We start from the raw sequence: 142,836 nt of genomic DNA, 5'->3' as shown, positions 1-142,836 counted from the left end.
CTGCAACCACTGAAAGGGGCTTGAGTTCCACGTGAGGGTGATGGTGATGATGGTGGCTGGCCCATAATGACTTCTCCCTCATCTGTACTGCTGTTAACCTCAGTGCCAGTCATATTTCCTTACTGAGCTTGTCTGCGTTAACTGAAGTTGGGGACTTACTAGGATTCTCCTCTGGCAGAGAATTTTAGTCTTTGTTCCTCATGCATATTCCCATTTGTAGGAACACTCAGAATCTGTTTGCTTTTTAAGTGTAATTTTGAACATATTAATGATACTGGCAATTACTCAAAGAAAAGCATAATCAATGCTTGTTAGTCTGTGAGGTGATAAATCTTAAAAATACAGTCTGTGCTCGCTTGGAATGTATTGCTCCAGGCAAGGTGACAGCTTCAGCAGTGCCATTTCCAAAGGCTGTGCTGTGCATTTATTTTCTCATTAGCATCTACTTTCTATTGTATATTTGGAACAAAGGTAACCTTGGAGTAGGAACACATTCCTTTCTGTCAGGAAGAACTTGTGATGCTGTTTCAAAGGTGCATGCATGATTGAGCAGAAATACATCACAAGCAGCTCCGCAAAGAAGAGAATTCTCCATGAGCTGCAGAAGAAGAAAAGAAAATCCATTTTTTCTTCTTTTTTAGATTACCGTACTTTGTGCATGGGGGAGGGTTAATTTATGTGTGTTGTGACAAGCGCTCTCAGATGGTGAGTAGACTGTTTGTCAACTCATAACTATCATTCTCCAAAATAGCAAAGATTCGATGATTTGCATTTTAGTGGGCTTTGATAAAAAAATTCTATTCCTTTTTTTAAATAAAGGAGGTTGTTGTCAGCACAGAGTCTAAAAATAAATAATAAATCCAGACCGATTTTAATAGTTGGAGAGGAATTTGAAGCAGTGACTCAACTTTCTACTGCTGCATCCGTCGTGTAGTGTCAACCCCTTGGTGTATTGCTAGCATTTAAAACATGGTTAGGGTGCATGCAGTCAACACAAAGCTGGAAGTTCATAGTAGCCATGTTTCTGAGGATGGAGAGGAAGACATGGTGGGGAGGTGAGGGAGGGCAGTCTTGTGGCAAAGCACTGAGCTGTGCCCTGGAGGTCTGTGCAGGCAGAGAAGGTTATGTGACCAAGAATGTCAAGAAATATCAATGGGAGACCTGCAAATGGCCTCAGGTGCTTCTCTTTCTAGGGCATCTGCATTCCAGCAGCATCTCATGACAGCAGACCCAGCCCAAGAAGGCAACTAAGAGTGGTCTGTTTTGTAGCTTTGACCAGAGCTCAGATAATAAGTACTACCCAGCACAGGAAAGGCCCATTCACATCCCCACAAACCACAGGGCATAGTTAGAGCAGGTAAGAGGAAAACACTAGTGAGCAGAGCCAGGTATCAACCAGGATGCTATCCCAGTACTCTAGTTTTACAAAGCACAAGCTGAGATCTTTAACAGCTCTGCTTAACCTCAGAGCTGTCTGCTCCAGAGCTCTGGCCTGTCCATTAGCTGAGCTGTGCCAGGGGAACAAGCACGGATGATGAACTGTGGACAGAAAATGGTATTCCTTCAGTTTGCTGTTCTTGATGGCTTTTAATCACAGCTGAGATGGCTCTATCTGTGCTGAGGACGCTGTGTGCTGAGTGTTGGGATGAGCACAAACAAGCTGCTCAGGCTCATCCTGCTGCAAAGTGAGAGCGGTGTCTGGGGAATTCCAGAGATATTAAAGGGATGCAGCAGCCAAAGCAGCTGGATCGGGGCTTTCAGCTCTCAGTGTGAGCGAGCTGTGATGTTGGCCCTTGTTCTTGTGTTTCTCTGATGATGGAGATAGATCAGGGAACTGACACCACTGAGTTTCTTGCTTTGGGGATTTGTCTGCGGTAGCAAGTTTGAATCCTCAGCCTTCCTAGGGCACAAGAGCTTGCTCTGATGGAAAATGGGGCTGTTCAGTCTTATGCCAGGTTGTTCCTAAAGGGTAAACCTCCACCAGAGGAGTTACTGGCTTCAGGATAAACTTCTGGTGTGAGGCACTGTATAATCACAACACAGAAAGATGGCTCTTGGCTTGAAGAGTGCTAGCTCTGTAGTCAGCTACAGCTGTTCTGGCTTGAGAGATCATATTAAACACAATGTCTGTTTCTATTCATAAAACTTGATGGGATTTTTTGAACAATAAAAACTTTAATGTGTTTGAAAGTGCCTTAGGTTGGTAACAATGATGAAATGCAAAGAATCGTCCAAAACATTTCTGTTTACTTCTATAGTATAAACAGCTTTATTCGGTACTTTCTGCATGGGGGTACTGAAGATTTTTAACTGACAACAGAAATCCACATATGGCTCAGAAAAGTGTTGGCATGATCTCGTGTGAAGTTTGTTAAAATTGCATGATAGACATCTTGTTAGCTCAAAAAAATCCTTTTCCTTCCAGACAAATGCATTCTGCGGTTTAAAAGCGGAGTTTTACGAGCTAATTGGACAAGGCCAAGGATATAATTAGTTTTATACTCATGCAGAATAGTCTCCTCGGACTATTCTGTATAAGGACCCTGAGCCTGAAATTGGAGTTTGTCAGAATATCACCATTTAAAAAAGGAAAAATGAAGGAAAATAACTGCCATCTGCTCTAAGTTACAGTTCCAGTTGTACCGGGAGCTTTCAGTATCTAAGGCAGCCATGATCTGGCGCTACTATTTACCATACACTTTGTCAAGCCGCCTTCCTCCCTCCTCTCCTAGGAGTGATGCCGATGGCCAACTCATTGGACCTGCTGCTGTTTGTAGAATTAAGAAGGTTCAACCAACATTTGATCACTCACTGAAGGCAGATGATTTGTAGCTGTTCATGAGTACATTCAGCTGGCATATTCTTTCTGACCATTAAATCAATCACATCTTTAAAAGGAGCAGAAAAATATCATTTAGGAAATAAGAGTCTTTGCAAGCAGCATAAACAGGTTTTCCCCATTTCTTGGTGGTTTTTTTTTTTTTTTTTGTTTATTTTTTCATCATTTTAAATTCCCTCTTTCCCTTACACAGAAGAGGTTCAAAGGAATATCTTCCAGTCTTTTTGCCGGTTTTGGCTTAGATGTCGTGGTTTCTACAATGTAGCTTGCTTTTGCCATTCAAACACATGCAGCATGCACAAACATGACTCCTCTGGACAATTGTACTCTGCTTATTTTAACCTTGCTTTAGAATATCCAGTGAGGATGAGTTTTCCTTAAAAAAATAATAAATGGAGAGTAGAAAACTGATTTCATTTACTCAGTGATTTTATTCCTTTCTGAAATCTTTGTGCTATGGGCCTGTAAGAGGAAAATAAGTATGAATGTTACATATCACAGTATGGTACATTTCAAATATGTGTAACCAGGCAGAAAGGTTCCCTTCATCAAAGCTTAATAAAGGTTATTCAAATGGTATCTTACAACTTTGGTAGCAGGAATTTTCTTGTCTTTCCTAATTCCTGAGTAGGACAAAGATGGATGAAATTAAGGAGAGAGAAGATGGGTTACACAAGACTTCTTGAAACCTCTAAAGTTCAGACGTGATGTGCAATGTTGATGATGGTTCAACTCAGCCTGTGTGTTTTGTGTCACCATTTCCAAGAAGAAACCACCTCCAGGGTCCAAGTGGTTTACCAGACCTCTGTCATCAGAGAGAAAGCTTAATGTGATATGAATACACTAAATAACACATTGCTCACATCCAGTTTGCTCCTTCAAACATCAGTGGAACTGAAAACAATCTGGTGTCTTGAGGTCTACAAAGCCTGACAGTAATGAGTTATACTCATCTGAATGTGGTCCTACTGTCTTGGCATGGAGGAGCTGCTATCCTTAGGGCTGTTCCTCTGTATACATGAAATGGGCTTTTCTGCCTGTAGTTCAGCCACCTCCTCCTGATCCCCTGCACCAACTGCAGCTGTATCAGTTCCCAGGTCATTCATCTTACCTCCAAGTTTATTAACTGTCCACAGGTTCCTGGATCTTGTGCTTTTCTACCTTCACCTATATCACTTCATGGCTAAGACATATGTCTGGGCTCTCCCAGAAATGCACAAATGTTGTTTCAATCCATCTTACCCTGGGCTTGTAACTGCTTTTCCCATCTATGCTATAACTTGTTACAGCTCCCCTTATGCTTTACCTGCCTCACTGTTATCACACATCAAAGATACATGTCAGGTCCTGACTAAACACAAGGCATGCTCCAGCGTATTTCCCTGTGAAGTCCCAGGGGCCAAGTTCTCCCCTCAGCCCCCATGCGTGGCTCTGCTTTGATCTGGTAGGAGCTGTGTACACAGGCACCTGGGGGAGCGGATCAGCTTACCTGTGGTTTCCCTCCTTCCCTCCCAATTATTACAGGAAGCAGCAGCTTTTACAGTGTAAATGAGACTTTCAGAAGCGGCTGTTGTCAAAAGTTGCCTCCTAATTCCATAATGCAAATATTGTATGTTAAATCCCTCATTAGGCACAGGCTATTGCTTAGCATGTGGAGGTATCGACCAAAGGTAGCTATCCCCCATTGCTAATATCTATATATGTCTGTATTGGGTGATTAGAGTTCATCTCTGTCATGAAGAACTTACAGTTGGAGCTGGTGTGCAAGACTCATGGGCAACTTCTTGAATGGGAATTTTCTAGTTGTCAGACCCGATGGGTTTTACGGAAGTGACCTGTCTTTTGACTGAGCATATGCATTTCTGAATGGCCACTATTTCCTGCTTCCCTAGCCGGCCTTTCTAAAATCCCATACAATTTGAATAAAGTAGGGCTTCAGCTCCATGAGAAGGCTGCAGATTTTGGCCAAAAATGATCCTGGAAATGTCATCTTTTATTCTGAAAACAGTTTGGTTTACTATTGAGCTGTATTTATTGTGCAAGAAAAGATGCTGGAAATACGCATTTGACAGCCAATGGTTTAAATGACTTCCCCAGGGTCCCACATGTACTCCAGAGCAGGAGCTGAATTGAACTTACAGCTCCTAAATATTTGTAAGGCCTTAACCACGGAATGATCTTTGTCTTTTTATGCTGACATAATCTCAGTTATATGCTGCCTGACTTAAACCTCTGAAAATAAAAGCAAAGCTCTAGCTCAAACATAAAATAAAATGCTGGAATCACTGCAGTGCTAGTGAATTATTAATATGAACCACTTAAAGAAAAATGTCACCATTTTAGAGGAATAGCTTTTAAAAAAGGTGTTTTCGAAGGACAAATGTTTATATTCATATGGATTTTTTTTTCCTTAGCCATTCAATAACCAGACTGCAGGGAGTCATCTCTCAGAGAGCTGCTTTGACTCTCACTCCAAGTCCTTTACCTGTACTTTGCTAATGAATTTCAGCCTAAGTGCAGCTGAAGTGTAAGAGTTTGACTGGAGAATGGATTGAAAATAATAATTCTCCTTCTTCCTGTTTCGTCCCTAGGCACTTAAGAAATATTTGGATGCAATGAAGTGTTAAGAGACTGAGAGCTTGTTAGAACTGCAGAGGGGATGCTGTTTGAGGGGAGGCAAGGAAGAAAGTAAGGCAAGAGTCTGAAGAAACTTCCTTTCCAAGGATGATTAAAAGCATTTCAATTTGAGGAAAAATAAATGTTCTTTCAGATCTTCCTGTTACACACTTTAAAATCAAATGAGCCAGAAAATTTGTTTGGCTGCCTCTGTAAGCATTGGTCTTTTATGTCTGTATTGGGACACCAGACCTGCTGTGCACGTGTCCGGGCTAATTGCACTGGTAATGGTCTCACTGCAGCAACTGGATCCAAAATTTGATGGATATTTAGGAATAAGGAATGCATTCATAGGAACTGGGATTGGCTAAACCCAGGGTAAAGTGATCAAATAGCTAGTTTGCAGCTGGTATTTCATCCAATTTTGATAAGGACATCTTGCATCAATAAAGGCTTCTCTTTCCTGAATAATTAACTTGTGTACATATTGCTCAATAGCCATTGCTCAGCTGTGGTTAAGCATCTTCAGGAACAGCTTCTCCTTGTCCTTCTGCTTTTTAATAACATGCACCCCCTTCAGTGTTCTCAAATGATGTAACCTATGGGATCAAATCAGCTTTAAATAAGGGCAATGCCATCTACCTCTAAAGCAAGAGCAGTATCTTTGTCATGGTGCTTGCTGGCTTGGATAGAGGGTGAGTCCATGCCACCTAGAATCCCAGACTCGTTTCAGTTGGAAAGGACCTGAAGATCATCCAGTTCCAACCCCTGTGCCATGGGCAGGGACGCCTCACACTAAACCATGTTACCCAAGGCTCTGTCCAACCTGGCCTTGCACGCTGCCAGGGATGGAGCATTTACCACTTCCTTGGGCAACACATTCCAGTGCCTCAGCACCCCTACAAAAGTAGGAGCATAGGTTTAAGAGTTTAACACTGAAAGGGATGTAGAAATTTTATGGACGGTAGATTTGGCCATTCATTCAGCTGTAAGCCTCTGGGACCCCGAGAAGCACATGTTTCATTTCACAACAGCATAGAGATGGGGAAAATCTGTTTACAAAAGCATCATGTTCTGTGGAAGGGACTTAGTGGGAATATTTGCTTTGGACTTTAAATATTATTCAGATTTAGCTTGGATTTTAAGCAAGAAATTTGCCTCAATTCTACTCTTGTTTGCATTTCAAGGTTTGTTGCTACTAGCAGAGACTGCACTAATGCCACTGAAGTCTTGCACAGGACGTGGGGATGCAGGAAGCACAGGAATTGAATGAACTGAGCTCCTATCCCATCCCAGGTGGTGTGAATATGCCACCTACGGATGCACCAAACTGTACTGGGGTGGCCTACTGCTATGACACTGTCACACCCCGGTAGTCAGAAAGGGTGTTTGGTAATGACCTTGAATCTAGACTTTCAAATGAAGATACCCTGAAGTCTGCAAAACCCTGATTGCTTGGCTGACATGCACCTCGATAGGCAGATTTCCAGAAATCCAGAGAATTAAACAACAGCCTTGTATGAACCAGTATTTGAAGATCATAGTTGTATATTTTAAGGACTGAATTAAGCCATTTAAATCACTCAGCCTGACTTGTATAACATCACAGAGTCTTCCTGCCTTACATTCTAACTGAGATAAAATATCTCAATTTGAGATAATTGAGAATTTTGATAAAGCCATTTACAATCGCCAGCTAAAAGTACTTGCTTGCACAAGTACTCAAAATACAAGAACCAATATCACACATTGGTTCATATATATATATGATATATATCATATATACCAAAATATAAGAACCAATGTCATATCCCCTGAACAAGCTGTTCACCTGCGAATTGTCCTTAGCCTTTAATGTGCCTGTATTGGTGCTGATACTTCTAAATCTTCTTGGCAAGTCCATGAAGTTGGCTTTGATGTGCAGCCTAACGTGTTAAATTGAGCCTGGACACCAAGAAGCTGGATTGCCCAAGTAGGGCATATGGGTGCACTGGCTTGAAACTTGGCTTCTTGTCACTATAATATGTATTCTTCACCTTAAAAAAACACCCCAAAACACCATTCTGCCAGCTGTTTACACATGATCTCAGCTAGCCTGTATGGTTGCTATAGTGTTGCTAACACAAGCATGTGGATTAGGAGTAGTAATTTTCTGCTACTGCTTTTCCAATTGAGCAATAAAATAATCCACGCTGGTGTGCAAGCAAGTACTTTCAGCAGGCGATTGTAAATGGCTTTATCAAAATTCTCAATTAACACAAACCCACCCCTAGCTTTAAATTTGAAAGCCTCTTCATTAGCAAAACTCGTTATCTTGTCAGTTTGTTAAATATTCCCAGGACTAAGCTTGCATCCCCAGAAAGGACAATACAAAATGCAGCTTTAACAAAGCCCTATGAAGAGGAGAAGTTCTTTCTCTTGCTAATGTATTTCCAGCACTGTTTTGCATCCTTATGACTCTGGGGAACATAGTCTGCAAAGTGCATGATTAGGCATTATCAGGGATTTCAGAAGCCAGTCTGTTACACTAAGTGATAATTCATTTTCCACTATTGTGCACACCAGTGTTACTGTGTGACCTATAAACTAGACCCTGGCACTTGCAGAACAGGGGAAGAAAAGCCATAAACCAGCAGTAACCATTGTGTATACTTTTCCACTCATGACCTTTATACTTAGTAAAATCAAATAGGCCCGTGGACTAGAATTACATAGACTAGAATTATAGTCCTGCCATAGGCTTGGCAGTCTAGGCAAAATGAGGCTGTTCTGTTACTCTAAGGCATTTTGGTTTATGGTTATAGTTTTCTGTGGGTTTGTAAGACAGTCTTATGTTTTCCTGGAGGCAGCATTTTAATTTTGAGGGCAAATCACGACCGATGTTGGATTCATCTGTTTAATGAGATCGCTCCAGGTAGAAGTTGTTCTCTGTTAATTAAAGCATTCACTTGGATTCAGATTTGAAGTACTGTTTGGAAGCAGGAGAGCAGCCCCTGGGTGTGGATATGAGGGGGAGGCTGAGGTTGGCTGGAAGGTGGAGCTTTGGAACAGAAAGAGGTACAGAAACCTTTACTCCTTTAATCCCTGCTTGTTCAGTCACCTTGTGCAGCCACCTCATGTGCAATGAAATAACGCCTGGGATGTCAAGTGAGTATCACAAAGGGCTCTTGCTGCTTATAATCCCCAGACACAGAACTGGAGACCTAGCCCCCATTCCCCAAACAGGGAGGAATGTTTTCATTACTATGTTAATTCAATCTCTCCTATAATAGCGATACTCTAATTGCTCCTCTGTTTTCCTCAGACATAATCCAATTCCCTTTGGCCTCCTAGTTTATCCACACATTAATTGGGTTATTGCCTTGTAAAACAGAAGGGCAAATATATCACTTAAATTTTATCACAGACAATTAATAAGCATGACTGTGATTTTTTTGAAGTTCCCTAATGGAATTAGGTCTCAGGCTCCCAGGAATTTCAGTGGGATCTGGGTGCCTTCCTGCATCACACGTACTTGGAAATCCCCATCCCAGACACAAGGAAAACCGTATTTCTTTACTGTATGCTGAGCACTTCAGTTTCTCTTTTTCAACCTGAATTCCTGATTCTACAGTCTTTAATCTTGTAAATCTGCTTTTGATTCAATCTAGTGAAATTCCTTTTGATTTTCTTGATTAAGGATGGTGGGGTCAAAGCCTTTGAAGTATAGCTGAAAGCTTCAAAGTATAAAAAGAAGGCAGAGACAGAGCTTGGGGGACTGGTGATGGGACACACAGCTTTGTCATGTTCAGGACTGCAGACCCTGTTAGAAGTGACTCCACGCTTCCTCAAGCCTGTAGCTGTGGGTCTGGTGTCCATCCGTACCTGAAATCCAATGGGGCTGCTGAGTAAAAGCCTTGTTCAGCAAACTTGGATAGCTCTGAAGCTTTCCCATCTCCACCAGCTTGTTGTGGGAAGGAGCTTATGGCTGGATCTGTGCTAGTGATCAGACACCCCTGAGCCCTTCCTGCTTCATTTTGTCCTGTTATCTTTTGTTACCTGTGTGAAGGAACAACCAGACCAGGTTAGCAGCAATGGAAATAGAAAAACACAAGTGGACCGTCAGTAATGTCTCTAATTCGTTTTCACTTGAGCAGTGCAGTAAAACCCCAGGATTGAGCACACCAGGGAGATCTTACCCCTTTGTGGTTGTTTCAAGCACCACTCATAGGGCACAGTCAGAAATACCCTTCATTAGCAATCAAAACAGGGCACCTGAAACTGCTTCAGCTGGCATTTCTTGGTGGCAACAGGTTTCAACAGCAGGGGAGATGGCTGAAACATGTCCCACGAGTTCCCAGTGACACCAGTCCTGGGTAACAGTGAACAAATAGCCACCATGGCTGCAAAGCCTTCATAAAGGCAGCATGTTGAAGTAAGCCCTCTTTATTATTACCTATTTGGGGCATGAATCAACAAGCATAAAAGCCAATATTGCATGATCAAAGGGTGAATACTAATGATAAGAATATTATATTCAGTTATGGGTTATCTCTTCCATAGAACAAAGGCCTTATAACCCTGCCCTGCCCACAGAGTTCTGTGTAATGGCAACAATCAATTTTCTTCAAGCTAGCAAGGGACAAATAAGGATTGCCAAAGCAATACAGGCTTTGTATTCTCTCTTTCTATAAAACATAGAGTGAATAAAACTGATGGGGATCATTTCACTTTGAGTGGTTTTCAGATAAAAACACTTTCCAGCCTTACATTATCATAGGTATTATAATGGCAAGGCAAAGCCATTTATCACATAGATCATTGCAGGAGTTGTTAAAATGGAAACTAGAGGTAAGTTACAAGTAGTGTGAGAGTGCTGGGGAGAGGTTCTCCTTCAGTGCAGTCCAAGCAGGGACTTAAGATCCAGAGCTGAGCTTACCTGGAGGCCATCAGCCCTGAATGCCAAGTGGAATGGTGTATAGATGCACTGCTAGATCACTGTGATAGTTTCTCTTGTTATTGTACTCATATTGTACATGGTAAGTGTTCATGTGTTAGGGAAGAAACAAATCTCTTACACTATTGGCTAAGGGAAGGTGTACTGTATCTGTCTCATGGAGGGTCTTAACATCTCCCAAAGAGGCCGATGTTGGCTGCAACAGGACATTGATTTGATTAAACAATGAAAACCCAAACCAAAGGAAGGGAATTGGTTTTGGTCCAAAATCATTTTCTTTAATGGAATCTTTCTCATTTAAAGTAATTAATGGATTTAGAATCAGTTTCCAGTAACTTTCACTGATGTGTGAATTTGGATGTTTCAGGCAGTATTCCAAACTTCAAAGGACAGAGTGATGTGGCTCCTTTGAGTGTTTCATGGAGATAAGCAAAGAATTTGCTCTTTCTTCTTCCATACGGAAAACCATCCATAGTGCTGGCTGGGCTTCCACATGTCTGTGGAGTAAAAATTACTTGTATCTGAGAAGTTTCTCATGTGAGAATGTAGAGTTATGCTGTTCCAGATGGGCTGATCAGAGTCTCTGGAGGATCTGGATTCTCCATCAGTTACAGACAAATTACACTATCTCAAAGGTACGGTTGTCCAAACAAGCTGAGAGCTTTACGTGGAGTGTCTGACCTGTTTCACTAGGTTGGCTATGACTGTCATGAGCATCATCTTGAAATCTGCAGACAAATCTCATGTCTGCAGTTCTTCCATTTCCAAGAAACACCTTTAATTTAAAAAGTCTGGGTAATTAAAGCAAGCAAAATTAGGAATGTGCCATACAGCTGCGATTGTGCAAGGCACCAGTGTTTCCTTTCTCCCCTCTGAAGAAATTAAAGGAGTTATAATCTCATTCCAACTCAGCTAAGGTTCCCAGAGTTCACTTTACCCATTTAGCACCATTTCTGCTGCTGGCTGCAGGCATTCAGCTGTATGCATATATATAGAGGGAAGCATTCAGCTGCCTGGGTTGTATTCATGGAAAACAGCTCGGAAGCACCTGAACTAGCCTGGCCTCAGCCCAATACCCGAGTGGAGCTGTGCCAGTGTGCCTGGGAGCACAGGCTGAGCCTTTCATAGGCATGGCTATTCCTGATGGAGTCTTCACAGTGGTTTTGCTGCTACTCAGCTGCCTGCTGAACCAGCCAGCTTGTAGGGACTGAGTGGTGAGTTTTCCCTCAGGAAACTTCCCTGCCATTTCGTTTGGAAAAGAATAGAAATGAAACACGGAGATTTTCTCTGTCACAGTGGATTTGGGAAAGACAGAAGTGACTGCAGTAGTCTGTTAAGCACTCATGGCCACAGGGGAAGAGATGATGCTGCTGCTAAATTTGGGGTGGATTAAAACTCCCTTGCTGTATAGGGCAGAGCATTTTCATTTGCAGCTTGGAGTCTGTCCAAAATAGAAATGCAGAAATACAGACCAAGCTGTGATTCTGACAACTGCTCAATCCTGTCCTCCCATCCCTCTCCCTGTACCAAAAACAAAGCAGGTGTTGGTTGCAAGCCTTTGGTCTTGCTTTTATTTTTGGTTGAGCACTTCTTTCAGGTAAATGCTGTCAGACAAGCTTGTTCTATGTCTTCAATACTTGAAAGTCCAGGGATTCATTTGATGAGATTTTCTTAATTCATTGCAGGCTTCAGAGTTTACACAAGGGGCCAGAACATACATGTTGGGTGTTTTAGTTACAAAAATATCTTAAATAAGGTCTCTTACAGCCTCATCTTCATTTTGTCATTGGGGTTCTTTAATACCTTTCAGGATTTATTAGCTGTGTATACAGGAAACACCCTAAAATCTGATAATCTGTAATATCTTTACTCAGGCTGTTGAGTTGACGGTGCTTTATGAGATTTTGTGACATCTTAAGTACTTGACTGAAGCTACAGCTATAACAAGACTTTTTGTTACGTACTGGCATTAAATATAACAGTACCACAAGGTTTTAAAATTGCTGCATACATTAGAAATGGGATAAAATGTATTATCGATTATGCTGGAATCTATTTAGAGATCTCTAAGACAGCATTGTGCCCAGGTGAACTGGCAAAACCCTGGGGGTTTTTTGACGATAAGAAGCTGAGCTCCCATCAGTTTGCAGAAACAGAATCAGGCTCAGTTTGAGATAGGGAAATCCAAGTATCAATTAAGTTGGTAGCTACCTGTGTAAGTGGGAGGTGGGCTCCAAGTCCAAAGCAGCAGAGGGAAGAACAGCAATGATTTCCTCAAACTGCTTCCTGAATGACCAAGGAGTCACGGGGGATTGGGCATTTTCCCGCTGTGATTTTTGCTTGTCTGCCCTTTGAGGTATGTCAGCTTGCCCCCATTCCCTGTAGAAGAGCTATACAGATGGAATGGTCTAAAACCTCTAAGATCAGCAAGAAATTAGCAAGCACAGACGGGAAACGGAGTCCTGTCACTAACTTTGAATTGGCAGCGTAAGATCTCAAGGATAAATGGGAAGGCTTAAGGGAAATGGGGTGCTTAAAGGACTTGCTTACATTCTGTAGCACTAATTTTGATTAATAGCTCTCTAATGCTAAAAGCACCATATCCAGACCAGAGGGAGCTGCCCACACTGAAGCTATACAGGGACCGCAGTGCTCAGTCTGAGGGGTAAAAACACAAAATAATTCATGTGGTTGTAAAAAATGGGGTGATAAAGAAATAGGAAAGAGGGCAAAGGAGTTGAAAACACAGCTGTCTGTGAGATCTATTTCAGCTAGGATCAGCCATGGTACATGCTGTGTGTTCAGAGGCATTATTCTGGGTTGTTACCCAGGTACATCCAAATGGAATTGAGTTTGGGGTGATGGAAACTGGGATGAGATGCAGAATTAGCAGCCACTTCTTTGTGTGCCACGACACAATTTCCATAGCCCAGAACTACCATCTGAGGCTGAGAGGTTATTTGACTCCTAGGAGTGTACAGATTGCAACTTTGCCATCTCCACTTGCTCTGTCACTCTGTAAAAATCAGCTCGTTCAGCTGGCATGAGACGTGAATTTGCCATTTGTACCAGCTGGTGCAATGCAAGTTTCAGGGTTGTTTTAACCAGAGAGATTTGTGAAGGTGGCAATAGCAGTTAAGCTTTATACATTTCTTTTTCTGACTTGTAGGTGAATGAGCTGTAGGCTCTGTATTCTGACCTTGAATTGAAGATGACAACTCTCTTTACAGCCTCAAGCATAAGTCTTACCAGAGCCTCATGAGAAAAGTGTTATTCCCTTTCGGAGCAGAGCAAGCTGAGGGATGTGATGCTGAGATGTCACTGAAGCCAAACCCAGCTTTGCTTCCCCTGGTCACAGCCAGCCCAACTCCTGTGAGATTAACGAGCCAAATTCTGATCTCAGTTATATTTGTGGAGCTGTCCCATAGTCGTCCTGAATAAATCAGTCTTACCCTGCTCAGGAAAGCCAGCGAGGTTTTGGTCCCAATTAAATCAATGGGAACGTTGCCACTGACGGCAGTGGGTTTGGGTTTCATTTGCAGTTGAGAGCTCCCAGTTTAATTTAACTGTTTCCTACTGGAGAAGGCAGTACTGCCCTAAACCTGGAATAAATACTTGTCTTCCTCTGAACCAGGCAGCCCTCATCTAAGGGTGCGTTGCCTTTCCCATAATGACCGTTGTGATATTTGGTTGGCCAGGACGATTCCTTTTCATGCTGAACCCACGGCTCTAATTAAGCATGATGACAAAATAGGAGGACTTCTATGTAATTATGGCAATGGCACCACCTGCCTCTAATTAAGCTGCCAAAACATTTGGTCTAAAATGGTGCAATGACTAAGAAAAAAAAAATCATATCCAATATTTTGGCAATTCAACAAGAGGCTGCCTTTCTTCTCATAATTAGCTTTAACAAAGTGGTGTTAATCTGATTTCTCATTAATAGACTACTTAATCTCATAGTAATCTGCCTTTGGTTTAAGCTTCTACCAAAAAAACCTAAGATTCCTAACAGCTTTAAGGGATACACTTATATGAGAAACATTGGATTTGCTTATTATTTTCATTGTTCCTCATGAGAGCCCCAGAGGTTACATCCTCTGAATTCACTGAACTTTTAAGCCTTTCATTAAATCAGAAGCCAGAGGAAAAGCTGATTTTTTTTTCCCCTCTTCTTAATTCCTCATGCAGAGAAATTCCTGGAATGACTAATTGTGGGGAGGAGGGGGCCCAGGAACCAGGCACAGTTTAAAGCTGCTGGTCGGCTAAGAGAAAGTATTGGCTTTATGGGCTGCTGTTGTGCCCTGGGGTGTTTGGTGGCCAATGGTCTCCCCCTAAGAAGTGCTTCTCTGGATATAGTGACAGTGAGGAGAGGAATGTAACAACAGCAAAGCAGCCCAACCACTTTTTCAGGACTTGTGTGGCCGTTTGGGTTTCAGAGCTGTTAATGTAACCTGGCATGTTAAATCAGACATGATCAACACTGTGAAAGAGCCAAGCATACCAACAGTACAGATGGGTGGCAGATAATGAAAGCAGCCATGGCTGAGCAGTGTAAAGCTGTTGATCAAACCACGGTAACACATGGGACTTACTGAAAATCATCATTTGAATATACCAGGATGAAACTAGGTAGCTGTGTCTTCACTGCAGGTGCCAAACCTCTAAAACCAGGTTTTCAACAGCTTTCCTATGTCCTGTCCTGGCTGCCTGGAATTTTCTCGGCATGATTTTTCCTCTGTCTTGTGCCCCCTGTAACAATTAGTGACTCCATAAAGTGGGAGTACAGAGTTTCTGCAACCACAGTGTTTTACATCCCTTCTCTTGCCCTGTTGGGTCTATTCCCTATAGCAGAGCCTGGGCTGAGTTATCTACTCCCACTCCAGCTGCAAAGACTTGAGTAGCTTTAAAAGTCAGAGCAGTTTCAAGAAGGTCCCAGGACTTGGCAGCTTTTGGCTATTTGTAAAGATGGCTGTTAGTCCAAAAGATGTGTTTCAATTTTCTCAGCCTAAAGCAATGATAACGGCAGTGTTCCTGTGCCTGGTGTATTGCTGGCACAGTGGTGAGATTTTAGCATTCAAGAAAAAGCTTCCTAATGCAGTTCCCTGCTCCGACAGCACAGATCTGATGGCAGGAATGATACTCCCTTTGGAAGTTAGACAAGTCAGCCTTTATATCTGTGTGCTCACACGCCCTTCAGCACTGGGTGCAGAAGTCCATTTGTTATCTCCAGGCTCCCTTTGTGCAAGCAGTAGGTTGGCTATGTAGTAAACCTTAACAGATTTGCTAAGTAAAAACTTAGTCGACTGGTTGTACCATGACCCGCCGGGCAAGAGGCAGCAGTGGAACTCCACCTCCAGATCCCACCTGCTAACAACCCTTGAAATGTGGAGCATCCTCAATAAATGCTTTCTGTACAGCTGCATGATAAGAAGAAAAGAGGAGGGTCAGAGATCTTGTTTCATGCTGATACAGTGGGTGGATCAAAACACCGATGTGGTGAGTATCCCACACTATTTGCTGAAGCAGCAGGAATACCAGTTACACACCACACACTGGGACTCCAGCCAGCAATAAAAGCCAGGATCTCTATTAATTCCCAAACCTTGTCAATACACTGCCCTGCTACTCCAAAACAACAACAACAACTCTTAGGTGACCTCACCTCTCTTCCGTGTTGTACTGGCACATGAAATGCTTGTGACTCTCTTCCTTCACTATCTTATTTATCAAGTCTGTTTTCAGATGCAGGTTTGGGAATACTCCGTGTTTACTTTTAAGTGCGCTTGGTAGGATTTATTTTCTTAAGAGCTCATCCAAGAACTGAACAAATGAGCTCTTGAGCCCATCTACTGAAGGAGATGGCTAAGGTCAGTTTAATGTTTTCCATGATTAAAGTACACGTTACTGAGTAAATAGAGGGAGGAATTATATATTATTTGACTAGCTGCTAATTACGCAGGTCTTCCCAACAGTGCTTCCTTCATAAAAGATGAAAGTCAGATCCCTCAAAACTCTCATATTTAGTTCCTTTGGAGAAAATGGTCTGGTAAATAAACCGAGTATTACTGCTCTAGTTTGTATCATGCTTCTTTCGCATGCTAATCCCAAGTTCCCCTGAGATAATTTGACAAGAAGGCCATTAATGCAAATTTAAGCGTGACCTAGAAAGGACTTATTTTTCATGTACCACATTGATTCTCTGCTATTGTTGTTTGTTTTTCTTTGTTTTAAACTGCCTAATGTTTCAAGGTTGCCTTTCCTTCTTTTTCTTTCCTCCCTTTTTTTAACCATGAGCATAGTAGCATAATCACCTCAAAAGAACTATGTTGCTTTCAAAGAAAATGCTCGAGTAAGAGATGAAAATGTTGCATGTAAAGAATGGAACTGATCTGGCAAATGCTGGGTATAGCTGGGAAAACTCTATTTGTAGGCAACTATGAAAAGCTGATTTTAATTTATTTCATTTTACTGGAGAACTTGTGTGTAGATTTGCATTACAGATAGCTGAGCTTCCCCAGTAGATGTGCTCTCAAAACCCTTCATTGTCCAGCCATGTGGCCTTGCCAGCAGAACTGAGTAAATACTATCAAACCCCAAACTACTGCAGACAGTAGGATTAAACATTCTTTTTTCAAGTGCTCAGTTTTGGTGCTGTTATTCTGTGGGCTCCAGCTCTGACGTTCATGTGAGATACCTAATGTAGAAACAAGCAAGGAACAAAACTAAACCCTTGAGCATCTCAACACTTGTGGGTTTGGTTGTACCTTGTACAGAATGAAAAGATCACAGTCACCTGCCTCCCTTTAGCCCTTTGCAGGTCACTTCAGGGCTTTTACTATTTTTATAATGTAATATATATGGAAATAAAGGATGCGACCTTTCCTAAAGGGATCTCAGAGCTCTGTGTCATCTTCTCTCACTAAGCCCTCCAAAAATACACCATTGCTGATAGTCAGGAGAAACAACTGCAGATATGGTCTGTTAGTATGTGTTAGTAAAATCCTCTCTTTGAGCCTGTGCCCATTTTCCCCTTTGGACTGCTACTGGCAAAAGGAAAATGGTTACTTTCCTTTGGGCTTCTGAGTGTGCTGGGAGGCTATTGCTGATGGTGACACTGCGAGTGCATGCAAGGGCGCACACGCGATTTGTCTCTGGGTTAGTTAACATTTCCCCCTTTCGGGTCGATATGTCTGCTTTATATTCGGCTGAAAAGAATGCAAAACACTTCCTTGTGTGGTGCAATGGGGACACTGAGCAGTCCGGAGGCGGAGGGAAATTAAATGACTTGAGGTTACGAAGTAATTGAAGCATAGGCAGATCGAGGTGTGAGTCCCGCTGGAGCCAGGGCTCTGCCCTGCCCGGGCAGCTGTGCCAGGAGTGATGCTGCAGGGCAATGAGCTCTCACTGACACCGTGCCAGTTTCTGCTGCTGGAAAGCTCATCCAGTGTCCAGCCCGCTTGACCCCCTGTCTGAGCAACTTACTTTGCCATTTGTCACTGCCAAGCGCTTCTTTATTCTGCCTCAGTCACTTGGTTTGCCACTCATTTGACTCCCTGCATAATTAACTTTGCCAGCCAATTGACTTGCTGTGTAATTATCTTTGCCAGTCGCTTTGGTCTCTGCATAATAATCGTGGTGTCTAATGGGCTTTGGGGCAGGTTGCAGCTCGGTGGGGCTGGCAGCAGATGCCATCCAGCCCTGTCTCTCACCAGCACTGCCTGGCATGGAGGGGAAAGCCCAAAGGCCACCGGTGCGGATGGGACCGCAGCATGGCGAGGGCAGCTGCAGAGACACACTGCCACTTGCTGCTTCCCTTCCTTGACCCCAATTTAACTCCGCTTCCCAGCAGTGCTCCCCCTCCAGCCCTGCCCCTCCTCATTTAATTGCTCTCATTTCATATCACGCCCATCCGCCTTTGTCGGCTTCTCTTTACCACGCTCCGGTTGTGCCGACTTAGCCCTTTGCTCCCCGAACAACCCTGCAAGGCATCCACAAACTCTTTGTTCAGCTTCAACTGCGGGGTTGTTTCTGCAGGATAAGCCTTGGAAAAATTATCTGACTTGGAGTGACAAGTGTGAAGAGCAGTTGTAGACAGTTTATACATCCTCCTCAGGGAAAATAAACCTGTTAGTGTACGCCATATGCTACAAAGAAGTGGCTCTTGGCCACGCAGCTGAAACACTAGAGCCTCTCCTTGACTCTTTGTCTGCTCGTCTATTTGTCTTCAAAGCAGGAGCCCCTTACAGCTGACACTTCTCCCTCTGTCCTGTTTGCCAAATAGCTGTGGACTGTGTAAATAACTTGTAAAGTCTTGGATGTTGTCAGGAATAAATAACGTCATGCCTACATTTATCATCTAATGGCAGAATAGTGTACTTTGGAAAATGATCTTCCCCTGCCTGCCCACCAGTCGCAGAGTGTTGGTTTTATCCATCCATCCATCCATTTATTCACTTTGCCTTAAAACCTCTCTAGCCTGTGCTTTGTTCTTCCCCTTCTGCCCAACTTGAGTCTAGCCCCTGTATTGCTTAACCAGATTTTGTACAACTTCATTCCCAGTTGGATACAGTTCAGCTTTAGAAACACGATCCATCACCAAAACCAAGCAGATTTCCAGTCTAATTTTCCCTGATGGTGTTTGCTACTTTTCTGTCTTTTACAGATAAAAATCTATTACTAGTATTTTGTCCACTCTGTTTCCTTTTATATCGACTGGTTATTTCATAGTCCAGTTATTCTCCTCGCTTAGAGGACCTATAACAAATTACTGTGAAGACCTTTTTAAATCCTCTCCCATTGCTTGATGTTTTGCATTTGTATGTAACCAATAATGTCTCACAGAGCTTATTCTTCTGAAGTATCAAGGAAGCTAAATCCCCAAATGCATTTCTGAGATACATAGGCTCAAGTCTATACTGTGCACTCAAGTGTGATGTTGTTATCTCACCTAATTTAGGATGAGGTAGCTCCACAAACAAGAGCTTCCCAGCTTCCGCATTAGTACAGCGCTAACGCGAGGTGCTTCTGCCCCACTGTCCAGCCCTGCACAGCGGGAGCTATGCTCAGCACAGACTTGCTCAGAGCGCACTCATGGACCTTGACACGGTGTCATACAACTGGGTACGACTGATGTATTTTGCTCATGTCAAGGGGAGTCAGGTATCCCCCCTCCTCCCAACTCATCTGTCAGTCTCCAGCTTTTACATTCCCTGACATGTTCCTTGGAGAGCCTGCATTATTGTTGGTAGTGGTTTTGTTTTGCAAGAGTACGAGTTCTTTGGCTGACTAATGCAGACAGATCATCTGCCCCGGCTTGGTCTTCCCATAACTTCCGCATAACAAAAGGAAAAGGAGTGATCACATCTCTGCTGTCCTGCGCTCTCACGCCTGCGCTCCAGTCTGGGGCAAGATAAGGGCCTCTGCTGGGAAGGGATCTAAAGTTCACAATCTGGCATTTTTCTGTTGAGGTTTAACAGCTTTTTCTTTCTTCTTCAGACAGAAGTGAGTTCATGTGTGAAGTATGAATGCTCTTTATTCTGTTTTACTGTTTTCTCCCGAAGCGGCTCTGCTCTGCCTCTCCCAACAGCTTTGAGCTGCAATAAACCCACTCAGAAATGCACAGGGAGCTAGTTCTGACTGGTGCCAGCAGTGCAGCTGCTGGAATACGATTTCGGCACAGGAAGTGACATGACTGGAGCAAATTCCTCAGCTTGACATTTAAGAGCAAATAGAACATCTCTGGTGGTTTGGCTGGGGCTGTTGTTGTTTTGGACTTGGCTTGGGGTCAGTTGGAAACACGGCAACAGGGGGATGTTCTAATGCAGCCTCTTGTTGCCTGCTCAGACGGGGGGGCAAAAGGGGACAACTTTGCGCTTTCCCCAGGTCAGTATCTATCATTGTGGATGTATGAACTCCAAGGAACTCCAGCAGAAAGAAAGAAAGAATCAGTCCTTGTACCGAGTTCTAGCTAAAGATTAACCTTGCTGACTAATCAAATGCTGGGAATGAGAAATGTTAAAACATATGAGAGCTGGGCTGTATTTTTCCTCTCCATCTGCTGAGGGAGGGCTGTGTTGCCACCTGTCTGGCCCAGCATCTTTGATATTAAATAAACCCAGACCCTTGTGATACAGTTCAGAGAAGTTAATTGAGCTTTACTAGAAAAGTCTACAACAAGCAAGCCAATGATAGCTTTGGGAGTGTGTCCTTCGAGTTATACTTCACACCCACCTCCTACATGGAGATAACAATGTTTACTATCACTTTATAACTGGATGACTACATCAGAAAGTCACGAAATGCAGGTGCCTGCTGTATTTCTGTTCTCTTTTAGTTCTTCATCTTCCTGTAAAAAAGCCTAATGTCTGTGATCTGCTCCCATGAGAAAAGCAGTAGGTTCCCTTCTGGGAACAGCCTACTGCTGCCAGGGGATTTCAGCTCCAGTGATGGGCAGGTTTGATCCAGGATCCCTGGTTTAGCCTCTTCATGTTGTCTGGAGCTCTGAAATGTCTTTCTAGGAAAAAATGTTACCTGGAGTCATCTCATAGTGAGGATGTGAAACAGTGAAGAGAAGGGTAGGAGCATGTCTGCTATGTTGGGCTCCCCATTGTGCAGATGCAGTCACTGTTTGCAGAGCCTGCATGAGAGTGCAGCACAGGTACACAGGGAGAGACTGGGGAAATGCAGCAATTGGTCCTGCAGTCCTGGTGCGGTTATGAGATGCGCTGGGGAGGTGTTTAGGGAGCTTACTTTACAGTCAAGGCCAATCGTTGCCATTAACCCACACTTGCAGGTGGTGTTGTTGGGATGCCAGTTCAGAACAGAGCTTGCCAGGAAGGGACACTGTGGCTGTGAGACGCATTGCCGTAAGAGGCCAAAATGGCACCAAATCCTGACCCCTCCAAACTCAGTGCAAGATCTCTCTTTACCAGAGCTGACCTGCGGTGATTGTCAGAAACAAGGGAGAGAAAGAGAGACAACAGTGGAAGAAGAGGGACAGGGATGCTGTTAGAAATCACTGGCCTTTTAAGATCTCCTTTAAAGCCTCTATTATGGCAAAGATGAGCTTGCTATAAACTCCTGAATGGACAGAGAGAGCCTGAGATGCAAGAGAATGGGCCTAAGACAGTTTTCTATTACCTGGGAGATTTCTGTCTTAATAGAAGCTTTCAGAGCATGTATGAGTGTTGAGCTCTAGAATTATGCCCCCACAGAGCATGTTCTGATAGAAAAGGCAAACAAATTGTGTTTTACTACATGGTATTGGAGACACAGTATTATTGTGCTGGTTCTCAAGTCACACAGACTCCATCACAGACAGCAAGCTTAAATGTCTTCTGTGGCAAAAATAAGAATCACTTTCTGTTCTCACTAGGAAAATACTTTGCTCCTAAGGGGCAATACCTGCTTTGTGCATCTTGGGGAGCTCTGCAGAGACATCTCTGTGCTACTGAGCCCTTTCTATTCTTGTGCACATGGTTTTCCTTTAATTTTTCTTTTGTCAGTATCTGTTATCTTGCCCTGTAAGTGTGAAATTAATGTTTGCATAATTGGAATGAGGTAAAACTAATTAAAGGTAAACCTTCCAGGTAGGGCTCAAACAGTGTGTGCCCCGTACGCACACATACACCTGCCTGTCACACAGCAGGATTAAATGACCACAAATCATGTCAGGTTAGCCCAAGTTTTGCTACCCTGGTTTTCCTGTGCCCCGTGATTCCAGACATGGGAAAGGAACTCTTTCCACATTCAAACCTGTGGTTTATGAAGCAGATTTTGTACTTGCAGTTTTTGCCACTACTTCATTTATTTTACTACTTTCTTTACTCACCACTTGTGGGTGGTGTCTCCTGCATGGACACCAGCCACAGCTTCCATTATTGGCTGAGCCGTTTATCATAATTCCATTTTATTTCCTTTTCTGCCAATGGTAATCACATCAGAGCAATGGATTATTTACCTCCTTTCAGTTTAAATATGATCTGTATATTTCAGCCCAGCTCAATAGCTTACATTAACAGTGCATCTGTTTGAAGATTTTAATTAGATGTATGTTCCAATAATTCCTGCAACAATATTTATTTTTCTGCCAAAAGATGGAATTCAATAAAGGGCCTGCCTTCAAGTTTTACAGGTTTTTAAACAGAAAGGATCTAATGGTCAGTTTCTGATGTTATGCTATTTTTTCCCCAATCTGCAATGAAGGGAAGGCAATCACTTTTCACCTTGTCTTCTGTTTGTTTTTTTGCATTCCACTTCTGTGCTTGGGGTATGAATCATGTTTTACTCCAGGAGTGCAGAGCAGGCATGGGTGTGCTGCTGATGCTGTGTCTGCTCTGTGTTTCTGGTAGACACACTCAGCTGCTACAAATCAACAAGGGATTCAATGAAGCCAAGTTGGTTTAGATGAGCGAAGGATGTAACCTTTGATCTCTTCAACACAAAGCCCTTGACCCTACCCCTTTGAAGAATCTAATTTAAAACAAAAAGTACATGACTGTCAAGCAAACACAAACTATTCTCTTGGTGAGCTTTTGCTCTCGCAGGGTTTTTTCTGCCTCCTAGGAATGCAGTCGATAGAACTCAGATAAAAACCTGATACCTAAGAAAGACCCTTCAGCAAAATGTTTGTCCGGCAGTGTTAGAACTTGCCCTGGATAATGACTTAGATCCACCTTCAGCGTTCCCTTCCAACTCTCATGCAATTAAGCAGCTGATCCCAGCCTTCTCTGGAACTTCCTGACAATTATCAGCCTGTATCGGCTCCTGCTGACAATCAGTTTTACACTGGTGGAGAAGAATGGGCCTGGGCCATCCCTTACACGTTACCTGCCTACGTTCAGTACTTCCTTGCAAACCTCATGCTGCAACACTGATGCAATAACTTTGTAGGCTCAGCTGAGCTTTCCCTTGAACCTGCTCTCTAATTAACCACTGCTTTAAGTTCTTATCAGCAGATTAACTTACTGCACAAACATTCCGCATTTCCATAGCTTCCAAGCCACACAGGAACACAGCTTCTGTCATCTTGCTACAACCTTGGCATTACTCAGTATGTCAGCTGAAGTCTTTGAAGTTTTCCAGACCTTCTAATCTTTACTCCTCACTTAATACTGTTCCCTTTAAATACAAGTAATTCCAACCACAGACACTTTGTCCCATGGGGACCTAAAGCAAGCTGGATTGAGTAAAGACCCATTTCACATATGGAAGAAAATACAAGAAAGATAAGGACTCTAAATATAAGCCTCCATTTAGGAGGACAATAAAGCCCCTACTTAAATCAATCCCTGATGTAATTATTGGTGTTATGAGAGGTATGGAAACTACAACCTTATTTGTACTTGATGTTGTACAAATATATAATGAGGAGGAAGTGTTTTGTCCTGAAAGACTGCCTAGCAATGTAAGAATAAAGTCAACAGGGAGATCCAAGCAACAGACAGGAGTACAGGAAACTTGACAAACCCTTTATCTACAGAGGGATTTACTGGCCAAAACAAATCACTCGTTGAACAGCGCTCTGATTTCTGTGGGTATTGTGGTGTATCCTCAGCCCAAAGCACATGTTTAAGTCTAATTGAAGAAATTAAAGTGCAGCATGTGCTTCAGCGCTTTGCTGAATCAGGGCCATAACGCTGCCACCAGCCACTTCAACACTGGATGGAGATGAGCTAAAGAATGTGTCTGGTATCTGTGACATTCCTTAGTGGCTCCCAAATTGGGTACGTTATGTCCAGCCAGGAAAACTGAAGCCCCTTTCTGTACTGTGATTTTCAACTCTGACTGAACCATCCCAATACACATTCCCGAGGCCACTGATGTAATAGATTCCTTCCAGAGAAAGCACTGCGTAAAGCAGCGCTGCCAGGAAATGGGAGCCCTCACACTTGGGGCCTGTATTTATTGTAAATACCCTGACTGAAGTCTTTTGTGTGGTAGCTTGAGAAGAATCTTGTTGTTGTCACCCTCTTCAACCGCACCATTGTCCAAGTCTGGAAAGAAATCGGGATCTCCTCCGTGGTGAAGAAGATCCATCTTAGGAAAAGAGACAAAATAGAGTAGAGGCAAAAAAACAGCCTGAAAATGGGTTTGCAGTGAGAAAGAAGTTTCCTGGAGGTCTTGTCAAAATAATCTTCATCAAGAAAGGACTCTAAAATGCTGTGGGACTGTAGCTTTTTTTACTTGTAATAGTAGATTCAATACATCAATGCTTGTTTCCCAAAAGTGGTGCTCTCCCTGACCCTATGGTCGCAATATGAACCTCAGCCCCTTGCTTCAAACAAATCCAGCAGCATAGCAGCCTTGTGTGGAAGGAGCCAGCTCACCTCACCCTTAGGCATTTCCCAGAAGCAGCAGAATTCAAGGGGAGTTTTGCAGCTGAGAAGGATAAAAATCTTTGAGTGTTTGTGCTAGGCACTCCACCGTGGCCATACCACAGACTTGAGAGCTCTTCTGCTGGAATCTACAAGAGCCTTGTCTCAGTACTCCAAATCTGCCAAGCTCCTTTATGAATTAAGCAGCTAAAATATATACTAAAGAAGCAGCCAGTCTGTTGGCATACTAATAGTATTAAACGTCATTATACTGTTAAGCATCAAAGATAGATGGAGAAAATAGATGGCATTAAGAACTTGGACCAGAGTTCTCCACTGAAACCAGTGACTGTACTGATAGGACAAGAGTTAACGGGTTAAAACTTAAACAGGGAAAGGTTAGACTGGATATAAGGAAGAAGTTCTTTACTGTAAGGGTGCTGAGGCACTGGAATAGGTTGCCCAGGGAGGTTGTGAATGCTCCATCCCTGGCAGTGTTCAAGGCCAGGTTGGACAGAGCCTTGGGTGCCATGGTTTAGTGTGAGATGTCCCTGACCATGGCAGGGGGGTTGGAACTGGATGATCTTTAGGTCCTTTCCAACCCAAACTATTCTATGATTCTATGATAAAGCATCTAGGCAGGCCAGCACCAGCCAGAGGTGGACATCTGCTTTCTATGCCTGGTTGTGAGTACACAGCCACAGCCCTGTGTAAGAGAGCATCCAGCTACTTTCAAGCTGCTACTGGAACTAGGTCTTCTTATGGACCTGACTACTTGCCAGATTCTCATTAAGATGTCAGAGCTAACAACAGAGATTGCCATGTGAAATGAGGGGCAAGGATGAGGCTTAGTTCCACCGTGAGGGGCTCCAGCCATTGTCCTTGGGGGCAAATGGAGATGTTGCTCTTGGGATGGTAACTCCTGTGGTGGCTGTAAATCTGCCCTGTGACTGCTGACATGCCTCACCTGGTAAGAAATACCACAAAACTAACATAGGAGCCCAGATATTTGCCAAAATCGAGAGGGGAATATCTGAGGCAGTGAAATGACAGGGCTTACAAGGTGTGCCTTTTGATTTTTGATAAATCCTTCAGTGACAGCATAGGCAATGTGCCACCTTTCTAATTAAACTAAGAACATACCACGTCTGCTCCTCAGTGCCCAGTGCTCTTTCTCCTGGGTGCAATTCACAATGCTGGGTTTGATCTATGAGCTCCTTGTGTGCATTGGAGGGGGCTCCGCCAGCCACTACACCAGCAGAGACCAGCGGGAGGCTGTGTCAATGACTTAGTGAAGCCAACTGCTGATAGAGATTTCTGCAGTTCTGTATTACGGGAATTAACTCCCTGTCGAGGCAGTGAAATGTGTATGTTGAAGGCAGCGCAGTATATAATACTGAGCAACACAAGTGAGAATCAAGAGGGTGCGTTATCTATCTTAATGAAGGAAACCAGCTGGTGGCTGTCAAGGGACACCTTTCCTTTCACAGAAAAGTATGGAGTGAGTCAGCTGTTGACAAAGAAAATAAATCCTTTTGCCACCTTTTTTCCTATCTATTTGAGAATCACATCTACATTTCAATTGACGATGAGCAAGAACCCTATCTTTCCTTCTACAGCCTGCTGGCAACATAGGAAAAGTGGCTTGATCACTTAGAAAGACAGAAGTGGAATGTCTAAGGACTGGAGACCTCTTCTATTTGGATTCCTTCCATGGTGTTTATAGATTCTACCATTGTCTTCCCTTGCCCATGGGAGATGGGTTATGATGTGGCAGGGGATGATGTTGCGTGAAGCGAATGGGCTGCAACCTTGTGTGTCAATGCCAAAAGGTCCTTTTGTAGGAAGGTGGAAATAAGGAGGAACTGGGAGATCAGCTCCATAACATCCTTGGCTTTCTGTGGTTTTGTGATGCTTCTTCATTATCTCAGGTGTCTCATTAAAAATGAATTAAAATGAGACAATTAGCTGCTACTGAGAATTTATAATGCTGCTGCACCAAAGTACTTTGGAGTACTTAGTAAATAACAGCTGTGTAATTGGTATCTATTTCTACTGTCTGTCACAAAGATAATGGACACGGTGAGGGTCCTGGAGAGATATGGTCTTTCTCGAGGAAAGGAAATGAACGTTTAAATACGCTCATTATAAACAACATATATAAATTAACACAATTAGCAGTACCTTGACTGGCTTTTCTTCCTTATTTCTGCTTCTTCTTGTTGGCTGTAGAATAGGTTCCCCAGTGATCAAATAAGAGAAGGCAGAAATAATATTCCTCTCTGAGATCCATGTTCAAAAGGCCCTTGTGCTTCTTGAAAATGTGGATGCTTGTCATGAGGAAACCACTGCCAGGGAAAGGAGGAAGGAAACAAGAAAGAGCAGTGAGGCAGAAGAAAACTTCTGATTAACTCTCTTTCACAGGCTCCATTTCTGTTTGAGGCTATACCAATCCCAGTTTTCATAATAATGCATTTTCCCTTTGACAAGTGATTATTTCATTTCATATAGTTATCGCACTGTTAATGTTTCCAGGTGAAATTACTCCCTGATGTGTCAGATCCAGACCTTCTAGTAATTTGTGTATGTAAATTGAGATTATTATTATGTTCATATGTAATACTACAGGTAACAAAATGAAAGGGCAGATACAAACGATCTGCATAAAAAATCTGCATAAAATATTCACATATGGAAAGCTAATTTTTCTTGTTTGTATAAATGTCTGAACATGTAAGATGTATCAATCAATCTCACTTGTACCCATACAGCTCAGAAGCGTGTCATATTTATTGCATGAGTCCTAACATCATCTGCTAGTAGTTCATAAAATATGTTCACTGCTAGGAGCTGATGGGAATTCAGAACCTTGTGATCACTTGGTTGTTACTGTGGGGCTAAAATGCCCTTTTTTTCCCTTTTCCTGCTATGAATATTTCTTATTTAGCAGTCAACTAAACTACAGTGATGTGGGACTTAGCAGCTGATGACTGCTCAGCACTGCAGGATGCTTAATGCAATTAGCAAAGTTAATACAATGTTGGACAGGTGCCTTATACCGGGGGGGGGGGCCCCCCCCCCAAGGCGTTGTTCTTATTTGCTCAGGATCAAACAGTTCCCTTGTTTCTTGTAAGAAAGCATTCATTCTTAAATGGAGTGAAATAAAGAACGGAATCAATGACTGACCTCTTACTGGTTGAATTCTACAGTAAGCTTCCCTGTCTTCTACTTCCAGGAGAACAGCTTCAGGAAACAAGTACCTACTTGCAGAGGGGCACAGAAACAAAAGGTACACTAAAATGGGCAAAGCCTGAAGATTTCCCTGGTATATCTATGGAACAAGTTGAAGCTATCTCTGAACCATCTACCTTCAGTAACAAGTGGAGGATGGATTAGATTGGATCTAAGGAGGAAATTCTTTCCTGTTAGGGTGGTGAGGCACTGGAATGGGTTGCCCAGGGAGGTTGTGAATGCTCCATCCCTGGCAGTGTTCAAGGCCAGGTTGGACGAAGCCTAGGGTGAGATGGTTTAGTGTGAGGTGTCCCTGCCCATGGCAGGGGGTTGGAACTGGATGATCTTAAGGTCCTTTCCAACCCTAACTATTATATGATTCTATGGGAAATATAACAGAGGTCAGAGAGGAGTAAGTATACCCTTTCTGGTAAAGCTGATCCTTGGAAATCCCACACCAGCTTAACACCTAGGAAGACGGTACAAAACCTGAGTCAATGAGTTGAAAACTACTGGTGTGTACAACGGGGAGGAGAAGACTCCTGATGAAAGGTACATGAAGCACAAAAAGAGCAAGGGTGTTGCTAATAAGGTGAGTGTGTGAATCTACTTGTACCTTCACTCAAGAGCTTACAAACAGGAGGACTCCCCCATCTTAGGGTGAATATTTTCCTGCATCATCTATCCTTAAGGGAAAACTAAACTAGGTAATTCCCTGCAGTTATTTCTGCGCTGGTTTTAGAGGAAGATCGGGCAGTCTGAGCCAGAGCCTGTAATTATGATAGGTCTTTAAAATAAAAAAAAAAATTGACATTTAGAGAAAGGATCTTAAGAGAGGAATTGCAGAGTGAGGCTGTCTCAAGGTTCAAGCCATGCTGTTCCAGGCAGTGCTGGTTTTGTGTTTCCCAGGGGGCCTATAGGGATGCTGGGGAGGGACTCTTCATTAGGGACTGTAATGACAGGACAAGGGGTAATGGGTTAAAACTTAAACAGGGGAAGTTTAGATTGGATATAAGGAGGAAATTCTTTCCTGTTAGGGTGGTGAGGCACTGGAATGGGTTGCCCAGGGAGGTTGTGAATGCTTCATCCCTGGCAGGCTTCAAGGCCAGGCTGGACAGAGCCTTGGGTGAGATGGTTTAGTGTGAGGTGTCCCTTCCCATGGCAGTGGGGTTGGAGCTTGATGATCTTAAGGTCCTTTCCAACCCTAACTATTCTGTGATTCTATGATTTATATCCTTCTAAGATTGTACCATGGCTGAAGTGAAGCCGCAGGAAAGGACAGTGTTAGCTTCTTCATCCCTGTCCTGCCTCCTAAGCCATCACTGCAGCAGCATCTATGCTCAGGGAATATACACAGCTTCCTCTGACGTTTCACCTTCCCTGTGCCTTTGCTCTCTGGGGATCCCAGCTGAATCAAGAACAGAAAGCAGGCATACAAACAATAGACTGGAAGACACAGCATCACTTTTATCTCTGTGTAGGCTTCCCTGTCTTCAGAGCAAAACCCCAAAGGTGCCCAACCAAAGGCAAGCCAAGGGTGCTCTGTGCCCCGCACAGCTTGTGCATGGCACGGTCTGCTTGTGTCCCCCAGCACAGCTGCAAAAACAAGGAGCATTTTACTGCTCCTGCTGAGGGAAGGCAGAGATCCCTGCGCTGAGGGCTGCAGCCTGTGTCAGCAATGTCTCTAGCTGTCTCTAAGCTGGGCCTGCAGAGCCACCCTCTTGGAGCTGAGCTTGCTTGGCTGGAGGGCTAGTTTGTTCCAGAGGAAAAACCTGCACGGGGACTGGCTTGGAGACCAGCATTAATGCCGATGTAGCTGCGGTCTCTGGGCAGAGCTTTTACCCTTTGTATAGGCACAGAACAGTTCTCAGTCCACAGGTGTCATCTTAGTAAACATGAAATGGGAATGTAACTTATCATTGTGGGTTTGGGGTCATTGCTTGGAGGTTCTATGGTCACCTGCCTTCACTTAGAACAAAAAGACATCAATAGAAGCTGTTTACTGAGATCATGGACAGTGCTGTTTTGGGGATGGGGAAGCTCACTTCCAACCTGCTTTTTGTGTTAACGTGCGGGAATGCCCAACCCCTCAGACACTGCCTGGGCTGACGGATGGAGAGAGGTAGAGATGTGCAGGCTGTCTGCTGCTCCCCTCTGCAACCCTGGGCCAGGAGAATTCCCTAATCCTGCTTATCTGCAGTATTTACACTGCTCACAGTGCCCGAGTGTCAGCAGGCATGGCATGGCACGGCCGTGCTTCAGCTTTGAGTCATCGGGCGAAAGAGTTATGGTCTGGGGCTTGTAGGGACTAGAAAACATCAGCTTGTGTTGGCTGCCTGTCCTCTGCAAGATGAACTTGTGGGCTTATCCGTTTTCCCCACATACATGCATAGAACACCCACACATCTGGCTTGTATTAGCATGCCCGCATTGGCAATTTCTCTAAAGACAAACCAAGCTGGGGAGAACTGGAGTGTTTCAACCAGGCCCATTGAGAGCACAGATATGGTGACGGTGCTGTGCTCCTGTTCAATAGGTTGGCCTTTCTCTAACATCTGTGATAACCTTTCATCATAGACCTGTTGGGATTGGAAGGGACCTTGAAGCTCATCCAGTTCTCACCCCCTGCCATGGTCAGGGACACCTTCCACTAGAGCAGGTTGCTCCAAGCCCCTGTGTCCAACCCGGCCTTGAACACTGCCAGGGATGGGGCAGCCACAGCTTTGCTGGGCACCCTATGCCAGTGTCTTACCATCCTTACAGTGAAGAATGCCTTCCTAATACCTAATCTAAACCCCCCTCTGCCAGTTTAAAGCCATTCACCCCTGTTCTATAGCTACTTTCTCTTATAAAAAGTCCCTCTCCAGATTTCCTGTTAGCCCCTGCAATAAAGCCTCCCTGAAGCTTTCTCTTCTCCAGGCTGAACAACTAGCATCATCTGTCCTGTCTTCCTATAAGGGATCCAGTCATCTGGCTTTCTAGGGATATGCACTTTAAGAGAGAAGTAAATAAATGTTGCCCCTTATTTTCACCTGCTGCGAGCCAAAAGCTTCCATTGAAATCCCAGGCCTCTAAACTCAGCGGTCACGGGAGCAGGGTTCTGGGTACATTGGGGGTCCCTCTTATTTCAGGAGGTAGCCGCAGCTCCCTGCAGCCACGGAGCAAGCGGGATGGGGGGGTGGGATTCCGATCAGCCCGACTGCCAAAGCCAATTACGAGGCCGAGGGCGATATAATTGTATTAGGGAACATCTGTACCTCATTAAAAGCCCTCGCGGGGCGGATTCGCGCCCGGCCACGTTACGCACAGGCGCTTCCAGCCCCCCCTCGCCCCCCTCTCACCGCTCCGGCAGCTGCACCGCCCCGGCCCCGCTCCCCTGCACCTGCCCCTCCCGCTCCCCTGCCGGTCCCATCCCGGGCGCGGCGGGCAGGCGGCGCTCTGCGGCCGGGCTGCGCCGGGGCTCCGGGGCGGTGCGGGGCGCTCTGCTCTTCCTCCTCCTCCTCCTCCTCCTCCTCCACCACCACCTCCGCGGCGGCGGCGGCAGCGCGGGCAGATGCGGCGGATCCTGGGGCTGCTCTCGCCCGCAGCGGGCTCCCGTCCCCCGGCCGCCCCCATGGACGGCAGCGGGGGCAGCAGCCGCGCGTAGCTCGGTGAGTCCGGTCGCGGTTCCTTCCCCCAGCACCCTGCCCGCCCCGCGCTGCCGCAGCCCGGGATGCTGCCTCCCTCCCCGCGCTCCTCCGCGTCCCTCTTTCCATGTAAAATCCCCCCCTTCCCGCTTCCCCACGCGTGTCGCGCACCGGGGCTGGGCTGCGGGAAGCGGCTCCGCCACCTGCTCCCTGCGGCTCCGGTTCCTGCGGGGCGGTGGGAGCGTCGCCTCTGCCGGCCGGTCCCTCCTGCGGGATGGGGCTGGAAGGGGCGCGGGGAGCGCCCTGCGCTGCTCTGTGCTGGGGGGCTGCGGCTGGGCTCCCAAACATTGTTCCGGGGAGGACTTCCCCGATATCGGTCCTGGAGTTATTTTGTTTCAGCTGAATTCAATTCCAACTGACTCAGCGGCTGTATGGGGCTGGAGGAAAACGCCACTTCGAGGGCTGTTTTCTTACCTTGGCTATAAAGACCTTTCTCTGTGTGTTCCTTCATGGTTTCTTGCTGTAAAACGATGTTGTTGTGCTTTATTTACTTCTGGAATTTAACAGCCCTCCCAGCCAGACAGGCTTTAACAAGGCTGAAATAACTGAAATAACCAGCTCGGAGGCACAGGCAGTGCCCTTGGTTGTAACAGGTGCAATGTGCATATTCTTATGAACAATGAAATGATTTCAGCGTTCAGGTTTATTTGTATGCTCTGCATTTCTGCCTCTCTGAAGAGATGGTCATGCTATGTTATGTCAAAGATGTGCTTACAGTGTCAGTGTGTCTGTAGTGCCTAATTAAGAGGACATAGGAGCAGCTGCACACACCCTGTCCATCGGTGTTGTCTTTACTACCCAGGGTGTTCCTGGGTGACACTGTATAGCTTTGGGGTGGCTTCTGTGAGGACCCACGCTGGGTATCAGTCCTCAGCGATGCTCCTGCACAGCATGAAACTGGGAGACGAGGGGGAAAGTGAAGTGCAGATGAGGAACCATTTGTGCTTGGGCTGTATTCTGTAGACTTGATGGCCCTTTAATACAGCTCCCTGCTGCTGTGTTTTCCAAGTGTGGTGGTGGTGGCACATCTTGTGTTGTTGCTGAAACCTAAAATCCTGACACTTGTGTTCACAGAAGAAATTTCCTGGGCATGTGTTTCATAGAAATAAAGTAACAGTCATTGGTTTAGTAGCTTCCTGGGCTTTGTATTTAAGGCACACATCCAGAGTGACACCACATTAGTAATTGACTTAATGGGAATCATTCAGGAGTTAGAGCTGTAGATCAGAAGGAAATTAGACTGGAATGTAATTATTGCTGTCAAACCAATATAGCACAATAGGTGTATGCAAGCAGTCCTCGCCCAGGTTCAGAACCTGCTGTGGGCTGCCTGTGCTCTGTGGTGAAGCCAAGGGCCTGTCCTGCCTAGAGGTGTCTCTGCCTTCCCCGGCACTGGAAGATGCACCTCCCTGTGCTCTGCTTTCCAGGACACTCTACATATCCTTTATTTTGTTAGGATAGGAGGAGGAGTGCACTGCCTATGCAGGGTGGGGAAGGGGTGCAGAGTGGGTAAAGCAGTGAGGATGGGGAGCACGTTTATTTGTTACCCTCTGGGTCTTTATAGATTACAGCAAAGAAATGGTAGAGGAAAGGAGTCGTCAAGGCTGTAGGCAGAGAAAGGTACCTGGCACGGAAGGTTGTTAGAGCTGCCCTCCTAGGTGGTGTTTGTGGAGGCACTGAACACAGCAAAGGCACCAGAGATGCCTAAAAGGTCTTAGCTTGTCAGAGATGCTCCGAGACGGCACAGACCTGGATTTATGCCTTGTAGCTTACCCCACTGTGAGGGACAGTGCTGCTTCCTCCAGGAAAATGATGAGAAAGTCACAGTGGTGTCTGCTGGGGCATTCAGTCCTCTCCAGAGGGCTTCCCAAGCACGGGGGTCTGCCAGCTCTTGCTGATGAGTTGCAGTAGGGGTGAACTTTGTGTTGTTCTGTAGTAGCTACAAACCTTGGGACTGCAGAGAGTGTGCAAAGGAGGCGGAGAAACAAACCTTCCCTTGGACCACTTACAGCTTCACCCAGTAATGTAATTCCATCCCTCGTGGTTCTTGGTTTACTGCAGGTGAAGGTAAGAATACAATTCTGCCTCCTTAGCATTTTGTATAGCTGTGCTTCAGCCAACCAAGGAAAATAATTGCTTTGTTAACCCTTTGTGAGGTGCAGCTGATACAGCTCCTTCTGGTTTAGTCACAGAAAAGTGGTGCATTCTATTAAAATACAGCTCGATTCTTAGAAAGCCATTAGCTCAGGAGAAAACATTTCTGTTGTAGCTTCAAGTCACCTCCACCTAATGATGCTCAGCTGAAAGGATTTACAGTGTTATTTAATCACATTTGGAGACAACAATCTTAAAGGATTCTTTAATAATAATCTTCAGCAATAGTTAGCAGCCTTATTTAGCATCTTGGGCAATTCACACTGGTGTGAGAGTGATCTGTCCTTTTCACATCGCTGGTGAAGCATGATGTTGCTGTGAGTAAGCTGGGTAATGTTTATGGATCTGCTAAAGCAATGAAGCTGTGGATAGTCGTCCTTCAGTTGCCTGAGGCTTTTCTCGCTGTACATGCTTGTTTAACAAGGGTTTGGAAATCATCTCTGGAAGCTGGTTATTTGTGCTGCAGATGCTGATCTGGTCAGGGATACATCCACGCTGCAGTCATGGATGGAGCTTCAAGTGCTCTGCTCTGCAGTGTGGTGGGACCCCATGGAGCTCAGTGCAGCCTCATGCAGGTCCCTGCTCTTGCCCTTCTGAGCTCAGCTGAGCAAGGGAAGTGTTCTTGCTCCAGCAGTTTGATGTACTTGCAGGAAATGAGTCAAGGTGGAGCTGAGGCAAGAGCAGAGACTTCTGGACACTGGGCCAGATAGCTTAGGACTTGTAGCCTTAAGCCATCAGCTAGGCCAGGAGTCTAGCTGAATGTAGATGGAGTTTAATGTTTTAGACAGCTAAGATGAGAGCAGTGTGTGCTTAAAATGAACAAGGGTTTAAAGGGGACTCAATGACTTTTGCTCAGTGGTGTGGCTCTCCAATACAGTCAGGAGAAGGTGCTTTCCAGGTGATGCTGCTAGCACATGCTACTTGTGAGGACTGAATGGCTGTGCCTGTCCTCAGGAACACCTTTCCTCTCACAGTAGACACTTAATAAATGAAGGAATTAATGGCAGTGAATGAATTAATAATCATAAGTTTAAATCTGTGCAGTGAGTTCCTTAGCAAACTGCATTTACTCCTTTTTCTCATTTCCTTGCTCAAGGACTGCTCTGCCTGTGGATTCATTCACCAGCTCTGGGGTGCTTCCTTCTGACAGCATCGCATTGGTTTTGTCAGAAATACCTTGTTTAAGCAAACTCACTTTGGACACATTTCCCAGCTGCAGGTTTCGTCAGGGATGCAAAAGCCTCGCAGGTGTGTAGTGAAGGCCTTTCCCTTGCTGGCCAAATGTTTGCTCATGTCCTAAATATAAATTCTAGGAATTGGTGTTTGTTTTGGAGCTGGGGAACGCTTTTCTCTTTTACCCTCTTTATAGATTCAGAGGATTTAAGCATATGATTAACATTAAACATGTGAATGGTCTCCCTGGACTCATTTTTTGGATCAGAGGCAGAGTGCTCAGTATGTTGAGAGGATGGAGCCCACAAACTACTAAATGCAGGGAGCTGATCTGCTGCTGTGCTTGTCTAAAAAGAGTATATGATACGAGTACTTTGGATTTATGCCTGTCTGTGCCCCAAATCCCTCAGCTGACTGCTGTCTTCATGTTTCTTATCTACAAAGTGCTTACAAGCATTAACAAACCTTTGTGATGCTGCTGAGACGTGTCCTTATCCCGTTCTCCAGAAGGAGATGTTGAGGGAGTTTGGTGATCTGCTGAGACCACTGTGGGCTGTGGACAAAGCTGGGCATTGAACTTGCAGCTTTTGATTCCCAGCCCCATAAGGCAGGGGCAGCAGCACAGCTCTCTGGCAGCACTTGGTTAAACATTGCCATCTTTCACACCATCAGCACGCTCCCCAGATTCCCATCCCTACACAAAGGCTTCTCATATCATCTGCTGGATCAGACTGCAATCCAAAACACTGTCTGTCTGCAGGAGTGAGCAGTGGCCTGTTAAGAGAAGGAACCTCAGAGATAATACCTGCCTGGCTCTCAGTCTTGTTGGATGCTATGAGGAGAGCTGCTGTGTCAAGACTCCTGTAACCTGAGTGGTTGGAGCTTAAAGAAAGGGGGATTCTGCCATCTTCTCCCCTGTAAATGCAGTGATTCTTGATTTCTTGCTGGTGTAAAAATACTCTCTACAGAGCAGGGAGCCTGAGTCCATGGATATAAATAGGGACATGCTAGGTGTGTATGCCCATGAGCTGGCAAATGAATCAGTTTCCAAATGTGAAGTTTCTCGTGTCACTTTTGGCTCTGAGTTGTTGTGTTTCTTTTTTCTTCCTGGTTTTACTGTGCTTCATCTCCTTAAATTAGAAGAACTTCTCAAAAGAGAGCAGGCAAATATTGGACATGGAGGAACATGCTTTGTGCTGAGCTTGTGTGGCTGTGCCCATGCGGGGCAGCACGGAGGTGAGAGGTGCCTGCATCCCTTGTCAGAAAGACCCTCCTGGACCATTGCAGGATGCTAAGATCTTGGGAAGCTGCAGTGGCCAGGATCCCATAACCGTGACAAAGGCAAGCTTACGTGTTCTGAAGTTCTCCTTTAGGAAATGCAAGTCCTCAAAATCTGGTGTTTTGTAATGTAAGGTAAGTGACAAATTTGCAGCAGTTCTCAGGTTTCCCACAGGAGAGCTGCCTAGTGTACCTGTGCATACAGATGTGTGAGGGACAGGCAAGCCCTAATTGGGATTTTACTACCTTTGCATGCTTTGCGAATGAACCACAACCACCCTGAGCTTTTGCATATATATAACAGCATCCTTCCTTTTTAGTTCTTACCCTCCACAGGGAACCTGTGTTCTGCTGAGCTATCATTCCTTTCCATAAGTGACCCAATCAGCCTTCATCACCATTCACCAGATCAGAAACTTAGTTAATAGCAGTGCTGCTCTTCCTTTTTGTCCCTACTGCAGCTAAGCTCATGGCGTTTACAGACAGACCTGTTAGTCATTACTGTTCTTTGTATTCTTCATCTTTGGCTTCAGAAAAGAAGCCCTTTCATCTTTTGCCTTGCTTTGTTTTTTAGAGGCAGCCAAGTTTGACTGGAGGAAAAAAGAAACTGGAAAAAAAACATTTCTCTCTGCTTTCTTATAAGCTTCCAAGCAGTCTCCCCTGCTGACTTTGTGCTTTCACAGTAGACAAACATTGACTTTGTTTTCATAGAGTAGAACTGGTTTCTTTTTTCCTTGGTTTACCTTTCTGGTTATGCCTCAGCAGAGTGGCAGGGCAGGATTAATTAGCAGCAGCTGTTTTTCCAAAATCCTCATTCTTTCCCCAGTTTTGCCATTGGGTTTATTGCACCTAAAGTCAGGTTGGTGTAAAGAGAAGGTAAGCGTGTATCTAAACCTAGAAAAACTGTGCAGGCCTTGGCTGGTTTGGAGCCTGGATGGTTATGTCTGCCCCAAATGGGGCACAGTGATGGGTCTGTCGATTGTGGCTCTTTAAAAGCAATCACGATGCTGATACCCAGGAATGTGTTTTAACTCTGCCTACCTGGGGTGAAATGTGCATGGGTGAGTACAGTAATCAACCATGCTCCCCAGCTAGGGAAGGCTTTCTTTTCACCGCTAAGCGCTCACTACTTGTAAGTGACCAAATCCTTTCCTAATCCGCAGGGCTAGCTAAAAGGAAGGAACGGAGGCACCGCACTGGAGCTCTGTGATCATATGGAATCGCACAGCTCATTTCTGGACCAAAAGCAAAGAAAAAAACAAACCCTTCTGGCCTGGGCTCTGTGTTTTGTGCTTGAGGTTCATTAAATGCTTTTTGAATGAGCCAGGAGTCCATATCCATTCTGCTCAGGTTTCCTCACTCCTGGCTCTGATGCAGTGCATATCGCAGCGCGATCATTAAGTGTGATTACCACATTTTTTGACCTATTTAAAAGTCTGGCTGTGAAATTCCAAAGATTCTAATGTAAGCTATAAAGCAGATTATTAATGTGCCGTCGCTTACACATTTCATGGCTCATTTCCTGATCACAGCAATTTTGAACGTGTACATAAAGTCAGTTCCAATGCATGTGTATAAACATCACATAGCATGTACAGCCCGGTCATCTGGGTTTGGGCTCATATTCCATGTATCTTGTACAAGTTAAAGCAGGTTAGAAGAGGAAGCCACAAGTGTAAGAAGCTGCAACGTTCCACATTGATGCTGGCAAAAGGCCTGATGCTTTCTCTGGTGCTGGAGCTCAGGAGAGGGTATAGGAATGAGGATCATACAGGGATATAGAAGTCAGGCAAGAGGAGAGACCTCAGGAGCATCTTCATGCAGTCCCTTGCTGTGCTGTCTGGGCTGGAGAAGGTACCCTCTGATCCCTCATTGATCAGGGCTCAGTGGGATTTTAGCTGTGCTTAAGCTGGAACACAGGCAGGATACTATGTTCCAATGGGTCTGCAGAGAGCAAGGATGGCTGTTGAGATCTTCCAGTCTTTTCCATCACTTCATTCAAATCTGTCATCTTGTTCATGGAACTGAAACTCTGCAGAACCTCCCTAAAGAGCCTGGGCATTTGCAGGTTAAGACTGCAGGCTGTCAGCTATTTAGCTGTTTTCTTACTGCCACATTGAGTACTTGGCTCTTTGGTCTTACATGAGCTGTCAGATGTGGATGTCTGCCTCTGTAAGATTAGCAGTGATCTTATACAAGTTTGGGATGCAGGATGAAAGCAGGGTAAGGCATAGAGCAAGGTGAGATGGGACCTTTCTCTTTCAGGACCTGGGGGTGAACATCAGTGTAGATGAACCACTGGCAAGATGTAAGAACCAGGCAATAAGCCATGCTGAGGAGCAGTGTCCTTGGCATTTTCTGTCCTGCAAGGGGAGGAGATGGAGGGAGAGGTGCAATTAGTGCTCCCCATCTCCGAGCACTGCTGGAGGACAAGGTTAGCATCCTCTCATGGCTGCTGCTGTGCCAAGACCTAGAGGAGAGATTTCTGTTCCTCTCAGGATCCATGGAGACTGCCAGCACAAGCCCTGAATGCTTGTTCTATGCATCAGGGACAGGATTTGCGCTTTTGTTCCTGGCATGTGCATGTGTTAAACAGCCTTTCAGATATTCTGTGCTTATGGCTCTAAAACACCAGCAACACAAACTTCATAAAGGCAGAGTCGCTGCAGTTTCGTACTCAGTTGATGGAGATTATTTGGATCCTTTGGTCTCCCAAGTGAGGCTGGCTAAGCTGTGCTAGAAGGTGTTATTCCATAGTGTACACAGCTGGGAGAGGATCAGTTTGTTGTCTGCAGTTGTCTTATATCTTAATGTGGTGTAGTAAAGTATAAATGTACACAAACAGCTATGGAGCGTTTCATTCATAAGCTGCCAGGCTGCAGTGTGCCTTTTGAAATCGCGGGTTTGGGTTTGTTTTTGTTTTCTGAGGTAACTTCATTATTTGATAAGACACATTTCCCAAAAATAAATCCATGGGATGAAAACCATGTGTCCATTAGTGATTCTGCTAATAAAAATCTGGTCTTTTTTTTTCATTCCACAAAGACCTTTTGTCAACAACCTTTTTGTTCTTTATGGCACAGTTATTAGCTGTCATTAGGTCATTTCAGGAAGGTCATTATATACGAATTGCTGTTCTGTGGGGCTTGGAAGCATGGGCCACAGCATCATGTAAGCCAACAGAAGTATTTGAGAGTATAGATTGTTAGGAAAATGTGCAAGAGGTTTGTATAAATAGGGATGGTTATGAACAAGTCCCTCTCGAGGCTTTACTCGTATGCCTCTCTCTTCTAACAGCAATCCAGCCTGTGTATTATAGCAAGTACCTTCCAAAGTGGAACCGCAAATGACAGCAGAATTATGATTAAAGGGCAGTGAGGACTGGTGGTGAGCACAACATAAAATACAAGTCTCGCTGCGGTTAGGAGAATGTGCCCATCTAATAAGCAGCTTAACTTGGTGCATTACTGTGAAATAGAAAGAACCATGAAATATGGGACGTTAATAGTAGGCTGGATTTCCCTGTCACTTCGTATTTATGTTCCTGAAGCTGCCCTGGCTCCATCAGGGTTACTTCTGAATTGGACCCAGGTGAATGAGAGGTGGATTTCCACTTCTCAACACCTTGGTTTGTTTCTATTTTGAAACAGCAGTAAGATTTCTCTGCAGCCCTAGATTTGAAGTGTTCATATTGGATAAAATGCAGCCAGTAAGATGAATTGGTCCAAGTGTTTTCTTTTATCCTGGTTGGATGCTAACTGCTACAACTTCATTTAACTCCATTAGTGAAAATAGGTGTTGTTCCCTTCTCATTAATGCAAGTAAGATTGGACCATTAGAGGCCAATTTAAGCAGAGATGTTAGCAAATACTAAAACTTGATCTGCAGTCTTTTGCAGCCAATAAATCAGCAATTGCTATCTACACAGTAGCAAGTCTAGTAGGGACTTGAGTGTCTTTGAGATTGAGAGTTCTTCTCTTGAGTATGGCTGTTTTAAGTTTACTGAAATCAGTTAAATTGAGATAAACCCAGTGACTTGTTCCTGTCTATTGGAGTTGCTCAAAATTTATGGTCTTCACTGCGAACAGACTGTGGCCTGCTGTGCTTGGGTAGGGGAAATCGGGGGCTTTTCCCCTTGGACTATAAATAGCCTGCCAAATGTGTGTGTTCTAAAGGAGGTGTTCAACCAAACACTGTAACAGTATTTCCAAGCTGCTGTAGATCACTTCCTAATAGTTTCTGTTGTGGATAGCCAGGTTTTACTTCTTGTAGGCTTTTATATGCATGAAGTTTCCTTTTAATATTGTTGTGTCTTTCTCGGCTCCCCTCCCAGCAGGATTCTTCTCCTTTACAAGCCACATCCAAATATCTCAGTGTTATGTTGGGGAAAGAAAAGCCTATTGTATAAGGCTTGTGCGTATGAGTGTTTCAGCAAGTAGCGCAAGGAATCTGAGGTTCTGTCTTGCACACCTTCAATCTCGATGTTTTGACCAGCCCCATTTAAAAACTCTTACGGCAAGTGATTTTTATGAGCACATGTGGAGAGGAATGCGTAAAGTGCTTGAGATGGTAGGGCCTAGAAAGAAACGTGACAACTGCTTTGTGTAAGATGATCCGTGTTCTGAGGAACAAATGGTGCATTGAGATGACAAATGGAGCAGCAGAGACACAAAATGCAGCTGGGCTGCAAGGGCTGTTCGATAGGGAGGTACCGCTGAGCGGCTCCATGGAAGGGGGTTGTATGCTGGTCAATATAAACAATTTCCTGTTAGGTTTGAGCTTACTTATAAATTAATGATAGAATTCCCATTGATTTAATTAATGAGGTTCCAGGGTCTTGATTTGTAGAATTTTCTGGTAGTGGTTTTGTAACTGGAGGATTTTTAGGCAAATCAATGCCCTCTATTTTCCCACTTGCTGGGTGGGGTGCCTGGTGATAATTTATCAACGAGTCCTTCCATGTTAAGAGACAGGCCTTTATCCACTTTTGATAGACGGAAACAGAGGGACACTGAGATTACCGGACTTGCCCAGAGGCTGCTGTGTGATGTAGCAGAGCACGAGTTAAGTGCCGACACTCGGAAAGCCAGACCAGTCCCTTGAGTTGTGCATCGCTCTTCCTTTCAGCTATACTGTGCCTTTGTCCTTGCTTGGGAAGGCAAATACTGCACAAATCTGGCCTGGTTCCCAGCACCAGGCGCCCAAAGTTGGGCAGGGACAGAGGGTTTTGCCCTGTCCCATCAGCGCCCGGGGTCATTCATGATCTGGGGAGCAGGTGCTGTTCAGTTGCAAAGGGAAAAAGAGATCTGCTGTCCCCATCTTCTCTCATGGTGACGGCAGAAACTCTCTCTTCAGTGCAGACCTTCTCTGCAGCTTGAAGACAAGTCTCAGTCCTCTGTTGCAAAGGTATGGGAAAGCCAATGGGCATGAGTGTGCAAATGGATCTCCACCACCTGAATAAGGAGCAGAGTAAGGAACGTGGTGTTTGTTCCCACTGAGGTGCGGTTTGCTTGCTCGCTCCCTGGGGAGCTTGCACTCCTGTGTGTTGGCTTTCCCCAGCAGATCAAGAAGGAATTAATGCCACAGTCTACTTAATTGTTCATCAACAGCTAAAGTAATGGCAAAACTACTCCACCCCAATTAGTAAAACAACAATTAAGAAGACTTAATGAGACTTAAACCTCTGAAATCTTACTGCTTCCTGGGCTTGGGAATGCTGTAGCAGACCAATGTGCGTGCAGCTAGCTAACTTTGCTCAGCATTAGCCCTGCAGTGAGGAGCAGAATCACTCACTACCTCATTTAGAAGTATTTGACCTTAAAATAGGAAAGTATATTAAGGAAGTGACTTTCAATCATGGAAACTTGTGTTTTGAGACTCAGTCAATATCTGGATTTTATTTGTGTGTATCTTATTATTTCTATTGATTACTCAGGTAACCAGTTTAGCAAGACCAGCTTATAAGATGATTGACAGTAAAATCTTGGGAGGAAGAGAATGGTTTTTCCTACCACAGGACCAGAGAAATTTGTACCATCACTTAGATTTGCAAAGCCTTCCCCCACTGCTATTTTTTTCCCCTAAAAACAAAGATGCTGTCAGCACAAGTTACCATTTCCCCAAAGGGGTCATTTACCTTTCATAAAAAATAATGAATACCAACATAAATGCTCTCCACATGCTGCTACTGGACTGTATTAATGAAATCTGTCAGTGTTTGTGGTGTGTGCAGCCCCGTGTTTTATGATACCCCTTGAAAAATGCAAGACATTCATATGAGTTATTTGGAAAATGGTGACAGGACTATTTGACATAGCTATGTCTTAAAGAGGATGTTTGCAAGCAATGGAGGGAGTAGAAACGTGTGTGACCAAGCGTCACCAGCACTGGGGTAGCAGATTTCAGCCCATGTGTTACTAGAAGGATGGTCTTGGGGCTTTCCAGTTGCTGGATTTGTTTTTCCAGTGGGACCTGTGGATCCAAGTGCTTACAGGGAGCAAGCAGATGGCTATGAAGACCTTCTCTGCGTGGCTTCCGGAGATGGGAAAGTGGGTTTCTTTGACAGCTTATGTAGTATTTGGTCTCTGCTGTACATAGGCATTTCCCACCCATGGCTTTACTGAGCTTCTCATCATTAGTGTGTTTCCATGACTTACTGCAGAGCTCAGTAGCAGAAGTGTAGACCCAGATGAATGTAAGAAAGGTTGTCTTTGACCTCTTCAGCAACTTAGTCTTTCACCTGCCACTGTTGGCTGGAGGAGATTGAACCCTTATACATGTGGTGCCTCGCACACCTGAATGTAGCTGTTTGCGTTGGTGAGAGCTGGGTTTTTCTAAGCCAGAAAAGGGGATAAGGACAAGCTGGGCTTGGTCTTGGGTCACGAGTGTACGCCATGGGCAGGTGAGGAGAAGGCTACCTTAGCCACCCTTTCCTTCAAGGCAGTTGTGTTACGCCTTTCCCATCCAATACAACAACTGATAGTAAAGAGCAAAGAAGCAGCTTGTGCGTGCATCTATTTATGGCTATATCTAGTCCCTGAGCCTTCACTATATTATCCCCTTAAATCAGTGCACCTGACACTTTCACTTTAGCACAGTTAGATGTATTGCTGTCCTGGGTTGCAAAAGAAAAGCCACGCACTTGCAAGCCTGCTGCAGGCTCCCTGAGAGGATTTGGAGTAAGTCTCCCAGTGTGCAACTGTTTGCTTCAATTGCCCTTTTTCATGTGGCTCTTTTTTAACAGTGAACTCTTCCAAGGATAAGTTCCTGGATGCAAATTTGAGATTGAACCTTTTGTCTTTCCAGCAGTTTCCATCTGAATCACTCAGATAATGGTTGCAGTTTCCCAGCTTTGGACTCGGGCTCTGAACTCCCCATGGCTGAGGGCTGGCAGTGTTGCTGCATTGCACTGTGTGTCTCTAGATACAGCCCTCGTGAAACAGCAGGTGATGGGACTGTCAGAACCCACAGGCAGGTGATTTGTTCTGCAGGCAGCAGCACAAAGCGGGGGCTCTTTTGGTTGATGACTATTGAACTTCTCCTGCCTAACAGCAAGTTGTATCCTGCTCTGCAAATGAGCATCCTCGTGAGAGGCTGAGCTGCAGAAGGGGGCACTGCTTGTGAATTATTCACTGTCTGGGTGATGAGCGTGCTCCAAACAGGGCTCTGCTGGTCACCCAACAGTTGGTGTCATGCAACATGACTATTTCCTTAGTTGTTTGGTTCTAATTATTTTCCTCTTGAAAGCTGAGAGTCTTTATTCGTGCTGATGCTTTTCCCCAGCTGTTCACATTGCATTTTGTACATGACAATATCCTCCTTTGGAAAGAATTGATGTCATAAATTTGTGCATGCAGGAGTCCCTAAATCCAGCTCTGTTTGTGGCAGGAGTTCCAAAGGGCACATACATCTCGGAAACATTGACTGCTGCATGAAATGGTAATTTTAATGTATGGAAGATCAGATTCTAACTTATTTTTATTAGTGGAAATGAAAATCGCTATGATGCTTCAAGAAGGTTGTAAAATAATATCTTTAATCTCATTCCATGAGGAATATTAACTTCAAATTTTCTCTTTCTTTTCTTTCCCAGACCATTGTAAAATGCTTAGTATGCCACTTGAGCATCTGTTCTAGCGTGCTTATGTAGGAAGATTTCTTTCTCTTTATTCATGCTCACAATAGGAAAAGTGTATTTTTATGTAGTTTTATGCAACATACAAATTCCAGTTCCTTTAAACAGGAAAAAGTCTCAATTTTTAACCAGAGCACAGAAATGATGCATTTATCCCAATGGACAAAAGCACATTAGGAAATGTTTTTTCCAAACGGGATGCTGAAGGTGACTCCAATTTAAAAACCACCCAGACTGAGATGTCAAACACTTGCTACCAGCAGATACCCAGGCAGCCAGGGCTTGTGGAAGGGACTGCTGCTTCTCTTGTCTTCTTTTTATCACCTACAGCTGTGAACCAATATGGTCCTCCAGACTTCATAGACATACAAATACCTTCTGAAGGCTGCCTGTAAATTGAGTTTCTGGGGAACATCCCAGTGCTTGAGTCTCCATGTTGTTTCCCCAGCTATTTTGGCACAAGCTGTGGGAAGGATAAGCCCTTTGTAGACTTCAGCCATATCCTGCCTGTGACAGGTTAATCTGATGCCCATGTCCACGCCTCGGGGTGGCTGACAGCATGAAACCAGGCCTGGAAATGGAAATGGAAAGCTCCTCCCTGCTACCATTGCAGGGGTGACATGTCATAGGAGATGAGGGGCATGATCTCCTCCTATAGGAGAGCTATCTGCTGTCCTGCTGCTGTTCTAGTCATCCTGTTAGCATGTAAAATCTGTGCGATAGCACTGACCATGTAAACAGACTGCAGTACAAAAAGTGATGATTCTCATGGCATGGCTCAGCACTCCTGCTTGGAACTACCAAAACAGGCGTGGGTAAGAGGAGTTGTGAATAACAAAGTGTTTTCATCCCTAGATAAGTGAGCAAAACCATGCTGATAGGCAAGACAGGACTTTATACCTGCATATGGAAGGTGAATGCATAGTTCTGTGATATGGTCTTCTTGTAAGAGAATTAGGCAGTAGTGATGTTTCAATGGGATTAGTTGGTCACCTAAATAGCATTTTAGAGAAAAGAGTAAAAGGCCTTGAAGAGAATGTTAAAAGGATTCAAGTTTTGCTTAAAGTATTAAGACAAGATGCACATGTAGGTTCGTGCATGCGTATGTGCAATTGGCAATACAAAGTCTTTGAATTGGAAATCACTGGGACAGAAATACAGTTAAGGTTTAGAATGGATTTAGTTCAGACAGCCATAGGGGAAAGGCAGGATATTAAAGCAGTAACAAAGATGTACTGCAAGGCATTCACTTCTATATCAATATATTGACTACAGTGAAAGTGGAGTGTGTGCGTAGTTGGGTCTTCTGGTAGGAAAAGGAAATTTATTTTGGGGAATGGGAAATATCACTGAAAGTGCTGTAAGAAATTAATGTTAATGCTTCTTTCTGAAGGTCTAGAGAGGGTTCAAGTGAGTTTTGTTCTGTGCTCCCATAAGCTGAGGAGTGTCCTCTGTAGGAACAGCACAGTCTGAAGGTGGTGAAACTAGTGTTGGCTAAAACTCCACAGGTGTAAGAGAAGGAAAGGCATGATGTGAAAATATAATGTCAGGGAATTTTATATGCTAAAGTGACACTTCTGCTGTGAATAATTTACCATAACGAAAGTCAGGAGTCAGGCATCCTGGTGAGTTGACTTTGTGTTTGCAGTGAGAGAGCTGAGAGGTGTTCCTGAGGAGGTAAGGTTGATGCTCATTATTGCAGAGAATAACCTGAATAGTCTTTCTATGTCAGTAGCACACAGTCTGCTAAGGATTATCATTTGGTGGCCTGGGGAATGGACACCTGGAGTGTGTGGTTGAGATGGTGCCTATCCCAAATGACTTTCCTGCCTAAGAGCCCACAGTGAATATTTGAGCATCCCTTCATCTGGGCTGACAGCCCTGCTGGCGTAAAGCTTTTTGTAGGCAAGGGAGGAATTTGGAGGAGGTGGTTTTGAGAGTGGTACAGGTTGAGCTGGGGAGAGTCCTTATAAACCACACTGGTCCTGTGACTGGTCTCTCTTCTGTCTTAGTGACAGAATTATTCTCTCTTAGTGACACTCCTGGCATCTCTTGTTGAGTTGAGGCTGTCTGTTGGACTCTGATGGAAAGCTCCCATGTCTCTGCCTTCCAGTGTGGAGCATACATCCTATTTGTGGTCTTCATCACTATCTTGTGCCCAAGCCATGCACTCAGCCACTTGATGATAATGCCTAATTCCACCATGGATTTCTGCACAGTGTTAAGGGTTGTTTACCCTGTCCTGTCCATACCCTGCAATGGAGCGTGGTGCCCAAATGCTCAGCTAACTCCAGACAAACCAGCTCACGCTTTAGTTCACCATTTAAATTAAAGTACCCTGTGGTCCTTGGGTACCGAGACAGGCTGAAACATGAAGTCTGCGTGGTACAGTGCAGGGCACAGAGCCAGTGCGTGACTGAGTACTACGGAGTATACACAAGAGGCAGCTCATCCCTCTGTCTCCTGAGCTCTTGTGTAAACCAGTAGGCCCAGATACCACATTCCCATTGGCTACTAAGTGCTAAATCTTGGACTGTACTAATTCCCTTAGGAGATCTTATTATATTTAAGGGTTGCTTGGTCTTCACTTGCAAATACACTGCTTGTATTCCTGGATGAAGATGTTCTTGGAATAATTATTTTACTGCAAACCCTCCAGTGGGCAATCTTTTATTCCAGAGTAATGGGACTTTGTCCAATTTAACATAATGTACTTTGGAAGTGGAAGCCTGTAGTTTGTGGCGCAGGAAATGCACTCATTTACCAAAGCTCATTAATTAACTGGCACCTATTTAAGGGAAGTTTCTTCTCTCTCGTGGTGTTTAAAACATCATCGGTCATGAAAAGTAGCTCTTTAGGTTTTTACGATTGATCTTTTCCTCCTGAATATTAAAAGTGATATTTTTTTTTCTGCTGCTGCTTGTATGAAAAAAGGCACTTCAGCTTTCAGAATTACAGTTTACACTGCTGAGAATTGTGTGGCAGCTCCGTGCCTGCTGCCAGGAAGCTGTCCCTGTGCTCAGGACCGTGCGTCTCTTCCCTTTGACGTAATATTCTACGTGATGAAAAACTAAAGCAGCTTTTTCCCCCTTCAGCGTGCAGCTCCCTCCACTTCTGAGCAGCACAAGATTAATCTGGCTGCCAGTCTGCAGAGCTTTTGCCCAAACCAGAGACACCCAGCAGTGCCTGCACTGCACCAGCCACAGCAGGCGAACTGATTGCCTTTATTGATGGAACCATGCAAATGCTTCTCCTCAGCCACCTCATCTTTCCTCCTTGCCTTGCTTCACTTTGTCGTTTCCAGGTCACTTCCCTTGCCTTTGTCAGCATGTTTAGCATAGCTTCGTGTAGGAGCTGCCTTCAGGAACACCGTCATGCATACTAAATTCATGTCTGGGACAACGGCATAAAGTGGCCTATCCACTCAGGAGCAAGATGCAGCCATAGGGAGGAACTGATGAGCTGCAGACCTTCTGGAGGTCAGTCCTCTGCAGCCACACAAGCATCTTCTACTGCCCTCCTGGATTCAGGGTGGTGCAGTGGCCCTTATATAGGTGGGTGCAGTGCTTCTGCCGTTCCTGGCAGCTCTGACTTGTCTTCAGCGGTGCCGGAGCCAGTCTTAGTTAATGCAATTACTCACATTGAGCATAATCAGTGAGCCACAGAGCAATCTACCGGTGGCTCCAATCAGTGCAATTACTCAGTAGGATCAAAATGAGCTGCTTTCTCTGAAAATGATGCTGTTATTCACACAGAAATGAGTTCAAGGAACCCCCGTTCTTGTTGCAGGGTATGCTGCGACTCCGAGTACCTGCTCACACAAGTCCTTGTCTTTCTGTAATGTAGAGGTTAGAGATGTGTGGGGAGATGTGGGTCCCAAAGGTGTTTGCCTGAAGAAGAGCCACGGTAATAACCTTACCAGGGAGAATATGCATAAATGGCTGCAGAAAATGCTGCAGCTTGTTTTCTGTCTGCTGGCAGCACCAGTGCAATGAGTAAAAGACTGTTCCAGTTGGAGTTAGCTGAGTGTCTTTCTAGGACAATGTGGGCACAGCTCAGACTGGGACAGCCACCCGAGGAAGACAAATGACAGAAATACATGGAGGGTTTTGGGGAGAGGGAAGGATTTGGTATGGAAAATGGCTCTCCTCTGTGCTTGGCAGGACTCCGTCCAGGCTTACAGCTGTAGGGAGGGGAGGCCAACTGTGTACCCTGCATTCGAGTGTGCCTCAACACAGCTGTGGGAAAGCATCACGCAGATTGCCAGCCGCATGCTGAGATTTTCATGAGTGCATCTCTGCGTGCTCTGCTTGTGTATTACGCTGCAAACCCGCCTCTGTCTGCTGGCTAGCCCCAAAACACACAGCTTGGTCTCCTCCCCTACATGTGCTGGATGCCACTTGCTCACCAAGAGCAGGGCTTGAAGGTTTTAACCCTACCCATGAACTGATGCCAAAAGGGGCAGTTGCTTTCCTCTTTTGGAGTTGTGCATCTCTTCTCTCCCCTTTGCTTTGTTTTTTTGGGTTGTGTGGCTGATGGGAGAAGACTCCCTGGGTTCATGCTGTGGGCAATGCTCAGTTTTGTTAAGAGGCAGAGCAGTCCTTGGAGGGGTTTGTGCCTCTTGGTGTGTTAATTTTCCACTAGATCAGCAGATTGAACAGGCTCAACCCCGCTGCTCTGCCAGTTGCTGTCTCTGTTGCAAGGGAAGCAACAGGCAGTGGTGGGAGAGCAGCATCTCTCCTTCACGCTGTGCATGGTTGCACCAGATTATGTTTAACATCCAACTGCTGTCTTACCTATTTACTGCTTACCTTGGATGTGCCTGAAAATGGAAACTGCTGAGCTTTGATTATTGCTGGGTTCTGAGTTTCAAAATGCAGCCACAAATAGCTTTTTGGCTTTAAAAAGCTGAAATACTGTGTGCGTGAAGTCACTAATTTATTGTCAGACTCTTACGCTGATCGGAGTAAGCGAGAATGAGATGATGGGATACAAATACTTCCATGCTTTCAGAGACCTCAGTTCCCAGCTCAGAGATTAGGTCCAAATACTCACGGTGATCCTTCCCCAAATGCCTCATCCCAACAGGCTTAACAGCCCCCTCCTCATCTTTGGTCACTCAGCTTGAGTTCTTGAGTGTAGTTTCTGTCCCTGCTCATCCTGTACTGTCCTGCAGAGGTAAAGTGAGCCAAAGCTGAGGTGTATTGATTTGCCAAAGCCCTCTGTATTTTATGTATTTGAAATCTAGCTGAGGCAGACAGTTTGATCTCCTCCACATTACTGTTACATTAAGGTATTGTTTTGGTAGTTTTTCTTGCTTTATTTTTAATCCTCACAATAGGTGTTTATGTGACACTGAAAACCTCATCCAGGACTCTTGCTGCTCAGGGAAACTAAAGGGATATTTGAAAGATGTGTCCAGTTTTCTAACTTAGTCCAGATCCCTGACTTGGGAGCCCAGAATATGCCTGAGAACACCGATGTGCGCAAGTAACTGATGTCTCCAACACACCAGTCTGTCTCAGAGCATGTCTCTGACGTTGCCGTTGTCTTGATGTCCAAGAAGAAGCGCGGTAACACGATGGTATTTGTTGGCAAAAATGGTAACTTCCTTATGGCAGCTTCTCTGCAGGTTTTAGGCACCAGTTCAGCAAAACACAGACCCATGTGAGCAAGCCCATCTCTGCTGGATGGGATGTTTATAGGTTTGCTTAATTTTGAGCACATGAGTAGCCTTATCGGCTGTTGCATTTTGAAGCACATGTTTAAGTGATCTGCCGACTGGGGGCCTACATGCAGATGTGAATATTAAAAATGAAAATTTAGGTATCTAATCCAGATGGTGAAGCTGAAATGTTTCTTTTTCAAGGCAGTCTTGGGGATTTAAACAAACATTTTCCATTACGATTAATGGAAGATACATGCCTTAACTCATGTAGACTGCTTTGAGAAACATCAATCAAGTGTTACAGTATGAAGTTATACTGTGCTTGATGTCTTTGCTTTGCAGTCTGCATTCTCAGCTCTGCAGGCCTTGTAACATCTCCTGGTCACTGTTTTTCATTTGGAACATAACTGTCTTTATTGCACTGTGCACAGCCCCTGCAATTTTATCTGTAGTTTCATGGTACTTAGTTTGATCTTAAAATCACAATTCCTAGTGCTGATTCACAACAGTCTCAGTTTCTATTCTTATTTCTGCTTAGTGTGTGGTGGGGAGGGGAGATGAATGCTTACAGCCTCTAAACTCATGAAAGAAGCACTTGAAACACTTGACAGCATTAGCAGTAAGCACTCGGAATCCCAGAGGGAATATAAAGTTGATAGACTTGTGTGTGTGTTTAAACCTCGAGGTTTTAACATCAGTCTCCCAGTAAGTGGGAAGCCTGTTTCATTGCTGGGAAGCATTTGATGCTGTGACCTGGCACACACATCCTTACAGCCTTCTGCATGTGCATTGACCAGGCCAGTGTCTTGGGAGATTGGATCGGTCCTGCTGTGTTATAGCATATACCACAGTGGACTCTCCTCTGTGCCCTTCTGGGAACACTTGTTCCCAGCCCTATTCTTGTCTTGGTGTTCTACCTTCTCTCTAGTGGTGCTCCAGGGATCTGAGAGGTGTAGCAAGTGTAATTTCCATGTGTTATCTGTAGAACTGCTCTGTTTTGATGGAGGTAAAACTGTGTTTTCCTTCAACTCTGCCTTTTGTTCATAGGCATCAGTGCTTGAGGCAGAGCATTTCATTAAAGATTTATGTAAAGCAGGGGCTGGTCTCAGAGGCAGGAGGATAAAGCTGTGCTCCAGAATGCTAATGCAGAGCTGGAACAGTTTGAGATGCTCGTAATGCAGCAGTGGTTGGCATAACCCAAGGTTTCATCCAGGACAGGGGCAAGCTTGCACCATCTTTATCTTTACCACCCTGTAACTGAGGTTCATCCACACTTGGGTTTAGGTGAGGAAACAGAAACGCCCTGCAGGCAGGCTCTGCCAGCAGCCCTGGGCATGGCACGGGCTGGGAGGAGTGAAGGGGTTTGGCTCCTGGAGATGGGATGGCATCAGCAGCTCAGCCTGGAGCTGCCAGCGCTCTGAGCTGAAGCTGGGGGAGAAAAGCTTGTTCTCTCTCTGCCCTGTCCTTCCTGTTCCAACTGGCACAAGCAGGATGTGGAGGTGAAGCTCAGCTTAGGTTTCCCTTACTGAGATCTCTCTGATAACTTCTGCAGTGGATGAGAGGTGAAGAATGTGCCTTTCTCTGTCCCTGGTTCTCCAGTGCTGTCCTGATAGGATGATTGGGAATCCAGAGTCTGTCAAACATGAAGGCGCTGGTGAAAACCCATAAATTCACCTGAAATCATCAGTATAAATAGCTTCACTGCATACCTGGCAGTTGCTGAAACCTAACTTGTGGAAGAGCACTTGTGTTTGTGCAGGGCTGTGAACAGGGACTATCCCAGCCCCATCCACAGCAGCTTCTGCAGTAACCTCTGTTTGACAGTGGTAGGTAGAAATCTAACAGCATATGGAGCTTCCCTTGGGCCTCACAGCTGCACACAGAAACCCATATGTCCTTCTTCAGAATAGTGTTGTTTTACTGCTCAAGGCAGGTGCAGCTCCTGTTCCCCACTTTGGCAAAAGCTCTTTCCTATAAGGATGTACCCAGAGCTCCCAGGGACTTGCTACCCTTCAGATGTGCATTTATGTATTGCCGAGCTGTTTGTATGAATGTAAAGGCACAACAGGAAATGGGGTTTGTATTCATGGAAATGTAATTATGTATGTTGTGTAAACTCACTATTAAAAGTAATTCTGGAACTCAAAACAGGACAAGATTTGAATGCTTATTAACCAAAACAATGGTGGTTGCTGTGTACCTTGGAATAAACACTTGTGTCCTATAGGAGAGGCTACAAGTGTTGCCCCATCCTCTCTTATACATCAGGCAGCTGGAAATGACCATCCTGTGGGCCCAGTATAGGAGGCTTTAGCAGATGTGGTCTTGAATTGTCTCTGCTGTATGGAGATCCTGCAAGTTACAGGATAAAAGTCTGGAACAAGCTTGCCCACGCAGGCGGTACACTTCGAGCTATCTCCTGAAGATAGGATCTGTGCGCTCCTTTGAAGTCATTCATGGAGAGCCAGGATAATGTGGAAATCTCTTGGACTGTCTGCCTCTGCCCGGCAGCTCCAGCTGGGATCACAGGCTGCACTGCTGCATTGAATGGGTGAGAGGGAAATGCTGCTGTAGGACTCTGGGTGTGCAGAGTGGTGGGAGACAAACAGCCTTGTCAGGGGGTGAGCAGGATAGGGTTTGATTTGCAAGCTGAAATATCAGCCAGAGCACTGGAACAGGGTGAATGTGAAATAGTAACTTTCTAAGTCAAAGAGCCCATAGGCAGGTGAGGGTTGCAGGTGCTTCTTGTGGTGTGAGCTCTGCAGCTGTACGAAGTGATTGCACTGCTTGACACCAAGGCATCAAATCCCAGGACTGAGTTGGTTTCACTGACTTCACCTCGTACCTGAACTAACAGAGCAGACTGGCACTGTCTCATGTGCAGTTTGTTTTAAGGTAAGGCTTTCCACAAATTGGTAAAATCCAAGTCCCAGTCCTCTTGGTACCAGTCATATCATCACAGAATGGTTTGGGTTGGAAAGGACCTTAAGACCTTGGTTCCAACCTCCATGCCATAGGGAGGGGGATTTCCCACTAGACCATGTCGCTCAAGGCTCTATCCAGCCTGGCCTTGAACAGTGCCGGGGATGGAGCATTTACCATTTCCTTGGGCAACCCATTCCAGCCCCTCACCATCCTCCCAGTAAAGAACTTCTTCCATCTGCATTGAGGACGCCAGGCACGTGTGTATTTTAACAAGCACACTCTTGAGCGTGTACCCCAGTGGATTTTTGCTGTGTTTCCAAGGGACAGGTAGTGCCAAGGAATAATCCTTTAGTTCTCCAAATCTGTGGAATATGAATTGAAAAAATCCAAATCTGTTTCTGCCTTTTTCTTGTGGTCTCCATTTTCAGCCCTGCAAGTGATGTAGGACAGCTAAATGTCACCCGGCTCATCTGCTGTGTCTCCAGCAATGAGTGCAGGCAGCCATCAGCCTCCAGTCACTTTCAGCAGCTCTGCAAACCAGCACTGGGAATGGTTTTGCTGATGCTACAGACAATGTCGGATGTAGAAATAACAGGTTGGCAGTGGTAAGTTGTTGTTTCCCAGCAGCTTTGGAGGACAGGGTATACTTGAAATAAATCTATCAGGTAGGGTTTCAAATTGGCCAGGGCTGTAAGCAATAGTTTATTGAGCTTATTTATGATGTTGCACCTTGGAAATGAAATGGAGAAATGTCAAGTGCTTTCAACACCAGCCAGCACAATTTAATGCCCCCTCCCCCTTGCTTGGAAGCTCTGCCTTGGCTTCATGCCAGAGGCTTATTATTGTAATAAAACACATTCACGTTCTAGGTGGTAAATGGAATTTACCCGATAATTAAAACTACAAATAAAATAAATCCATTCATCAACATCTTCATTCCCAGCATAGCTCACATTCTTAGCACTATATATGGTATAAAAATGTGCACCTTGGGCTTTTTAGCTGTTCATGGTGTAATGGCCGGATCCATCTGTGATCTGTGAGTCTCGGGAATCGAAGCTGAAGCAAAACCACACAAAAGCTGGATCCGAGCACTTCCCTTAACTGACGTTTCCCTGGTCTCGTCTCCTGTATTTGGACTTGGGCCCGCTCTGAAGCCCATCTTCTTTCCAGACTGATGCTTGCACAAAGGCAGAACCGCCTCAAGTTTCTCAGCTGAGTAACCATCTGTCTGCCCGCCCACACGGACACCTGAGGATGAGTTAATGTTGAAAACAAAAACACGTCATTTAAATAATTTTAAAGCCCCAAATCCATCTTTCTACCATCTTTTGTAGATGTTTTCCATGTGTTAAGAGGATGGATGCGTTCTTAGTGGTGAAGTTGGCTTGGTACATTAAAATGAAGGCATTCGATGTGGTAGAGTTTCTTCATAATTGTGCCAAGGGTGTTACTGGTGATACTACACTGAATCTGGCACAGTAAACATGGGTTGCTTGGACACGCACAGATGACTATTAGTTGGATTCTGGCTTGAGGGCCATCAGCCCTTCTGCAGGATGGGGAAGAGGGACACGAGATCTGCACTCTGCTTTGCAAATCATGTCTCTGCGTGCAGCTTTACTGAGTAAAGCTTCAGTAAGCACTCACATAATCTGGTACAAGTAGCACAATCGAGCGCAGCAGTTTCTTTTCAGAGGAGTGCTTGCTAATATTAGGATAAACTTGCATAAAATCGAAAAATTAAAGGCAACTTTGAAATAAATCCTGAAATGCAGCTGGAGGGATCTTGGATTTAAACCGTCTTGTGTGCTGCTCTATGAACAAACAACTTCATCCGTGGTAGATTGTGCGCCCTGAGCGTACATAACAAGGCAATTAAGAGAAAGCACAGTCAATGGAATAATATTGTATTATCTCTTTGTTTCACATAAGTCCTGTATCTCCTTTCCACTGGCAGTTTGCTGTAAATTGCACCTTGTCATTAATAGGATTATTGATAACTCTGCCAAACAGAGCTTCGGCAGAATTCACTGTTTGCTAAAGTGCCTCCATCATTAAAAAGTGTTACTGATATGCTTTAAACATAAATCTTGTAACAGTGTTAATGCTCTAGGCTACAGGCAGCAGCAAGTAGAGCTCTATAGATTGCGAAAGCTGCAGGACAGGGACACGTGCCTGCTTTGGGCTGCAGTGTGTCCAGCTGGATGAATTTATGGCATTTTCCAAGTCTGTCAACTCTTCAAAGTGAACTTGTCCTTCCCCCTGGGGCAAATTGAGGGGTGAATTCCACCTTGGATAAATCAGCTTGTGCCATGATTGAATGTTCACCAGACAACTCTTATTTTTGTTGGTTGGTTGGAGCTACGGTGCAGGAGGCACCTTGGGCTGTGGCTTGCCTTGGCCACAGGGACATGGTGATACGCAAGTTCAGTGTCTGATGGCCTCTGGGCAGTAGCTGAAGGATGTGGGTTTGCATCCAGCAACGAAAAGCTGCTCACTGCCTGCCAACAAGACTGTCAGCAACGCAGTGCCTGTCACACGCTGTCCCTCAGCCTGGACCCAGCGTGGATGACTGCGGGGCACGGGCTCGTTTTGGGCTGAAAGACAGCATTGTGACTGGGACTTTCTCCAAACCACTTTCCTTTGCTGAGTAGCATCATTGGATTCAGTTTCAGCCAGCTGCTTCCTGTCTCTTTGTAATAGGAGTGGATGTGCCATTGCCCATCACTCCGGTGTAGGGGGAAGATCTATGTTGCAGGATTATCCTAGACTAATTTGCTTCTGCTGGTCAGTGCTTTACTGTGGACAGGTCTGAAAGCTGCAGAGGGGTTTGGAGGAATGGAAACAGATGATTCTCCCATTTCTGGTGAGAACCAGAGATCATGTATCACTGTTCATTTAGTCCCATCTCCAGTTTCAATCTGGATTGCTGTCTAGAACGTCGGACTCAGGTGATCATTGTTGTTCCCTGTGTGTTCAGTCTCTATGTATTATCCTCTATTGCTCAAACCAGCTCAGACTTAAATATCACAAAGGGATTTAATCATACCTGTAAGATATGATTTATTGTTATTTAATAGAGCTGTTTGGTATCAATCTGTTGTAACAAGACATGAGCAGACTTGCCTTGGTACCATCCTGATGTTTCAGCGCAGTAACCAAATTCAGGACCGTGCAGAGCACTTCCCTGGGATCTTCATTAGCAATGTGGTCATGCTCAGGTGCCTTGAAGTCCAGGACCTGCATGGAGGTAGAGCAGTGACTCCTATACATCATTGTGGCCCCTTCTCTAGGTCATGTAAAGCAGTGATTTGAGACAGCCTGCCCAGTCATTTAGAAGATGATTGTTCTCTCAAAGCAGCAGTTTGTCAGACTGTAATTTCAAAATTACATTGTGTTTTGCTAGGACTTGGCAGAACTTCTCTGAGACCTAAACTTCTAAAATAGCAGCTCCAAAAAACCTCATTCCTGGTGCAACTAAAAACAAAAGGAAGAAGGAAGAACAACTTGAAACGAACTGAAGAGAACGCTGTCTGAACCTCTTGCTTTTGAAGATGTGTTCCCACACTGAGTCACAGCCAGGGTTCATACAGAAAAGCTTGGCTGGCATTTTAAAGGTCAATACTTGTTGACTTCAGAGACGTTGCCAGTGCACAGCAGCGGTGTCTTGCAGAGGAGGGCTATGGCATGCCCTGAGATAAATGGATTCCAAAGGCAGGCACTACCTCTTGGCTGCTTTAATTTTTCACCCCCCAGGTTCACTGTGCTGGTGTGATTACAGCACATCTGTGCCGGGCTGGGGTTGCCATCTTTCACTGGGTGACAAGGACAAATATATTTGCCCTCAAAGAGGCTGGAGGTTTCTCTATTGTGTGCCACTGTTGTCTGGTGAGCGTGTAACTTCATGTCACCTGTGACAAACACAGCATTAGAAATAAGTCTGCTACGGGTTAAGAGCCTCTATCTCGAGGTTATGTGGCTGTTATGCCACTAAATGTGACTTTAACTTACAGAGGCTCACTCAGGCCTTATTTCTCAGCGCTTTGGTTGGTGAGTGTGTGGTTTTGTTTCTGCTTCTCACAGAGTGCATAACTCAGCATGGGCAAAGCCACCCATCAGAAGTCATAATCTACAGCTACATTAGGCTCCATTAGTTAAGAGTTGGACCGGTTACAAATGAGGGTAGAATACACACTCCATTACTGCATCCGTCTCTTCTCTGTGTGTGTTTAATTTCTTGAACAAAGGGTGGGGAATTAAGAGACACCTCTTTGATATGTTTGCTGCCACTTTGAGCCAGCCCAGCTCTGGGAAAGCAATTGTATTTTAATCAGCTCCGTGAGTCATCACCAAATATGCCAGCTCAGGTTTGATTGCCGAGTTCCTATTGTTGCTGATGTGCAAGACATGAAGTAGAAAGGACCCAACATGGTGTTTAGCTGCAAGACTGAGCTCAAGATGCTGACAAGTCTGGAAAAGCTCAGTTTTGACTTTGCACACCAACCAAATTTACAGTAGGAAGAAGGTGTTTGCCACACCATGATGTCATTCTTCATAGAGTCAGAAGGCTTGGTCTGAACACAAAGACCTCTTCAGGATCCTTCCAGGTCTCCTGGCTGGAAGAAAGCCAGTACTGATGTGATAGTGAAATGCGTGCAGATAGCAAAATTACTCCTCGGGTAAAATTCCTGCCTGAACTCACTTGCAAATCAAAGGCGTCACTGAACTGCCTGGAGAAGGTGAAGCTTAGCAAAGATTTGCAGATGTGAGAGAAAATCGCAGGATTCTGGAGAGGATGGAGACGGTGCTGGACCCCAGCCTTTCCTTGGGGAGGGTCGCTTGGCAGCTGGAAACTCCTGGAGGCTTTTGTAGAAATGGGCATTGGATAAAGACGGACTGAGCTGAGGAAGAAGCTCTTGACTCCACCTCTCATGGTGTGTGGTGTGGCCATGGGGTGGGATGGAGAGCTGGTTAACATGAAAAGGGGTGCTTTAAAAGTGGAGGATTTGGGAATTTCAGACATGAGTTCCCACTGAGACATGACTTGGCTGGTAAATGGGCTGCAGTCCGGAAAAGTGTTGGTGAATTGTACCATATGTAAATAGACCTTTTTTCTCCCCAGGTAATTATGTGGTAGCCATCTAAATACTCACTATGATAATACAAATTATAAACACGAAAGCAATTATATATTTATGAATGACAGGCACATACTTAAATGCCCTGGACAATAAAGAATAATATTAGTCATTAGTATGGTAAAGGAGACATAATGGGCTAAATAACTTAATCTCTCACACATTTCTGGGTTTGGCCAACATCAACGATTTCACTGAATTGATCCCAAAACAGGCCCAGATAATCTTGGCTGATATCCTCCTTTTTGACAAAACAATTCTAATAATAAAATCCTGCGTTTGATTGCTTAGTCCAGTGAAAAGCTTTTAGTAGTCCTTCCTTTTCATACTGTTCAATAGGCTGTGGTGATATTGCCAACCAGGCCAGAGCAGGGAGGGAAAGGAGGGGTTTGTGCTGGCCTTGGCAGGAAGGTCAGGGCATGGATGTGGCCAAAGTACAGTGATACTTGCAGGGATGCTGAGGGGATTATTAAATGTGCGGAGTGGAAGTGAATGGGAGTATTGTTGTGAAGGGGGGGATCTTCACAGATACCTCTTTAGGAGATAATACTGGGACAACATGCTTACTACAGTATGGGAGGAACTGAGATACGGGCAAAACCCTCAGATGTCCCCAAAGGGCTCCCATGCAAGTATTGACAGGGACTCTTGACCCTGCTGAGATACGGGGAGGTCTCCAGGTGGGGTGACATGTCTGTAGACACACACTGCTCCTGGTATTTGCAGAGTAGGTAAATAGCTGTTACAGCCGTGCTTTTGGACTCGGCGGCTTCTCTGCAGTGTAAGCTATTAAAACTCTTCAAAGAACATAAATACCTAGAGCTCTGTCTAAAGCTGGATTACATCTTGTCCTGTTCTTATAGCATAACGGGGTGATTTTGAGCAGTTTGAGTTGTTTTTTACTTCACTGACCATTAACAGGCACCCAGTTCCACTGCATTGTTTTTAAAGCCTGAGTATTTCATTTTTATGGATATTTAAAGCAGGGATCCTTGAAATCCGTAAAAACCCAGCCTGTTTCTCTGAGTCCCAGGCATGCCTGCTGAAAACACTGTCATAAGAAGCAATTTCACTATACAGGCTGCCTGGAACAGAGACGTATTGATGTTATTTAGCCTTCACTTGCCAAGTTGAACGTTAGGATTGTGTTTTCACATGCGAAGAAGCTATCGGCTTTACAGATAGTCATATTTCCATAAGCTGCATTTGGCTGTCACACCTTCTCCTGTAGTCTCTTGATATGCAAACAAGTCTCGGTTGTATATGCTCCTGGCCTATAAACTGATATCCCTGCAGAGTTCCTGATTATCCTTCCATTAACTTTTACTCTCCTCCATCTCCCTCAGGGATGTAACAAGTAGTCTTTCCTTCATCATGGCTTTCCAGCTGGTTACCTCCCTGGTTCCCTCCTAAATGGATTCTCTCAGTAGTTGTGCGTGTCACTAAGGAAATACCTACTGTGAAATTTCAGCAGGGATTGCTGAAATGGGGATTTGCTAATTTGAAATGCAGGGAAAGCATCCTGGAAAATGCCATCCCAAAGAAGAGAATAGCTATACACCATGTCTAAAGTGCAGTGTGGGGTACAACAGGAGGAAGAGGCATCACTTTTTGTACGTGGCATTTCGATTTCTCAGCTGTAGTGCTGAAGAATTTGGAGGTTTGTGTGAGTCTCTGCCATTCTTGTATTTTCTGGTGTAATTAGTATGGTTTACACACCAGCATTCAACCCCACACCTTGATTGCACTCAGGACTGTGCACTTTGTTACATTCCTCACATCCAGTTTTTCCTTTATGGAGTTCAGATTGTGTCTTAATCAGATTCTCAGACCCTGTGCCCACCATAGCTGCAGCTGGGCACATCCCAGCAAAGCATTTAGCAGGGAAATCTTCGATTTGTCCCCTGTCCATCCTTCTGCAACCCCCTGTGACAATAAATGCGTGAATACAACCTGAGTCCTGTTTCCAAAGACTGAGCCCATGCATGCGCCCATTCATGTTCTGGACACACTTGACCACTAATCTCTATTATTATTTAATTTCAAAGTAGTGCTAAAATACCCCTTGAGGCTTCTCTCTCCTATCACGTAATCCTACTTGTTTTATAGCAGTTGACAACAGTCTGTATGGTTCTTGTAGTTATTGCCTTGACTTGAGTATAAATCAGTGTTTGCTCATTCCCGTCAATATTGTTTGAAACAGGCTGCTGGCTCAGCTCCTTTAGAATTATTTGAACTGGAATTATTATTTAGCTGAATAAACGTTTCAGGAGACACTGCACATTTCTGGGATTTGTATTAGCACTCCTAGAAACATTGCAAAAACCAGAGACTGGATGTAAATGGTGCTGTAAATATTCACGTGAGCAGACAGTTGTACCTGGGGAGCAGAGGTGACTCCCCTTCTCCATGTGAAGCAGAAGCATACTTCTTGAGTGATCACGCTGATTTCAAGGGCTTGTTGTGTTTGTGGCCACTGAACAGAAATAAGATGGTTAGAATATGGCCCCAGCTACGTGGCAATGCCTAGTTTGAGCATGCGATTCATCCCATTTCCCATGTGGAGTGGAAAGTCAAAGGTTTTCTTCAATTGCATATATAAATCTACGGGCTTGAGAGATTACAGGTGCCATTAGACAGCAGTCATCTTTTTGCAAATCTTAAGTATTTGCATATCTCTTCATGCATAATTTGACCAGAAATTCCCCTACAGTGTTTAAAGTCCTGTTGTATATGTCTCTGTCTGAGCAGGTCTGCAGTCTCAGAAGATTAAGTAAGGGTGAGACATTTAGCCACAGGGTAACAACTCTGGTGTGCATTCAGATTTCATATCAGGTAGTTTGTTCTATTATTAAAATAGTACAATTTCGTAACAATGGTCGTTGCTGCTTTAAAAACCTCCCGGTTGCTCAGGCAGCATGCAAAGTGAATGAGGGAATAGAGCTTTTTAACGTGGTCCCTATCCATAGCCAAAAGTTGGGATTTTCACTGTCCCTGTATAGTTTGTCCTTCTTCAAGGACCTCGGAGGGGTGTGTGCCTGTTCTCATCTGGGCTGCCTATGCACTAAGCAAGCTGCTACTCTGCAGCCTTCAAGGTTAGTGGGAGATGAGAAACTATGTGTGTTTGTGGCTTCTCAAAGCATCAGAATGAGTTAAAAAAGCTCTTTGCCTTCTAATGGGTTGAGTATCTTTCTGATCTATAGGATTTGCACCCTTGACACCATCTTTTGAGGAGCACTTCCAAAAAGTATGGAATGAATGTAGATTATGTGGGAAATATCTCAGTAGTGTGCTCACACAGCTCGTCAGCACAGTCTCCCACTGTTAACTGAACGTGTCCTTTATGGAAATTGGCTTTGTAACCCACATTTCAACTGCTGAAGAGTTATGAGGTCAGCAAGTGCAGTTCAGAATGTAGCTCATTTTGTGTATATCTTGGACCATGTTCACCCCTGGGTTTTTATACCACAAAAAAAAAATCAGTGGGATGGTGCCAAGAAGAAATTCATCCCCTAATATTTAAAGTCAGCTCCTCCACCACGTTCAGTGTATTTCACTGAGCTCCCTACCATGACTCTAGGAAGGTTTCTGCTTGCTGGTTCTTGGAGGTTGTAATTTTTATATGGGCACTGAGAATAACCAACAATAGCAGGTTTTGGGTAGATATTACATCTTGTGCTTCAAAGTATGAACTTGTATCTACTATTACTCAAGAGCAGAAAGAGGCTGCTGTAGTGAGCAAATGACTGTTGTATTTCTGCCCTGTGCAGTGCTCTTCCCCTTTCTATGCTGCATCCAGTTATGGCCAGTGTGAGAGGCAGGCGAGTTAGCTGGATGGATAGCAGGTAGTTCTGAATGGGCAATTCCCATGTTTCCCCAAAAGCACATTGTTAATCATGAAGCCAGAGCATCCCATCGCTCATGCTTTGATAGGAACCAAAGAACTAATGTCTGCAGTCCCTTTTAATGACAGACTTTTAGCAGTGATCACAGAACTGCCTTGCAGAGTTAATTCTGGCTAATGAGCAATTAGTCAGCTCGGTGGTGACTCCCCCTGCTCCTTGCCTGTGGGGAGGAGGTGGTCGGGCTGAGCATGGTGTGGGAGCCCCAGCAGGACCTGTGTGAGCCGGGCACCCTCACCTGTGATGGTGCTTGGGCTGCAGCTGGAATCCTCTCATTCTGAAGTTGAAGGATTTATTCTCCTGGTGCAGACTTGCTTTTTCTCAGTACTCAATACAGTCAGAGAGCATCTGTCAGCAGACGGCTCTTTGCCTGCCCCAGCAAAGGTTGATCTCGCGTGGGCTGAGCATATTCCAGCGTGAATGTGTTTAAGTAGGGACAGCTACAGATGATGCTGCTGCTTTCTCACCTCGTGTGAGAAGCGCCTGTGTGTGCCTGGCTGCCTCGGGGCACACCACAGTGGTGGGTGCTGGGACGTGGAGTGGGTGCAGATGGTGCTCCAAAAGGGGAGATCCAGAAGCTCACGAGCTCGTTTCTGTTAGGGAGATGCGTCTGTATCTATCCATAGAGCACAGGAGTCTGCTCATCAGGCTGGAGCACTCTGGGGATGCTATGGTGAAATAACCCAAATCTACAGCTAGAACTGGAGCCTGATGCTGGCTGTGTTGATGTAGTTCTTCTATGGAAGATGTGTCCATCTTCCCTTGTAGGAAGGAAGTCCTGCGTTCCGGCATCATCACCAATGCCTGTCCACCCAGGGTCGAGGGGATACTTAGGCTGAGGAGCCTGCATGGCTGGATCCATCACTGGCAGGTGCAGCTCTGACCTCTCAGTTTTCCCATCCACAATTCTGTGGGCAGCTCTCGAAGGCAAGCTGAGGGTAGGGGATATGAGCACCATAAATCAGGTGCCTGGTTGGTTGTTCCCTGAGCTAGGCACTGCAAACTGAAGCACAGTGGTGCTTGCTGCAAAGGATGTCTTGCAATGGGACATAAATCTCAGGGATGCCTGAAGACTGTGGTAATTAGGAGCAAAAATCTAAGAGACATTTGTGGTAATCTGGGAACTGAGCATTGCTTGACTACAGTGTAATTAACAATGGTGATGAATTGATACTGGTGATAGTCAGAGCTTATGTAGCGCTTCAGAAGCATTGATGTTTTCTAAGGTAAAGATTAGACTCTGTTCCATTTAGTGAGTTAGTAAATTTGGGCAGGAAAACAGGTTAAATGAAATGATTCCCCTCCCCAAAACTGGAGCAGTGATACCTAAATTCCTATATTTACATGCTGGGAGGGAGGGTGCACTTACATAAAAGCATGTGTGCCTCTCTATAACTCCATGTACATATGTAACACCCAAAATCTATCATTATGCATTCATATTTGCGTGTGGAGTCTGTCTGTGGATGTGTGTGTATATATAAAAACATGATTTATGGGTTTTTAAACCTCCTTGACAGGCTCCATGAGAGCAGTTCCTAAATGTAAGCCAAGATTTTTGACTAAGAGACAGGTAGCAGTAGGTGCTAATAAATGAAAGAACTGTGAGTAAAATGTTGTGACATCCACCTCTCTGAGCAACCTGCGGAGCCCTGGCAGAGCCATCAAACTGAGCCGAGGGTAATCAGCAGGGACTGAGAAAGCTGCTCTTGTAATTATTTGTTTGATATACAGCTTTCCTTCTTCCTTCTGCATAAATAGCAGCCTTGCTTTGCTTAGTGTGGGAGGTGTTTTTTTATTCCTGTCAGGGCTTGTTCTCACCAAGATGTCATGAGAGGAGGACTGAGATCTGCATTTTTGGTTTATTTACGGGCTTTCCATTGTAATTCTGACAGCATACGGTGGAGACAGCAGTCATTTAGATGGAGAGAGGCGTCCCTGCTTCATGCAAAGCTGTCAGTGGTGCAGACTCTGTGGTGCTGCTTTTAAGCTGCTCTGATTCCTCTAGGTTTGGCCTGGAAGAAGCTGTTCCTGAGAGGAGGCAACTGCTGAGGTCTGAAGGCTATCGCAATGTCGTGCCCTTGTATTTAGATGTTAAGTAAATTCCCATAGCAGGTTTCTCATTTAGAAGTGTGAGTTTGATGATGCCACAGCCCAGACTGCCCCAAAACCGCACAGCCCGTCAGATTGACAACTGTTAGTTATCCTTAAATAACTTCCCCTCCTCACCACTTCTGCTGCCAAAGCAAGAGAATCCAAGCATTGACTGATTTCCAGGCAGTCACAGTAGTGGCCCGTCAGTGACGACTGCACTGAGCCAAAAGGCTCCTGTTGATGTCAGTGGTTTCTGGGAATGCTGCCTGCATGGTTTTGTTCCGGGATTCCCCTCTCCATCCATGCCTGGTTCACTCGGGGCAAATTTTGCAATTCAGTGTTTAACAAAAAGCTCAGTAATTCACTCCCGTTTTAAGCACTTTCATTTTCCTTGTTTCATTTATCGGGTTTTTTTTCTTAAGGAAAAAAAAAAGAGGCTAATTATTTCTTTTAAAAAAGGAAGAAAAAGTCCTATACACGAGAATAGTTTTGATATTGTCTAAGGGTTTTACCAGGAACACAGGAAGAAGGGGGAGGCGTAAGGGGAGAGTGGCACATTAGAGCAGAAAATAGATTTCCTAGCCTAAAGTGAAAGAAATCCAGACTGCTGCCTTTAGCATACATTTGAATACCGTCAAGGGCATCTGGAACATGGTGATAGGCATTTTCCTTCTGATAATGCTGAAAATTCATTAATGATGAGGCACAGATACGCCACCAGCCCTGTGCTTCACAGGCAATATTGGGACAGGGTCTGAGCCATCAGAGGCTGCATTCAGGCTCGTGCCAGGGTCATTGCCAACTCGCTCTGACTCAGGAGAAATACCTCAGACTTGAACCAGATTAATGAAAAGAGAAATTGTTCTGAGCCTAAGAAAAAAAGCTTTATACCCATTGCAGCTTTATGGGAGTTGTTCCTGAGTGATTACGGTGCATCCTTTCAGTGCTTTCTGATTCCAGGCAATGATGGCATTTTAAGATAAATAACGTGATCATGGCTCTGCTTGTTACTGAGGGGCTTTTATTCTTGCTGATGTTACATGAAAAATAAAGTTATTAAAAAACCGTGGCACTAACAAATTGAAGCCCCCAGGGAACTGTTGCCTGAATGGGATTTTGATTGGAGTTCAATTTAATTGGCCATAAATCTTCTCGTTTCTGATTTACATTCTACTTTAGACCAGTCTCCCAAATTCATGATAATCAGGGTTTCATTTTTCTCTATCAAACAGAATACCCTGACATGAGCATAAACACGAAATACTGCTTCAGCAAGGTGACCTTGTTCTTGCTTGTACCATGCTGGTAATTGATTTAATGCCTCCTTGGCTGTAAATCGGGCCTCTTTCTGAGGCATGTCCATCAGATTTTGAGGTAACTGCCCAGTGTAGCTGGTTTTTCACTGTAGTATTTTGAGGGCAAGATATTGCTTATAAACCTCTATTACAAGAGTAGCTGTGATACCATGGAGAAAATTCAGCTGGTGCCTCTCTTTGTTGGCTGGCTTTGAACGCAGCGATGTGCATATCTCAGAGAAGAGAAGCTCTTGTTCTAGCCTGGAGTAAATATGCGAGATGCAGAGCCCAGTAATTTCTGTGGGGTTTGAATTAAATCTTTTTCCTGTCACATTGCAATGTCTGTAAGGGAATGAAGTTAACACTGCAGGTGCTGCTTGTACCGGGCCCTTATGCTTTGAAGGAAACGGGTTTGGTTTTGTGCCTGCCATGACCGTTGTTAGCCTTTGCTCTATGACTTGGCCCAGTGCTGGCAGGGAGGGGAGGGAGACCTGAGGGCTTCTCTGCATTTACATTCTCAGCAATGTAAATGCTGGTTTGGAGGTGCTGGGCCTTGTTTCTGGTCAGAATCTTAGGAACTGCTCTTTAGGATTAGAGCGCTTTTTCACGGGGAAGTTGGAAGTCCATCAAGAGTTCCTTGGTACATGAGTTTGTAGTTGCTTTTCAAAGCAGAGGTCAATTTGGTTTCACTTTTGCCTTGAAAAAACTCTATGAAGAGGGTCTGTGCTTTATATGCCATGTGTATAGTGGAATTTTGTCACAACAAAAAGAAATTTTACATAAGAAAAAAGTTCTCCAGGCACCCTGGGAATCCTGGTCCGCATCCCCTCACTGCTCTGGAGTGCCATGCACAGTACATTGTAGAGTGTCCTCTTGCTCCCCACTGCTCTGCTCTCCTTTCCCTTTACTTTCTCCAAGGTTGCTTCTTGCAATTGCTGGTTTAGATTCTTCAGGAGTTTTCCTTCCCCTCCTGATCCTCAATACCCAGAGGAGGCTCCACACGAGAGGATTGTGGGGGTGAATTCTTTAGGGAAGTGATTTGGAGAGGAGATAAGTAAGAGGTGAGAACCAGGTGGGATGAAAGGAAATAGAATCAGAACTAATTCTGATTAGATACCCAAATCCCTTAAATCCACTTGCTGCTTTTGTAATCTCCTTTATGGCAATCTCAATAAAGTGCCTCAGCTGCTGCAAGGAATGGGTAGGAAAGGGGAAGGAACCATCCCATACTGAGTTGTAATCGGTGTTATTGGGTTTGGAGAACATTGCAGGTTAATGTTTTGCCCATCTTTCCTGTCCCATGGTTCTTTTCCCTTGTGATTCTTTTGTGTTTCTAAGTTGTGAAGCTTCATTATATTGCTCATTTAACCATTTCCAACAGTACTGGGATTGGCAGGCTGAGTTTTCTGCAATCACGCAACTTCGTGGACTGTAAATTGAATGTTTTATGGCCTGTGAAGAAAAGGTGAAAAGAAAGTTACATCTGCTGCCAGTTTCCTAATTACATCAGCATCAAATACATTGAGTTTGTTCATGCCAGGTACTCTTACTGAAAAAAACATTTATAACCATGGCCTTGCAAGGGGAAGCAATTGCTTTGCAGTGGTTTTCCTTTTGCTTTCTGAACCATTAGAATTCTTTCTCTTCTTCTTCTCTCTGCTTCCTTCCCTACAAAAGAAATAGAGAAAAATCTGAATTTTGACTCATTATGGTTATCTTCTGATTATTATTTTTTGTCTGCAAAGATGAATAGCTGGAAGATTGCTGAAAGCAACATGAAGGAAAATGAGCATCTGTTACTGAAGTTTCTGCTGACCCACCAGTATTTAGGGCTTGTATGACAGCAGTGGGCAGGTACCAAGGCAGATGAGACATGACTGTGCCGGCTGAGCATGGAGCAGGGCTTGTTCCCCAGGGAATGGGGCACAGACTGCTTCATAGGAAACAGCTGAAAGACTTGTGCTGTGTCCCAACCCAAAGAGAGCAGGGGGCAAAGACAAGAAGGACCATTGACAGAAGTGTCTTCATGCTCAATAATGCATCTGCAAACAGCTGAGTCCTGGCAGCTACGAAGTTGTCAATTGGGAGGGTTCAGAATGTGACTTCACTGTGCAGCCTGCTCCACAGCACAATTGCTTCTGCTTCTTCACTCATTACCTACTGGAGTTGCAGTTTAGGAGTCAGAGTCTTTTCCAAGCTACCTAGATGGTAATTCTCGTTAAAGCTTGGACCCCAAAGCCCAGTGAATAAGACTGGCCTTGGTTTTGGTGGTATTGCAAATAAACATTGAAGGAGAGGAGATCTGCATATCTGCTCTGAGCCACAGCTCTGTGTGGTGCATTAGATTGTTTCGGCCAACATTCATCTAAAGAAGATGCTGGTTGCTTGTGATTCTTTGTATTTTCCTGCTGTTCCATCCCTTAGTCCTTGATGCTTTTGGAGCAGATCAAATCCTTCACCAAAACTTTCCCAGTGTCACATAGATTAGAGATGATTAATAGGTTTGGTTACTAAATCTGGTCAAGAATTGTCTAAGATGTTTTCCAAAATGTTTTAGGGTGATCCATCTTCACTTCCTTGAACTCTGGTTTTGGTGCAAGTTTGATCAATAAAGACTTTTCCAGGATTGAGATCAGATGGAAGGCATCTCCCATCTCTGTTCCCAGATGGGAGTAAGAACCAATCTAACTCAGCCTAGACTAGGTATATCTGTGCCTTGACAAATTATGCTTGTGCCCTTGATTTATCCCCTGCTCATGCTCACTGAGCAGTGACTTGCACATCCTGAGTTCTTGTAAGGAGGATCCCACTGCCATGGTCAGGACAGTGAGTGACGCTGATGGCACAGATGGACACTGCACCCTCCACACCTTTCCTTAGCATCTTCTCTAGCTCCTGTAATTCTGGTGGGAGATTGTCAAAAACTCGTGCCTTTCATCCCTGGAGTGGGAAGGGCTTTATTTGTTTTGTTAATCTGAAAGTTAAGTGGGTGGGAAGATAAGTCTGCAGCCCCGCTCCATTCCTCACATGGTACCAGCTCTTGTTTCCCCTTGAGAGAGGCAGAGCAGATGGAAGGCAGAGACGAAATGAAGATCAAAAGTAAACAGCGTGATTAAGTTTTTGATAAAGGATAAAACACTTATCACATCAAAGCTGCTGAAAACCACATTAAATGTTTCCTGAACATTTCATGTCCATGTAAGCATTAACTGCACTTGCCATGGGGATGTTTGTAACAGCAGCAGTGGAGCTGGGGAGTGCTGGTGGGGTACGTACCCTTGTGGCTTTGCTGCAGGTCACCAGCCTGGCACAAGGAAGGCAGAGGCTGTTAGTCGTGCTCTAGGCCATTGCAGCTCTCCTGCTGCAGATTGGTGGGCCCATGTGATGTGCATGGTTAAATCCTTTCAGCAAGGATGTGCAAGGCAATCCTTTAAGCTGTGTCCTGCTCAGTTTTCCTGGTTTGGGCACTGGTTTTCCAGAAGTTAACAACATGCGAGCTGTTGTTTCCAGGAAAATTGGAATAAAGGTTTTGTGCCCAACATGGACTTCTCTACAAATATGTAAGGATCTGGACTTGATTTTTACTTGCCAAGGTTTATATAAAAAAGCCCAGAACTAGGGCAATACTGCAGCAGTTTGAGAAAGACCTGTATTACAGTCACAAGGAAGTGAATCAGGAGGGATGTCTCATGGTCACTGGTCCAAGCTCCCACCTGAAGCAGGGCTAACTTCAAAGTTCGCTCAGATTGCTCAAGATAGAAGTTGAACATCCTTTCCAGGTCCCTGTTCCAACTTCATACGGTGCTCAGGGGAGGATTTTCTCTTAGGTTCAACTGGAATTTCCCATCTTGTCTCTCATCCTGTCACTGCGCTCTTCAGAGAAGGGTCTGTCTCTGCCTACCCGCCTGCCTTTCCATCGCCCAAACCACTGTGAGTACAGTGTTGTTCCTGTATTCTGCAGGTGATTGACAGCATAACCTCGTCTTTGCCTAGTGCAGCCAATCACATATTTGGGCTCTTTCAAAGCAAGATCTTGTTTCTATTTAGTACTTCTGAAAAGGACACTTCAGAAACTGCATTTCTGATTTCTGCAGAACAGGAATCAGGTGTTGCAAGCAGTGTAGTCCCTGTCCTAAATTCCCATCTGCCAGATGTTCGTGTTAGTTATTACCAAGCTTAGCAGTGCAAGGATTTATTATTCTCTGAGCCACTGGCCTTCATCCTGCTGTGAACATAACACTGTTAGTTAACAGGAAGCACAAAGGCATGAAATTAAAGGTTTCAGGTCAGCTTCAGTGGCAAGTGAGGTAGCAACCAGGCACCCCGCTCAGGTATGACACAGGCCTTGCCCAAAACCAAGATTAGATGGTAAGCTCCATAACAAACAATCAAATTGGATTTCTTAGCAATACCCAGGATAGATGTCTCGGTGACAGTTGTACAGCTGGGTTTATTCAGTTCAAAAGAAAAAGGTAACTTTTTCTTAAGAAGCATTACTGTGTATTTCAGCCAGATTTCTCGTGTAATAAGATGCAATACTTCAGGCAATATTCTGTTTAGATACATTCCTATTTAATAATAAAAATGGCATTGACAGTGAGGGGTTGCACTGAATAAGTTATTACTTTGAGTTCTGTTTTATGTTGAAGCCAGATGTGTCCTGTAAGTTCACAGCTCTTGTAACTTTTCCTTTTTCTCATCTGGACAGCTGCATGTCCATGAGATTTATTTCTTGATCTATATGGACATGCAATCCTTTTTGGGATTATTGCCATAGAAACAAGACGTAACACGGAGCGTGTTAGAAGTAACAAATGGGATTTGGCAGTCTCTCCCATTTACTACACAGAGGTTGAGCTGTGTACAAAAAGCCGTAATTACTTGCTCTCAGAGCCTTATTAACAGGCATATCTGCACATTCATTAAAACTAGATACTTCCACTTCCATTCTGTCTGGGATGACATTTAGCTATGCTGGTCTTGAATCTATAAACCCATGACATCTATTTTGTTTCTCAGTCAAGGCAGGGATTTGTTGGGTTTGACATTTGGGCTCCTCTTTGATTGCAGAGCCCGCAGGCAGCCCGTGCTCCCAGCCCTGCTGCCTCCCACAGGGAGATAAGATGCAGTAACTGCACCAGGGAACGGTCTCCTCTTTGAAGGGTGAAGTCACCCAAGTTTTGCTCACAAAGCCTGATCTCCCACAGTGCTGGGACCCAGCTCCCAGCCTCTCCCAGGGCTTCACACCCTGCCTGGCTTACAGACCCGTGGCTGCGTGGAGACCTCACACAGTGCTGAGGCACTGGCACAGGGTGCCCAGAGAAGCTGTGGCTGCCCCACCCCTGGCAGTGTTCAAAGCCAGGTTGGACACAGGGGCTTGGAGCAAGCTGCTCCAGTGGAAGGTGTCCCTGCCCATTCCATGCTCACAGAACTGGGTGAGCTTTAAGGTCCCTCCCAGCCCAAACCATTCCACGATTCTTGATTCAAACGTTTAGTACCTAAGTATAGATCTAGGACATAGAATCTAGGACTAACTTCAGGCTCCAAAAACAGTGCAGGTGTCTGCCTTCTTCCTCTTCCTCATTCCTATTTTCCTTGCTCTCTGATCAATTCTTCAGCTACCATGTTCTCCATTCCCTCCAACTCCCTTCATTTTTCCATCCTTCTCCAGTTGACTTTGCTCCTGCTTCTACCTCCTCGCTGACTCTTCTGTCCCATGGGAGCCACAGAGTGCTTCTCGAGGTCCACCCTGAGCAGCCCTTAGGTGGCATCCTAAAATCTCCCTGCCTCATCCTCAGGGGAACAGAGGTTCAAATGACCTGCTCAGGAACCTGCTGAATTCAGATCCCAGGTATCTTGCCTCTCCTATGTGGACTGACAGGGAATCATCAGAGATGCTCTTGCTTGGGGTGGAAGCCCAAAGTAGCTGCCATCACTTTCTACCTAAAAGTGTAAATCAAAATGTCCTGTTTATTTCCCATTTGCAGGTATGACCTACCAGTGACAACAATAAAAGAGGTTGTAATGAAGGGACCATGTTAATTTGGTGAACTGGAAGCTCTCATTAGTGGCTTGTGTTTTTCAGATTGCCCAGGAGGTGGATGTGGCTGTGAATCTGATGGATCCTGTCCCTGACACGGGTGTTTCTCTGTTGCAGGGAGGCATGCCCCAAACGCTGAGTTCTACCAGTATGTTTACCCCATGTGGCTTCAGCCCTCATCTACATACTTCAAAAGAAGATGAACAAGGAGGATTGATCTTCCAGGATGGAAACCTTACCTCAGCATCTCTGGATGCTCTAATCCAGCATCTGATACCTACCACTGATTACTACCCTGAAGTAAGCAATTCACAGTGCAATAAACAGTTTAATTTTGATGAATTGGGGCAGCACTTTACGCAAAAGTGCAAATGTGTTAAATTTTGAATTAAGAGGGCTAATTTAAAAGCTGCATACAATTAGAGCTTGGTTAATGGATGCATTGCTTTAAATGCTATTGCACTGCTCTATAACCGTTCCCATGAAAAAGCAGATCCCAAAGCTGATACTGCCTTTACATAGGAGAATGGGGCAAGGGGGAGCTGTGGCGGTGATGTATCAGTGATACAGCAGTCGGAGCACTACAAAAATAGCAATGCATCCCAGAGAGGCTTAGATGAAGGCTGCAGCAAAAAACTTCATGTCTGAACTGGCATTAAATGAACTGAATTTCAGTGGCTGCTGAAGTCATCCAGGTTTGTCTGTGTGTGCAAAGCATTCTCTCACTGACAACAGAGGTGCTCCTTCTGATGGGTTCGTATATTCACACCAACTTTGCAGGTGCTGGACAGTGTAATCCAGATCCTAAACCTTGCTCGATCAGTGAATGTTCAGGGTTTCTTCACCAACAGTGGGAGGATCTAAACTGGAAGCAGGTTTATGGTCCTGTAAGCCATTGACTTCACTGGATTTTTTTGCACGTCCTCAGTGGAATTCAGGATGGAGTTTGACTGGAAGACTTTTAAGTGCTAATTTATCTCTATGGAATAGGTTGTATTTCAAAGCAGAGTAGCACTGACTTCTGGGCAGTTTAGAAGACTAGGGAAGCTATCATTGCAGAGCAGACAGTGTGTTTTAAATTGCCCCCTTTCTGATCAGCTAAAAATAAGTCGTAAAAAAGCATATAAATTAAAAGAATAGAAAGACCATAAAAATAGGTAATGGACAGATGAGGCTGTGAGGTTTTCATTAAGCAATGTGTGATATGCAGTATTATACCTGCTGCTCAGGAGTGTGGCTGGGTCTGGGGGAAAGAAGATAATTCAGGTGCCAGGAGGGGTGAGGATGCAAACAGCTGAGGATTCGTGCATATATTTGAAATTCACTGCTGGAATACCTTAAATAATCTGAGGATTTATCCAACAGTCTTGGTTCCCACAGCTTCCCAGATGTGGGATTGTATATGATACGGCTTAGCTGATAGAAATTAATTTCGGGGAGTTTGAATAAATGAAATATTCCTTAAAACAGGCTGGTAAGAGCTGCAAGGTTTGAGTTCTGGTGGCATTTGCAGCTCACAACCCAGTACAGCACAGAGGTGCCCAAGTGTCTATATGTATATCTTTCACTGGCCTCCATGTGTCCCTGCTTGTGCTGTCTCCTGTACCTGGACTCAATCCCATAGAGTGATCTACACACCGTCTTTGCTGGATGTTTGCATAGGGTTTAGGCAGCCAAAGGCTGGAAGTGGAAGTGAGTGCTGTGGAGGAAGGAGGTGCTGCTGCCTCCTGCAGTTCCATCTTCAGGGCCAGGAATCCTTATGTCTTTTAGACATAAAGGTCTGTCCCAGTGGAAATGCAAAAACCTTGGAGTTTGGGGTTTTTATGGCTAATATTACCACTGTACAGCTGCTTACAGCAGGTCTGCTTGTCCTTCTCCTGCAGAAAGCCTATATCTTTACATTCCTGCTGAGTTCCAGACTCTTCATTGAACCCCATGAGCTTTTGTCCCGTGTTTGTCACAAGTGCATTGAGCAGCAGCGGCTGGACGACCCCGTGCTGGACAAGGTTAGTTTATCTTTACAGCATCAATATGCAAGGTATTTTCAATGAGCAGAGGATGCTGGGGATCTGGTGTGTGTCGTTTACCTCCCTTTGGATTGAATGAAACTTGCTCATAAAGGATGACAGTTGCTGCTGAGATCCTGACATTGAGACATCCTAGTATCCATGTCCAAGAGCAGTGCTCCAGGCAATAGTCACTTCAAATCTTCTTCTAATTTTCCCTTCCCCCCTGTCTCAGTCTTCCCAGGTGACTTTCCTTCTTAACTTCTTTAAGGCTCAGATGGAGCCTGCGGGATGCAAGGAGGTAGGACGTACACCTCACACGCTGTCAACTGCAGATGTCAACACACCACTCTCCCATTCGTACTTAGTGCGTCTGCCCTTTTGCTTTCTTGCTTCTGGTACAGTAATATTTCCTCTCGGCCTTACTTGTCACTTTGAACACTCCATAAGGGCATGCAACTACCCCCTAACCTCCCATTGCCTGCGCTGACAGGTCCTATCCGCACAGCCCTGCTGCAGAGCAGTGCTGTCTGGCACACCAGGAACGAGTTGAAGCAGTAGTGAGGCTGTGTCAGGGTAACACAATGAGTAAATCCAAGCTGTTGCTATGTCAGCATTCATCCTGTTTTGCCCTGGGGACCGTGCAGACGGATACAGTACATAACAACACTTCCATCCTCTGGCAGTCCCACAGGCAGTGTGGCAGAGATGGATCCCAATGGATCCTATTCAGTGCTGGATTCCACCCAGCCTCTCCTCAGTGCCTTGACAAAGGCCTATGACTGCATTACCTAGAGCAGGAGATGCACCTTCAGTGCAGAGGAGGAAAGATGAACATGTGTTAGTTGCAAGTTTCCAAAGCCCCCAGAATTCTGAAATGATTCTCAAACAAGATCAGCCTTTCCAGCTTTGAAACAGTGTTTTTGGCATCAAATACTGAATCATCAACATCTCAACACATGTGCTTGTTTTTACCCAGGCAACTGGTTGCATGAGTAACAGGAGCTATGTGTTCACTGGGGAGAGCCATTAGCCAGACTGCTCACAGATCTGACACTTGGGTTGCTCATACAGTTGGTATTAATAGAAATACCTGGATGAGGTGCACCAAACAGAACAGTTGTTCTGAAGTGTGATGAACTGATCTCTAATGCTATCACCACAGACACAAGTTGAGGAGGATTAAAATGTGAGCACTGAGTTTTGCTGCTCATTAAACTTTGCAAGAACTGAGGAATGCTTTATGTTTATGAAGATCTGTCTGCAATGTGGCCTGGCCTGCAGTCACACAGAGTAGGTGGGACACAGCTGATGTGCTCCTGAGAGCAGCGCTGACTTTGAAACCTTGCACACAAGAGACCTCCTATCCCCTGTGTGCTGTGACTCGCACAGAGTCCTCTCCTTCCATTCGTAATAGCAGTTTACACAGCTGGAGCAAATGTCTCCCCAGACCTTTGTAGTCTCCAATAAAGCTTTCCCTTTAGCAGCCACCTGCTGGTCTTTGAGCATGAGCCTAATGCTAGCTGACAGCAGCTATTTTTAGAGATGTGGTTCATTGAAACCTGTTGTTGGTGGAAAGCTGAAGTACGCATTTTAACCACCTTGGTTGAGAAGCAGAGAGCGGTGGAGCTCAAGAGTATAAATTTTCCTGATTACAGGGTACGCTTTAGCTCCAGAGCATAGGATGGAGATGGAGGCTGTTTGTTTGGCTCTGTTTTCTGTAAATAAAAATGCAGTTTGTTGTTTAACACAATTTCCTTTTCACGTGTTCTTGGAGGATGAAAGCTTTGGAAGCAGCCACACTGGCCGTCTTTTGAATTGTGCCATTCCCCGTGTTTCCCTCCTCGCCCTATAATCTTCCTGACTATTCCCACTGCTGCATCCTTAGATAAACCTATACCAAAAGTAAAGTGGGCATCAGTTGTGTGTTATGTGATGGGTGTCCTTGTGTTCTCATGACCTTGAGTGGGAAGAGAGCAACATTATCCATAGCCCATTTACTGAAACGCTGGTGTTTTGTCCATCTTTTCTTCCTCATGTTACATCTGCCACTGGTCAATAAGGAGTTTTTTCACACAGCAAAGAAGCAAAAACCTTGACCCTTTGTTGGTCAAGAAATACATTCCAATCAGCTTTCAGGGAGGGATGAAAGTGTGGGAGGGTTGTGAGTACAAAAGGGAAGAATGTATGATTCAAATCAGCAGGACAGATGTTTTTAAAAAAGACTTAAAGGTTGCACCAACAAAATGTCCATCCAACCATAAACGGCATGTGCAGAATACCTAAATCTGCATGTAAAACAGACAGTTGTGCTTGTGTCTGATTTCTGGTATAGTTTGCATGCCAAAATGTATCATTTGTGCACCTCACGATTTGTTTGCATGTGTGCAGGTTTTGCAGGTGCAACCATAAGTGCCTTCTTTGAAAACCTGGCCCCACATTCAATGACATGCGTATTTGCTGGGAGACCTCAGTGAGTAAACGTGTTTTGACCCCTGTCCATCATCCTGGTTTCCGTTTCAGGCTCGGATCAGAAAATTTGGACCCAAAATCTTACAGCTGCTGACAGAGTGGACAGAGACATTCCCCTATGACTTTCAGGAAGAGCGGATGATTGGCCATCTGAAAGACATGATTCACAGGATAGCTCCATGCGATGAGGTGAGGATATCTGACATGGGACGTTGGGTGGAGATGTTCAGTTCATTTCCCCACTTGATTCCTCCTTTTCTTCCTTTTGCCAAATCTGTTTCGTGCCTCATCCTGGATACTCTTTGTTCTCCTTTAACATTTAAAACCTGCAGTAGCTTCTCTGAAAGCCCCATCTCTCAGCTTAGGTACTCCAGTGGCAGTGACACCGTTTGAGTAATGCCATTGCAGTCTCTGTCAGATCCCCTATGGGATCCTGTGGAATCCAGCCTGTTTAGCTTAGATGGTGACATAAGAGGGGGCAGTCCTTACATTCAAAGAAGATAACAAATATTTATGGACATGTAGTTTCTCTGGGTACCTGAAAATGGCAGGAGACAGCAGTGTGTGGCCTGCTGGGCAGAAACAGATAGCTGTATGGTCTTGGTGTTCAAATGTGGGAGCCATATGTGTGGCAGAGGAGGACATGGTGAATGGAGTCTTTGGGAGACCTGCTTGCAGTTCAGGTGGGTGAATCCATAAATGAGTTGAGAAACATTAAAAATACCACACAAAGCCCATCAAAATAATAAGGATAAGGACAAATAGTACATAGGGAGTCTCTAATTACTCCTAGGTTAACCATGGGATGTGGAAGAATTCAGTTCCATTGGCTACATCAAGGCTTGGCTTCAGGCCACAGATGGGTGCAATGCAGTAGACCAAAAAGCACATATCCGTGAGGCTGAGAAGGAGCAGGGTGGGGAGAAGAGGGAAGGAATTAGAGTTGCAGCAGAAGAGAAATGAAATTGGACCTTTCTACCCACATGAAACAGGAGAGAAGTGGAAGCAGCTGCTCTTAGGCTGGGCTGGCACTCTGGGGTAGCTGTAGGCTGGCATGGATCAGCCGGCTGGGCTGGCCAGCCCGTGGGAGAGAAGGGGAAGCTGTGTGATGCTCGGATGTGGGCGAAGGGAACACAAAGGGCTTTCACAAAGAGCTGAGGTGGCCTCAATTCCACTGACCAGAGCAGTAAAACTCCTCTCTGAAGGGGAAGAGGGAATGAGCTTGCTCCTGCCAACCACCAAGAAAGGTGCCTCGCGGTGCTTCAGCATCTAAAGTGAGAGAAACCCATACAGCCCCACCAAAATAATAGCTACTGGAAAGAAGGAACCAGCCCCAAAAGGCAGAGAACAGGGGCTTTACAGGTGGCCTTTCAGAGCAGTAGCTGTCCTGGTGAAGAGCCATAAATGCTGAAAATCAACTGTTTGCACACAAAGTGATAGTTTATTTGTCTAACCTGAGCACACCTTTGCTCTGGGGCATGCATAGCTGTGTACCAACCCTTATGGCTCTGGGGAGCCTCAGACTACATTAGGTTCAAATCATTGTTTTTCAGATATTACTAAGCCCTGTAATTGCAAGTGATTATGGCTGAGCAAAATCAATAATGAACTCAAGAAACAGCTCATATCCCAGAAATGCAAATCTCCCTTTTTTAAGGGACAGCACAAAAGAGCGGCGGTGCCTGGTTTGGAAGGAAGTTGTTCCTGTTGTGAATCACAGAAATTAAAGACTGAAAGATTTGTGAGGTCATCAAGTCCATGTAGGTCAATGCAGGATTTTTTCCCCTGCAGTGTATTCTCCTGTCCTTTGTAGAGTCCACTTGCTGAAGGCTCTGTGATGTGCGTATAAAGGGGTCCATGCTGAGAAGCGTTTCTTGGGAAGTGCTGTGATTTGCATTTAGAGTTAGAAATTTTAATTAAAATTTGAGCTCCTGAGCCACCTGCTGAGGCCTGCGGTCTTCAGAGCAACTTCCCCACTTCAGAACAAAGCTTTTCCTCTAAATATGAAACAGTAGTATGCTGCTTTTGGCTGTTAATGTCGCAGTGAAATGAAATCGGTTGATAGAGTCCAGCATGCAGCCCCTGTACAGTGGGGGGTCACTTGGTGGCAAGATAATTACCAGCATGTTGAAGTTAATGAACAATGTTGTTTTCACTTAGTGATAATAGCATTAAAAAGGCAGGAAATGCTTTTAAAAGAGCAAAAGCAGGACTGGTGTTTCTTAGTTTCTCCCCCAACACTCACAGAAAAGCTTTCCAGGCAAGGGTGCACTCGACTGACTTTTAGTGAGTCTCTTCAAGAGCTGTAATTTCTTTCTGTGTCTATTAAGTGTCTCTTATTTCATTCTTTATTAGGTTTTCAGCTTACCTGAGTCTTTGTTTATGTCGTCTATAGCTACATTTCTGTGCCAAATCTTCTACAAAACCAGGTGAAACTAGATCTTTTGATAAGAATTTATTGAAAGATTGCCTCAGATGCGTGTCTTTCAGGCAATTTTATGCTGCTTTTTGGCTTTTCATCCAGTGAGGAATTTGATATTGCACAGACGTGGCTGGTCCAAGATTTCTCATCCAAACTCCTCTTTGAAAGAGAACTGGGTTTTCAGCTAAAAGGAGATTAGCCAAATGTTTTATGTTCAGTAGAAAACTTGGATTTCAGTTCTGCGCCTGCTCCCCCCACCCCCAGATTTACAAAATATGTTCACAAAATACCAAACATGTCACTATCTGAGTTTCACTAAAAAATAACATTCTGTTCATAGAGCTTCAGAAGCTGTGCTGAGGTTTGCAAACACACCTGGATGTAAAACAGAGAAATATTTAGATGGTGGTCAGTAGTTTGGGTCCAGGACAGTCTCTGTAAATCAGAAGTGTGACCATCTGTTTGAATGAGGCTTTACGTGAAGAAGGCAAGGGGACTCTCTTCCGTGGAGCTAAAACGCATCAGGAACAGACAAGAACTGAAAACATGACTTTTTCTTTTAAAAAAAAAATCACAGAATCATAGAATAGTTTGGGTTGGGAAGGACCTTAAGGTCATCCAGTTCCAACCCCCTGCCATGGGCAGGGACACCTCACACTAAACCATGCCACCCAAGGCTCTGTCCAATCTGGACTTGAACACTGCCAGGGATGGAGCATTCACAGCCTCCCTGGGCAACCCATTCCAGTGCCTCACCACCCTCACAGGAAATAATTTCCTCCTTATATCCAATCTAAACTTCCCCTGTTTCAGTTTTAACCCATTACCCCTTGTCCTGTCACTACAGTCCCTAATGAAGAGTCCATCCCCAGCATCCCTATAGGCCCCCTTCAGATATTGGAAGCTGCTCTGAGGTCTCCACGCAGCCTTCTCTTCTCCAGGCTGAACAGCCCCAACTTTCTCAGCTTGTCTCCATATGGGAGGTGCTCCAGCCCCTGATCATCCTCGTGGCCTCCTCTGGACTTGTTCCAACAGTTCCATGTCCTTTTTATGTTGAGGACACCAGAACTGTACAATGATGTAAAATGATTTAAGTCCTTTATTTTTACATGTTTCTCACCCAGTTTTCACTCCTCCTGTGTGATTTGCTTCCAAATAGAACATCTGTTGTCATTCTCCAAGTCGGGTCCCTTCTGCCTTCTAGGTACTGGCTTCACTTCAGACTTGAAAGCTCTGTTTGGCAAAAAAAGCCTGACTACATCCTGCTTATCTGGTCCATGTTCCAGCCCAGCTCAAGAGAGCATCTTCCTTGAGTGAAATGAGAAGTTCCTCAGCAATATGAAACCTTCTGCTAGAAAAGCTGTATGAAAGTTAGTGTTGCAGCAGAAGTTGATGCACTTAGGATGTTACAAAGGCTTTCAGCCTCAGACTGCTATGGAAACAGGGTAGATATAAACATGTTATTCTTCACTCTGAAGTAGCAGGAGATGCTACTTCCATTGCGCAGATGGGATCCTGTGTAGGTAAGAAGAGCACTGACTCTGGCTTCTGGTACCTTGAGCACCTAAACCAGGAGTAATGCCTGGCACTGAAGATTATCCAGAGCCTACAAAACTGCAAAGATGATAAAGGCTGGATCTAATCCATGGGATTCAGGAGTAGTTCCCAAGGCTTCACTTGGGCTGTGTCCAGCTTGGGATGTGACACAGGTGTGTGTTGGCCTTTGTGGGAAGGCACAGTCTGGCCAGGTCCCTGTTGTGTTGATGAGGACTGTGCGGAGGGTGCCAGGGGGTACATCTGCTGCATAGTACAGATGTAATAGAAGAGGGCTCTTTGCCAGCTCTGAAGGATTCACACTGATGGATTACAAACTGATGTTACTGGCAACTTGATGTTACTAAATTCTGTTTGGATGGGGAGCAAGGAGTTATTCCACTTGTGAGCAGCCAGAGGATGTCTCCACTGTGGGTCTTTGCACTGGAAGAGGAGCTGGACCAGCCTGCAGGCAGTTTTCCCAAGTGACTGTGCTGTTTGAAATTGAGGAAGCACCCATTGCAGCCATGCCTGGTGCTCCTTTCTCTGGCTCATGGCCACAAGGCCATGTTCCACAGCAGGTTACATCTCACGCTCCATGAGAGGCTGTTGCCCAAGGACATTTCCAATCAATCCTTGTCTTCAGAGCCCATCCCCCAGGATCAGGTAGAGGCAGACATCATTTTATAATGTCTGCATCTAACAGTTGTGAAGAGTTGAAGATTTCTCCATTTCTTTCTGCCCATCCTCCAAGGCCAGCAGCTTCACTCATTGTTTGTAAAGAGCTGCTCCAGCTCTGAGAAGAACCTGAGCAGCTTCGTAATGATTATCCTGCTGAGCACGTGGCTGTGCTTGGAATACGATATGAGCTTCCTTCAAGAGCAATTAACATTTTGGTTATTAAATACTCAAAGCTGCACGATGCTCAGAGCACTCCAGCTGGGTAGCAAGTAGCAGCATGCTTCTGCTGCTTTCAGCTCAAAAGGATGGAGAGAATAGTGTTAGAAACACTTCTTATTCCTAATAAATAAGAGTTGAGCAGGCACCACTAACTGGTACAGTTCTTGGCCACATGTAGCTGACATAAAGGGTAAGAACCAAATGCTGCTGTGCTCCAGAAAGCTGCAGTAACTCATGTTGTAGTATTACCTCTCCTCTGATCCTGATGTTGGCAGGAATACGTGAGTATCAGTGCCAGCCCAACCCATCAGTCCTGCCTGCCTCTTCTCTTGACTGCAGTCTGTTTCTGTGGTCCAAGCACTGAACTGTAATTAAGCCAACTGGTTATTTTGAAGTAGGCTTGTTGAAAATAAAGCAGTAACCTGTTGCTGGCTTAGGAGTGTTTCGCAAAAGGGAAAATTCAGCATCAAACCACTCCTTTGTCAAGGCTTTTTGGGTGGTTTATGTTTCTTTCTCTCCCTGTCTCTCCAGGCCTACTGGAAGAAGATGAATCAGCTTTTGCAAACCCTGAACCAGAAGCTTGCAACGCTCAGCCACGGGCAAGAAGGGATTGTGAAGATCAGTGCTGCTGTCTCTGATAAACTGGTTGCCTTTAAGAGTAAACCTCCATCAATTCAGAGAGAAATCCTGAGCGTCTGCAGTGACCCCTACACTCTGGCTCAGCAGCTGACACATGTGGAGCTGGTGAGTGGGAAGGGTTCCCAACTTCTGCAGGCAGAGATACTACCTTAAGCCATCAGCTGCTAAGTATTCCAGACATAACCAAAAGATGTCTGCACATCCCATGCTGCAGCAGCAGTGCAGCAGCAGGCAGGGTTTGACAGGTTAAGAGATGCTTGGGAAGCAAGCAATAGACCAGAGTGTTCCTGCGCATCCTGGAGCAGTCACTTTGCCTTTTCAGCTTGCTTATTTGAGAAATGCAAATCGTAGTCCCAGGAAGCTTGAAGGGTTCCCACTTCTGTCAGTGCTCAGAGCCCCAGAGCCTGAGGGAGCTACTGAAATGGCTGTTCATGAGCCCTTCTACTAATCTGGAAGACATTTTTAACAGTTCAAATCCATTCCTACAGATGCACAAAGCATTGTCTGATGTGTTTTTCATTCTTCCCTTTGGGGCTTCGTTCATGAACATACAAGGATGTCCAAATACACCCACATGAAGCCCTGCTGTTCCCCTCATTGACTGCAGTCCACTCTCAAACAGGCTTTTGATGGTAATCGTTCCAATTGCAGTACCAAGGTGCTGGGCAGACTGTTGTCTCACGCACCCTTCTCCCAGGTTCATGTCCTCTGTGTAGACCTCCTGGATGTTTGCAGAAGAGCATAAAACATTGCTGCCATCTGCAGAGCTCTTGATGCTGTAATGATTCCCTGCTGCCTGTCCTCCTGTAGCCACCGTTCATCCTTGAGAGGAAGGCTGGAAAAACAAGGAAGTTAGCCTTGGGAATTCTGAAGGTAGCTGATATTCTATTTATCGAGAAGTGGAATAGTTCAGAAACCCTAAATTTAGGATTGTTTTCTCATTTGGGTTAGTTTTCAGACCAAGCAACTTTGGCTCTCTTTGCTTTAAACAACTTAAGGCAGACAGTACAAGTCCTTTTGCCTAGAGTTTTCTCTTGCCTTTTTTCCCCTCCACAGCGCAACTGTCTCCAAGGGATGTTCCCTGTAAGTGGAGCACTGCTGCACTTCTAAAACTGATGCAGCTAGAGGTTTTCATCCCACTGTACTGTAATCAGGGCTCTCTACCTTCTCTTTCACTTACAGCATCCGGTACACCAACTGCTCTGCACTGAAACTGTCCGCTGCTTACTTGTTAGTAAGAATTATTTGCTATTAGTAACAGTTATTTGTTGGTAAGAGTCCTATGCAATTATCAGTAGCAAGGGGAGAATTCAAGAGAAATAGCATAGGAGTAGCCATAAAATCTTCACTTAAGCCGAATTATCATTTACTTTATTGCTGCTGAAATGTCCCAAGTTTGGGTTGTAGGAATTCCCAAGTACCTCCTCTGAAATGCCTTTGTGGCCTACAACCTACTGATTTTTCCTTATAAGCATGTTTAAGAGAATTCAAAAGCCTCGTAATGGAACTGACAGGTTTCTTCAGGAGCTGAGGGACATGGCCTGTCTTTTACTAAGAGATCTGGATGCTTTATTTACTCTTGGTTTGGTTCATGCCTGGGACACTCTCCAGTGTAAGCGATGCCTTTAATGTGAGCATGTGTCTTCAGTGCCTTCCTTCTCCTATGGTATAGAGTCTCCACACTGGGGCGTCACCTGAGCATCAATGGGTGGTGAGGCAGGGTCAAGAGTATTGTGTGTGCAGCCAAGCAGGATTGCTGTGGTTACGAGATAGCAGCATTACTGCTGTTTTAAGAACTGGGAAACAAGGCTATTGAGTAACACTGGCCCACAGCAGGTCTGTGTGACAGAAGCACACAACTGAGGTTTGCCAGACCCCAGATGGAGCCCTGTGCATCCAGCACCTTCCACTCTGCGCAGCGGAGGGGGCTCTTAGCATGGCTTGTCAGTAATGATGCTTATTTCTTTTCATTTTCTCCTTTCTGCTGAAATAACTCTTAATTGTTCCTATGAATTTTTATGTCTGGTGCTAGTTGGCTGTTTACCAGTTCAGTAACACCATTCAGAGCTGGCAGGTAATGGGGAAGTCATAGCAAGAGAAACAGAAAAGATCCTAGGGTGCTTATTTCTTCCTCCCTCTCTTTCCAATAGGAAAGACTAAGTCACATTGGACCGGAGGAGTTTGTGCAGGCATTTGTCCATAAAGACCCTCTGGATGGCACCAAGGTATGATTTCTGTGCATGCAAAGTGAATCCTGCGGTCACTGTTTGTTCCAGATGAACTGATGTGATGAGATCCACAACAGCAGGGCCTGGGATATGTGCTGGCCAGGGACAGGCCAACTGACAGCCTGTGTTTGCCATTCCTTCCTGGTGAGAGTATGTCCCAGCCTGAGACTGGCCATGACCTTCATGTTCTGCTTTTGGCTTGTTCCTCCTAACCTGCTTTGTTCAGGGCAGATGGCTTGTGGCTGTGCACAACCAGGGAATGTCTGCTCCCAGGGTTGAAGGCGTAAAGGCTCTGGACGTGATGTAATGCCCATAGTGTGTGCCCAGACACCACAGTCATGACTCAGTGCGTCATGAATCAACATAGTCTTCTGTGTCTACACAATAGCTTTTAACCCAAAGCACCACAGGGAATGGAGTGCCTGATTCAGGGCTTCATCCAAAGCCTGTGGAAGCCAGTTGGAGTCTTTCCACTGATTCCAGTGAAGTTTGAAGCAGCATTTCAGTGAGTGCCTCAATAAGGAAGGAAACTTCCTGGCTGGAAAGGGAGAGTCTGTGATTTCACACAGTACCAGCAAAGAAAGAGGGTGGAAAATTCTTCCCCTGAACTGCATAAGGGTTCCCACTGAGATCATACATCAGCAGCAGAATTTCATCACTGGACGCTGAACATAACAGGAAGACCTCTGTTTATAGTGCTGCCCAAAGAGCACCAGAACAGCTTGTAATGGTGATGGACGGGGCGATGGACGGACGGACAGACAGACGGATGGATAAGAAGTGCAACATAGGGCTCTTTCTCTTATTGGAGTTACGGAGATTCTGTAGCTGGTTTCAGGGAGGGTAAAGTGGGAAGAAGTGTTTCAAGTATTCTGAGCATTGGTCACATTCTTTAGGAAGGAACCACAAGGGAGCAAAGGTGTCAGAAGCATCAAATACCAAATCAGCCCCAGTGAGATTTGAACAGCCTGCTGCAAAGATGAGGGACAAGACTGAAAACGAACAACTGTCATATCTGTTGTGAAGTAAAATGGAAGAGATCAAATCGAGGCACTAACTTTGAGTGAATTTTGGAAGAGTGGGAAGGAGGCAGCAGTGAGTGAAATTACATTGCATAAAGCCATAGAGGGGAAGTGATGCTAAGAGAAGAAGGAAATGTTCAGTAATAAACTAATGTATGCACAGTGCCTGTAGCTGTATCTGGAATTGCAAATGCAAAGCCAGCACAGAATACCACCAAGGTGTGAAGAGAAACTCAGGTTACAGGGTAGACATAAGGAAATGTCAGCTGAGGTGGACAGAAAGAACTAGAATGAGAAGCAGAGAGCCTGAAAATAATGGTGGGATGGGGAATCCAAGCAGATCATCTTGGCAGACTATGACAAGCTATTCGACAGTTATGCATGTTCTTCAGATGCAAATCTGAGCACTGAAGTGCTGCCCAGTGGCAGTGCTGTGACTTCAGTGAAGTGCATAACAGGCACAAAGCAGGGATGCACCACGGCATTGCCTCTAAGTTCAAGGCAACGTTTTCCCCCAGGAGGATCTACTTATAAAGCAGAACTGCTGTTACATTTTCACACAAGGAACGGCACTGACAGATTGCTGGGCTTGCAGTCAGCAGGGCTGAGGAAAGCAGAGGCAGTCTCAAGGTTTTCTCTGCCCTTTGCCTGGACTGACCACAGGCCCCAGTGGTGATTTAGAAGAGCCTCCACACCAGGGTAAGGTAGAGCCAAGGGATTATATGGGATCTGTACACAGAGGCACAAACCTTATGTGAAGCGACGTATCGTTCCCCATCCCATGCAGAGGGAATCGGTTCCGGTTTGAATTCCCTCCAGTTGGAGATCACATGAAACCTCTTTCTTGCACGAGGGCTTCAAAAGGCTTCGCTTCTGAATGTTTATCAAGCAGCGTGAGTTGTAGATGGAAGAGGCTAGGGAGGTGCTAAATATCATTGCCATTTATAAAGCTTAACCTTTAAAAAGCAGTCTGCTTCAACTTTAACTGTGCCACACTTTAACAAGTTTTGTGGTATTAGCTGTGGTTCTGATGCCCTGGCACGGGATAGCAGTGTAGAGATGTAAACACCATACTTAGAACAAAGCCTATGTCTCGTGTACTTTTTGTTATAGCAGGGAATAAGAAATACCACAGAGCGCATGAAAGCAACTGCTATGGGTAGACTGGGGCTGCTTTGGGTTTCCACTGTTTGATGTTTATATGCTGGTTGCTGATATTTACTTTTGAGATGCTTTCAAAATACATATTTTTATTGTATAAGTAGTCTGCTCATAAGGTGGCTGGGAATTTCAGGCTTATTGAGATTTACCCCTTAGTGTGGTGCTGTGATTTCTGTTTCTAAACATGGCTGTATACAGAATCATGGGTTCTTACTTTGAATTACCTTGGGAATCATACTAAGCCCCAGGTCTTAAGGTCACTAACATAATATAGGTAATCCCATTGACATTCATGGATCTGTGTTTATGCACTGTGATTTTCTTTGTAGTGGCATCTATTTATGGTAGCTCCGGGAAATTACCATCTTAATAAACCAAAAACTCGGTATTCTCTGATACCCTCTAGTGGATGTTAATAAATAAATCACCTGAACTGCAAAGAGCAGTGGCTCCTGGATGGGCAGTGGAAGGATTTAGGGATGGGAAAAGGACTTGAATTCTTATAATCCCAAACAACATCTTAAGGCGGTGTGAATTGCCTTAGCATTCCACTGAAGTCAAATTACGTGTTGGTGTCAAAGGAACTGGAAGAGTTCAGCCAATTATTTGCTTCCATTGCCTGTGTTGATGATGGGAACTTATTTAAGTTTTCATATAAAAAAAAAGAGTGAAAGATGTGCTTCTTCTAATGGCTCTTATCAGTGAAGTATCTCATGTAAGTGACCTGTTCAAGAGCAGCCATCAGGACAGAGGTGGTCACTAGAGACCCTATTACCCTGAAAACTCAGTAAGGGAAATGTTTTTCCAAAAGGAAGCAACTAGAACTGTGTTCTCTCCTGCTTATCTCTTGTTCACTTCACTAAATGATGGCCTCTCCCCTCCAGGAAAGGGCTGTGGGTGATGGCATTTACTGAAGTGAAGGATCTCCTGCAATCAGAACCACAAGCTGAGCGTGCTGTGGAAGACTCTGCTTGTCTTACTTTTTCTGCACATCCTTCTTGCTGTCTGAATCCTGCAGTGCTCTGGCTGTTAATATCCCAGGGGCAGTGCAGACTGTGTTGGTGAACACTTGCTGCAGGTGAAATGGGGCTGTTTCTGTACCCTACTGTGAACTGTGTGGTGTGACACTCAGCTAGACCCTGTGCATCTGCCAGCCACCCACCTACCCAGTGTCTTTTTGAAGGGGCCCATAATGCACAGTCTTCCATGTGGCCAATAACTGCAGTATTTATCTTGGTGATCAGCTCACTGGAACACAGCTATATGTCTTTCTGTGTGTTTTTTCCTCCCCAGACTTGTTTCAGTGAACAGAAGAAGACGAGTAACCTGGAGGCCTATGTGAAATGGTTCAATAGACTCTGCTATCTTGTGGCCACAGAAATCTGCATGGTGAGTCAAAAGCGTGTGGCGTGTTTTACCACATGCCTGATGTACCAGTCTGAGGTTCTCCATTAATAGGCAAACTGGGGATTTATTTCTTCTGACCTAGCTCAGCAGCTGATGGCAAGCTTTAGAAATACTGCACCCACAGAACCAACCTGATAAATGACACACATACTGCAAAACAGAGCTGGCGACACACAGGGGATACCCTGCTCATTGACATAGTAGGAGCACAGTGTGGAATAATGAACCCTGCAGGGAAAAAGAGAGTAAAAACTGCCTTAAATTATCCTGGGAGATTTTTGCTGGAAAAGATTATCATGGAGCAGTATTTGTTATCTGTCATCACAAAGCTCTGCTGTGTGTGTGAATTCCCATTGCATGGCTCTTTGTCCTGCTGCCCATTACTGTCACTGGTCATTTTTTAACTTGGTAGTGGTTTTAGATTTTTTAACTTGGCCCCATCAAAATGAAATGAATGTTTTTCTCCTTTGAAAAGGGTGTGGAAGGGAGGAACAGTAGTAGTATAAACAGCCTGGCCTCAAAAGCATTACCATTTGAAGATCATCTTTGGAAAAGGTGGGGCGATTCCGGTCCAATAAAAATGTACATTTAAAATGCAAGCTACCTTTTGGCCTGGCCGTGTTGCTGCAAGGGCCAGAAGAGGGGATAGGGATTAATGCAGTGAAACAAAGTCTGTCTGCGACAAAGATGCTGCTGTGACATGGGTGTGAAATCCTGCCTTTAGGAAAGTCTCTGCTGATGCGCTCACTGAGGCCAGCAGGGAGCTGAGCCACTGCTTCAGGGCTGTTTTGGCTGCTGTTCCAGTTCTAAGACATTAACTGAGGCAAGCCAGGGAATTGCTGTGAATTTCTTCTGTGTCACTGCAGTGAAAGCTTTGATTTTAGAGACTGCCAGTCACCAGCATCCCCTGGATTGCTGGAACAGACACGGGGCCGGTGACTGATAGCAGATGGCCCAAGCTGTGTGTGGATGAACCCATGCTAGGTATGGAACAAATGCCTAAGACACCCTCCAATTCTGCATATGCTTATTACAGATACTTGTTTATTCTAACTTGCAGCCTGCAAAAAAGAAACAGCGAGCACAAGTCATTGAATTCTTCATCGATGTTGCCCGAGAGTGCTTTAACATAGGGAATTTTAATTCGCTGATGGCAATCATTTGTAAGTACAGCTTATAACCGTCAGCTGTCAGAGATGAAAAAGGAAACATGACTCTTACCCATGGCTCTCTTTTCCTCGTTCTCCCTCTTAGCTGGAATGAACATGAGTCCAGTTTCCAGGCTAAAGAAGACTTGGTCAAAAGTGAAAACAGCCAAATTTTTCATCCTTGAGGTAAAAAACCCAAACAAAACATGCTGATACACTGCTTGAATTGTATTCTGGGCTTCTTCATTTGTGCATTTTCACATTGTTATCCCAGTCTGAGATGTCTGCAGATACATTCCCGGGCAGAAGGCCAGACTGCGGCTGAAGTTTCCCAGGCATAGCGAGGAAGGTGTGAAGCTGCTGATATCTAGAGGGGAATCAGAGCACTCAAACGGGAGGAAAACCAAAAGTAAAATACAAGACTATGTGCAAGCCATAGTGCTGATGCCAGTCTTGTTTGGCCATGGGCACAATGTTGAATGTGGAGCTCCCCATCTATACCTTGGGTGTTGAGTGAACAAGGCCCAAGGTTTTTTATGTATTGAGGATTCCAAGATTTGGCATATATAAAATGAGCAGTCCTTATTCTTCATGTCAAAGCTTAGTTAGGTGTTAGTAGAAAAATCAGAGGTACAAATAGCCATGATGTGTAGATCTCTCCCTGTATGCTCAGTTCATGGGTATGTATATAGGGATTTGAAGATGTAGGCTAGGCTCTGCTCAGGGTTTGCTACAACTGAAGGTAAAGTTCTCATCAGAGGACCCATGTCACTGTCTAACCAAGGTGTCTTCTTTCCTGTATCCAGCACCAGATGGACCCTACTGGTAACTTCTATAACTACAGAACAGCACTGCGGGGGGCTGCTCACAGATCCCTCACCGCACACAGCAACAGAGAGAAGGTAAGTGGGACCGCATCCCGTTTCTCTCCAGATGGATGGTGCGCATTGCTGCTGAGAGTCAGTGACTCAGAGACTCAATGCAAACGCTTTCCTCCCTTCCATAGGTCACCCATGCAAGGCTTGTGCATTGCTAAATGAAGTTGGAAGTGTAAATAGGTGGCTGAAAGGATTCTGAAATGGATCACAGGGCTTTTGTGGACTTGCTTTCGGATAATGGGAAGCAAAAGAGGGCAGGACACACAGCATAGAATCACAGGATTGTTTGGGTTGGAAGGGACCTTAAAGCTCATCCGATTCCAAGCCCCTGCCACGGGCAGGGACACCTTCCACTAGAGCAGCTTGCTCCAATCCCTGTCCCACCCGGCCTTGAATCTCTATATCCTTGGAAAATGCACATTGTTCAGATTGATGAATCCGATGGGACAGGTATTCCAAACCAAAATGACTTTTATTTTGGTATGCAGCGCCCGCCTGGCAGCCCAGGTGAATCTGTGCTTTCCTTACAGCTCTGCCAGCCAGGCCCCTGTGCAGACAAGCCCCTATTGTACAGCCTGTGATTTGAGATAGAGAGCAGAGGGCACAGCTCTCGGAGATGAGCTGGTTCTCCATTTACATTAGGGAGAGATGACTGAGCTACCACAATTCCTGAGGTCTAGTCTGAACCCACTGCAGCAAATTTGGGGTGAAATGCTATCCTTGTGGATTTTCATTTCATTTGGTTGTTGCTGCCATCTCAGTGAGCACAAATTGAAGTGTTCGATTAGTGTTCATGGCACATCTGTAGCTTTCTGAGATGTCACTGGTGCTGCAAAAACCAGGTTGACGAGATGTTAGTGCAGGATCCTCCTGTTTTGTGCCCCAGTGTGTTTCTTGTTAATTTGCTTATTTCTCCATTCAGTTTTCTGTTGTTGTTTTATGAAACCTCACCTGGAGCATTGTGTGCAGTTCTGGTGTCCTCAACATAAAAAGGACATGGAGCTGTTGGAACAAGTCCAGAGGAGGCCACGAGGATGATCAGGGACTGGAGCACCTCCTGTATGAAGACAGGCTGAGAAAGTTGGGGCTGTTCAGCCTGGAGAAGAGAAGGCTGCAGGGAGACATCAGAGCAGCTTCCAGTGTCTGAAGGGGGCCTATAGGGATGCTGGGGATGGACTCATCATTAGGGACTGTAGTGATAGGACAAGGGGTAATGGGTTAAAACTGAAACAGGGGAAGTTTAGATTGGATATAAGGAGGAAATTCTTTCCTGTTAGGGTGCTGAGGCACTGGAATGGGTGCCCAGGGAGGTTGTGAATGCTCCATCCCTGGCAGTGTTCAAGGCCAGGTTGGACGAGGCCTTGGGTGATATGGTTTAGTGTGAGGTGTCCCTGCCCATGACAGGGGGGTTGGAACTGGGTGATCTTAAGGTCCTTTCCAACCCTAACTACTCTATGATTCTATGAAAGAGGGTTTGCTTGTGGCTAAGGTAAAGCAGATACCACATGAAGAAGCATAATATGTAATTTAGTATTCATTCAGCAGAGGAGCCGGGCCAGATGCTAATCTCACATCCCTGTAAATTTGTGTAAATCTGCTGAAGCTAATGGAATCTTACGGCATTTGCAGTGAAATGAGATCAGCATCTGGTCGCAGGCTGACTCAGCTGCAATGGGAGTGTGCTGAGTTGGTCTGAAAAGCACTCCTCTGTGTAAAGAAGAGATGGATGTGTGTGGCTGGCAGAGAAATCCTTTTAACTCACACACACTGCAGTGAGAATCTGTCAGTCTGAGATGCTTCTGCAGTTTAGTTCTTTGGCATCCATCATATACATTCAAACCAGTTGCTTTATTGTTTGACTTAATTTCCTGTGGAAGTTATCAATCTCCATTGTATCTGTACCCCTAGCTGGTTCAGACTAGGAGCAGAGAGGTTATTACATTGAAAGGGATCTATTTTACATAAGAAAAAGCCCATATTCTGTTTCCCTTACATAGATAACATCAGTTCAAGGAAATGCTCAAGCTTATGATTTGGTAGCTGCTCACAGTGGGGATTTTAAAATCTCAGATACAGCAGATCATGTAATTCTTGCTGTAGGAATTGAGGAATTCTGTTTCTTTTTGTATGCCAGATGAGCAGTTCTTTGTTTTAGTGCATTTCAATGAGACTGGAAGAACACGACTGCCTTTTTGATAGAAAATGTTGTTTCTTGGCAAACACACAGCAAAGCTCACTCTGAAGAAAGATTTATCTTCAAACTGAATTGTGCTTACAAAGGTTTGGGATCCCAGTCCTCTTTGCCTCTCTTCTCAACAAGTGGCCACCCCAGAAGCACAGGCAGAGGCTTCAGGGCTTAGCCCGTCTGCTTGAGAAGGGGAGGGAGTGCTCTTGTCACAGGCCAACAGAATAAGCAGTGGGTTACCTCTCACAGGAAGAATTGCCTGTGGGCTCAGAGGAGCTGATGTTTAGCTGGCAGACTCACCAGAAACTCTGCTCCCCTTGGGGCTGGTGTCTTGGCTGCTGAGCTCTGCACAGCCCTTGAACAGAAACACAGCTCAGGGGCTAAATTACATCCTCAGAGGGAGACAGGGTGAGGCAATGATCTGGGACATCCTCCCTCCTCTGTGCACACATCTCACCCGAATCCCCCGTGTGACACCAGCCTTTGGGCACAAAGAGCACTGCTTGATTTCATCACTCATCCTCGTCCTCAGATTGCTCATGGAAGACTGCAGCTCAGGTTGTAGGAGAAGGATCTCAGTGTATCCGTGGAGGATTTCCTAACCTCATTCCACACTGTTCAGATCCAGCCCTTCTTTCAGTGTGTAAACAGCATAGTTAGAACTGCTCACTACTTCTCCAGGAGCAGGCTTGTCAAAAGGCATGGCAGTGCAGCTCTCAAAGCGGAGAGATGCGGTACAGCGGCAGAAATAAACCTGCCAAAGTGCAGGGCGAGAGAACTGGTAATGAAGAAGGGCTGATGTTTCATGCAGAATTCAGAGGGGTGTACTTGTTAGGAATGAAGCCTGGTTTTATCTGTGCAGTCAGCTGACCTAGGCCACCTCCAAAATTAAGTCATTCAACTGGGAAACCCTGCATTGTGCTAATGACACATCTCTGGCTTTGAAACATTAGGAGTATGTACAGTGCGGTACTGTGTGTTGTTGCTGTCTGGTGCCTTGGAGGAAGAACATGTCTGATCTCATTAGCTTTCTTCTTTCTGCAGGAGGCAATTGTCCTTCAGCATGTGGGTGGGTTGGATGGTACAAGGAGGGGGGAATCAAAAGGGAGTGAAATCTGAGTTTCTGGCACTAACCCAGATTTTATGCTAGCAAACTGCCTGGACTGAAGCCAGCATTAGAGTGTAACTATATCCACTTCTGCTGCTTTTCCTTGGAAAACAAAACATACACGGTAATATATATTTTTATTGGGAAAATAGATGGTGACTCAAAGACAGAAATCCCCTGGCAATGTGGAGGGAATTGGTATCCTAGGGTATGTCTTTGACGCCTTTTGGACGCAGATGAGAACAAGCTCTGCCCATGCTCTGAGCTGACTGGTGGCTTTGCAGCATGGCATTGAGCCCACATCCATATACCTTCCATCTCAGCAAGGCTTCTTGGTTATGTTTAGTACCACTAATGATGGTGACCTAGCTCCCAGGCACTGCAGAACAAGCTCACATCTGCCTGCAAAAAGCAATGCAGACAGAACCTGGCAATGATTTCTAGCTGGGGACCAGTGTCTGCCTCCAGGTCTCTGCATCTTTCCACCCTGTAAGACCACGCTGGTTACAGAGTTAGCATCACTTTTGGTAGGGGATAAACCATGCAGACTGATTTGTATTCTTTACCTTTACTAGACTGGTCTAGTTTGGATGAGATAAAAATGAATCCTGAAACACACTTAGCTCAGTTTGACTAGAATTTGCTCCACCTCACCCTGACAGGAGTACTCAGCATTTTAGGGGGTTATGCTGTGCTTTGTTTCCACTCTTATATCAATGGGATCTGTCAGGATAACGCCAGTGGCTCTTGGAGTGTCAGTCCAGGCTTTTTTATGGCTATTGCATTGACATTGTAGAGCATATCAGTGGTCGTCCCACAGAAAGCCAGCAGAGATGCAGATCTGTAGTAGTTTACGATTTCAGCTGAAACAGAAATTGGCTTCCATTTTCACAGCAAGATGTGGTAGGGGCTTGCAGACTCTTTGCCTCAGTAAGTGTTTTTGCATCTATGACTTGCTCACACTCACTGCTGCATTGTGAAGGCTGTAGACTGGAAAATAACAGCCGCCAATCCTGGTCTAGGTCCATTTTGTACCCTATTCCAGCTGATGTACAGCATTAGATGGAAAACAACATGACTACTGTGAGGGTGGTGAGGCGCTGGCGCAGGTTGTCCAGAAAAGCTGTGGGAAATCCTAGAACCCTGGGGATCAGCTTTGTCATGGGCTGGTCCTTTGTGTTATCTATTTCCCCCCTTGAGTTGTGACATGTGAGGATCCAGAGGGAGTCCTGCTCTCTGTGTCCCTGCTGAAGTGCTAGGGATGCACTTCAGGAGCGTGGTTACTGCCTTTTGCTGTAGAACATTGGGCACCAAATTTATCCTTGCTGTAATTCCAATAATTTCAAGAGTCCTGCCTAGAAGAAGACATTTCCCTTAGCAAATCATGATGTGACTTAAGGGTTAGAGAGAAGGCTTGGATCACTGCTATATGCCGCTTTGCCCTGGATGATGCCCAGGGCTTATTTGAAGCACTACAATGATCTCTCTGGCTACTGTTGGCAGGCTCCTGTCAACTAACTTAATGTTTTCAGTCCTGCTGTCTGCAGGTTAATTTGAGAGTCAGGCTGTACTAATCTGGCACCAGGAAGGAAATTATATGCATCAAGAGGTAGCCGTGTGTGGAGCTGTTGAAAATGAAACAGCTCCTGGTTAACTGTTTGTAGAAAAGTCCTCAATCACCAGATAATTATTCTGTCTTTAAATCCCTCCATTTGTGTATCCAACATCTTTGCTTATAAAGGCCCAACAAAGAAGGGAAGAGTTCTGCAATTTTATTTTGCTCTTTGCTGTCTGGCCTTGTCATCGGGCAGTGATGCTGTTGATGATAAACTGGGTTACTGGTATTTCCTTAGTCTTATTCTGCTCAGTGAACATTGTGCTCAGTTCGTGTTCATTTCAACATATATTCTCCTGGTGGCTGAAAGTGTCTCTATACCCCACTGCCCTTTTGCTTACCCATCACTGTTCTCCTTTTTAAGTGTGTGGCACACCGAACAGTTAATATTTCTTTTTTGCTCCTCTCTCCTGATTGAGTTCTTCTTTCATGCAGAGAAAATACCAAACTGGAAATATAACAGTTCTGTTATTTCTCTTCACAGATTGTGATCCCCTTCTTCAGCCTCTTGATCAAAGACATTTATTTTTTGAATGAAGGATGTGCTAATCGCCTTCCAAATGGACATGTCAACTTTGAAGTAAGCTCTGAAAACCGCCTTTATCTATCCCATTCTGGTAGCGCTACCTGAGACCCTTTGCCTGCTATTTCAGTGCAGACCAACAAAAGATGCCAAAACAGATGATCTCAAGTGACTGTGTGAAAGTTAAACCAATCCCAGAATGCTTTCAAAAGCATTAATGTGTATATTTTACATAAACATTACAAGCAGATCATTCTAACTTGCTCCTTCAGTGTTGGCATTGTGAGAATGAGTAATGCATGAAACACCTTAAAATAGAACTGTTAGAAGACCTAAAGAGTTGTGAGGCATTGGGAGTCATTCTACTTTACGTAATGTATATCTATTTCTGCTCCCTCCTGTTCCATCAAAGTTTAAGTCCTCTATTCTGAAGTACACATGTATAACCTGGAGCTTTGTTCATGGATACATTTTCATTGAAGTGCAAACTGAAATGGCTTAGAAGAAGAAACACAGGGCACCCTTTCCTCTCTCTTGCCCCTGTAAATGAACTGTGAAAATGTACCCATCTAAACCAGAAAAGGCTCTTTTCTCATAATAACCTTCTAGTCAGCATGAGGGATCCTGGATCCCAGTCTTCTGCTTGGATGGAGATGTTTGAGTGAGATAATCTTACTGGGTCTGAGTGGAATGGGTTTATGTTTACAGAAATTTCTGGAACTGGCTAAGCAAGTAGGAGAATTTATAACGTGGAAGCAAGTGGAATGTCCCTTTGAACAAGATCCCAACATCATCCACTACTTGCATACTGCGCCCATTTTCACTGAGGATGGTAAGCCTCTCTACAGTCTCTAATCACTGAAAATACGTCTCTTCACCAGTGCTGATCGATGCTTTGATCTCTCTCACTGACCAGTCCTGGTTCTTTCCTAGCTTTCCTGTCATGCAGCTTGTTTATTCCCAATCTATCAACATGGTTTTAAAAATACAACCTTCCAGCTCATGAAGCTTCTCCCTGATTGCTTTCCTTTTGTCCATAACTTCTCTATAAGGCACTGTCTAGGAAGCTGCCGTTGTAGCCCTATTTTTGTAATCATGAAAAGAGGCCACACAACCGCGTTGTGGACTGCTGTGAATGTCAGCTGTCCCTTAGCTGCTTGTTCAGTGATTGATGGAGCCAGAACTAATCTCTTCTGCAAACCAAGGCTGTCATCTCTTCAGTGAGCACAGCCCAGGGTGACGGCAGTCCCGCTGACCTCTTTCTCTACAGCACAGAAATGTTATCTACAGAAAAGAAGTTCTAAGAAAAATCTTTCCTAGGAATTAATTTCAGCTTCAAAACCCCTGTTCTGAAGTTATTTTTCTGATTGTCTTTTTCTATTTATCTGTCCTCTTCAATTTTGTATCCAGCATGTCAGACTGTGTCATTTCATATTGGTTTGTCTCAGTTGCCTCTTGGTACATTGTCACGCACTGAATTGTCTGTAGCTGTATTCCCATCAGCTATACTTGCGTTGGGTTTATTTAGTCGTGGTTCCATAGGCAGTTTTCTGTACTAATCCAAGCTAATCAGACCAAGACAGCTTTTATTTCACAGACTGCTTCAGAACACAAAATACTGCTTCAAAAATCCTGCTGAAATCCTAAGAAGGACTGCCAAAATGGAATAATTAATGTGATTAAAGCAGTGGGTATCGGAAGGAGATAGGATGGAGGCATTTGGTTTAGGCTCTAAAGGGACAGAAAGTGAAAGTCAGGGATAAAAGTACAGTTTTCAGGCTGCTGGACCAAAAAAGGGTGACCTCAGCCCACTAATTGCGTGCAGATTTTCCCTCCCCCATATTCATAGTGCTTTCATGAGACAGAAGACACAGGAGGCCTCCCCTGCTACCCAGGGGAAGTGCAGAGCAGAAAGACCTGCCCTGAGTAAAAGGTGGGAGAATGTATTAGAGCTGCAGCAGTGGTATGAGAAATGCAGCTGTACTACACTACTTGTCACAGCGTGGCAGAATGGTGGGACAACACTTGCATATTAAAATGCAATTAATTAGAGCACAGACTTGAGTTCTCAGATGGTTCCAGCATTAAAGAATAAAGCATCAACAGCCAAATGAGGAAATGCATGTGGATGCAAATCACAGCTTACATAAAACAAAATCTGTGAAGACTGAAGTGAGATACTAATGCACCAGCAGCTTTTGCAGAGAAGATTCTACAGCCTAGACACACTTTGGTGTCATGAAACGCATCCTACAGTGCAAAGTTTTGCACTGGAAAAGACCCATTTATTTTCTTCTACTGCTTTTCTTCTCTGGTTTCTGTAACTCATTCTTGCCTTGAGGGTGTTTTGTATCCATTTAAGAGAGTGTGTCCCTATAAGCTTTAAAAAGATAGATAGAGGAAGATAAAGTTAAGTGTTGGGAATACCCTTATTTTAAAGTTTATTTGTTTAGCTGTCAGCTCCCACTGTCTCTCTTTTTTAATGTTCATCTACCACTCTGATAGCAGTGCTGTGATGGAGTAGATAGGCCTGTATCTCTATATGCAAACCCAGAGACTGTTTAACTGTTTAATATCGTTATAGGAAGGTCATGCTAACATATTTAACTCTGAGGTCCTTTGCTGCTCCATCAAAACCAAACAGCTTTCCAAAGGTAGATACGTGAGCTCACCATTGGTGTCCTACTGATTACCAGCTACCTGGTGGGCCATGAAGTTTTAGTCTCTCATGCTGTTTGGTACGATACAGGACATACAATGATGCAGAGAGGTAGGGGTTTACTGCTGCTGTTGGAATAACACATATCTACCTTTCCCAGGTTTGTATCTGGCTTCCTATGAAAGTGAAAGCCCGGAAAACCAGACGGAAAAAGACAGGTGGAAATCCTTAAGGTAAGCACTTACGTTATCAGTTCATTTCTGAAGTACCTCCAAAATGCTGCTTTGATAGGCAAAGCTTGTAAAGTGCTGGCATTTAAAATGTAACCTCTGATGGAGGTCTCTTCCATTTAAGACCATTCTTCAAAGCTGAGGCTGCACTGATAAAAACTAATTGTAATTGCAAACTATCCACATCTTAAAGAATACCCTCCACACGTGCATTCCCTCTCCATGGCATGGGGATTGGAACTAAATGATCTTAAGGTCCTTTGTAACCCTAACTATTCTATGATTCTATGATTTATATGGTATGCACCCAGGCAAAAGAAGCCTTGTGTAGAAGAAAAATGCCCGGGGTTAACTGGATCTTCCTACAGTTTACAACTTAATAAGAGACATATAATGCTTTGGTATAAGTGAGAATCTTAAGACAGTGATGTAAAAACCCAAGCAACCACTTTTATATTTGCCTCTTTTCACTGTTCTTATGTTTTAAATTTACAGATCCACTATTTTAGGGAAGACTTGAAGATTAAGAGATTATTGCAGTAGGTCAAGGGAAAGAAATCTGCAAACATTTTGCACTACTGATTCCAAAGATGCCTGTTTGGGATTTAGACAATTTTTTTTGTTTGAGTTTTTTTGTTGGGTTTTTTGACTGCCTGACATGATGGATGAACCGGCTTCATCCACCGCAATCGACAGAACTGTGTGCACAATGACGCTTTTCTAACTATGAGACAGAGAGAGGAAGGACAAACAGACTATTTGTGGCTGTGCCCAAACTGCGTCAGGATCGCTGTAACTTTTGCCTCTGAAGGAAAACGTAAGGCGATCAGGAGTGTGGAGAACTGTGGTACTGCAAAAGAGAACGGGAACATGTGTCAAAAGGAAAGCAAAAACCACACATGAATATTTCAGAAGCAGGTGCTTCAGACTGCAGCTCTTTAAACCCTCTGAGGATTGTAAAATTAAATCAAACACAGACACAGCAGCAATCTGGTTAATTGCTGAATGAAGAACGAACTTAATCTTACATTAGCAGTCCCCCAGCCTTGTTGAACAAAGCACTGACTGCTACAGGTATAAGCTTCCAGCGGATGAAAACTGACATCGCTCACTCATACGTACATGTGTATGTCATACACAGACCACAGCAGCATGGGCCAGTCATGAGTGTTAACAGAGGACAATCCGAAGTATGGCTATTGCTTAGTTATTCTTCCCACCACTGTTGTTGCTTTTCTTACTGTGAATCTTGGCAGATCTGAGGAGGGTGCAGAGTGTAGATGGTTTTGCTTAAAGACATGCCCCCCACACCGAATCTAAAGCTGAACTGAAGAAGCAAATTAGTCTGGACTCAATGTACCCCTATTTAATGTACGTAGTGTATTCCCTAATTTTGTTGATGCGAAGTTACATCTTTTAGAGGGTTCTATCACACTTAAATAGATGGCATTACCATTTGAAAAAACTCTGTCAGGTTCCAATTAATTCAGTGCTGTTTATTCTGCAAAGTGATACTAAGAGGATGGGGGGGGGGATAATTGCTCAGAATTTGGGAACTACATGGTATGCTTTAAGAAGACAAAGGGTTTCAGCCTAGAATGAATGCACTGAAGAATTTGTTGTTCATGAGTAGGTAACTATTTTTCTCTGTTATATTTAGGATCTAAACCATGTTCACCATTTCCTTACAGATAATACAAAGTAGGGACTACAACTTGTGTTTAAAGTTGTACAACAATCAAGGTGCTACTGTAATATCTATTAAATGATAATGAATTATATGGATATTGGGTTCAAAACTAAGGCCTAACAGTAGACTGTTTGTATATGGAAGGACTCTTCCTACTTGCCTCAGAAAAGACTTCAGAAAGCTTAAATGAAACCTAAATGCCAGATGATATTGAACTTTGCATTTTATTACTGACTTGATGCTGGCCTTTTCAGATGCTCCAGTCTTTCTCTGTCTACAACAGGAGGATTTAACCCCTTCTTTGTGACCAGTAATAGTTCACTTCAATACAGTGATTCCAAGTGGCTGTAGTGTTTTGAGAAATCAGGCTACTCACAAAACTGGCTATGTCTTTAAGATAGAAAACTGGAACAGTTCCTGCCCTCTGCCAGGCCTCAGGAGTTACACGTGCCTGAGGTGTTGAAACGTGAGGCATTCTGAGGGCAGTTCTGCCAATTGAGCTGATCGGGACTACAGCAGCCTGAGAAGTGGTCTAGGTGATACACTAAAGGTTTGCAGTGGCTGCAATGCAGTTCTTCGGCTGGGTTATGATCTGTGAAAACCTGTGCAGTCTGGGCCATGGCCACTTAGAATCCACTGCTCTTGTCATTACTGAGATGAGCAGGATGGCATCTAGATTTGCATATGTAGGATTTCAGTTCTCCTTCTTGTGTAGGTCTATCAGCTCATGAATTCAAGCAGGGGGAACATAAAAATGTCCAGTGTTTATTGGAGCCTTGTATGGAAGAACTAAGTGTAAGGATGGTTCAGCATCATTCTAGCCAGGGAATGATCACTGTTCCAGTGACACTGTTAATATGGTGTTTGTTAATTTTTGCACATGAGCTGAGAGCTATACATGACCTATACATACAGAGCCATTCCTTCAAGAACCATTTCCAAAATGATGCCATTAAAAGCTTGTCAAATTCCAACCAAATCCAGAGCAATAACTATAAATATATAGACAACATTAAGTGTGTTTGCTAAATGGTCATTTTTTTCTTAAAATCTGCATCTTTTTTAACAGGCACAGTGTGACTTCATAGTGGAAATGTTGGTTTACTTACCTGAAACCCAGTGTAGGGGGATGGACACTTTCTTAAGATCTGCTTTTTAAAATGCAAATCCTCACTCCTTTTCTAACATGCCAGTAGATTCTGGTACAGCTGAGATTGTAACACCTGAGGAGGAGTCAAAATGTGATTGCTCCAGATAATGCTTTAAATTCTTGGGCAGTTTCCATTAATTCAGGCAATTTCGTAAGGATGAATTAAATTAGGTCTCACAAAGTTTATCACTGTTGCAAACTAAACCACTTTCATAGTCCAAAACTTTCAAACCTCAGTGCTTAAAATGGAAGCATAAAGGTCAGATTTAGGTGCGTTATTAAGGGCTTAGTGGGACACTCAGAAGCACTAAATTACATTTAAACCTTTATGTAGTCACATATTTAAAAGGTCTTTTTTTCAGAGGTGCTAAACATCATTTGGGGAGTATCAAATCAGTTATTGCTTTAAAGAGGTGTGTGATACTGACGTGTAGTATTTCCAGAGACACTGGCTGCTCATTGTAAAATGACTTGGATGTGAGAGTACAGAGCAACTTCAGATGAGAAGACAGCACTCCTAAAAACCAGGCTTTAGGAATCATAGCTTGTCTTCACACAATTTCACAGCTAAAATTCTACTGACACAAGTACAGTGCAAGCCTAAAGTTATAGCTGTCAGTTGGTTTTGTAATTCATAGTTGGCCTAACTAGGGTGTACAGTTCCGGACAGGACGGTTAGAGCCTTGCTTCACCAACAGGTTTTAAAGTGTGAGTACAACTGAGAACAAATAAGGGTAATTTGGGGAACAGACTTCTTCCAGAAATGTATTAACATTACAGAACAATGAGGAAAAGCACCCCAATAATTAGTGTTTTCTTGCTATAAATGTGCAAAGAACTCCTACTGTGCTGAAAAGAAAGCAGTATCACTTCAAACCCAGCACTATAAAGCATGTAGTCATTAGACTAACATCTAGACAAGTTACTCCTGGTAATGTCATAGGTTCCTAATTCCACTTTTTTCAGTGGATTTGCCTTGTTGACAGCTGCTTAAACTAATGCTACACAGAGAGCTGAGCGGAACTGAACCTACAGGTCTGTAGTGTTACTACCAAAACCCTAAGCTAGTAAGATGTGAATATATGACACAGAGTGCTTCAGAAGCATTAACTTCTGTGTGCACAGCAATATTTTAAAAGACCCAGATACATGAAATCACTTCTGCTTCTACTTTAGTGTAATCAGAGTGGTAGCAAAAGTCCAATTTTTTCATTTCTGAAGTGTGCCATCCTGCAACACGGGTCTAGATAAAAAGCCTAGTGAAGAACAATGAGGGAATTGTGTGCCTTCAGCTTGTGTTGAAGTCAGTAGATGAACTTGCTCAATGCCTTTCAAAAGACACTTCTTCATACAATCTTGCCCTCATTTTCATATCAGCATCAATCGCATTGCTTAATTAAAAGCAGATGGATGTAGGCCTGCTGGACATGATGGAATTTTGACGGCAAAAACCTCTTGGAATGAATCTAGCACATGAGAACCCTGTGCACCAGAAGTACACCAAGTTTAGCCTGTCATTATTGCCTCTGTTAGGCTGTGAACACAATCCTGTCACGCAGCTGGCTGGAAGTTCCCTGTGTGGATAGAGAACGTGGAGGTCTGGAAGCAAACTGTGATCCCAGCCACTGCAGTGATGGCACTTATGAAAGTGTGAACACAGCTGCTCAAGCACTTCAAATAAGAAGCAATTTAAGCATAGAGATATTTTTCTCAGCTTGAAGATGTTTTGTGATGTGGTCAGTGGTGATAAGATAATCACTCACTTCAAATCAAGTTAGTCCCTTACTGATAACCTTGGTTACTTTGTCATGGTTTATTGCAATAATTTACGCACCTTTTCTTAAAGCACATGAGCACTGGTTTGTGCATGACTGAAAATCCAGTTTAGAACAGAGCTTACATTACTAAATATGTAACTGGGGTTATCAATAAAAAGACACATTACTAGAAAAGACAGTTATGCATATCAGTGTAAAGATGTTATAGAGTTAACCGTGTCTGGCCTAACAATGGCTGTGTTCCATAGAGTAAGACTGATCCCAAGCACAGCGTTGTGCCAGAGGAAAAGCACCGGTTGATTTTTATGGGCTTTGGAGCAGTCCTGCAATTATTAACTACAGTTTTAAGTTATTCATAGGGATTAATTTCTACTGACAACTGGTATAGTCCCTGGCCTTTCTTTTGAGGCAGGTGCAACTCTCAGATGGGCAGGTGCACTGAGTAGGGTGAAAATCCAGCCTTAGGAAAAGCTTTCTTTGACGCTGTTGAAGTTTCAGCAGCAAATTCAAGGACTAAATCTGATCCAATGAATTCATTCACGTCTGTAAGCAAAATTTGACTGTCTGACTCTAAGAACCTTTTTGTCTTTTTAGACTGGTAGAAATTAGCCTTTCTGTCTCAGGTGTCTCTTTCATTGGAAATTAAACCCTCTTTGATTGTGAACTGATTATTTCTATTGTTATAACTGCAGAATGGGATTAGAATGGAGTGACAAGGAAACAGGGAAAAGCCCCTTTGTCACTACTTGAAGGCTTACCTGTGAGCTAAAGACTTTCTTTTCTTTTGTTCTTTTTAACACTATCCGTGGAGTGAAATTACCTCAGTAGTTGGTGCAGGGCATTACTGAACTGTGGCGCACATATATCTGTTGTCTGTATGGCAGCACATACACTAACAGCAGGATGCAGAGATCCTGTACAAAGCTGACGTGCAAATTCATATCTGAGCCTGTGAGTCTTAGTTCTTTTGATGCTGGGACACATCCCTTTTGTGAGGTAGGAAGTTCACCTGGGGCAGAATCTGCTTCCCTACCCATCCAACAGGATTATTACAAGAACATTCTTTTAATCCTCTAGAGGAGTTGAAACAGTGAAGAATTTGTTACCTGGTTCACAGAGATTTTAAGATCTAAGCAACATGGAAAAATAAGTACTTAAAATTAGGAGAAATACCTTGATGGTTGTTAACTTTCATATTTCACAGCATGGCAGCAGAGTGGAACAAAATACCTGTGCATATCTATTAGTATCAATGGCTGCTGGGCAGGCTAAGGCAAGAGAGAATACAGTGAAATACTGATACACAAAGGTGTACCAATACTTTTGTTTCAGCGTTGCCTATGCTGGAAAGAGGGCACACTACCCTGGAATGTGTCCCCTTCCCTGCAACTGCTATGAGCTGTTCTGTGGAGCAGCTTTGCTCTTGAGCTGAGCAGAGGAAGCAGGAACATGTTCCATTTTTAATGAAACAGGTCTGGAGGCTGGTCTGGTCTGTATTCATTTCTTTTACAATTCTTTTTGCATATTTTCAGATATGCAGAAAATACTAAACCCATTAAGCTAATGCTCATACCAGGCATCACATCCTGCATTTTTGCATTATGCAAGATGTAGATAAGAAGATAATAGCTCATATGGGTGGTATTTCATATACTCTGTGCAGGTGCAAGACACTGAAACTCAGGCTATAAGCTCAGCTACAGAAAAAAAGCTAAGTATGAGTAACCCCTGTCTAGATCCCCTGCCTTGTACTGTGGCCAGATGCAGACTGCAGTGCTATAAATTCAGAGTGGCTTAGGCTGCTCTTTCTTCCCTTGATGACTTTCCCCCCCAGAGAAGAGGTATTTTGCTCCATAAACAGCTCTTGCAAAATGCCATAAGAACGTTTTTCTAGTTCTTTCCCATACAAGGGCTCTATATTCATACTCCAGAGCTGTCACAATAGAACAGGAGTCCTTCTCCCTTCATCCCTGTGGCCCTGAAACTGCTAACCTGGACTAATACTGCACTGTTCCCAGGCTGCCCTGGATGCAGAAGGTTTGTAATTCAGAGCTCATGAGTCCTGTAAGTAATACCTGTACAGGAAACTTCCTTCTAAAATGTGCAAGCCCACTTAATGGACTTCTGATCAGGAAATTTCATAGTCCAGCTACCTTTGAGAGAAATGTGATTTCCTCAGTGAACTGTTAATGGTCAGTACTACATCACTGCTTTCGCTATTTAATTCTGCTTATAAAATGCCAGTCTTTTAGAAACAACAGAACATACAGTGCTTTCTTGATGTCTGGCCCATGGGTAAACAGAGTTGAGGAAACAGGGGTTGTAGTCTGGATTGTTGACATCATATGTATTTCCATAACAGCCGAAGTTGGGTTATCACTTACAGTCTGTCTTTGCCTTGACCTAGGAGTTGTTCCAACAGAATCCTCCTAATGATTAAAACATAGTGAAAGATGCGCACACAGAGCTATTAAATTTGACTGTTTCAAAATACAATTCAAGTAGTTCCCTTAGGAGTCTGTCTGTAAAAAGACCATTGCTGGTACGCAACACAGACGGGAAATAAATGATCCCCTGGGTTTCAGAACTCTTAGTGAGTGTTCATCAGCTTATAAAGGTGAGAGATAGCTGAATTTTTTCACTTTCAGTGACAGTACCAGCTGTCTTCAACCTGAACTCCAAGAACATTATTCTAAAGCATTTAGTCACAAACCTGAAGGCACAGAGTAAAAAGGGGTAAGCAGAACTGCCCTTGTTTGCAGATTGAGAAATTCAAAGGCTGAATGACATGCCCAGGCTTGCCTGGGAAGCACGTCCTTTCTAAACATTATCCCATAAAGCTATCTAGGTCTTAGTTTTACATTCCTTCTGGTGTAATTCCTTTTTACAAGCTAGGAAATAAATATGGATTGAAAGACTGGTATATACTGATTATCTGAGTGAAAGTAATGAGGAGCTGTGCTTTTCCTGTGTCTTTTTCTTTAACTTAAGCAATTTCATGTTATGATCAGCATTTTCAGGTTAAATTGAAATCCCTCTACCATCCATAATACTCAAACCATGTAGCTTTGTTAGAAGTCCTCAGAACGAATACCAACACTTTATTAATTGCACAGGCAGGAAACAGTAAAGTTACTCGAAAGTGGCTGTTATGATTTTGTGACTGTACATAGATCATGCAAGATGTTAATGGTAATATGCATACTGTACCCCACATAAACACTGCGAGAATAGCATGGTCATTGTTACGCTTTATAGCTGTTGTGGAAAATGTCTTAACCTGCATTCATGGTTATAGTGCCCATCCTATTCCCATGCCTTTTTATACAGTTGTGGTAAGGTTGTTATGAAATCCTTTTGTCAGTCATGTTCAAGCTAACTTACCTATGTATAGAATTTATATATTAAAACCCCCTAATTTATACTGTGTTTTAACAGTTTGCCTGAACTGTCTATGGTTTTTAAATTTTGTAATGTGAGTGTCAAATAAGAATAATTAAAACAAAAAAGAAAAAGGCTCATTTGTGTGGATTTTGTTCTTCAGTTTTATTTGCAGTACAGATTTCAACAACTACACACCTACAGAATAGGCTGTTTCCTTTGGAACTCCAAAGACACAAAGATGTCCCAGACTCTGCACAGCAATTCATGACTATGTGTGTAGGTACAAAAGTACTTGTGGTTCCTGTTCTTCCTCTTGTGTCCACTTCAGTGCTTCTCTCCTCATCCTTACACATTCTGAACATTGTACTGCACGTGCACTGCAAGGAAGAGACAAATTAGTTCCCATAGCATTTTCACAAATAGGAGTTCTAGACTCAAAACTTCATAGTAAGAGGAAAAAGCTGAGACTGGGCCTGAGTACTTTTAGTCTGTTCCTATAAAACTCCATGGTAGAACTGATGTTTACTTAGTGTTTATTATTTGTATTGCAGTAAACTGAGAGCTTCTACAGAGATGAGGGATCCAATCCAGATATAATGTACATGCTTGGGAAGAGGCTCAGACGTGAAACTCATGTGGGTGTAAGTGTTGGAGTTTCCTTGATGTAACATTAGGTGTCTGCACCACATTGCTTCTTGTGAGTATGGTACTCCTGTTCAGCACAGCCTGGCCCTGCCTGCTGTTACCCAGCGTGGACTTCCACTCTACTCAAGTAACAACACTGACTCCAAAGCTTGCAGAACTGTGATGTGCAACTTCCTTTCTCAGCACAGTGTTCCTACTCACGGCATCAGAGCTCTTGCCAAAATGGACTGTTAAGCCATCTGGCTGGATTTCCTGTAAACTGTGGCTTATTCAGGCTTCCCTGTGTCAAGCCCCCAAGATTTTATTAGGCCAAAACATTTCAATCCTCACAAGGCTCAGCTGTGCCACAAACAGGCAGTGAGAAAAATCCAAGTTTGAATAGTCCCTGTGAGCCTTGCAGTAGAATGCAACAGATCAGTCAGTTCAGCCTGAAGTGATCCCAGCTGGACAATCACACCATGGGTAAAAACACTGGAGAGAAAACTTTACCTTGCCTGCGTGACACTCTGCCAGTCCTTTAAGGCACGGTGTTCTAGTTGCCCTTCATAATACAGTGTACAAACATGCCAAGGGCAGTGTGGGCTGTTCCAGCCTGGTACCGGTCATACCTCAAAGGGAACCATTGTGTTTGGCCACAACTTCTCACCAATGCGTGTGTGGATGAACACAGGTGCCCATGCTCATACAAGGTTTCTGGGTCACTGCTTTTCTAAGAAATAGTCCAATAAGTCACTAACATGGAAAATGTGTCCCTGAACCATAACTGTATTTTGTTCTTTCTGACCTGGCTGGATATTTGCATGTTTCTATTCTAGTGCATAACCTGCAAAAAAAAAGAAACAAAAACCCAACCTGTTTTAAAATGAAACCTTTTCAAAAATAAACTTTCATGGAGTGAAAATAGTGTCAGTGGGTTCTTGCTTTACTTTTCTGCTGATCCACTCATCCGAGCTCCTGTTACAGCGCTGAATTTACATATGCCATAAAAATGTAGGACAGCGGCTCCCTTGATCAGTAGTTATAGTTTATATTTTCCCTGATACATCTCAGAAATGCTCTTGGTGTCTTTTCCATCCCATGCAGTCCCTTATGAACAGAGAGTATTGTCATTACTCTGTCCCTGAGCTCCCAAGCAAAGCTATAGCTGGTACCACCCAGTTGAGGGGAATCTATGAAAATTGTCTCCATCAGTACAAAACCCAAACCATGGAACTGTAGAAATCCATAAACAGCTAAAAGCGAAGCACAACTGCTCATCAGCTGCTCTCTGATGCTAACCAGACGGAGGGAAAACAAAACCAATACAGTTTTAATTAAGAGAAAGCAAGCACAGCACTAGAAGTACTGGAAGCCAGGAATTTTTGGCTCTGCCTTTGAGTCTTTCTGAGGCTTTGGGCAAGGCAGACAACCCCTGCTTTAAATTTTGTATCTGAACAATGAGGAAACCAAATGAGATTTACATCTCCTGAATAGCTGCTCTGAGGATGGATCACCTCCTGTTATAAAGCATTTGAAAGAGGGACCATCCAAAAATTGCATTTGGAAGCAAATGTTTTGAATGTAGCTTTCCATACACACACAAATGTGTCCCACCAGGATAATTACATTGAATTGTAGCATATTCTGCTGTACAAAGCAATCTGAACCATAGCTGCGTTGTGTGTTGCTTTCTCAAATTGTGCATACATTTGGTGTTGTAAAGTCTAATTAAACAAGGAAATGCCTCATATAAACAAAAGTAAATACCATAAGGCTTGACAGCAGAAGTAGCTGTAACTACACTCAAATGAGTTTCCTTCCCTGTTTTGTAAATTTGTCTAATTTGATTCTTTACCATTAGCGTATTCCTATCTCAAGAATTACCATTTCTAGAGGGGCTGTTGCTTTGTTTCCACTACATAACCCCGTCATGGCCAGTGGATTTCTCCTGATTTTATCCTTCTCTAAGACACCCATTTAAATTCCAGCTGACATTCCTCTACTGCTGGGTCTCCACTGCCACCTCCTGAACAGGAAGGAAAATTAACTTCTTTCAATGCTGCTCTTCCTTTCAATGTCTTTTCAATGTTTTCCTTTCAATGTTTTTCCTTTCAAAAATACTATAGTATTTCTGAAAGCATTTTGTTCAGCACGAAGAGCAATAGCTGAAACCACTTCTCAATCTGTACATAGAGGCTATTTTCTATCAAATCTGCTGTAAGGCTTTGCTTCAGAGTGAATTTCTTTAGTTCCCTTTATGTATGTTTGATGTGAAAGTGGTACAACCTTTATACACCACTTCAGAAAGGTTCAAGATGAGAAACTAATTGTTCTTAACTTGTGACAGATTTGTTCCTCTGTCAACTGTCAGCTGAAAACCTCTGACTGAAAACAGTATTTTTACTAGCTCCCATTCATTGTATTTTCATAATGGACAGTAGTTATTTCCATGACTTTTATTCCAGGCTGAAGATCCTTCTTCCTGACAGGAATCAAAACATCCTAGAATAAGAATTTTCCTGCTTCAAGGTAGTCCGTTCTGGTAAGTCTTTTCAGCATTAGCTTATTTTTTCCCATTAAATGGGACTACCCCAAACGCTCAGGTCAACAGGTTATTTGTGTATGTTCACAACACTTCTGTGTACATATTCACATGTACATGCTCACTGTCTGTGCATATAGTTTTATTCGTCTACCTTTTTTCTGCTGCTTGCAGAGAATTCCTCAGGCAGGGGCTATATCAGTGGATACTGGGAAGACTCTTGATTCTTTGCAGATGTTATTGCTATTACATGAATAATAACCAATCGTTTACATGCTAAATGAGAAATAGTAAACCACTGGCACCAAAGCTGCACGGGGCATTGACAGATTTGGTATAGGATAAGGACTCTGAGGAAAGAGGTCTTCTAAAACCATGTGGCTATAAAGACCTGTTAATGCTCCCTATTAGTGTCTCTTCTAAAAACACCCAAACAGACGAACCCAACAAGAGAAAAGGGATTTTCACTCTAGTGCAAAGAATGTTTAAATTCTTAAGCTCACTGGCAAACAAATTTTAATTAAAATTTTAAAACCATAAAAACAAATACGTCTTTATCTTAGTACTGTTTGCTAAAAGCTTTGTGGGACTGACATTAAAAAGAAACCAGCATTGTTAGATACAAAGGACACTATCAGACAGATATTCTGGGTTTTGCCTCAGTTCTGCTGTACTCGAAGTAAAACTTGCTAAAATTATTCTGGGAATCACTGAGTTTGGGAATGCTTCAATTTATCCACCAGCCTTCAGAGATTTGCAATTTTCCCCAGGTAAAACACTGTGAGTTAATACATTTGAAACTTGCATGTCAGTTCCACCTTTTCCTCATTTGGGGTTTGCTTTTCAAGATCTTTACATTTACTTTAATCTATTTTGGGCTTATAAAAATCTCTGTCTGAATGATTGCCAGGGTAATAACATTAGTCCACTGTAGAGGACTGCATCAATTCCACTGTATAATACTACGTTAACTAAGACCTGTGACAACAGGAGTTTGGTTTTCTTGGAGCAAGGAAGGTACTTGTCTGTGCTGGAAGCACATGGCTAAGCTTGATTCACCACAGTACATTTCTAAGGGTATGAATCAGGAACGGCACCAGCAGCATAAGCCACAGGCAGCCAGTCCAGGCACTGCTGTGGTGTCTCTGGGCCTGTCCCAGGACTAGAAAACATGGCTTTATTTGCACTCTGTAATGCACATCCTCTCTTTTTAGTGCTCAGAGCAATTACTCACAGCAGTGGGGGCAGGTGCAAGTTGCTGACTCGGACAAATAATCGATTTGACACGGTTCTGACCATACAGCCTGTTAGCATCACTCAAGACTGCCTCACTGGGGCCTTAACCTGTGAGATATCTTAACATTGTAAGCACAAAGCAAGGCCTAACAGTGGAACAAACCCGGGCACCAAACCGTTTAAACAAAACGTTTGGTGAGTTTATGAAGAGGAATTAATTAGAGGTGTGCTCCACACTCTTGGTGCTGCTCAGCACCACAGGAGGGCTGCCCTGCAAGCCTGTGGTAGCCTCTGAACCTGATCCCCTGCATGAATTTGCCTTCTCGCCATACACTGCCACAGTTTACCTGGGGCTGCCTCGGAGAGGGGCGCGGCGAAACCAACAGCCCAAGACCAGGCCCACGCCTCTGCTCTGATTTCCTCAGAGCGGCCGCCATGACAACCCCAACCGCTCCGCTCCTCCCCCTACAGCCCCGCTAGGGGGCGGCCTTTGTCCTACGTCAGCCTGACGTTCTCTGCGTCTGGCGTCACGTCGCACCGAAGCAGCCCGAGCGAGGGAGACGAGGAGGAAGCAGTTTCTCGGCGGTCGGGCGCGGCCGCCATTTTGTTTGTGCGCGCAGGGCGGACACGGGGCTCGGTCCCTCGCGTTTGTGTCAGCTGTAAGTGGTGGAGCTGAATCTTCTCCCTATGGCTTTCTGCATCTAACGTTTTCCTCTCTTTTTCTCCGTTTCCGGGGGGGGGCTAAGCAGCGGGAAAGCGGAGGGGTTGTAGAGGGTTGGTGAGGGGAGGCCGCTTGCGTTGTCTCTGCGGCCTGGGGACCATAAGCGTAGAGCCCTGAGTAAGGGGTTGATGGAGGAGGTGTTACGATGGGGTAAGGATTCCCGGGGCAAGCCCCCGATGAGGTCTCCTGTGGCGGAGGGGGCCTCTGGGGAGGCGTGGAGGGGGCTTGGCGCGGGCAGAGCTGCGTTGGGCACGGTCGGGGTGGGGGCTGTGCGGGTCAGTTATGCAGCGCGGCCTACACAGAGGCGTCTAGAGCCTGCCTAGATGGCGGCGGAGACGAGGCCTTTCCTCCACCCCCCCACGGCACCAAGGGCCTCTCGAGGCCGGTAGAAGACGCCCGTTACCCCAATCCACGGCCACGAAGTCCACTTCCACATCGACGACCGTGGGTTGGGGTGGTTTATGTCTTCTGTAGGGCCTGTGCGTCTGTACCCCAGACGCTTAGATCGGCCTGGCCGGGTGGACTTTGATCATCTCGGAGGAATAAAACCTTTTGAGTTCCTCCGATTCGTACAGCCTGCCAAGTTTTCTACCAGAGGCATCTAGAAATTGCTGTGGAAGCAGGTTATGGTAGGGCTTTTGTGGCCTTCCTGAGGGGCTTTACGTATGGATCTTTTACAAAGGGTCCGCGGCTCTTAACTGAGAAGCCTCGTGGCAAAATGTGGGAGAGAAAACGGCCTGTGATATTGATTAGGACCGTATGCTGTAGGAATGCATATGTCTATGTTCGCTGCCAGTATTACATAAGTCTTCGGTGCATAAATTCACAGGAAGTGCATAATAATAAAACAATTTTAAGGTGGCTCCTACTTTAAAATGTGACGACTTTGGTTTTGCACAGACCAGTTTAACAGTTTCGCCCTCATTTGCATTTTGTTGGCTCCTTTAGGGACAGAATTTGCAACTTCCATCTTTATTCCACTAATTCTCTGTACATTTGAGTGTCGTGAAGTTAGTCTTCAACTAAACCTAGTTCTGGTTTTCTGTGTCAGATGTCCATCTTTCCACCCCCAAGCTCTCTTATGAAGAACACTTTGATGATTTAATTTAGGTATTTGTCCATTTTAGAGCCTTAGTGCAGCCTGCCTTCAGCCAAATCCTGAAGGAAAAAAGGCAATCATAAGTAAAATCCTCAACTTACCTATACTGAGTGCGTGTGGGGAGCTGAGTGCGAGGACAAAATGGCTTTGGAGCTGTATAAGAAAAGAAGAAATATAGGAATATAAATGAAACACTAATGGGTTTTAATTTTGTCTTCCTCCTTCAGGCATTTTTGTCTCGCATTTGATTTTTGTTTTTTATTTTATTAAATGTATGATTTTTATTTCTTCTTAATGTATTATAAGGGAATAAATTTTTTTTAAGACCTACATTGTGACTCACCTGAGGGGTGTACCAGTTACCTATTTTTTCACAGTTTGCCACTTTGTTTGCATTATATTTCTAGTTTAAAAACAGATTTATGTAAAAAACATTGGTGCAGGTGTCTCATGATCTTTTTTTTAACTACCAGCCTGTCACAGGTATTACAGAAGTGTAAGTAAGTTTCCTACCTCTTTTTCAGAACAGCCTTGCCGTTAATATGTTCTGAAGGTTTCCATTGTAATTCCTTTAGTTGGTAATAGAGGAAACCAGTAGTTCTGCATAAGTTTACACAATAAGAAAAGTAATTTAGAAACAAAGGTAGCACTAAAAAATCCCCAATTACAGTGTCCAGTGACTGTAGAAACCTTTACTTGTGTTAGTTCATTCTAAAGAATATACTGAAACAGATATGTAAGCTTATTCTTACTTTCAAAAACTCCTGCCAAAGAAGAGTAACAAAAAATGGTTGGTTTTGTTATACTCTTAATTTTACAGCTCTGTATTTACTTACTTTTTTTTTCTTTTCAGTTGTGCATGTACCTGTTTGAACAGAGAATTCCTGCATATAGCATCCAGCAACAGAAGCTGGTGGGTTTTTGTCTTTAGTGAATCAGCTGAATTGTAAAACACCCACGTACTTGCGTGTTAGCAGGGTTCAAAAATCATGGCTTAGCTCACAGTACTCCAGGTTCTGTGTTAATATAACAGAGTTACTCTGACTGTTGCTAGAACTTTAAAAAGTGTCTGTTTAACAGTGATCTGTAAACAGATTTCTGAGAGAAGTTTTTAGACTGATTGTACATACTTCCAGGTAGTAACTTAGGTACAGCATCATATGAATCCAGGTGTTGTTGGAGAGGATGTTTGAAGAGTAAGGTCTCTCCAGCAGAAGGTGAAGGAAGTGATTCTATTTAGTCATTTGGGCGTTTATTTAAAACAGGCTTTAATGACATGTTTGAAGCTATTAAGTGAAGATGAGTTGGCCTATTTAATCTTGCTTTTGAGTTTCGTAACAGTGTGTCAGTGTTAGGAATACTACGTCTACTCACCAAACCAAAATCATACATGGGGGAAGCTGAGGAAAAAGACTTATTTGAGGAAATGATTCTTTATAGATCTGTCATATTTAATCCAACTACTATAGTTTATGTACTGTATAGTACAGTTAATGTACTCTACTTGCATTTGCAAATACCAGTTTAATATTTTGGTTTTTGTGTGGTTTTCTTGGTATGTTTTTTCCAGTGGCAGATGCGGCATTCAAAACAATCCCATTGTCCCGAATGGGAGGACAGAAAGAGCTGGGATCAGAGGAAACACAGCAGCAGCCGGAAGCGCAGGAAAAGGTCCCAGAGCAGTGGACGAGAAAGCAAGCACTATAAACCAAATCACATTTCAGAAAGGTATAAGACTCTGGATTGAGTAGCACTAATGTTTCTTATTGTACCTAAAATAAATATGCTTTCAATATAAGAGTTTTTTGAGTGCCCAGAGTTGGCAGATCCTTAATGTTTGGTTCACTTAAGACAAGAGATAGTTGGTTTTGTTACCACAGTACCTGAATCATTGAATAGATACTCTTTAATAAACCAAGTAAATGTTCCTAGTTTGTTTCACTGCTGTCAGATATCGATATTGAATATATCCAGTATTAAATTTCAAGTAAAAACTGTGCCTGTTCATTTACTTAATGTGAACAAAAGGGAGATAAGGTTTGTTTAATCATTTAATACAATGGTAAGTACAAGTTTTGCTTACTAATTTGGAGGTGGTTTGCTTTTTTCTCCCATACTGCTTTCACTGGAAAGATGCGTTTTCCTGTTGTGTTTTTTTCATTTATAAGATTCCATTGAATTCTTTTAAGAGCTCTTTGCCTCAGTGGCTTTCTTAAAGGTTATTTTTCTGTGCAGAATATCCTTGTTCCAGATACTCAGGTTTTTTTATGTTTACTCCAGAGCACTCAGAACAGTTCTGTTTCTTCCAGTCTCCAGGTTTTAACACTTTGAAAGCATAGAAGGAGATTATTGCTGTACAACAAGTGTTTTATGCTATGACTTTGGAGATTGTAACAGAGTTCCTTAGTACATTTTAGAAAGTGTTGCTTCTGTTGGAGTTCAAGTTCCTTGCTTACTGTGCAAACATTATATACTGTGGACATTATATATTGTTCATGTGGATGGCTGCTGTGTATTTGAGACAATGTTGTTAGACTCCTAATAAAGTAACATCAAAAGCTTCACGATTTTTGGGGAGGGAGTCAATTAGAAAACATTTTTGGTGTAAAGACAGATACTATTTAACTCTGTAACTTGGCTCAAGTCACTTATCTTGTTGGAACCTCAAGTTTTGGAAGTGGAGAACATTCACTTAAAATATATTTTCAGTCATTATTTGGACGATAGAGCCATAAATGAAAGAGACCATCATGACCGGAGATATGTTGAGGAATACAGAAATGACTTCTGTGAAGTATATGACCACAGGCATTATCACAGAGACTATGAAAAGAGTCACCATCATCACTATAGCAAATCCTCTGGTCGGAGCAGGAAAAGTAGTCATAAAAGGAAGCATAAGAGACATCATTGCTCCAGTCACCAATCGCATTCGGTATGAGTAATTTTTAACTTTATTATTAATGAATTAGCGGTAATAGACTTCTTAAGTGAGTGCTAGAACTACAGTTCCTGATCACATTATTTTAAGAAATGTTACTTAAAAGGAATGCGTAGTTGAGTCCGTTTGCGAGAACATGAGTATGTTCTTAGTTGAGAGTTTTGAATCAGTGTTGGGTTGGGGGGTGGGATTATCATCAGTACTAGTTATACACTGGGATTGATCTGAAAAATGCTGTTTCAGAGTTGAAGACAGGTAACTATCCTATTTCAAAATACAATTGTCAACTTTCGAGGTTTAGAGCACAGTGAATTATGTCTGGTAGACTGAGGTGTCATCCATCCTATTACTAAAAGTAATTGAAGTGACATGCCTTTTTAATGTTAGCTTAATTGGAAGTGTGAAAGGTGCATGTCTGGTAAATTGATAAGAACAATTCTACACCTGATTCCAGCTAACTTTGATAAGCCATGTTCCTGGCCAGTGGCCGCTAATGTTTTACTGAAGATGGGATAAGTTTGCAGCATGCCTTCTTTGAAGGCATGCTCTCTGAATTTCTCATTATTGACGTGTTGCCCAGGGATACATCTTCAGCTCCAGGTGGTTTTTTGTCCCATTTCTGCAATACAAACAGCAAACTGTGTTGGATTATACAATGCAAATTAAGGACTTCAAAGTAATTTTTATTCTCTCAAAACATGAGGGAAGTAAAATTACTTCCTAGTTTTTTATATTTAGATTACATTAAGTGTATGTTCTACTAATAGAAACATTTCACCTGACTGTAAGCTTAGATATGTAAATAAATGCTGTTTTTTTGCTATTTGCTAGCAGAGTATTAGTAATAGCGATGTTGCAGTCTTAATCTGTCTTCAATTAAGCCACTGTTTGAAAAACAAAATTGTGTTGTTTTTTTCTGTTGCTTTTATCACTTTAAGTATTTATCTGAAAATCTGTTCCTTGCCATGTTTTTCTTCTGTAACATAAACTGTGCCCTGTGAATTTCTGGGGACTGAATTTGAAATTGCTCCTGCCAACTGTTCGTGGCCTGGTGTGTAACTGAATGCCTGAATATCTCCCCGCTGAATGAATTGCGTATTCTGACCTGAATTCACTCTGATATATTGATTGGCTGGACGATCTTGGTGCCGTTTCCAGAAGAGTCACCGAAGGAAAAGATCCAGGAGTGTAGAGGATGATGAGGAGGGTCACCTGATCTGTGAAAGTGGAGACGTTCTAAGAGCAAGATGTATAGAATATTTTTCAACACTTTTAAAAAACTTTTCAGCAAAAAATCTGTTTAGTATAGTATGTCAGAGGAGGGGGGCTAAAGAAATCTTCATTGCTCTTTTGTTCTGTTTTTTTTGTGCTTTTTTGTTTTTTTGCATATCTTCTTTTCTATAGAATTTAAATACTGTGTTCAAAAAGTTCCAATTAGTAAACGAATCTTGAGATTAGAACAAGAGATAGATATTTTTTTTTGCTAACTGTTTTCATGACACCTGTTCCACTAAGATAATGCATTCAGATGCTGAGATTTAAAGTAATTATCCTTTTGTAATGGCACATTTTTTAATCTACATTAATAATGTTCATTGTTATTGAAGTAATTTTATAATTCTAACTTGTGTTTGTTCTTTGTAGATGAAATTGTTGCGACTTTAGGAGAAGGAGCTTTTGGAAAAGTAGTGGAGTGTATAGATCATGATATGTAAGTGTTGGTTATCTCTATATGGGGATCTCATAACAAAAGATGCTTCTTAGTTCAGAAATTAAGGCTCAGAGATGTTTTCTTTGAAGGAAAGTTGCAATTCAAATGAAGTGTTGCAGTATATTTAGAAGGAAGTTATTCTGTTTCTGGGAGCTTTTTTTAAGGCTCTTCAATCGTCGCTTCCAATACTGTAAATGCTTTTTGTTTCTTCTGTTGCTCTTTGTAAGGCTTATAACAATACTTGCTCCCTCCCCCCAAACTGTGTAACCACGTGATGCAAACTGCTAATTACTAAGATGTCATCTGCTCTTTTTGAAGAGGGAAAACTATGTTTTGCTTCATGTTTTCCTGTTAGTTCTGCAAGTGCAGTTGCCATAACTAGGGAATGTGAGGGTATATAAAGAGTTTAGAATTGATTTGGGAGACTGACCTTTAGAAGATTTTGCAGTGAGATGCTGCAGAAGTATTTTTGGTTCTTAGTGATGGCACTTTCTTGAAAGCAGTTGCTTGGAATTCGTTGAGCTGTAAATTTCTTTCCTCAGTCCCTATAGTAAAAATTATCCTTTGAAGTTTTTCTGAATGCACAGTAGTGTAGTATCCAGTCATTTGTTGAGGGAGTGGTTATTTCCATCTGATGGCATGTTTGGTGGAGGAGAAGAAAATTACTTTATTTCCACTTCTGTACGTGCTAGAATTTTTAAATAGTTAGTAAAACTCATTGTTTTAGCCATATGTTATATATCTGCAGTTCTGTGACATGGTTCTAGTGGGTTTTTTCCCCTCTGCCTTTGGTTGGTCGGTCTGTCATTTCACAAGTTAAGTGTTCAGGAGCTTGAGATCTGTTGTAAGGACAGACAGTGCTCTCAAGTCATTAGAATCTAAATAGCTCTACAGAGACATTTAAAGATTGAGAGTGAATTGAATAGAATGAACTATGTATATCTGTGTTCCATTTAAGTAATAGCCTTTTTGTTTGAATGTTGCACTGAGTGCAGGTTAGTTTTCACTGGTACAAAATACTCAGAATCTCAACTTCAGAATTGATTCAGTTTCCCTGGTTCCATAGGAGCACTGGAAAAGAGCCAGAACAAGTTGTGCAAGTTGCAGGAAAAAAATTCTCACATTTTCTCAGTACTTACCTCAGATGAGAACTTTGATACATTCATAAGTAATCTTGTAGCTGGATTCCTCCCGTTTTTTCTCTCTTAAGATAAGAGGACTATATAGTTAATGTGGCATTTACTATCAGTATTTGACAAAGGAAAGATTGATACTACATTTCTTTGTAAAAGCAATTTTAGTTGAGTGCAGTGTGCTTCAGTTAAGTTCCCCTGATCCAACTCCTAATTCTCTCTGACCTTTAGTCTTCCTGGGTTGTAGGTATTTAACAGTAATTGTTTGTGATGCTTTCCTTTCTTTTGAAGGAGAGGAATGCACGTAGCAGTTAAAATTGTGAAAAATGTCGGTAGATACCGAGAGGCAGCCCGTTCAGAAATACAGGTGTTGGAACACTTGAACACCATGGATCCAAGCAGCACTTTGTAAGTATGAAATTGGAATACTCAGCATGCTGAGGATTTGTAGAAGATAATTATTTCATGAACTGAGTTTTCTTTTTATTATACTTTTTAAGCCGCTGCGTCCAAATGTTGGAATGGTTTGATCACCATGGCCATGTTTGTATTGTATTTGAGCTACTGGGACTTAGTACTTACGACTTTATTAAGGAAAACAGCTTTCTGCCATTTCATATTAATGACATCAGAAATATGGCTTATCAGATTTGCCAGTCTATTAACTGTAAGTAAGACTCAGAACTCTACCAAATATATTTGGGTTGTTTTTTTTTTTTATTTGTTTGTTTTCCTTTAGGAAATGATGTATTAATTTTGGAATACTGTTCTTTTTTCCTTGTAGTTTTACACCATAATAAACTAACTCATACAGATCTAAAACCTGAGAACATCTTGTTTGTGGAGTCTGATTACATAGTGAAGTACAATGCCAAAATGGTAAGTTTGTTCTTTGTTTGCCCCAACTTGAATTGGGCTACTTCTGTCTTCATCTGAACTTCTCTAAAATATATGTGTAGAAATGTTGAGTGATGGAGTTTGTTTTCCTGCAGTTTGGGGGTTTTTGTGCTCTTTGAGATGTACTGTCTTTCTGCTCTTCATCTGGTCACTATAGTTAAGTTCTTTGCTGTTTAATGAAGGTCTGGCATTCATAGGGAGCATTGTGTTGATGGCTTTGAATTTAGCCAGGTTTATTTCCTTCATATGTCTTAAGCCATTTGATGTCAGATCTTCCTTTCTATGTGATTACCCTGGAGGCTGAAGTTCCTGTCAGTTTTGCAGTCCTTGACTTAACAGCTAAGCTGAATTCTCTGTTTGTCATCAATATGTGATACTTACTGTTGGGTAGTGTTATGGTTGGCACAGGCCCCAAATAGGACTGCTCGGACCAGTGTCTTGTAAGTCTAAGAAACACAAAGACACAGCGTTAGGGTGAGAACTTGTCTGCACAGATCGTTTTGAGCACTGGCAGGAATTATTCATGTTGCTCTTATTTTGAAGTATAAAAACTCAGAAAAGCAGCATGGACTTCATTGCCTCTAGTCTGCATAAGGCTTGATTTTATTTTCTTATTTTAGAGCTAAAATTATATAAATGAGAGTACCCATTAATGGACAGAAAAAAGCAGGACAGAAAGAACAGCTAACTGAAGTTAACTTGGGGGTTAACAACAGAGGAAAGGAGTTACTTGGGGAAAGGTTTTTACTCACCTGTTTGAAGTATTCAGATTAAATCACTTTGTTACCAGCTCCTCCTCCTTGCAGCTTGAGCTGAAAAGGAACCGATGTATTTTGAAGGAGTGTTTTCCTACATAGGTTTAATTTTTAGCATTTAACGATAATTGGAATCTTAAAGATAATGTGATGATCAGCTTTTGGCTAAGCATGCTTTTAAATACAGCATTTTGATTTTTCTTGCAGAAGCGAGATGAACGCACTTTGAAGAACACAGACATCAAAGTCGTTGATTTTGGAAGTGCAACTTTTGATGATGAACATCACAGTACATTAGTGTCCACAAGACATTACAGAGCTCCTGAGGTTATTTTAGGTCAGTAGAGACTTTTTAATCTTCTCAGTTACAGTTTATTCAGATCTGTTTACCCCATAAGCTGGAGTAGTTGCTCATGGTTCTGGTAATTCAGTCATCTCTCATGGATGGTGATGTTGGAATTCTTGAGAGTAAACAGTAAAAACTCAAAACAGAACTCCAGACATGTTCCTTTACCCACTTCCTCCCACCAAGGTTTGGGGAGAGGTATGGAGAGGGGGGGGAAATAGGCATCAGTAAATGCATGGAAACAGGGCATATGCTTTGTGGATTACAGGTTTTGAGAATGTATTAAACAGTAAAACCTAAACTTTGCCTGTTTTGCAGCGCTGGGATGGTCACAGCCTTGTGATGTTTGGAGTATTGGTTGCATTCTAATTGAATATTACCTGGGATTTACAGTGTTCCAGGTATGTGCGTAAACTGAATGTTTTTCTGTTAGACTGCTTATTTTGAGTGTTTAATGGCATGTACTTAACTGTTACTGTAAAAGGCATAACCTTGCACGCTTTTAAAGGATTATATAGATAAGATTGTAAAGACAGCAGGCATATATGAAGATGTAATGTCTTGGATATATCCTTCAGACTATTTAAGACGATCTGTTGTGGCTTTCTGGATGATAAAGCCTGCATAAAGTCTGAAGATAATGCTGGAATTAAGAGTAAAGACTCATACAGAACTTGGTTTATGAACTCTGTTGTTCAGGGGATGTCCTAGAATGTGCTGTATAACAAGATGCGTTGCATAATCTATTTGTAATAATTTAATGTATAAAGATCCTGTGACAGTATTCTGGCGAACAACTTACTTTTAGATGACTTGTTACCTGAGAGTAGAAACATGTTAAATGCGTTTATTGCTTTTTCCACACAGACACATGATAGTAAAGAGCACTTGGCTATGATGGAAAGAATACTAGGGCCTCTGCCAACTCACATGATCAAGAAATCCAGGTAAGTTATTAGAGAAGTAGGTTTCCTAATACTTTATTATTCAAAGAGAAATCTTTTAAGTTTTCGTTGTTAGCTATATGATTCTAAAGATCAACAAAGAGGCTTCCTGGCTTCTTTTTACCTCTTAGTCTGTTGCAAGAAATTGGTCAGATTTAGGTGAATTAAATAGTTGATAGTAGTCCTCTCTTCTGGTTTTAGTCTTAAGTGCTGCTCTTTAAAGATACTTCGGAATGTTCAGTAGAACACCTCAAAGTATCATCTCTTGTTTTCTAAATAACGTGACAATGGTAAGATAAAAACAACAGCTCTGAATAAATAAAGACATGTTAGGTACCAAATGCAAAGGGGTGTGCAGGAAAACTTCCATGGTGTTTCAGAACTTCTGAGAAAAGCATCTGCCTTCGCTTAGTGCACTCACATTATCTTAACATTACTTCCCTTGTTCTGCAGGAAGCATTATTTCCACCATGACCAGTTGGACTGGGATGAACACAGCTCTGCAGGGCGCTACGTTCGGAGACGCTGTAAGCCTTTAAAGGTAGGAGAAAACACTTTAATTACTTCATTAGATTGATGGTTGTGAAAGATCTCTTTAAAATACACACTTTTATTTTCTTCCAGGAATTTATGCATTGCCAAGACACAGATCATCAAAGACTCTTCGACCTTGTTCGCAGGATGCTGGAATACGATCCAGCCAAAAGAATTACTCTTGATGAAGCTTTGCAGCATCCTTTTTTCGAACCATTAAATAAGTAAATGCAAAGATCTTTTATGCTTCTTCAAGGAGATTTCCTAGACTGTGTCAGTCAACAGAGGTTGCATGAAACTTTTGTAAGCGTTAAATTATTTTGTACAGTTAAGTCTGTAAATAATGCCATATGTTTTGTATAACTGTTATGTTTACCTTGTTGAGCAGTTGTAGTCTTATGGGTAAGTGAAAAATAAAAGTGATTTTCATTTTTAAAAGCTTTTCTCTCTGAAGCTGTAACCCCTCTCCCTTTGTGGATGGGGTTTGTTAAACATCTGACTTCAGGTGAGGAGTCTGTGCTAGTTCTGAAGCATTCAGTAATTTGAACTACCATTTAATTATGGTAGTTCAGAGAAAAGATTTGAAGGGCTGAGGCTATCTAATCATGCTGTATAGTATGTTGTGATAGCATTCTGTAATACTGGTTGTGTGTATTCTCAGTAGGGATCTCTTCTGTGGGTCACCTGTTAAAGAGCGTGTTGCTCTGGCTAATTTGTCTCTGGAAGCTTGTTGATGCTTTCAGTGTTAAGTATTTATAGGCAATTTTTTTGTCAAGGTCTGAAAAGTAACATTTCGTATTTTCAGTATTGTTTTAATTCATTAAAGATGAGCAATTTAATGAAAAGTTTTAGAGGAGTTGTACTGCCCCTGGAGAAAAATGCAGAGAAATAACTGTGTGCCACAGATTGTCACATATCTAGGCCCTCCTCCTGTAGTAGTAACAAGATCATTCCGGAGTCTTAAAATACATATCTCTGTGACGTTTGATTTCTCATTACGGATAAATTGAGTAATCTTGGCAATGGAGAGACACTGTCATTGGACTGGAGGTGGGAAGGAGCGGGACAGGTGCAGCTGTGACTCCTCGGGTGTCAAGTTGAGAGAAAGGCACTGCTTTCTAAGCCCGGTTGATGCACTTTGGTAGTTTTTGCTTTTCCGTGTTCAGATTGATGCTTTCGTAGTCTTGTTCAGCACTTGTAATCCATTTGACATGTAGGGTTGGCGTGCTGAGCAGGAGGGAAGCTTCTAGGGTTCGTTCAGGCTGACTGTAGGTGCAGTGAGATTCGACAATTTTATTTTCAGTCCTGACTTCACCATGTAAGTCTTTCTTAAGGGAGGAAACACTAAATTGTTTCAGCTCCACGGGGGTCTTGGCTTCAGGTTTTGTGCTTGCTAAGTCTTGATGTGGGGTAAGATTTCAAGATGATGTCCTTGTTTCACTGATGTGGAGGCGGCTTAATTTGCAAGAGGCTCCAGACATGCATATCGGGGGTTGAGTAGAGCTGGGGCAAGCTTTGAAAGCTTATCTTCTGTAGGCGCTGCCCCCTCCTGTGCTTGATTATCTCATAATAGACACCCTCCTTCCTAGGATGTTGATGTTCACATCATTGTTTCTACTCTGCATGACAGAAAACATAATGGTTGGTACTATCCAGCTCAGTGAGGAGATAGAGGACAGGAGTGAACTCTTTCCCTTGCTTCTGCCCGCATTATTTCCCATCCCACACCTTCAGAGGCAAAGCAAGGGCTTGGCTTAGCCTATCAGTTAAGCAACACAAATCAAAGGCAGATGGTGGAAAAAAGTTTATATGCTGCTATAACTATTAAACTGTAACTATAAAACAGTTTGTCAAAATTAGTAAGGGTAGGACTGTGTACCCATGCTTCAAGAGTACTTGTAGCCTTGGGTAGTGTAGGTATTAAAATGCATTGCACTTGCTAAAGGAGATACGTGCTACAGCAGTTATGCGTCATAAAAACTTGTTTAAATTCTTCTCTAGGAAGGAGTCTTTACCCATGCACTTAACACGTAAGTATAATGGGGGTAGTTTGTAATCCTTCGTGTTTGCATGGAGCTAGTTCTGACTCCTTGTAGCTGCTGGTAAATAATGACAGGATCCTTTTGCATGTTTCTCTACACTTCAGATTTTTAGCTATTGTACACTGCAGACCTGGTCTGTAAATCCATGAACGGTTCAGCCACACAAACACCAGCCCCCTCCATAACATCAGTTACACATTTCACTGAACACGGGTCATGGGACAAAATAAAGCTGTTCTGAGCGAGTAGACCAGGCTTTACTCCACAGAAGCTCCCTCCCAAGCGATGCTGCTGTGTGCGTGCAATGGAACTCACAGGGGTTGTAAGTGAAGTCTCAGCAGGCTCATGGCAGGGGGTGGGGGAAAGGTAAAGAAGAGGCTGCTCTTGAAAACCTGCTTTCTTTGATCCTTGGGCCCATGGACAGCAAGAAATGGCTGTTAGCAAAGGATACAGGTATGCCTGGCTCACTGGTTTGGTAACTGGCTGTCAAAAAAGCAGCTTGCAGTATGCACCCTGGCAGTGCAGGTACATTGGGTACATTTTGTTAATACACTTACTAGACCATGCACTAGTACCATTTTCTAACTGTCCTAGGCTTTGCTCATCTATTCTAAAAGAACTACTCCTAGAAGAGCAGGGTCTTTGGGCTAGGAGGCAAAGACTGTTTAGATTTGTATGCCATGTGCTTAGAGTCTAGACAGGCATTAAGTTATCCGGGGATGTTTTATAGGCAAGTTCAGAGCTGACGTGATGAAATCTGTAACAGCGAGAAAAAGGCAGGGGTGGTTGGCATGTATGAGCATCATTTCTGTTGTTCAGAGGCTCCCTAAGGCAGATGTGGCACTCGGATCTGCTAACCCCGGTGAAGACCCGCTGGGGTTGGCCGTGAGGTCCCTTCCCCGGGCCGGGTCAGGGCTGTGCTCAGGCAGCACAAAACCCTTTCGCTTGACGCCTCTTGCTGGTCGCGCTCGTTGGGAGCGAGGCGCCCGTCCGGCCGCTCTGCCCGGGGGTATCCGCTGCGGCCCCGCTGGAGGGCGCCCGCTCCGTTCCCGGGGCTGCCGCCTGGCTCTGCCGCTGGAGCGCAGCCCCCCCCGTCCCGGGGCCGCCCGCAGGGCACCGCCGGGCCCCCCGGGGAAGGGAGGGCGGGGAGCAGGGGGAAGGAGCGGTCCCCGCGGGGGGGGCCGGGCAGAGGGGTGGGATCTGCTCCGCGCAATCCCCGATGGAGGGCGGCGGGCAGCGCTCGGAGCATCCCCCCTTCCCCAGCGCGGGGGGGAGGCGGCGGGGGAGCCGCCACCCCCCGCTTCCTCCGTTTAAGACCCGGGGCTGGCGGGGCTGGCGGAGGAGAGCGGCCGCTCCGCAGCTGCCGGCCCCACTTCCGCGGCGCGCAGCGCGCAGGGCGGGCGCTGGATGCGCCGGCGGGGGCAGGCGGGCGGCAGCCGAGCGGGACCCCGCGCAGCGGCGCGATGAGCGCGGGCAGCGGAGCCGCGGCGGGCACCGCCACCTCCGCCCTCTGCCTGCTCCTCTCGCTCACCGCCGTGGCCGTGTGCCTGCTGCTGGGCGCCAAGACGGCGGAGCTGCAGGGCCGGCTGGCAGCCCTGGAGGAGCGCGGACCCGGGCCGCTGCTGGACGCGCTGCAGCCCCGCGTGGAGCAGCTCTTCCGAGAGGTGAGTCCGGCCGCGGGGCCGCAGCACAGGGCCGGGGACGGGCGCTTGGGCAGGGCGCTGCGGGGAACCCCCCCCTCCCTGTGGGTCCCGGAGTCTGTTTCCCCTCGGGAGAACTTGCTCCTTTCAGCCGAACTGCGCCCGTTACGGGCGAGGCGTTGCAGAGCCTTTAGGATTTAAGCGCGAAAATGGCCCAGATGGAAAGGATACGATTTATGCTCGAGGACACGCGACTTTGTCCCTCGTTCTATTCACTGGCAAAGATCACCCGAGTACCTAAATGCTATTTACCTTCTAATGCGATGGACTATGATTTCCTAGATAGAAATTTGCACGCACGATATCTGGACAGCCTCTCGCAGAGTATCGTGTGGTCCCGCAGCGCTGAACTGGGTTTTGGCAGGTAGAGAAGATGAGCAACTAGTTAATTCACTTTCAACCCCAGGGTTTTCAGAGATTATCCAATAAAGATGTCTCTGCTGGAAGATTTCTCCCACATGGAGAGCCATTATCCACACTGGTGCCCTTCTCCGTAACTAAACCATATCTCCGGGAGAAGTTACACTTGATCCCAGGCTTGCATTTCCCCCCAGACTCCGGTGTTTAGGTTTGGGGCTTTCCATAGGCAGGGAGCGCGGGGAGGGCTCCCATAGGAAATGCTGGAAGATCCCACAGTTACTTTGCTGGACTTGTGTAAACAGTAGTTCATAAAGCACAGCACGGCCACGGGGCTGCCGCGGGATGCTCCGCTGCGATCGATCCTGACATCTGGGGAAGGTTTTACCCCGGGATTTGTTAACGGCCTGACTGGGGTGCAGAACACGGAGCTGCATCACAGCCAGGAGCCTCCACCGAGCACAAATGTGTTTGTCAGCAGCGCCTTCCAGCTGCGAGCACCTCTGGGGCTGCGCGGGGATGGATGGAGGCAGCGCGGGTGGGACAAGCCCTCGTCCTGCCCGCTGCTATAGGAGTGACGGTGGGAGCATTCACTCACCTGGAAGCCCGGTTCCGTTGCTGTGCCTGGGTAAAAGGGGAACGTTAAGAAGTGTTTTTGTGAACCCCCTGAATACCAGACTAGGGGGGAGACCGCCGGGTGTGATCACAGAGCCCAGTTAACGTCTTCTCTCCGGGCAGGAATTAGCCTGCCAGTCGTGGCAGTTGTTCTGTTCCAATTACTCCAATAAATGTGCTTAGCAATGGGAATGGTTTCGGTGGCACTGCCTAAGATCATGTGCAACCTCTTGCTGAGATTTAGTTAAGTGTGGAAAGCTTGTTTTGTACTGGGAGCGCTCAGATGGAGATTATACAGGGGAAAACAGAGCAAAACCACATAATTGGGCTTCTAATGCAAGAGGGAGCTTGTTGAAATGCTTTGTATGACCAATGTTTTGTCAATACTGAAAGCAAACCTTGAAGCGAGTAACAGATTCAAGGAATGAGTGGTAGTGATTGTGCTGTCTATTAATAGTCGTTTTAAATGAACCTCTTCATGTATGGTAATGTTTCAGAAGGCTCCTGTCTCTTGACCAAACCGGTCTCTGTTTCATAAGACTCCTCGCTCATCGGGCCACTTCTTTCTGTGCTGGAGAGTTTCTGGAGAGCGAGGGAGTATTTCCATCATCATGAACATCAACTGGTGCCTGGGGTCAGCTTTTCTGCTCAGTTCTGTGTTGGGCCTCCTTTGAAGTTTGCCACAACATTTCAGAAGTGAAACCAAAGCCCCATACGCTCTCTGTGCCTGACCCAGCATACTTTGTTCTCTGTCACTGCCCCAAAAGCATTACTCCATCTACCAGTCTAGGGGTTTGCTGGAGTAATTTATGGCAGAGCTGTGTATGAAGGGCAGCAAATACAACACCAACATGCTGGCTCTGTTCCTTTTAGAGTTGTTTGAACGTGTGGCAAGTATAAGGAGGATAGGAAATAATAAAGGGTGAGTGTGTAGTTAAGGCAATGAAAGGCAATCTGGACAACTAGGATTTAATTTCTGGCCCTGTGAAAGGCATCTGAGAAATTGATGATTATAATGTTATATATTATAATGTGCCTTGCCCTTCCCTTGGCTGTTCCTTTCATGGGACTTGCTGCAGGGTCCTGCTTTGATGCTCTCTGAAACATCTCCAACAGCGTGGTCTGAACGTGGTAGCATCTCCACTTGCTCTACATCAAAGCCCCAGTTCGGAGTGTGTCGTTTTCATCCTGGAGGGAGGATGTTAACGGGAGGATTATAGAAGCATCCAGTTGTTGTAAACAAAGCTGGACCGTTTCGTTCCCAAGGGATTTATTGTCTGCAATAGGCAGACAGTGTCCAGATTAATCAATTTCATGACAAGAACAATTCAATGGGAGAACAGAGGACTCGCCCTGGGATTCAGCTCTCCTATTCCCAGGGATGCCTGCCGAACCCAGAGGATGGAAGAGCTCATTTTCATTTCCTCAAGCACCCTCATTATCCGAATTACTTTAAACAGATCAAAACTGAGCATCTTTCTAACATTCAGACTGCAGGTGGCTGTCAGAAAAGTCTCTGCAGATGCTTCCTTGGCACTTTTCCTCAAGGAAAGCCTGTGTTTCACAGGAGGCAGCCAGATCATTTTGGTATTATCATAGGGCAACTCCTCTACCAGGTGCTATGAAACGGTGTTGATACTTTCGGGACCTCTCACCATCACATCCGAGCAGCCAGAGAGGAATGCCTGGGATTTCAACAACACATAAAACCATTAAATCCCCAGAATAAAAGGAAAAGAACCTAACTCACACGTAGCCTAATTCCAGAACAGTCCACAGTGTTCAAACATAAACTGTATAAAAGTCAAGTCTGAACACCCTGAATTCAGTAAGTGCTTGGAGTTTTCTCTCTTGGACACGCGGGGACTCCAGTTATCAGGTTATTGGTTTCTCTCTTGGTAAATAGGTGAGACAGGGCATTCCTGCAGGATAGAGAGAGATTGTGGGTGAAGATGAGATGTTCCCACCCTTGCTGGGCTGCCCCAGCCATGAAGCACCAAACCTGAGCTCATACAACCCTACCTGTCATCAGGGCTCATTACCTCAGGCTTGGCAGTGTCCTAAATGCAGGCACGAACATTTCGGTTGGCGTAGAGAGCAGGCAGAGCGCTCACATCTGTCTGCAATATGCCACGTAGACGGTGCTTTAGGTTTGTGAATGTAGATGTTTCCTGGTCGCCTCACTGATGGGTTCTTCACCCTGGGGATGGAAACACTGGGCTTTGGGTTGACCTGGTGCTGTGAGAGCACCCCAGTGTCACTGGCACCTCACTTCACCTCCTCAGCCCTCCCCTAAATAAACCCGTTACACTGCACAAGGCTTGAATTTTAAGTATAAAATCAGCTGAATCAGGCCACTTCTGCTGTGCAAATATCGCCCTGGTACGTAAACTCCTGGCTGCCTGGAACCAGCTTCACTGTTGGTTGCAGCGAGGCTTTCCCTGGGGCCTTTGCCTGACCCTGCCACCAAACACACCGAGACGATGCTGAGATCTGAACATGGGATGTACGCCAGGATGAATCCAGCCCATGGTGCTCAGCTCAAGGGACTTTTGGGCTGTGCAGTCTCTGCCCGCCCTGTGCAAGGGCTGTACACTGATCACTGCTCAGAAACATTTCATCTCGTGTACTGCCATAGCATGGGGCGTTATCCGAAGAGGCTGAACGCAACAGGATGAAACCATTACCCCTCAGTGGAAGGAAGCGTGCAGGATGTTGGCATGCATGCACAATGCGCATTTAGATATAATATATTCTCTAAATGGCTCTTTTCATTCCTTCTCCGAACAGAAACTGGGTGAAGGGCTGGCAAAGCTGCGGACGGCGAGAGAGGCTCCATCAGACTGCATGTGCCCCCCAGGTAGGTGCAAACACACCAGCACAGCCAGCACCAGGCTGCCCAAGAGCTGCCTGCTCACTGGATCAATGCACTGAGCTCCTCCTCTCATGTTTTATATCAAGGAACATGCATTAAGAAGTGTTTCTTTCCAAGCTGAGGCACTCTCTTTAGCTCAGGACTGTTAACGTCTTCCATTGCCTTCCTTTGGCCTGTTCACAGATAAAGGAGTTTGAGGTTTGGACCAAAGCGACATTTGGCTATAAGAATAAAAGAGCAAATAGCTTTACTGGGTTATGAGCCCTGGGTGTTGGGCCAAGACAATTTAGAAGTAGGAAGAAAATCACTGGGGCTTAATGCAAGTGTGATAATTAAAAGCTGCAGCCTCCCAGCCTTGCTGCAGGAAAGCTGTCACTGGTTGTTTAACTCTCCTCCCAGAGTTTAATGAACTTCTTAAAGTGTCAAAACTTCCTGTTCTGCTGGGCAAGTGCATGCTCCTTGGAAACAATAAACAGCTTAGATTAGTTTGTAAAGGAATCTCATCTATAGAAATGCTGTGTTAAGTGCTGTGCTGTCATACCCAAGGGCATGAATGGCTTCAGGCTGAGGCACTTCAAGCCCTTTCTTTCCATGAAGCAGGGAAAGATGGGTGAAAGATGTGCAGTGCTTTGATGGGGGAGAGTGCACAGTCCTGTTCCAGAGCCTTGCGAGCAGCATAGTTCAGTTCTGGTTTTAAAGGAAAAAACAAATCATAAATGCTACATGTAAAAGCATAATAGGCAAGTGGGCAGTCTCAGTTTTCCCTGCCACTCTGGATATGGACCCTACCAGAACACACAGCGTTAGTTTGTACACACAGGACAAAAAGATGGGCTTTTTTCCCCATAATAACCTTGGAAACATGTCAGTATTGATGCTCTTCAGTGTGCTGCTTCAGTGAAAGGCTTCTATGGGGGTCCTGTACGCCTGTATCCAAACCCATGAGCTGAGACGCAAACCATGCTTGTTTTCAGCTCTTCCAACACCAGTGGTCAAATCAGTTTTCTTCTTTCTGATGCACAGACCCAGCCAAGTCTGTGTCAGCCTCACAGGGCTCTGCTGCTGCATCTTGCTCTGGTCAGTGCAGCCAGGGCACTACTGGTGTGCTTAAGTGGTCAAGAGGCTTTTCCTTTCTCTGCAGTTGGGATTGAAGAGGCTCCTTTGTGGCCAGGAAAGTCCCAGTCCTGTTCCGGGTCACTGGGTTTGATGGTTGTTGTGTTTGAGAGATGGGGAGAGGAGAGGAGGGGGAAGGTTTTCCCATGTGATGCTGAAATACTCATTACAGTCATTAGGAACGAATGTCAAAGTAATTGGAAGGAGAAGTGATTTCCCATGGGTAAGAAACGTGGCATCAGTGACTGCTTCTGGCTACCACTGCTGGGGAGCCAAGTGCTGTGCTAAGGTGAGGGTGTGCTGCTGAGCTGTTGTGAAGCCTTCTGGCTATTTCTGAGCAAAGCAAAGGAATCTTTGCCTCTGTTTCTTTTCCTGTTTCTCTTGAAGAAGGCTGAATTGCCTTTCTGGTCTGCAGTTAAAGAGCTTGGTCCAGAAACATCCTGAGAGCTCGTGGTCCTCACTGGCATTTGCTGCAGAGCTACAACAGGATGAAAACTAAGAGCTAAGCTTCAGTTTGCTTCCATGCACTAAAAAAGCAGGCCCTGGTGGAGGAAATTTCTCCCCTTGAGGGGACTGGGAGGTAGGGAGATCCTGAAACCTTTGCCCATGGGCAGGGGGAAGCAGGGATCACGCATGGGCAGCTGGAAGCTGGTGGGTATCCTAAACACCTGGGCTGGGGGGGGGCTTTCCTCCTCCAAAAACCCTGCTAAGCTTAAGAGTTTTATTACTGGATTTAAAGCAAGCCAACCTAAGAGCTGTTGGTGGTGATGCTGTCTGCAGCATCATGCCAGAGGTCCCTCCCTAGGTATCTCTTTGGGAAGAGGGGAACTTGGTGCCCTGCAAACCCATGGCAGTGGCAGGAGCAAACTGTGTGCTCAGGGCTGGACTTGTTTTAAACAAGACCCATTATTTTTCCTTGAAGAGAGTCAATGTGGATGTTTGCTGTGGTTTGAGGGGCTGTTGTTAGGGGACCTGCCTTGATAAAATTGACCTGTAACGCGTTAAAAGCAGTTTGGGACCAGATGACTAAGGTCCGGTTAAGTTAAATAAGGCTTAAATTATTTCAACCACAGCAAAGCCCTAAATCAGTGTTTGTAAAACACACAAACAAAATAAACTCTTTCCCTAGAAAAACAAAACCAAAACTGACCCCTTTTGTGCTTTGTGCTCTGCTGTCAGTCACCTGTTTGGCTACAGGGCTCAGCTGGGTTGTTGTAAGTTAGCTTGGCTTTGAAAATGGGACCCGGAGGGCTGTTTGGGGCTAAGCTGGGGGGTCCAGGGCTGGTGGCACCACAAGGGTTGGTGGCCAGCAGAGGGGGCCCCGCTGCTGTACCAAGGCCATGGAGACATCCTGATCCTCGTGGAAAATAACCATCAGTGGTAAAAAACCTGAACAAAATTACTCCCCTGGCTCTGACACTGGACATGCTGCAAGAAGGTGTCTCTGTAGCTGTTCTCAGCATCTGTGTGCTGCTTTGAGTTCACTTGTTTCGCTTTATTTATCCAACAAAAGCAATGGGGGGATGATGACAAATTGGTGTCACTGTGATTCCTTTGTGGTTTGGACATTTCTGTGTATGAAGAAAAGGGAAGCATCCTCGGGGTTTTGAGCAGCTGGACCAGTGTGGTTCGGGCTCTGAAATGCCATGATGGGTGGTTTGGTGATGCTGTGATGGGTGGCTTGGTGATGCTGTGATGGGTGGATTGGTGATGCTCTGATGGGCGGGTTGGTGATGCTGTGATGGGGGGGTTGGTGATGCTTTGATGTGTGGTTTGGTGATGCTGTGATGGGTGGTTTGGTGATGCTGTGATGGGCAGGTTGGTGATGCTGTGATGGGGGGGTTGGTGATGCTGTGATGGGCAGGTTGGTGATGCTGTGATGGGTGGCTTGGTGATGCTGTGATGGGTGGTTTGGTGATGCTGTGAAGGGTGGGTTGGTGATGCTGTGATGTGCAGGTTGGTGATGCTGTGATGGGCAGGTTGGTGATGCTGTGATGGGCGGATTGGTGATGCTGTGATGGGCGGATTGGTGATGCTGTGATGGGTGGTTTGGTGATGCTGTGATGGGTGGCTTGGTGATGCTGTGATGGGTGGCTTGGTGATGCTGTGATGGGCGGATTGGTGATGCTGTGATGGGCGGATTGGTGATGCTGTGATGGGCGGATTGGTGATGCTGTGAAGGGTGGGTTGGTGATGCTGTGATGTGCAGGTTGGTGATGCTGTGATGGGCAGGTTGGTGACCCTGTTCCAGTGATGAATGTGGCCTTTTGGTCCCTCCAGCTATGTGGGACGGGGCTGCAGTGGTTGCACTCCCAGGACAGGCTGTTCCCATATGCTGGCTCACTGTGAAACAGCAGCTCAATACTTTTATTATTGCCAATCCCAGGCCTGTAATGTTCTGCAGGGAGGCCCCTCGTCCCCATCACTTCAGCCTCTTTCTCTGGTGGGATCCTCATGGGCTTTGCTGCAAGATAAAATGCAGCAGGTGCAGGAACACGTGTTTATGTGGCATTTAGGGCAGCACTTGGAGGTGGGTTGAAAGCAGGACTAAACCTCCATGCTTCCAAGCACTTTGTTTTTCAGCTGTGTGGCTGTGTTCTGGCTGCCTTTTTATATCTAATTTTTAAGGAGTCTTTTATTCCCCCCCCCCTCCCCCTTGTGTTTTTAAGCTCAGTCTTTCAAAACCTGGTGTGAAAGGTTCCTGTTAAATACAGTATTTGCCATAGGGTCTGTGGGAAGGTCCATCAAGAGCTCAAGGTACTGGATGCCTGAGAGCAAATCTTCTTAAATCCAATTAAAGAAGGCTTAAAGCAAACCTGGTCCATAGAAAACACCCTGCCCAGCATCTGGTCCTTGCTGTGTTGCAGGCTGAGGGTGTGAAAATCTCCAGCTCTTACACTGTGTATCTCAGTACACGCCTGGAGAAGAGAAGGCTGCGTGGAGACCTCAGAGCAGCCTCCCGGTATCTGAAGGGGGCCTATAGGGATGCTGGGGAGGGACCCATCATTAGGGACTGTAGTGATAGGACAAGGGGTAACGGGTTCAAACTGAAACAGGGTAAGTTTAGCTTGGATATAAGGAGGAAATTCTTTCCTGTTAGGGTGCTGAGGCACTGGAATGGGTGCCCAGGGAGGTTGTGAATGCTCCATCCCTGGCAGTGTTCAAGGCCAGGTTGGACGAAGCCTTGGGTGAGATGGTTTAGTGTGAGGTGTCCCTGGCCATGGCAGGGGGGTTGGAACTGGATGATCTTAAGGTCCTTTCCAACCCTATTCTGTTCTATTCTGTTCTGTTCTATTCTATTCTCTGTGTGTGTTGTGTACCCCTGTGCCTCTTTATTGCACGGTACCTCCGCAGGCTTTGCAGTCCAGAGCCTTAACTCCGAATTTCCCAGCTGCTGGATTACGCGTGTTCCTCTCTCCATCTTGATCTCGCGCTGGGGCGGTGTCATACGCTTCTGAACGTACGTATGCATTGCAAACCAGTGTGAAAACGTTCAGTGTAACCTGATGTTCCAGTTCATATGTGACAAGTATTTCCCAATAATGGCTTGGCAGCGGGAGGAGAGGAGTGGTACTGCAGGGCGGCCGATTGCTCCATGGCTTGGCAATTCAAACCATGTGTACTGGGGGAGGCGAGCCTTTCAAACCCCCCCGCGCCTGCAGACTCAGCGGCAGCAGAGGCTCTCTTGCTGTGCTTATTTTGATCTCTGTTTTAAAACAATATCATTATTTTAAGTGTTTATTTATCATTTTTAGCCAAACTTCATGCACAGGGATCAGCTCTCCGCAGCTCGCTGAAGTTTGGCTCCGTTCTCTCTGTGGTTCCCAGCGCCTTGAAATGCCTGCCTCGGTTTTGCTGGTGTCAATGCTGTCTCCAAGTGCCATTCGCTATCTGCCTTCTCCCTGGGTTGTCTCCCCAGGTAATTAGCACAGCAGAATTCCCCTAATTGCTGGAGATCAAGGAGGAGAGGGCTCTGCTTGCTTTGTAGTCCTGACAAACGGCAGATGTTTTCCAGCAGCCAAATGGGATGCGCTGAGCTCTGGTAGCACCGGCTCTTTGTTTCGCATCCTTGTGTGACAGCAGCTCTCCATTATTGCTCTCTCCTTACATGTTCAGTACCTGGGTCTGTAGTGCTGTGTTTGTGAGCCATGAGGCCTTCAGGATAGTTAAACAGATGTGGAAAAACATCAAATGAAAGCAAGTGTTTCTTTTATAAATTGGTGATGATCTCTGCCTTTCTGGGTTGCTTTGCATTTATGGACATTGAACGTTGGAAGTATTCCTGTCACCCCAAAGAGACATTATTCTGCCTACTAAACCCATTAAAACCCAGTATTTTTCTGTAATCTCTATGATTTAGGATGAGACAAAGAGCTGTACAACATCAAATGTTTCCTAAACCCTCCTTGCCTCAGCTTCCCATACCCCACCAGTCACTCTGCTTCAGCAGGGTTTACTTTCTCCGTCTGCCTTTGCCCACAGGAGGCTCAGATATTAGAATTACAGCCTTAGCATAAACAGGGATTTTTCTTGCACTGAAGTTACAAACGCAATCGGAATTCTCTCCTGCACGGAAAAACCTGTGCCAGGATTGTCAGAAGTGAGCCAGAAGCCAAGCACTAAAGCATCTAAATAACGAAGAACAACTGGCTGGGATGGACTTTAGACAAATGGTGCCATTTAAATGCAGGCGCTTACTTTGTGTTCAGTGTGTTTTCGAGTCTTACCCCATCAGAAACCCAGTCTGATGGCAGATCCTAGCAGCTATTGGGAAAGTGCCCTTTGAGCACAGAAATCACTGCTGGCTACTGTCCATCAGCTCCTTCCTGGCGACCATTTCCCAGTCCCTTTTGGATGTTTGTGGAAGGCCCCGAGGACTTCTGGAGCCGTGTCTGCACGCCACATGTGCAGGAGCCGACAGCCGCCTTCTCCCGGGAGCTACCTGGGATGGGCATGGATACCCTCCATCTTCTCACATGGAAGGTTCTGGAAAGCTGCCGCCGCAGAGTGCTGGGCCCCCATCCTTGGGAACCTTGAAGCTCTGCTTAGGGAGTTGTTCCATGGCTCCAGGACTCTCCATTGGGGGAAAACTAAGGGTTAGGGGGTTGTTTTCTTGAGTGGTTGCAATAGATGGAAATAAACGGAGGAGAGGGAGCCTTGCTTGGTTTGGCTCATGTGTGTGTTGTGCACTGCAGGGTGCCAGCCAGCGAGGGGGAAGGAGCCCAGAGTGCCTCTTGAAAGCAGAGGAAGGATTTTCTGATGGGCTGCTGTGTGTGTGTCCAGGGAGGGTTGGTGGCAGTGCCAGAGGGGCTCCTGCTCACACTGGTTTGCTTTCCTCTATTGCAAAGGCACTGTTGGCGCTGCTCCTTCCCCCAGCCAAGGAGCTCGTGGTGGTGGAGGGAGACAACCAGGTGTGCAGCAAAGGGGAGCTCTGAGCCTGGGAATTTGGGGATTGCCCTCAAAGCGAGCTCCCCAGCACGCTGGTGTCCAAGGGAAGGCACATCCTCTGCTCAGCACCCATCCAGACAGCACCCTACCAGATCAGCTGCTGTGTCAGCCACCAGTGACATTTAGCGTCCTACCGATGTGACATTAGATGCTGGATGTGGCCAGGACTTTCTGAGGCAGGAAATAGCGTGGTACCAGTGTTATTCCCAGAGCTGGCAGTGCCTCTGACACGGAATCAGAGACGTGAGCTAAAAGGCAGTCTGGCCTCAAAACCACTGGCGCAGGAAGATGGGCTGGAGCCATGTCCCAGGGAGCCTGTGGCGGGATTTATCCTGGTGGCATTTGGTGCAGCTCCTGTGTTTGAACAGGGAGGCCCAGAGCAGTGCATCAGGGACCAGCGCTTTCCCAGCAGCATTCATCTTGAGGCCACTTCAGCAAAAATTAATCAAAACTGGTGACATCAATGAAAATTTATTTTTTCTGAGTCTGTCCAAGTTATTTCGAGCGTAATGAAAACTACAAAAATAAACCTGACGGCCATATCCCCTGCGAGAGGCTCTGCGCAACCTTATCTGTGCCTCTGCATATGAAGTTATTTATCGAGGCACAGATATTCTCTGCTGCCAGCCCCTTCAGCGCTGCCTTTCCACAAAGGAGGCCCTGGAGCAGGTTGGGTCAATGCTCATGGACTGACTCACCTGGGAGTTTCCCATCAGCTTCCACTTGGTTTCCTCCCCTTTCTCGTTCATTGATGGATTAATGTCACCCACATGAGCAGCGACTTGGGTTTGGTTATTGAAAATAGACTGCGCTTGGCATGGTGCCTGCTGTGTCTCCATCCCATTGAGCTGATAGTGCTGTCATCTCCTGTCCATCCCGGGTGTAACAGGATGGGAATGTGCTTCAAACCCAGCATGCTTTAGGTTGATGTTATCATTCCTGTAGTGTTGATAGAAGCAGGCTCTAGCACAGAAATGATTTTTGGGCAGTCAGCTACTGCTGATGCATTCCTGATGCAAGAGCTGCCTTATTTCTCTGCCACCAAGAAGCTCCAAGCTGGTGGTTCATGACTTACATCATATGGATACACGCTGCGTAGTAAGCATGATCACCTACGCACATGGCTGGGAGCGTGTAGGTAGCAGCAAGCAAAATCCAACCAGAGCAGAGGGGCTGTATCACTGCTAAGCCTCTGCTCTTGCTGCACTGGGTGGGTGTTGCTTCATTCCTCAACAGGTACTATTGAACAACCATCCCATGGCCTCTTTCAGGGAGAACCAGCCCAGGGAAAGGCTGGAAAACCAGCCCCACCAACCTCTGCCCTTGGCTTCCCACTTGAGAAATCCTGGACTATCCATTATCACCTGTTTTGCCATTCAAAGGCCAAAAACTAGGACTAGACCGGAAACTAGGGGCTGGGAGCAGCCTGCTCTTAGCAGGTTGGAAGGTGAACCTGGCCATGGCAGGGGGCTGGAACTGGATTTTAAGGTCCCTTCCAACCCAAACCAGTTTGTGATTTTATGTGTTAAAGGGGTGGCAGTTCTCCTTCAGCTGAGTACTTCTGCACCTGCATTCTTCATAAAGCCAGTCTGGCTGTAGGAAGTCACTGACAACCTATTTTAAAAGCAGCCAGGATGGAGGACTTGTCCATGGGTTTGTACATCTGTGGTTGTGAGGAGTCTGGAGGCAGCATTGCTGCAGTGGTGTCCTTAGGATGCTGGATGTGCAGGAGCCCACCATTGAACTGCCCATGCCATGCGCATGGACAAGGTACACCAGTGTCTGAGTGACAGGTCCTCGTGGCGACACGCTGCAAGGAGAAGCAGCGTGAGGAGTCAGATTCAATTGCTGATCTTATTTTAATTGCACCTGCCCTGCCATGGTCAATCAGGCAGTGAAAAGGCTGGAATTCTCTCCGCTTGTCTAAATCGGACCCAAGGGACAGCAATTGTCATCATTTCCCAGCTACGAGCCCATGGTAATCCCATCAGGCAGCATCCAGCCCCGCGGGGAGGAGATCATCTCTGCAGCACCCCAAGCACGAGCGTGGTGGGCGCAAGCCTTTGAGCTATGCAGCCTTGCAGGTTGTGTTCACATGGGTTAGGGACATAATTAAACCTCCACCTGCTCTTCGTTTGTCACCATCAGGCTTTGTTTTATCACGTGGCAGAAGATAACGCCGGTGCCAAGATAGTCCTGAACGCTCGGGCTTGGCAGCCTCTGCAATCCATCGTGCTTCTTGGGTTTCATCCCTGCGGCAGATAGATTGAGCACGTGGCCTTTTGTATGAGCAAAGAGCTGCTGGAAATGCAGGGGATGGCTGGTCCTAAATGTCCCCCTCCCTGCCCAGCTTCTGCTTGTTGGCTGCATTTAATGTGACCCAGAGAGAAAACTGCATATGCAGGATGAATGGAGTGTAGCCAGGGGACTCATGGGGTGGACTCCATGGGTTAAGTGCTAATTGGAGCCAGAAATCCACCTTTTCCTACACATTGGAGTTGGGGACGTATTTGTGAAAGGCCTCGCATTCACGTTGTATGGTTGGAGCAGGGATTTGAGGCTGCGTTGATTGCATTTGAAGCTGTTGTTCATGTTTCTGGCACTCTTTTAAATTGGGCCTATTTATGTAATTATTTATTGAAGACATTAAGAGAACTTGGCTCCTACTGAGCAGCGTCTGCCTTTACGGTTTATTTTTGCAAACTGACTGCAATCATGGCGAGATTGAGGCCAAGAAAAGCCAGTTTTTACCTGGGCTGTGTGACTCAGACTACTTTTTAATCACCTTGAGTGACCCCATGGCAAGAGCCACTGACCCCTGATGACACAGGACTTCATTCATCAGAAAGCCCCTTTGGTGCCAGTTGACCGGGACCAGTTATATCAAGACAACTCAAGTGGTGGACTTGGCTCCAGCCCACAGTTGATGTTTCCTATGTAGTTGCAAGAAACCCTGTGTTTGTCCTTTGGCTTCTGGCTCTTTGTAGCATGACCATGGCCATTGGCTGTACAAGCAGCACACGGGTGGACCTCTTCAATGCAATCTCTATGCACCACATAAAAATTATACCCCTCATGCTCCAGTCTCTTGGGCATCTTCCCAGGAAGTATGACATGGGGAGGGAAGCTTTTACAAAGAACATTAAATGGGCTCGACGGAGTTCCCAACCATCTGCATGCTTGTGGTCAGGCTTCTAAAATAACCCACTACTAGAGATGAAGTCTATCAGTGCAGGACATCTGGAAGTGCTTCCTTCTGGCTCGGGTTTGTCTGGGTTTTCTCCCCATTTTGTGCTGTCTCTGAGCCATCCCCGTTCATGCTGCTCCAGCGTGCGGCGCGCTTGGTGCAGGAGGATGGAGCGGGTTTGTGCTGCTTCGCTGCTGGAGAGGCTGGAGAGCTTGGATGAGATGTTGAACAGATTTTTCTCTTCCCCAGCAGATCTGTCTGGAAGATGGGAACAGTTGGTATTGATCTGATCTGCTGCATATTTTGGGAAGCTTTGGCAGTAACTACTAGCAAACAATGATGCTTTTGAGTCCCTATTGTGCAAACAGTCAAATATGTTCGACCGTGTTGCACAGAGGCTCTCTGCGCAATCAGGGCCATTTTAATTGCAAAAATGGGTCCTGATAGGGAACTGTAAGGAATCCATGTCCCATTTCTGAAGAGAAAGCCTGGCTTTTGGGCTACTGGCAGCTGCTTTTGGCTTGTCTGGCTATTTACTGGAGCGGGATGAGATGGGAAGCATGCTGTTGGTAGTGGGTTGTGTGCTGTTGGTGGGGATGGTGATGCTCGTCTGTGCCATGGATGCAAGGACTTCTTGTGTGCATTTGCTTCTTTAAAGTTTTGTCCTAAACCTTGCATCCTAAACCACAGCTTTTCCAGCTCAGCGCTGGAGGGCGTGAATCTGGGTTCATCCTCCCTATTATGGTGACTGCTGTGTGTGGGTCTGCCCTTGCCCTCATCCTTGGCATGCTGGAGTGTGGTGCAAAGGCAGAGATGCCCTGATCAGGGCCAGAAGTTGCATGTGTTTTGCTTTTCTGCTGTATTTTCTTCTGTTTTAATAATTTTATTTGCATCTATCCATTTTGTAGATGAGGGCTGTATAAAAGTCTTTTTTTTAATTCCAAATATATGATTAAACTCCCCAGGAAAGGGTGCTCAACACTGACTTAGGAGTTTATACCACTTTGACTTGAAGGATAAAACTACTGTATTTTATCTCTCTGAGGGTTGCTTTACTGTGCATTAAGCCAGACTTTAAGGACCTCCATTTCATTTTCAGAGTGAAAAGACTCACAGTCTTTACACTGTTTCTTCTCACAGACATAAGGTCAGAGAGCATCAGTGCCTCGCAGCATCCCTGGGCACTCGGTGCTGAGGACAGGCGGCCGTGCTGGGGATGATCAGGCAGACAGAGGAGGTCTGGAGTATCTGGAGGAGCAGCAGCACAGCCACCCCCTTGGTTTGGTTCCCCTTGGTTGTAGCGGCACAAAGACACATTCAAGCCTTTGACAAAAGCCAGGCTTCTCTGCTTTTACACACACACACAAACAAAAACCCACAAAAGCAGGGAAGGGGAGGCTGTGTTGTGTTAAAGCAGGGACTTGGGTTTTAGCAAGCAAAACCCCCAAACCTCCTTTCTTTGACTTAACAAGGGGACCCCTCCTCCATCCCTCGCACCCCATCAAGTCAGTGGACATTTCCACCCCCCTAACTCCCCAGGAACAGCCCCCCTCCTCTTTAGCCCCATAGTGGTGTTTATAACAAAGGAGTTTTAGATACATAAATACGTATCTCCCACCCCAGATATAATCCTATATATATGTGTATATACCCTTAATGCTTGTTAAATGGCAAAGCAAAATACAATGAAAAGAGAGGAGCAGGGAGTAACAAGCACATTCCTTGTCCTTGGTGGCTAAGTGACCATCCTCTTTTAATGGGTTTTATTCCAGGCTTTGCTTATTGCTGGTTTTAGCTCCTCTTTGCTCCAAACCACCCCTGACTGATGACTCTGTGCCAAGAGCTCATCCCTGGGGGATTCACCCCAAAACTGGCTGCTGCCTGCTTTCCTGAGGAGCCAGGAGGGACATCAGGAGCATCTCTCACTCTGAGTATCTCAGGGAGGAGAACAGGAAAGGCAATGGGGCTGCTCCTGCTTTTCTTGCTAAGAGGAGCATTGCTCAGTGCATGCAGCTTGTTCAGGACAAGTGCTGTCACCTGGCTCTGCTGGTAACTGCACAGCTGCTGCTCCTGATGTACCACCCTCACTGCAGCTGTGTCTGTAGGCTTCTTCTTGCCCCTCAGCAGAGCATGGGCTTGGTGGGCTCCTGGGAGTATGTGCTGAGTCTGTGTGGGGAATTCCAGCAGCATGGATGGGGCTCCTGGATGGTGGGACACGACGCTGAGCTCTCTGTGGCTTAGGTGAGTCTGGTGGCATCTGCTGTTTCTTAGTTCTCAGGAAGGTGCAGCAAAGGGATGGTTTGTGAGTGCTGGTGTTGGGGTTGCTTTTCATTCTGGGAATACGTATGGGTAGCTTTAAAATACCTGAATCCCCTTGCTTTTTAAAGCACAGGGGGGAGATAGAGATATTCTGGAGTGAAACTCATTGCAAGCAGGCAGGAAAGCATAAGTGGGTGTATATTTATGTCTATGTATGTATATGGGCGTATTTATATGTCTATTGTGGAGGAGCTCATGTAAGGTCTGCTCTGTGGGTAGCTGTTGAAGCAGCATGGGGGCTGTCTTGAGGAGTCCTTTGTGTTTTCCATGTTGTAGGGGTGAGGCTGTATAAGGCTCTGTGTGCCCTCTCTGTTACAGGAGGTGGTACCCTGCCCCAGGGGGGCTTTTGGTCTGACTGGGGGCACAAGTGTGTTATTTTGAATCCTGTTGGAACTCCTTGCCTCTGGAGCTGGATGTGTGTTTGCAGCAGGCCATGCTGCAGCTGGTGACCATGATGAATGTCTAATAAATGTGCACTTTAAGCAGAAATCTTTAGTAGAAATGTGAAGTGGCTCAACCTCAAGGTATTAAATCACAGGATGCTTCCGAAGGGTCCTCACCTTCCTGGCTGGTTTATTTGGCTGGGTTTTTTCAGTGTTTTACTTGTGCAAAGTATTCCTTTTACTGTGTGTTCCCCCCAGTCCTGAGCAAGTGGTTTCACTGGAGAGCCCTGTGAGCCATAGCTGGTTTGGTGTAAAAGGAGTCTGAATACTCAGGAAACCCAGCGGAGATAGCTGCTGCTTGAATCCTTCATCCTAGGCTTCCATCGTGCTCGCTGGAGCTGGGGCTTGGTGGAGAGGAGGGTCTGAGCTGGCCCTGGTGAAGCAGAACATGGGGTTTGTGTGAGGATGGCAGATAAAGTACTGGGTTGTAATCCCAGAAAGATGAATCCTAGAGATGATGAGGTTTTACAGGCAATGGGAGAAAGTTAGTAGTAACACTCACTGGCTTCTGTCTATAGCAGCCTTTCCAACTTGGTTATGTGACCGCATTATTGTCTTTGGGCTTTGCTTTCTATTTATTGTGGGATGCCTATATTGGGGCAGGGTGGAGTTTGAAAAACCTTTATGGATGAAGGAAATGCTGTGTGGGGTGGGTGTTATGGAATGCAGAGGGGAAAAGGAACTCCCCAAATACCCCAAGCCATGCCCCAGTCAGGAAAGGCATCTTGCCTTGTGGTGGGCAGCCACTGCTAAGTGCCTTGCTGCTGCTCATCCGTGCTGGTAAAGCACAAGCTTGTGGCTGTTGATGGGGCTGATGGACACAGGTCGCTGTTGATGGGTACCAGCTTTTGTGCAGTTGGTGCCAAACCCTCTGCTATCCTCTACCGAGGTTTAAGAGCAAAAGCCTGGTTTAATGTAAAATGGGGCCCTGGGATTAAGCCATTAATCTCTTCTGTTTGGGGCTGTACCCTTGCCAAGGAATAACAAGCAGCCTAATGAACGGGACCAGCTGAAACACAGCTCTAGGCTGGGAGACTGATGGGGACCCCTCTGATCAAGGCCACTTACTGAAGCTGTTTCCACTCAAATTAGGACACCCTGACAGGGTGTGTGGATGATACAGCCGTTAGCACCTGAGGAGTTGAGTAATAATGCCTGTGAAAGGCAATTTGTACTTATCTGATAGCTTGAAGTGCAAAAGCTGGAAGAAGGAAGATGAAGGGATGGAGGCTCAGCCTAGCACCTCTCCCAGCTGCCAGCATTTTGAGGGGGAGCCAGGAATGCTGTGGGCTGTGAAATGTTTTTGTTTCGCTTCATCGGGTTTGTGCAGCCAAGTCCTAATCGGGGCTGTCATTCCCAGAGAGGGAGAGTGGGAGGTCTGTGTTCTGAACACCTCTGTGGGACTGGTGCAGGGAAAGGGTCCTTCCCGGTGGTTTCAAGAGAGCTAAATGTTGCTGGATGTTCTTTTTCCTCTAGAAAAGCTCTTTGGTTTGTGTTTTTGAGCAGTAGGAACTGATTTGCTTGTTGGACCCGTAAGTGATACAAAACTGGGCTGAGCTGAAGCTTTCCAGTGCCAAGCATCACACACAGCTCTCATCAGCTGCAGCCAAAAGAGTGCTTCTCCCAGCTCCGCTAGGTAAAAATCCATTGGGGATGAGCACATCCCACCTCTGCATCTTTTTTTTA

General features: G+C 44.7%; 3 protein-coding genes across 7 annotated transcripts; all 3 read left to right on the top strand.

Annotated features, from left to right (window-relative positions):
* The first annotated feature begins 31,317 nt into the window (after positions 1-31,317).
* Positions 31,318-99,720, top strand: RASGEF1C (RasGEF domain family member 1C). The gene is made up of 14 exons (XM_061352108.1): positions 31,318-31,590; positions 71,548-71,730; positions 73,314-73,436; positions 75,960-76,097; positions 81,295-81,507; positions 83,553-83,627; positions 87,107-87,202; positions 88,281-88,383; positions 88,475-88,554; positions 89,175-89,270; positions 94,639-94,734; positions 95,386-95,509; positions 97,497-97,569; positions 98,062-99,720. The coding sequence occupies exons 2-14, from the start codon at positions 71,554-71,556 to the stop codon at positions 98,084-98,086; spliced, it is 1,419 nt and encodes a 472-aa protein (XP_061208092.1). The 5' UTR covers positions 31,318-31,590; positions 71,548-71,553; the 3' UTR covers positions 98,087-99,720.
* A 10,760-nt stretch (positions 99,721-110,480) lies between these two features.
* Positions 110,481-121,489, top strand: CLK4 (CDC like kinase 4). 5 transcript variants are annotated; one of them, XM_061352093.1, is made up of 14 exons: positions 110,481-110,629; positions 112,644-112,703; positions 113,361-113,518; positions 114,500-114,725; positions 115,890-115,980; positions 116,376-116,442; positions 117,867-117,983; positions 118,076-118,242; positions 118,360-118,454; positions 119,435-119,564; positions 119,892-119,974; positions 120,441-120,520; positions 120,971-121,058; positions 121,142-121,489. In XM_061352093.1, exons 2-14 carry the CDS (start codon positions 112,650-112,652, stop codon positions 121,277-121,279), a joined length of 1,494 nt encoding a protein of 497 aa, XP_061208077.1. In that variant the 5' UTR covers positions 110,481-110,629; positions 112,644-112,649; the 3' UTR covers positions 121,280-121,489. The 5 variants fall into 5 exon arrangements, with proteins under 5 accessions (XP_061208077.1, XP_061208079.1, XP_061208078.1 ...); XM_061352094.1 differs by having other exon boundaries at positions 110,507-110,642; XM_061352095.1 differs by lacking the exon at positions 112,644-112,703 and having other exon boundaries at positions 110,485-110,629.
* Positions 121,490-123,509: 2,020 nt separating this feature from the next.
* Positions 123,510-128,716, top strand: LOC133211611 (pro-resilin-like). Its single transcript, XM_061352143.1, has 3 exons — positions 123,510-123,546; positions 124,072-124,757; positions 128,556-128,716. The coding sequence occupies exons 1-3, from the start codon at positions 123,510-123,512 to the stop codon at positions 128,697-128,699; spliced, it is 867 nt and encodes a 288-aa protein (XP_061208127.1). The 3' UTR covers positions 128,700-128,716.
* Positions 128,717-142,836: the final 14,120 nt, after the last annotated feature.

Source organism: Neopsephotus bourkii, unplaced genomic scaffold (assembly GCF_033783945.1).
Source record: "Neopsephotus bourkii isolate Nb327-2 ecotype Australia unplaced genomic scaffold, CSIRO-AGI_Nbou_v1 NB_620, whole genome shotgun sequence".
In the NCBI taxonomy this organism is placed as follows: domain Eukaryota; kingdom Metazoa; phylum Chordata; class Aves; order Psittaciformes; family Psittacidae; genus Neopsephotus; species Neopsephotus bourkii.
The sequence above is the reverse complement of the archived record's forward strand: the minus strand, read 5'-3'. Positions and strand labels throughout refer to the sequence as shown.

Excerpts from the sequence above, each read along its gene's own strand:
- RASGEF1C (XM_061352108.1), top strand. The coding sequence starts at position 71,554 with ATGCCCCAAACGCTGAGTTCTACCAGTATGTTTACCCCATGTGGCTTC. Across the intron at positions 73,437-75,959 it reads ACGACCCCGTGCTGGACAAG|GCTCGGATCAGAAAATTTGG; the intron begins GTTAGTTTATCT and ends TTTCCGTTTCAG. Across the intron at positions 83,628-87,106 it reads ACCCTCTGGATGGCACCAAG|ACTTGTTTCAGTGAACAGAA; the intron begins GTATGATTTCTG and ends TTTCCTCCCCAG.
- CLK4 (XM_061352093.1), top strand. The coding sequence starts at position 112,650 with ATGTACCTGTTTGAACAGAGAATTCCTGCATATAGCATCCAGCAACAG. Across the intron at positions 112,704-113,360 it reads GCATCCAGCAACAGAAGCTG|TGGCAGATGCGGCATTCAAA; the intron begins GTGGGTTTTTGT and ends TGTTTTTTCCAG. Across the intron at positions 113,519-114,499 it reads CCAAATCACATTTCAGAAAG|TCATTATTTGGACGATAGAG; the intron begins GTATAAGACTCT and ends ATATATTTTCAG.
- LOC133211611 (XM_061352143.1), top strand. The coding sequence starts at position 123,510 with ATGGACAGCAAGAAATGGCTGTTAGCAAAGGATACAG. Across the intron at positions 123,547-124,071 it reads GCTGTTAGCAAAGGATACAG|CGAGGCGCCCGTCCGGCCGC; the intron begins GTATGCCTGGCT and ends GCTCGTTGGGAG. Across the intron at positions 124,758-128,555 it reads TGGAGCAGCTCTTCCGAGAG|AAACTGGGTGAAGGGCTGGC; the intron begins GTGAGTCCGGCC and ends TTCTCCGAACAG.